The 102,223-nt window shown below is 43.4% G+C and overlaps 1 protein-coding gene across 3 annotated transcripts; it reads right to left on the reverse strand.

Annotated features, from left to right (window-relative positions):
- Positions 1-19,530: 19,530 nt before the first annotated feature.
- GXYLT2 (glucoside xylosyltransferase 2) lies at positions 19,531-101,180 on the reverse strand. Of its 3 annotated transcripts, none has more exons than XM_007984999.3 (7): positions 100,714-101,180; positions 80,696-80,888; positions 66,718-66,849; positions 41,026-41,277; positions 38,692-38,815; positions 28,294-28,466; positions 19,531-21,393 (listed from the first exon to the last, which is right to left on the reverse strand). In XM_007984999.3, exons 1-7 carry the CDS (start codon positions 100,986-100,988, stop codon positions 21,211-21,213), a joined length of 1,332 nt encoding a protein of 443 aa, XP_007983190.1. In that variant the 5' UTR covers positions 100,989-101,180; the 3' UTR covers positions 19,531-21,210. The 3 variants fall into 3 exon arrangements, with proteins under 3 accessions (XP_007983190.1, XP_037859581.1, XP_037859582.1); XM_038003653.2 differs by having other exon boundaries at positions 80,696-80,885; positions 100,714-101,147; XM_038003654.2 differs by lacking the exon at positions 66,718-66,849 and having other exon boundaries at positions 100,714-101,149.
- Positions 101,181-102,223: the final 1,043 nt, after the last annotated feature.

Below are 102,223 nucleotides of genomic sequence, written 5' to 3' on the forward strand. Positions count from 1 at the left end.
GGGCGGAGCACCTGAAGTCAGGCGTTGAAGACCAGCCAGGCCAACATTGGCGAAACCCCGTCTCTACTAAAAATGCAAAATTTAGCGAGCGTGGTCGTGCGTGCCTGTAATCCCAGTTACTCGGGAGGCTGAGGCACGAAAATCGCTTGAACCCAGGAGGCGGAGGTAGAAGTGAGCCAAGACTGCGCCACTGCACTCCAGCCTCGGCGACAAAGCGAGACTGTGTTTCAAAAAATAATAATAAAATTAAAAATACATACATACACTCAGCATTACTAATAATCCTAACAAGATACCTCCCTGCTTAACCCAACGTTCATTCCTCACTGGCCCACCTGTGGCAAGAAGTAATGTGTACAGCAAAGTGATTAAGAGCTCAAGGTTTGGAATCAATATTCAAATCCCAACTCAACTACTTACTCCTTTTGTGGCCCTGAAGTAGTTATCTAAACTCAGGCAGCTTCAGGGTTCTTATTTATAAAATGGGGGTTGTAAAACGGCCAAGAGGATTGAGTGAAATGGCGAATGTGAAACATTTGGCACAGTGCGTGAAACACTGCGGTTTTTATTACCACTGTGATCATTATTACATTACATAATCACCCAGGAAGTAGGAGAGGGTGGAAACCTCAGAAGTCCTCTTCAGCCTTGACATTTACAAATGGGAAAGCTGTGTCATCGAGAGCAAGTCTGGGGAGACAGAACTAGCACCCAGAACCCAAAACATCTGGCTCCCAGCCAGTGCGTGGACATTTTTATACTCTTATCTGTGAGCTTTTAAAAGAAAAGGTACTGCCCGGGCTCCGTGGCTCACACCGGTAATCCCAACACTTCGGGAGTCTGAGGTGGGCAGATCACCCTGAGGTCAGGAGTTTGATACCAGCCGGGCCAACATGGCAAAACCCTGTCTCTGCTAAAAATACAAAAAAAAAAAAAAAAAAAAAAAAAAAAAAAGGCTGGGCGTGGTGGCGGGCACCTGTAATCATAATTACTCAGGAGGCTGAGGCAGGAGACTCCCTTGAACCCGGGAGGCTGAGGTTGCAGTGGGCCAAGATAGCGCCACTGTACTCCAGCTTGGGCACGACAGAGTGAGACTCCGTCTCAAAAAAAAAAAAAGAAAAGAAAAGGTACTGAGTTGTTCCACCTCCTCTTCCAAAAACCCAGCCAGCACAAAGTCATGGAAGGAAGGAGGGGAAGAGAAGGACCGAGGGAGGGAGGGAAAAAGGTTATTGTTTAGTCTAAGAAGATGCAAGTTTGGATACAGCCATTACACTGTTGACCCTCTTAAAAGACAGTGGGTCTCACCCTGATCCTAGGTGGTAGACGTAGGCAAAAGACACACCCAAAATAGGTCTCTCAAGTTGTGCCATCAGAGAACCAGTCCCCTGTGTTTTTAGACCTCATTGTTCAGAGGATCTAGCTCAATTACAAACATCCTTGCAGAGAAAGGGAATAGGGTAGCATTATCAAGCACTTGGCCAGCACTTACCAGGCACCAGGTTTAGTTTATCCAGGTCCCTTGCAGTCTGAAGGGCCTACTGCCTACATGGCAAAGCTTAGCCTCCTCTCCTGTCTGCCACTCTACTATTCAGAAGGGTCTCTTACTGTAAGAGCTGTGCTGTACTGTAGATATTAGCCATGTGTGAATATTGAAATTTAAATTAATTAAAATTAAATAAAATTTAATTTTCTTAAATAAAATCCAATTCTTTTTTTTTTTTTTTCTTTTTTGAGACAGAGTCTTGCTCTGCCGTCCAGGCTGGAGTGCAGTGGCGTGATCTCAACTCACTGCAACCTCTGCCTCCCGGGTTCAAGCAGTTCCCTGCCTCAGCCTCCCGAGTAGTTGAGATTACAGGTGTCTGTCACTACGCTCGGCTAATTTTTGTATTTTTAGTAGAGACCGGGTTTCGCCATATTGTCCAGGCTGGTGTTGAACTCTGGACCTCGTGATCCACCCGCCTCGGCCTCCCAAAGCGCTGGGATTACAGGTGTGAGCCACTGAGCCCAGCCTAAAAATCCAATTCTTCAGTCACAGCAGCCACATTTTGAGGACATTAAGTGCTCGATAGCTACATGTGGCTAGTGGCTCCTGTATTGAACAGTTCAGATAAAGAAAATTTCATTATTGCAAAAAATTCTATTGGAACTTTCTGTTGGAGAACACATTATACTAATTTCTAACACTTTGCTTTGTCCCTTTCGTTGCTGTCAGCTTAACTGAATTTCTTATGGTTTTTCAGATCTCACCTGGTCTTCAGATAATCAAGGCCTGTGCCCCTCTGGTTAGCTCCTCCTCTCCAATTCACTTTGCTATGTTCCTCTGCAAATTCAGATCTCTACTTAAACACCACTTCCTCTGGTATACTTTCCACAATACCCTTAGGCTGTCACTGCTGTGTACACTTTGTCGCCCGTCATAGACCGTATCCAGTGTCTGGAAGTCAAGATTGCAAGGGGAGAAGAGGCAAAAGATGAGGCTGAAGAAATAACTTCGTTTGGTTCATTCCTTCCTTCTTCCTTGAATTCTTCTCCAGCAGGCCTGTATCGCAGTATCTGCAATTACTAGAGCCTTCTACTGGCCGGGCATGGTGGCTCACACCTGTATTCTCGGCACCCTGGGAGGCCAAGGCTGGAGGATCACTTGAGACCAGCCTAGCAACATGTCTCCACAAAAAATAAAAAATTACCAGGCGTAGTGGCGCACACCTGTAGTCCTAGCTACTCGGGAGGCTAGGAGGACTACTTGAGCCCAGGAATTTAAGGCTGCAGTGAGCCGGCATCATGCCACTGTAATCCATCCTGGGCCACAAATAGAGTGAGACCCTGACTCAAAAAATAAAAGTAAAAAGCCTCCTACTGATGCCAATTTCCTGGGAAGAAAACAGAGTACAAATGTGGCAGCCAGCCCCCACAATTACCCCTCATGATCTCACGTGCTGAGATTCATGCCCTAGTATAATCTGGCACATTGAATCAGAGCTGTCTGTGTGAAGGCCCTAGGGCTTCTGCCTTGGCCTCTTGAATTGGTGAATGGGGCCTCAATGGGGGAAGCCAGCTGCCATGTCATGAGAACATTAGACAGTCTTGTGGAAAGGCCCCACAGAGAGAAAAACTGTCCTTGGAAGTGGATCCTCCAACCTCAGGAATTCCTTCAGGTAACTGCAGCCCCAACTGACATCTGGATCACAACCTTAGCAGACATCCTACACTAGGGCGGCCCATCTAAGTCACTTCCCAGCACCTGATCCACAGAAATTGTAAAAGGTGACAATGTCTATAACTGTTCTAAGCCTCTAAATTTTAGAAACTAATGCAACAAATAAGAAATTTAATAGTAACAGCTAATATTTATTAAATACTTTTATGTGTCTGGCATTCTCCTAAGCAGTTTACAAAACTATCAAAAAATTTCTCCTAAGCAGTTTACAAAAGTATTTAATTGAATCCTCACAAAATCCTATGAGGATCCTCTTCACTTAACAGAAAAGAAAACAGAAATATAGAGGCCCGGCGCCTTGGCTGACGCCTGTAATTCCAGCACTTTGAAAGGCCGAGGCGGGTGGATCACCTGAGGGCAGAAGCTGGAGACCAGCCTGGCCAACATGATGAAACCCCATCTCCACTAAAAATACAAAAATTAGCTGGGCATGGTGGCGGTCACCTGTAATCCCAGCTACTCGGGAGGCTGAGGCAGGAAAATTGCTTGAACCCAAAAGGGAGAGCTTGCAGTGAGCTGAGATCGTGCCACTGCACTCCAGCCTGGGTGACAAAAGCAAAACTCCATCTTGAAAGAAAGAAAAAAAAAGAACCTAGACTGGCTTCAAAGCCTCCAAACACTTTCTTGTCCTCAAGAAGTTTGCAAAATACTAGCAAAGATAAGATGTAAGTGTAGGCCCTCATGCAAGGTAGAAAGCAAGGCCGTATATCAGATATTCAGAGGCCTGCAAAATTTCTTCCAGGAAGAGATGGAAGCTGCTTTTTAGAAAAGGTCTCGCTTAAAGACCAGAAAAGATTTGTACTGAGACAGAAGAGCCCTCCAGGCAGAGGGAATGGTATTAACAAGGTAAACAGTCTGTGAGGCTCTCCAAGGTGCTGGGGAAAAGTTCCCCCACGGAGCCCATAGTCTAGTGGGGAGGTGGACCTTAAATAAATATGAACATTCAGGAAGACTGGCAAGATGAAGGCCCACGTTCTGGGTGTGCACAAGAGGGAAAAGGCCTGAACATGGAGGAAACACAGAGTAGGCTGCAGAACATGGAGACAGAAAGAGATGGGAGGGAGAAAATAGCCAGAACTATGTCAGAGAACATGTGGGTGGATCTTTTTTTAACCCCAGGGAAAAGTACTGGAGCTCGGCTGTCCTTCTGAGATGGGTCTGTGGGAAGGGACAAGAAGAAATTGAAGAAAAATCTAGAAAAACCAATATCCAGTCTAAACGAGGTGGAGAACAGAGGGCAGATTGGGTTACAATACCACTACACAAAGCTTTAGATGTTCTTTGATTCTCTTGGCTTTTTATTTATGCCCTGAAGTCCTTATCTGTATACATAATGGGTACCAAATAAAGACAAGATAGGAAGATAAACTAAACTGAATACACTTTTCTAAACAAGTATGAGGGCAGTTTCACAAACCATCAGGCTTCACCTTTTTCCCAGAGACTTTCCACTTTTTTAGTGGAAACAAGGGTAACAAAGGGTCTCTGCAAAAAACTCTGGGTTATTTTCTCTGGTGTCACCACAGGCATGATGGCTGCTGGTGGCCATGTTGGGTGTAAGAGCAGTGTCAGAGGAGGGAACTGGCAGAGTGAAGCTGCCTAGGTGGCCATCTTGATTAGGTCTGACTGTAGTAGTGGAAGTTGGCTTCAGGCTGTGTGATAGAAAATGGGAATTTATGAGGAGAGTAGGGTATTCCACAGATCAAGGATGCTCACTGAACCCAGCAGCCATTCTCTTCTTCAACTCTGCACACTTTCTCTCTCTGTCTCTCTCTCCCTTTCTCCACACCCACACCGACACATCCTATAGATTCTGTTTCTTTGGAGAACCCTGACTAATACATATACAGTCATGTGTCACTTAATAACAGAGACAGATTAGAAATGTGCTGTTGGGCAATTCCATTGTTGTGCAAGCATCGTAGAGTGTACTTACACAAACCTAGATGGTATAACCTCCTACACACCTAGGCTGTGGTACTTTCTATTGCTTCTAGGCTACAAACCAATACAGCATGTTGCTGTCCTGAATACTGCAGGCAATTGTAACACAATGGTAAATGTTTGTTTATCTAAACATACCTAAACATAGAAAAGGCATAGTAAAAATACAGTATTATAATCTTATGAGACCATTGTTATTTATGTGATCTGTCATCGACTGAAACATTATTATGTGGTGCATGACTGTATATACACACACGCGCATATTCAATAATTGAATATGATAAAATTGAATAGTGTATTAAGAGAAAAAGGTCTAAAATCAGATATCTAGTTTAATTCCTGGCTTATTACTTCCTAGCTGTTTGAACTCAGATGAATGATTAATATCAAAATGCCTCAGTTTCCTTATGTATAAATTGAAGTTAATAGTGGTGACTTAATCATTGGTTTGCTGAGAGAATTAAGCCAGTGATCTGACTCAATCAATGTTAGGTATTGTTCTTACTTACATAAGTTAAGAATTACAAAAATAGGCCGGGCGCGGTGGCTCAAGGCTGTAATCCCAGCACTTTGGGAGTCCGAGACGGGGGGATCACGAGGTCAGGAGATCGAGACCATCCTGGCTAACCCGGTGAAACCCCGTCTCTACTAAAAAATACAAAAAACTAGCCGGGCGAGGTGGCGGGCGCCTGTAGTCGCAGCTACTCGGGAGGCTGAGGCAGGAGAATGGCATGAACCCGGGAGGCAGAGCTTGCAGTGAGGTGAGATCCGGCCACTGCACTCCAGCCTGGGCGACAGAGTGAGACTCCGTCTCAAAAAAAAAAAAAAAAAGAATTACAAAAATAATCTTTATGGTTTTTCTTTCTCTTTTGAAATGATTTCAAACTCATATAAAAGTTGCAAGTACGGGCTAGGCGTGGTGACTCAAGCCTGTAATCCCAGCACTTCGGGAGGCTGAGGCAGGCAGATCACTTGAGGTCAGGAGTTCAAGACCAGCCTGGCCAACATGGTGAAACCTTGTCTCTACTAAAAATACAAAAAATTCACCAGGCATGGTGGCACACACTTGTAGTCCCAGCTACTTGGGAGGCTGAGGCAGGAGAATCGCTTGAACTCAGGTGCCAGAGGTTGCAGGGAGTCAAGATCTTGCCACTGTACTCCAGCCTGGGTGGTGGAGCAAGACTTCATCTCAAAAACCACCTAACAAACAAGTTGCAACTACAAAAAAGAAAATGAACATTTTTTTTTCCCTGAACTATTTGAGAGGAAGTTGCTGAAGAGATACTCCCAACCCCCTGAAAACTTTAGTATATAATTGCTAAACATAATTGTACAACAAGTATTATTATACAACAATTGAGGCTGGGTGCGGTCGCTCACACCTGTAATCCCAGCACTTTGGGAGGCCGAGGCGGGAGGATCACAAGGTCGGGAGATCGAGACCATCCTGGCTAATACGGTGAAACCCCATCTCTACTAAAAATACAAAAAATTAGCCGGGCGTAGTGGTGGGCACCTGTGGTCCCAGCTACTCGGGAGGATGAGGCAGGGGAATGGCATGAACCCAAGAGGTAGAGCTTGCTGTGAGCAGAGATTGCACCACTGCACTCCAGCCTGGGTGACAGAGCGAGACTCCATCTCAAAAAGAAAAAAAAAAAAAGAAAAGAAATATATATAGCTTACTCTATTTCAATTATATCTTAAAAGAGTTGTACAAAAATATTGACTCCCTAAACACAAGTCAGAAATTTTAAAAAATTTAGTTTAGCATACAATGCATTTAAAGTACATACCTTAAAAGGGGAAATAGGGATAATAAAAGCATTGGGGGATTTTTGGAGTTAAAAATAAATCATCCAACTATGTTATCATTCATAATAAAATTAAAATAATAGCCATGCTACCAACTGGAGGAGAAATGTTATAAACTTTGAATATGTAACATCATAATAGCTAGTAAAATCCGATGAGAGAAAAAGAGAGAATATATAAGAATGCTAAATTCTAAATACTTTGTGCAGAGTTAATTCAAACTTTCCAAAATAAAAACAGATATTGGCCGGGGACAGTGGTTCATGCCTGTAATCCCAGCACTTTGGAAGGCCGAGGCGGATAGTTCACTTGAGGTCAGGAGTTTGAGACCATGCCAACATAGTGAAACCCTGTCTCTTCTAAAAATACAAAAACTAGCCAGGCATAGTGGTAGACACATGTAATCCCACGTACTCGGGAGGCTGAGGCAGCAGAATCACTTGAACCCAGGAGATGGAGGTTGCAGTGAGCTGAGATCGTGCCATTGCACTCCAGCCTGGGCAACAGATCAAATAAATAAATAAATAAAAATAAAAATAGACACAGAGATGAAGGGCCAGGCACAGTAGCTCATGCCTGTAATCCCAGCACTTTGGGAGGCCAAAGTGGGCAGATCACCTGAGGTCAGGAGTTTGAGACCAGCCTGGCCAACATGGTGAAACCCCATCTCTACTAAAAATACAAAAATTAGCCTGGTGTAGTGGCTCACACCTGTAGTCCCAGCTACTTGGGAGGCTGAGGCAGGAGACTCGCTTGAACCTGGGAGGTGGAGGTTGCAGTGAGCTGAGATCATACCACTGCACTCCAGCCTGGGCAACAGAGTGACTTGGTCTCAAAAACAAAACAAAACAAAACAACAACAAAAAACAGACATGAAGAAGGCGTAGAGTGGGGAGGAGGATAATTATTCTTTTTTTTTTTTTTTTTTTTGAGGCGGAGTCTCGCTCTGTCGCCCAGGCTGGAGTGCAGTGGCCGGATCTCAGCTCACTGCAAGCTCCGCCTCCCGGGTTCACACCATTCTCCTGCCTCAGCCTCCCGAGTAGCTGGGACTACAGGCGCTCGCCACCGCGCCCGGCTAGTTTTTTGTATTTTTTAGTAGAGACGGGGTTTCACCGGGTTAGCCAGGATGGTCTCGATCTCCTGACCTTGTGATCCACCCGTCTCGGCCTCCCAAAGTGCTGGGATTACAGGCTTGAGCCACCGCGCCCGGCCAGGATAATTATTCTTACAGTTAGTAAACTTAGATACAATATAGGTATTATTATTTAAATTCTTTTTTTGTTTGTTTTTGAGACTGAGTTTCACTCTGTGGCCCAGGCTGGAGTACAGTGGTGGGATCTTGGCTCACTGCAATCTCCGCCTCCCGGGTTCAAGAGATTCTCCTGCCTCAGCCTCCCAAGTAGCAGGGATTACAGGTGGGTGCCACCACGCCCAGCTAATTTTTGTGTTTTTAGTAGAGACAGGAGTTTCACCATGTTGGCCAGGCTGGCCTCAAACTCCTGACCTCAGGTGATCCTCCCACCTTGGCCTCCCAAAGTGCTGGGATTACAGGCGTGAGCCATCTGCACCCGGCCAAAATTCCATTTTTTATTCACATGAAAAAAATTACCAATTGCAAATGACAAGACAAAGATTTGCATTCAAGTGGTCTATTTGGGGGCCAAATCCAAGGAAACACTGGTAGGAGTGGGGAAGTGAGATAGGGATGGCAAGAAGGCCAATAAATAATATATATTATTAAGGAAGTTACTACTGTGGGCAATTTGAGCTTCTTCACACTGGCAAATTCTGGGACACAATTATGGAACAGACCAGAGTTACCTTCCAGAGAAGATGAGGAGCTGAGGTATTTATCTACCGCAACTCCTGTCAGTCAGCGATTGTTACTACTCCCAGAGGTGTTAATTTCCCAACACTTTGAGCCTTTCCGTAGGTAAGCAGAGCAGGCTGCAGTGGCAAAAGGGAGCCTTCAGGCAGAGTCACAGGTTGGGAATCAGAATTTGAGCTGGCATGCATGGAAATAATGTATGTTAAGGGAATAAGATAGGGCATGCTATGCTGGTCATCTATTATATGCCAGAAATTGTGGGTTCTAAATAGGCAGATGGCAACCTTAGGAAGCTTAAATTCCAACATACAGTACACCAACTATTTTCTTAATTATTGACTTTATTTGAATTTCCTCTCATTTGAGCACATATTGGTTTTACGTTTTAAAAGCACAATACACATACAAACAATAGAATATCAGAGAAGCTGTTATAAACAATGATCAAGTTTTAAACATTTAGTATTTTTTTAAGCTAGTATCAGTCCTTTAACTTTTCTTTCAGCTGTGTGCTTGCAATCTTTTCTTTTCTTTTTCTTTTTCCTTTTTTGAGATGGAGTTTCGCTCTGTCGCCCAGGCTGTTGTGCAGTGACGCGATCTCGGCTCACTGCAACCTCTACCTCCTGGCTTCAAGCAATTCTCCTGCCTCAGCCTCCCGAGTGACTGAGATTACAGGTGTCCGCCGTCACTTCTGGCTAAATTTTTTTTTTGTAATTTTAGTAGAGACTGGCATTCTGCCATGTTGGTCAGGCTGTTCTTAAACTCCTGACCTCAGGTGATCTGCCCGATTCAGCCTCCTGGAGTGCTGGGATGGATATAGGCGTGAGCCACTGCACGTGGCTGCTTGCAATCTTTCCTAATAACAACAATTTAGAAAAATTCAATTTCCTAATATGACATTTAGATTTGCATTGTCACTTGATCCAGAATAGCAATCCTGAAAAAAGAAATGCTATTGTTTTGATATACTCTAAGTGCTCTATAATGAGATAGGCATAGGTGTTCCCAGGTGTCTCTTTATAGTTATAGCCTATATGTCATATACATGACATAGAGCCTATATGAGTATAGTGGATACATCAACATTTATGATTTTGACTATCACCTCTGGGAGTCTATGGGGACTGTGGAACTGAGGAATTGTTAAAGTACTCTTGTCCAACAGATCAGATTTATGATAAGGAACCACCCCCTCCCAAATCATTCATTCATTTTAGATTACTGAATTGTTTCTGGTATGAGGGGTTTATTTGGTTAATGATAGTTTTCAATGAGGGGAAAAAGATATTGTTGTCTTAAGACAAACACCAGGAGAACAATTTTCTTGATATTTTGACCCAGGTTGGCAATACCATTTTTCATCTGAACATGAAGACAAGGTATTTTTCCAAAGATGGAATGATTCTATTAAAATGACATGAAAATTTTATGGCTGGAATCCTAGAAGGATGTGTGGTTTTCAATAAAATATTAATGAAAAAAGCATTGGTAAAATGATACATTTCCCTTGGCATCATTTGAGCCTTTGAATATAGAGCTATCTCTGGATTTTTCACTTACACAAGACCTTTTTTTCCTCTGTACTAGTTTGAGTTGTGTTTGCTGTCACTTACGATTTAAAGAGTTTTAATGACTAAAGAAATCGGTACCAGGAGTGGGGTGGTTTCCAGGCAGCCAAAATCCCACAAATATCTATTACAGAGCTATAAAAAACAGATTATGGAAATAGAGAGCATTTACACAATAAGGAACTTTAACCTCATTTGACCTAACCATGTCATTTTATGAATAAGTAAATAAACAATCAATCAATACATTATCTCTTTTTTTTTTTTTAGGGGCAAGGTCTTGTTCTCTCACCCAGGCTGGAGTATAGTGGTACAATTATAGCTCATTACAGCCTTGACCTCCTGGGTTCAAGTGATTCTCCTGACTCAGCCTCCCAAGTAGCTAGGACTACAGGCATGCACCATCACTCCCAGCAAACTGAAGTTTTTTGTTTTTTTTTTTTTGAGATGGGGTCTTGTCATATTGCCTGGGCTGGTCTTGAACTCCTGGCCTCATGATCCTCCTGCCTAGCCTCCCAAGGTACTGGCATTACAGGCATCACGCACCACACCTGGCCTCAATATACTTTCACTGACTGAAACTTTATTTATGTAAGACAGAGTCTCGCTCTGTTGCCCAGGCTGGAGTGCACCTGGCCTCAATATACTTTAACTGAATGAGACTTTATTTATTTATTTATGTAAGACAGAGTCTCACTCTGTTGCCCAAGCTGGAGTGCAGTGGTGCAATCTTGGGTCACTGCAACCACTACTTCCTGGTTCAAGCAATTCTCCCACTTCAGCTTCCCAAGTAGCTAGGACTACAGGTGTGCACCACCATGCCCAGCTAATTTTTGTATTTATAGCAGAGATGGGATTTCACTCCCAAAGTGCTGGGATTACAGGTGTGAGCCACCATGCCTGGCCAAGACTTGATAGGATTGGTTATTATATCCCAGCACCAACATTTTCAGGAAAAGTGGTTTCTGAGAACACTCAAAATCAATACAGGGTATTGCAAAGCTTTGCCAATAGGAATTGGTCCCAATTCATGATGCAGATGAATAATTTCATTTATTTATTCCTTAGTGTTTTTTGTTTTGCTTTTTGAGATGGAGTTTCGTTCTTGTCACTCAGGCTGGAGTGCAATAGCACGATGTTGGCTCACTGCAACCTCTGCCTCCCCGGTTCAAGTGATACTCCTGCCTTGGCCTCCTGAGTAGGGAGGATTACAGGTGCCCATCACCACGCCCAGCTAATTTTTTTTTTTTTTTTTTGAGACAGAATCTCGCTCTGTCACCCAGGCTGGAGTGCAGTGGTAAGATCTCAGCTCACTGCAACCTCCACCTTCCGGGTTCAAGCAATTCTCCTGCCTCAGCCTCCCGAGTAACTGGGATTACAGGAGCGCGCCACCATGCCTGGCTAATTTTTTGTATTTTTAGTAGAGATGGGGTTTCACCATGTTAGCCAGGATGATCTCAATCTCCTGACCTCATGATTCACCTGCCACGGCCTCCCAAAGTGCGGGGATTACAGGCATGAGCCACCGCGCCCGGCCTAATTTTTGTATTTTTAGTAGAGGCAGGGTTTCACCAGGTTAGCCAGGCTAGTCTCAAACTCCTGACTTCAGGTGATCTGCCTGCCTCGGCCTCCCAAAGTGCTGGGATTACAGGCGTGCGCCACCGCACCCGGCCCTTAAATATTTTTTGAGCATGAGAAATGTGTTAGCCATTGAGTTGATGATGGGCATAGAGCAGAGAACAGGATCAGCAAGGACCATATCCTTAAGGAACTATGTGTCTACTGGGGCAGGTATTCAATAAACTAATAATTTTATACAAATAAGTATTATTATTGTTATAGTAGGTAATGCAAATTAAAAAGTACAGGGTGATATGAGTCAATATAAAAGGAAGACCTGCCCTTATATGGCATAATAAGGAGGCTTCCAGGAGGAAACGGCATTTAAATTCAGACCTGAAGGATAATGGAAATTTGCCAGGTGAAAGAAGGTGCGAGGCAAGGTGTAGGATTCCAGGTACATACAAAACCCCTGTGGGAGGAAAAAAGCTTGAATACTTAAAGAGAAAACAAACCAGCATAAATGGAAATTAGTGTAGTGGGGGAGAGTAACTCAAGATGAGAATAGGGAGATAGGAGATAATTATACAGGAACTTTCTGAGACTTTTTTTTTTTTTTTTTTTTGAGACGGAGTCTAGCTCTGTTGCCCAGGCTGGAGTGCAGTGGCGCATCTCAGCTCACTGCAAGCTCCGCCTCCCAGGTTCACGTCATTCTCCTGCCTCAGCCTCCCGAGTAGCTGGAACTACAGGCGCCTGCCACCATGCCCGGCTAATTTTTTTTGTATTTTAGTAGAGATGGGGTTTCACCATGTTAGCCAGGATGGTCATGCTCTCCTAACCTCGTGATCCACCCGCCTTGGCCTCCCAAAGTGCTGGGATTACAGGCGTGAGCCACCACGCCCGGCCTTGTTTTCTTTTTGTTTTGTTTTGTTTTGTTTTTGAGACAGAGTCTCACACTGTTGCCCAGGCTGGAGTGCAGTGGCATAATCTCGGCTCACTGAAGCCTCCGCCTCCCGGGTTCAAGTGATTCTCCTGTCTCAGCTTCCTAAGTAGCTGGGACTACAGGTGTGCACCACCACACCTGGCTGATTTTTGTATTTTTAGTAGAGATGGGGTTTCACCATGTTGGCCAGGCTGGTCTCGAACTCCTGACCTCAGATGATCCACACGCCTTGGCCTCCCAAAGTGCTGGGATTACAGGTGTGAGCCACCACACTCGGCCTCTGAGACGTTTGGAAAGGAGTTTAGGCATTATCCTAAGAGCAAAGGGGAATACTGGGTGGGTGGGTTATGGTTTAGAGGAAACCAGAGTGAATGTAGAGAGAAGACAGACATAGGGCACAATGCAGGCTGGAGATGACAGGGACTCAAAGGGTTCTGAGCAGAGATAGCAGTAAAGATAAAAAGAGAAAGCTGACACAGTTAATATTCAGGAGGTAGACATAGTCCATTATCTTCTTTTCTGTGCTAGTTTGAGCTGTGTTTGCTGTCACTGGAAATTTAAATGGTTTTAACTTACCACAGAAATTGGTACTGGGAGTGGGGTGGTTTAGTGGCAAAGTAATGATTTAGTGATGACAATGATGTAAAACCAGTGGGGAAAGAGACGAGGATAATGCCCAGGTTTCTGGGATAAGGCAAGGGGTAGGTATTAGTGACATTTATGACTGAATGGAACAATGAAGAAGGAGAAGGAAGGGAAATATTAAGAGACTGTGATGAAAGAGGGTGAAGCTGCTTTTGAGCTGTGTTCCAACTAAAGGACTTGATTAGGAAGCAAACAGAAACAGGATTGCCGTCAGAATCGCAAAGTGCAGCCAGAGAGTCACGCTTTTCTACCTAAGTTCCTCTAAAAAGATAAGGAAGGCAGAACTGCATATGAATCCTCTGGTAAGTAAACGTGGGACACTATGGTAGACTGGTAAATTGTCATTCCTTAAATCTGATATTTAAAAAATCTAATAGCCATTTATTTAGTGGATTCAGGGAGCACGAACAAGATATTTTTAATATTCTGAAATTTCACGTTTTGTTTTTTTTTTCTTTTTGAGAAAGGGTCTCACTTTCTCACCCCAGCTGGAGTGCAGTGGCACAATCTGGGCTCACTGCAGCCTCAACCTCCTGGGTGCAGACGATCAGTTCCCCCAAGTAGCTGTAGGCGCACGCCACCACGTCCCGCTAATTTTTTGTATTTTCAGTAGAGACGGGATTTCACCATGTTGCCCAGGCTGGTCTTAAACTCCTGAGCTCAAGTGATCCACCTGCCTCGGTCTCCCAAGGTGCTAGGATTACAGGCGTGAGCCAGTGTGCCCGTCCTCATGTTTTACTCAAATGCACCCAGACTTTACTTTTCTACAATAATAATGTAGATGTGATAATAAAGCATGCTTTTAAAATTAGCGAGTGTTTTGAATCAGCATTATGCTAAAAGTATTATTTTTATATCTCCTTTGTCACAATAACCCCTATAAGGTAGATATTTTAATGTCTATTGTTTAAGGCACAGAGAGGTTAAGCTATTTCTTCAAGGTTACACAACTAATAATTTATAAGCTAGAATTTGAGTCCAAGTTTGTCTGAATATAGGTTTTTTCTCTTTTTTCTTTTCTTTTCTTTTTTTGTTTTTTGAGACAGAGTCTTGCTCTGTTGCCCAGGCTGGAGTGCAGTGGTATGATCTCGGCTCACTGCAACCTCCACCTTCTGGGTTCAAGCAATTCTCCTGCCTCAGCCTCCTGAGTAGCTAGGGTTATAAGCACCTGCCACTACACCTGACTAATTTTTGTATTTTCAGTAGAGACAGGGTTTCACCATGTTGGCCAGGCTGGTCTTGAACTCCTGACTTTGTGATCTGCCCACCTCAGCCTCCCAAAGTGCTGGGATTACAGGCATGGGCCACCGTGCCGGCCCTTTTTTTTTTTTTAGACAGGGTTTCACTCTGTTGCACAGGCTGGAATGCAGTGGTGTGATCGTGGCTCACTGCAGCCTTGACTTCCCTGACTCATGATCCGCCCACCTCAGCTTTCTGAGTAGCTGGACTACAGGTGTGCACCACCGCACCCACCTAATTTAAGAATTTTTTTTTTTTTTTTTGAGAAATGGGGGCTTGCTTTGTTGCTCAGATTGGTCTTGAACTCCTGGCCTCAAGCAATTCTCCAGCCTCAGTATCCCAAAGTTTGGGATTACAGGCATGAGCCACGACATCTGGCTTTGTCAGTTATTTTTAATATGTGTACTAGCTAGCAAGTTAGGCTCAATTTTGTTAAATAAAATGTAGGAACATAGATAACTGATTTTCACATTCTTCAAACTCTATTCTATCTTAAACACAAAACACCATTAAAACCAAATAACATCATTTATAGTATGGCATTTTTAAAAACAAAGCAAATTTTAATGATTCTTAAAAATAGACTAAGCTAATTACTAAACCAAATATTTCGTTACTTGTTATAAGAATTTAAATATTATTACTTATTATAAATGTTTAAACTTGAAATTTTATAAAAAAGAAACATACCTCCAAAATAATACCCGAAGACATGTTTTTAAAGCTTTTATTTAAAAAAAGGGTAAAACAAGAGATGACATTTTAAAAAGACAAGACAGTAATTAAATCATAGTACTGTGTCCCTTTTAATTTGCTGTAATAATTCCTTTTCTTTGGAGTATTCTTTTTATGCCAATTTCTTTGCAAAGAAAAATTACAAAAAAATGTTTTCCAACATAAAAAATGAATACAGGGCCAGGTGCGGTGGCTCACCCCTGTAATCCCAGCACTTTGGGAGGCTGAGGCAGGTGGATCACCTGAGGTCTGGAGTTTGAGACCAGCCTGGTCAACCAACATGGTGAAATCCCGTCTCTACTAAAAATACAAAAATTAGCCAGGCATGGTGGCGGGCACCTGTAATCCCAGCTACTGGGGAGGCTGAAGCAGGAGACTCACTTGAACCCAGGAGGCAGGGGTTGCGGTGAGCTGAGATCATGCTATTGCTCTCCAGCCTGGGCAACAAGAGCGAGACTCCATCTCAAAAGAAAAAAAAAATTAATTTGGGGTCTCCCTGGGAGCTATAAACAGGGGATGCACTTTTTCAGTGACAACATGAACATGTGAAACTGATGAAGCAGAAATTGCACCTGATTCTTACATGTTCATGCATATGGTGATACAAGCACAAACACTTTATCTTGCAGACAAGAGAATATTTCCAGTTTTGACCTGTGAAGAACAAAAACTAGGACAAAGCTCTTTGTCAGAGAAATCTCATCAGTTTTCAACACCACCAAAGCAATTGTGAAATGATTTGACCTAAGGTTTAACTATATAATTCCTCAGTTCACAGGTACAACAAATGTTGGCTCCTCCTTTTAAAGGCAGTGTGTGTATGTGTGTGTGTGTGTGTTGTGTTGATTGATTTTTTAAAAATACATTCTAGGAAACTCTTAACATAAAGATTTGGTCCAAGGATTAGAACTTAGTTCTAGCCTGCAAGGGATCCCTAATTTCTGTCATCCTACCACTAAAGCCAAGTGTCTTGGTACTACTCAGAAGCTTACAACATAGACAGAAAGGGAAAGGCAAAAATGAAAAAGAGGAATATGAAAAAGTGGGAGAGAAAAAGAAAAACATGAAAAATTTCCCTATAATTATATTAAGTGAGAATATGTCAGCTGGGCACAGTGGCTCATGCCTGTAATCCCAGCACTTTGGGAGGCCAAGGCAGGTGGATCACTTGAGCTCAGGAGTTCGAGACCAGACTGGCCAACATGGTGAAACCCCATCTCTACTAAACATAAAAAATTAGCTGGGCGTGGTGGTGCACACCTGTAGTCCCAGCTACTCAGGAGGCTGAGGCACGAGGATCACTTGAACCTGGGAGGCAGAGGCCGCAGTGAGCTGAGATTGTGCCATTGCACTCCAGCCTAGGTGACAGACGGAGATTCCATCTCAAAAAAAAAAAAAAAAAAATAGAGAATATGTCTTGGGTTAGCTTGCTTAGGAAAGAAAGAAAAAGAAAAGAAAGAGAGAGAGAAAAAGAAAGAAAGAAGGAAGGAAAGAAAAAGGAAGGAAGGAAGGAAGGAAGGAAGGAAGGAACGAAGGAAGGAAGGAAGGAAGGAAGGGAAAAGAAAGAGAAAGAAAATATGATTTGTGCTGTCATAGAACTCAACATATTTCTGATTTCAGTGATGAGATCATGTTCATGTTGGTTTATCAAACACATGTAATTTATCTTTTATATGTATAAATATCAGATAATATTTATACAGAAATCTAAATTTGTACAAATGTCCTGTTTTCAGGCTGGGCTGGAGTGATTATTTTGTTATTGGATCATTATTTTGTTTTCAATCACTGTGAATAATAATGTTTTGTATGATTTGGTTTGTTTTTGCCAAATGCACACCATAACTGCAAATAAAAGAAATACTCTGAAAAGTCTGAGTCCATATAAATACCCATTTCAATACCAAATTTGGTAAAAGTCGCAGTAATTTGCAATGGAAGCACTGAATATGAACTAGACATATCCCATAAATAGTAAAGCTTGGAGCTTTGTATCCAAAGTGCTAAATTGCCATTTTGGAAGTTGAAGAAAAACTTATATTGCTTTTTTAGCCAGTTAATTGTTTAAATATTAGAATTTTCAATGTAAGTCATGATTTCTGAGATTTATATTGGAGAAACACTGAGCAAGAAAAATATTGTCAGCATTTCTAGTGACACTGCTGTTGAAAAAGCTCAATCTCGATGCATATAGAAATACTGTCACATTTTGCTGTCAGAAAGTGCTCTTCCCTTCTCTAATGAAACTCCATAATTATATGCATTAAACAGAAATTAAAAAGAAATGAGTAAAGAAGAAAAGAGAGGGAAAAGAGAAAAGGCAGGGCTGGAGGAGAGGAGAGAACCAGCCCACCTTCTTCCCAGTATTATTATTTATTTATTTATTTATTTATTTATTTATTTATTTATTTATTTATTTTTGAGACGGAGTCTTGCTCTGTCGCCCAGGCTGGAGTGCAGTGGCGCAATCTCGGCTCCCTGCAATCTCTGCCTCCAGGGTTCATGCCATTCTCCTGCCTCAGTCTCCCAAGTAGCTGGGACCACAGGCACCACCACACTCGGCTAATTTTTTGTATTTTTAGTAGATACTGGCCAGGATGGTCTCGATTTCCTGACCTCGTGATCCACCCACCTCGGCCTTCCAAAATGCTGGGATTACAGGTGTTAGCCACCGCGCCCAGCCCTTACCAGTATTCAATGCGGCATATGGGGCAGCACCACCTTTGGCAAGCTTTAGACCAGAGAGCACATGTTTTCGCAGGCCACTGAATTAAAATTTGTGGCTCCTGGATTTCAAAGGTGGTTAATGCAGTAATTTGCTGGGAGTTATCAAAGGCAGAGACAATATTGCTGCACGGTAATATCCTAGCTATGGAAAATAATTAGCACTTTCAGGCAGCAAGAATTAGAAAAGCAAATTTTCCCTAAATTATCAGCCAAATTCACCTAAAAGTTTCAGGATACAGCACAGGAATTCCGAGGCAGACAAACACACGAGGTTCTAAGGTTTCACATTCTCAAAATTCATCATTCTAGAATGTTCTAGGGTGATATCATTGACCTTTGCGGGCAACCCTTTTCTGCACAGTCAGACCAGTACCGGTAGTTGAGAGTTGTGGGTAAATTGGCTCTCATAAAAAAGAAAGGCATTGTATTTCAAATCTTTACAACAGATGTTTTTGTGGGACTTACCAAATGAGGGAAGGAACCTCTTTCAGTTTGTGAGCCATCAACAAATCTGAGTGCCATTTGTGTACTTCACTGGCCATTTTGAACAAGTAGAAAGGAAACTGGGATGGAAGTTAGGAAACTATGCTCCATTCTGGCTCTTTCACTAAAACCCAATTTATGGGTATATAAGATGCATTTTCCCCTATGTGAAGGACAATTGAGAAATTGCTCCATATCATACGTGTCCATACCACAAATGGAAGGCCTAGTACTAGGCTCCATTCTGGCTCTTTCACTAAAACCCAATTTATGGGTATATAAGATGCATTTTCCCCTATGTGAAGGACAATTGAGAAATTGCTCCATATCATACGTGTCCATACCACAAATGGAAGGCCTAGTACTAAACTTACAAAATAATGATGTCACCTCTAGTGGTGAAATAAGGAAACAAAATATAACAGCAAAAATAAGAGTTTCCCATCATAATGGTAGTTTCCTTGACAAAAATAACCACAGGGCAACTGATCAGAAGGAAAGTATTACCCTAAAATTTTAGATTTAAATTTGTTGCTACTATAATAATGCTGCATACCAAAACTGATTGACATCTAAACATTTCTGTGTAGTGCTGAGATTTTCATATCTATTTTTTTTCAGGGTAAGACTGACTTTTTTTTTGCTAATATTGCGCCCATGATATCTTATTGGATTCTAATATATATAAGGATATCATATTTACATCAACAAGATAATATTTTTCATTTTATACTTTCAGATCATTGTCTCTACATAACAAAAGGTATTTAATATTTTAATTTTCAAAAATGTCTCTGTAAATAAGATGCATCTTACACAGACTGTATGTCTTACAGAATAGCAATTATATTCAATATGTTTATTTCTTATGTTACAATTTCCTTGTTTACCTTATAGAGATGATTCAGGACCCTACTAAATCCACTAGGCTGTTGCAAATATCAAGATCATTTACTCAATAGTCATTTGAGAAAAATAAAGCATTATGCAAAACATTGCTATGCTGATACCAACTATATGAGCAACTAGGGATTAAGCCAGATCCCCTTGGGGAATAGAATATTCAACTTCCTCCCTGCAGTAAGGTGATAAAACCTGTATGGACCAGCTGGGTAACCCTAGGGGGAAAGAAATTCTTTAAAGAGACCTTTCTAAGGCTGGTAGGAAGTTGAATTTTCTTACCAATAGAAGCAGCTGAACTATTTGTTTTTTACACATTAAATTTGACGTTGGTCTCTGATTTCCACCCATTGCTCAAGAGTTTAAAAAAGAGAGATGACCATGTACTGATGATTAACAGATCAAATGTTTTTGTCTGTGGTAAACACAAAAATTCCTGAATTTCCTCTCAGAAGCTATTGTTGCATAGAAATGTGTTATGATTTAGTCCTCCACAAATCGAAACAATTTTTTTCTTTAGAAATACTCCCAGATTGGCTGGGTGCGGTAGCTCACACCTGTAATCCCAGCACTTTGGGAGGCTGAGGCAGGCGGATCACTTGAGGTCAGGAGATAGAGACCAGCCTGGTCAACATGGTAAAACCGTGTCTTTACTAAAAATACAAAAATTAGCCGGGTGTGGTGGCGCATGCCTGTAATCCCAGCTACTGGGGAGACTGAGGCATGAGAATCCTTGAACCCGGGAGGTGGAGGTTGCAGTGAGCTGAGGTCGTGCCACTGCACTCCAGCCTGGGCGATAGAGTGAGATTCCGTCTCAAAAAAAAAAAAAGAAAAAAGAAAAAAAGAAAAAGAAATACCCCCAGATATATCCTTCATCCTTTAACACTGCCCAAGTAGGTGAAATCTGAATCCTTCTCTCAGATGTATTTTAAATAAAATTCTGTACACATAATCATCTCGTCTAATATTTTAGTCTCCCACATAAAAATCTCAGCAAAAAGGCCAGTTTTTACTGAGATTACCTGTTTTAGATGTGTGTTAGAGTGGAAAATGCAAAAGTGGAGGAAAAAAGGCTGTAAGGAACTGCATTAAAATGGAAACGATCTTTTCCACTGGTCAGTAGGATTATGGCTAATGTAATCTCGATTTTGAGCCCTTGATCCATATGCTCTACAAGTGTGTCTGTCTGTTTCACAAGTGTGTATTACTTTTATAACACGGGTGTGGGGGAGTCAGTTGCATAGAAAGAGTCTCAGGAATGCTAGATCAATATAACACCTCAGGTGCCACTGAAATGGTCTCAGACATTTAGGAATTGGAAGGCTCACAAAAGCTATTTTCACAGCTAGTTCAACCTGCTTAAACAATGTTAAATGCATAATAGTCTTTTTTTTTTTTCTTAGAGATAAATAGCATTTTAGAAAAAAAATAAGGAAAAGCATATTCTCTTTTGGGGGCAACTGATTTGGTAAAATTTAACGAGGTTTTTAAAACTCAACAGTCATGGAGCACCATTAAATATTCACACAAAAAGACCCAGGCAGCTTAGAGATTAATATTTCCTTGGTCACAAGACACCGAATTGACTTGCAACAAGACAAAATATTCAGTGCATCTGGTTGGGGCCAACATGGATGATGACGTGTTTCTCATAAGCCCTTTTCATTGTTTTCTCAATTTGCTTCAGAAAAACTTGCGGGATCCGTCCACATAAAGTGTGCACAGTCTCCAAAAACTTCAGCTGAAGGGGGTAATACATGGATTGAAAGAGATTGTCTTGAAAGGGAAACTGAAAGAATGACAAAAAAAAAAAAAAGTTTATTTTAGTAACAGAAATGCCATTTAAAATGCAATACTAAGAAATGACACAGGAATTATGACAAGCACACAGGCACAGGTTTGGACAAGTGAAAAGACCTTTGAGGATCTAAGTTAACATCCTGTCTCAGCTGTGCAACCCCAGGCAATCATTTAAACTCTCTGAACCTCAGTTTCTTTACCTCTTTAAAAAGAAAAAGGCCAGGCATGGTGGCTTACACCTGTAACCCCAGCACTTTGAGAGGAGGTGGGAGCACCCCTTGAGCCCAGGAGTTTGAGACCAGCCTGAGCAACATGGCAAGACTCCATCTCATTAAAAAAGAATAGTAATAAAATGTTTACAAGATTTGGGTCCTTAAGGCTCTTACAATCTAAAAATGATGGATGTCTCTAAGGACAGGAAAGTCCATATATTATAGCATGTTTTGGCCTCAAGATACTTGAAATCTACTACAACAAAACAATGAATTCTTCATCTTTTTTGCCTTGAATCTTAATGAAGAAACTTTAGGGTGTGTCTATGGTAATCTCGTGAAGTTCAGGGTTTAACAATTAGTATAAAATTTATTGGCAATAAATCATATTTTAATAATTCAGGTACCAAATATTAGTGGTTGTTTACTTCCCTCCTAATACGGGGCTTTTGAGATCATTGTCGTTTTTTGAAATTCTTTTGTTTTTTTCATGGACTACGTCTATGAGCAGTATTTCCCAAAATAAATCTTTCCGACTACTTGTTAGGCACGTGTCAAAAGTTTTATTACAATCTTGTTGAAAGGGAAAAGGCTGCTAGTAGATCAAGTCAAAGATCCACTCTTGGTCAGGATATTTTATATGGAAAGACTAGCGAGAAATGAAAGAAGAATGGTTAAAGGTCAGTACACTCTTGCCTAACAGTAGAGATGGGTGTCTGGTTTCCTAGAACAAATGTTAATCCTTTTAAATTAATCAGAAATACTGCTTACACAGGTTTATCAGAGATGCCAATTTCTTCTCAGAAGGAGATTATGCATTATGTAATGCAAGAAGCTTCTGTCCCAGACCAGGTTTGGGATACTTTTTCTTTAATCACAAAATTTAAACCATGGATAAACCCCTTGAGGCCAGTCCTGAATCTGTCCTTTTCACCACTGTAGCCCCAGTAATGGGAACAGGATAGGTCAAAACCTTGAAATCACCCTCAATTCCTCTGTTTCCCCCAACAACCCTTACCCAGTTCATCAGCAAGTCCTGTAAACTCTATCTCAACAACATATCCCAAATAATGGCCACTTCTTCCCACTTTCCTGCCACCACGCAAGCCCATGCCGGCCCCATTGCTCACCCAGGTGGCTGCGATTAGTCTCACAAATAGCCTTTGTGTTTTCACTCTTGCATCCCTTCCACCACGTTACCAAGGTGATATTTTTAAAGCATAAATCAGAGCCTATCTCTTTCCTGCAGGGGCTTTCCACTGCCGTTAGAATGCGATTCCAACTCCTCCCTTGTTCTAAAGGTTCAAGGTGACCTGGAAACTCTCCCCTCTCAGTTCCTTCTCTCTCCTCTTATCTGGCCATTCCTGTCTTTCCAGCACACCAAATTCATTCCCGTCTCTGGGACTTTCCCCTGGTTATTGCTTCTGTTTCATGGGATCTTCCCCAGATTTCCCCTGGACTGCCTCCATCTGATAAGTCTAGGACTTGCAAGCAGCCTTCCTGGTGCCCCTCCCCCCAGCTGGCAGAACACTCCTCTCCAGTCCAGGACTTTGGACCCATCAGCCCACTCTTTTTACACCTTTTGAACTCTTTCACTATCTCAGAGGATATTTTTTTTTTAGCTAGGGTCTTGCTGTGTCACCCAGGCTGGAGTGCAGAGGGGCAATCATGGCTCACTGCAGCCTCGAACTCCTGGGCTCAAGTGATCCTCCATTTCAGCCTCACAATTAGCTGGGGCCACAGGCACTTGCCACCATGCCGTTATTATTATTTTTTTTCCTAAAGAGGCAAAGTCTTGCTCTGTTGTTCAGGCTGGAGTACAGTGGTGCCAGGCAAAGTCTTGCTCTGTTGTTCAGGCTGGAGTACAGTGGTACCATCCTAGCTCACTGTAGCCTTGGCCTCCTAAGCTCAAGGGATCTTCCCACCCCAACCCCAACCCTTCCCTGCCCAGTAGCTGGGACTACCGGCATGTGCCACCAGGCAAATTTTTATTTTTTATTTTTTTTTAATTTTTGTAGAGACGCATCTCACTATGTTGCCCAGGCTGGATTTTTCTTTCTTTCTTTTTCTCAATGAGTATGTCTGGCTTCCCCCAGCAGAATATATGCTTCTTAAAGACTAGGGCTTTGTCCAACTTATTACTTTCCAAATTCCTAGAAACCAGAATTGTTCCTGCATAAAATAGATGCTTCATAAATGATTGTCAAGAGAAATACTGCAAAAATGTCTATCTGATAGATGCCTTCTTGCAGGGAGGCTGCACTGCCCTTTCACACAAACACGTACCACATGGGTTAGGGTGTCTATGAACACCTGAAACAGAGAAATAGAGAGAGAGAGAGAGAATATTTTCAGAGACAGATGAAGGGAGAAAAAGAAAAAAATATATATAGAGAAAGTGTTTATAAGCAAGACGAGAGAGAGAAATGTGAAAAGGCTAGAGAAAGTGTGAAATTGTTATCATCAAAACAACTTATTTATATCTTGTTTTTTTTTTTAGATGGAGTCTCACTCTCTCACCCAGGCTAGAGTGCAGTGGCGCGATCCTGGCTTGCTGCAACCTCTGCCTCCCGGGTTCAAGCTAATCTCCTACCTCAGCCTCCCAAGTAGCTGGGATTACAGGCATGCACCACCATGCCTGGCTAATTTTCATATTTTTAGTAGAGACAGGGTTTCGTCATTTTGGCCAGGCTGGTCTCGAACTCTTGGCCTCAAGTGATCCACCTGCCTCAGCCTCCCAAACTGCTGGGATTACAGGTGTGAGCCACCGCACCTGGCCAAAACAACTTCTAATTATTGCACAAACAGTAAGTCAGGCTCTTTACTAAAAGTGTAAAGACTCTCATTTTGTTGAATTCTCATAACACTTGTTTGAGGTAGATCATCTTATTATCTACACTCGACAGATGAAAAAACTGAGGCCCAGTAAGGGAAGGGCACAGTTAATGGTGAATCACTAGAAAGTGACAAAATTGGGATTTGAACCCATCTGTCCAGGCCCAAAGCCAAGCTCTGACCCACTACACAATGGCTCACAGCATTGTAGAGGATGGGGAAATACATCTTTTATGATGGAGTCTCTTTATATTTACTCACATTTTGGGTCAGGGTTAGTGATTTTTCTGATTGAAATGCCTGAATGAAAACTGTATTTTTAGAAAGCCCAGCTGAGGAAAATCATGGAGTGTACTAAGCAGAATCATTTTTGAAACAAAGTTGTTCAGCCCTCTTTCTGATCCCCCAGAAAACAAACAAGATGAGTTGTAACTCAAGAACCACAACTGCTCAACTCCAAACCAGGGGTGACAGATCACAAAAGAAACCCAAGAGTGGCTCTGATAGACACATGGCTGCTGTGTACTTATTTAACTTCTGCTTGTACTCCTGAATGAGTTTGCCCCTGGAGTCAGTGTTTGGATATTTAAATGTGAGGATATCATTAAGCACAGAACAAATTTTCTGCGTAATTAAATCACCTGGCCTTTGAAAACCAAACAGCAGGAAATGCAGAAGAAAAAGCTTGGATGCATGTTAAGCACTTTCCTTGTACAGAAGTCAACACTAGGAATTTCTTTTTTCTTTTTTAAGATGGAGTTTCACTCTTGTTGCCCAGGCTGGAGTGCAAGGCACGATCTCGGCTCACGGCAACCTCTGCTTCCTGGGTTCAAGAGATTCTCCTGCATCAGTCACCTGAGTAACTGGGATTACAGGCATGCGCCACCACGCCCAGCTAATTTTGTATTTTTAGTAGAGACGGGGTTTCTCCATGTTGGTCAGGCTGGTCTCAAATTCCCGACCTCAGGTGATCCACCCACCTCGGCCTCCCAAAGTGCTGGGACTCCCAAAGTGCTGGGATTACAGGCGTGAGTCATGGCACTCGGCCAATTCCGGGAATTTCAGAGTTGGAATTCTCCAGGACTCTCCCTAGCAAATGCATACTTTCTTTTTTTCATTTCATTTCTTTTTTTTAAATTTGTTTTTTCAGAGACAGGGTCTTACTATGTTGCCCAGGCTGGTCTTGAACTCCTCACCTCAGCCTCCAAAGTGCTGGGATTAAAGGCAGGAGCTATTGCACCTGGCCTATTTAATTAATTGTGTTTTTTTTGAGATGGAGTGTCGCTGTGTCACCCAGGCTGAAGTGCAGTAGTGCAATCACGACTCACTGCAACCTCCACCTCCCAGGTTCAAGCAATTCTCCTGTCTCAGCCTCCCAAATAGCTGGGATTATAGGTGTGTGCCACCACACCTGACTAATTTTTGTATTTTTAGTAGAGATGGGGTTTCACCGTGTTAGCCAGGCTGGTCTTGAATTCCTGACCTCAAGTGATCTGCCCGCCTCAGTCTCCCAATGTGCTAGGATTACAGGCATAAGCCACCACACCTGGCCGATTTTATTTTTTATAGAGATGGGGTCTCACTATGTTGGCTGTTTTGACCTCAAACTCCTGACCTCAAGCAATCCTCTCACTTCTTAGCCTCTTAAAGTGCTCGGATTACAGGCATGAGCCACTGTGCCAGGCCTTAAACGTTTTATTTTTTTTTGCAAATGCATATTTTCATACACAAAAAAATGTTACTATGTTACGGGATTTACCGCTTACCTCACTTCTACCAGAGCCTGTTCATGAAACTTAGAGAATTCGATCTTTAACAACAAAGCCTAATACATTCTACATGTTCTATGTCAGGGGTTGGCAAACTTTTTCTGTAAAGGAGTAGATGGTAAATATTTTAGACTCTGTAGACCATATGTCCTTTGTCACAACTAATCATCCTGCTGTTACAGTGCCAACAGAGCCATAGATAATACATAAATGGGCAGGCACGATGGCTCAGACCTGCAGTCCTAGCACTTTGTGAGGCTGGCTGGGAAGATCACTTGAGCCAGGAGTTTGAAATCAGCCTGGGCAATGAAGCAAGATCCCATCTCCACCAAAAGAAACATGACAATACATAAATGAATAGGTGTCACTGGTTCCCAATATGACTTTATTTACCAGTGCTGACATTAGAATTTCATATAGTTTTCTTGTGTCATGCAATTTTATATATATATGTATATTTGAGACAGGGTCTCGCTTTATTGCCCAAGCTGGAGTGAAGTGGTGCAATCATAGCTCACTGCAGCCTTGAACTCCTGGGGTCAAGTGATCCTCCTGCCTCAGCCTCCCAAGTCACTGAGATTACAGCATGAGGCTTCCCTTATTTTTTAAATTTTTTGTACAGATGGGGTCTTACAGTGTTGCAGTTTTCTTGAGAAAGTTGCATAAAGGGCTCCAGCTAGCCATGTTCATACACATACCTGCATGCCTACCCTATTTTCTCCTCTCTTTTCCCATCCCTAGCCCATGAGTCCATAAAGAGGCAAGAACCTTCTTTTTTTTTTGAGACAGAGTCTTGCTCTGTTGCCCAGGCTGGAGTGCAGTGGCGCCATCTTGGCTCCCTGCAAGCTCCACCTCCTGGGTTCACGCCATTCTCCTGCCTCAGCCTCCGGAGTAGCTGGGACTACAGGCGCCCGCCACCATGCCTGACTAATTTTTTTTTTTGCATTTTTTAGTAGAGACAGGGTTTCACCATGTTAGGAAAGTCTCCATCTCCTGACTTCGTGATCCACCCGCCTCGGCCTCCCAAAGTGCTGGGATTACAGGCATGAGCCACTGTGCTGAGCATAATCTTTGTATTTTTAGTAGAGACAGGGTTTCACCAGATTGGCCAGGCTGGTCTTGAACTACTGACCTTGTGATCCACCTGCCTCGGCCTCCCGAATTGCTGAGATTAGAGGCGTGAGTCACTGTGCCCGGCCAAGAACCTTTTCTTCAGTTCCCCTTGGCAGTGAGAAGGTTCCTGCCATCTGTGCTGTATGCACTTGACTCTTATCTTATACCTTTTGGTGGGGAAAAATGGAAGACTGGGGAGTCAGGGCCTCTTTCTGCTGCTTGCATGTACTTCTGCAGTTAAGCAAATAAAGGCTTGACTGTTACTTTTAGTTTGGCTCCTTGTCCTAACTGAACACCTTGACCCCTGATTGAGTGACAGATTGGAGCTGGCAACTAGGCAACATATTTAGCTAGAACTGAATAATATCATTTTCTTTCTATTGTCTAATCTTGATCCTATGTGTTACCTTCCACTGTGGCAAAAGGCACAGAAGTTGTCTTTGTGACATGAAATTTCCTCCTAAAGTAGGTGGCTCACACCTGTAATCCCAACACTTTAGGAGGCTGAGGTGGATGGATCACTTGAGGTCAGGAGTTCAAGACCAGCCCAGCCAACATGGTGAAACCCCATCTCTATTAAACATACAAAAATTTGCCGGGCAACAGCTACTTGGGAGGCTGAGGTTGCAGTGAACCGAGATCCCACCACTGCATTCCAGCCCGGGCAACAGAGCAAGACTCCATCTCAAAAAACAAAAACAAAAACAAAAACCAGAAATTTCCTCCCCAATTTAGTTAAGTAAAAGATAATGAATGGTGTACGTGGAAATAAGTCAAGTAGATATGACACAGTACAAGGTGGCAAGTGGATATAGTGACAGAACGTGACTGAGGTTGGGAATAACTGGTATAACTCTATGCTTTGGGAATATTTGGCCTTCAAAGGGACAGGTGACTAAAGTGCCAGTATTGCTTCATGCTGTTAAGCACATCTGCTAACAGCAGCAAGGGCACACTTACATCCCGTATTGCTTCATAGAGTGCTTTGAATGTCGGTTGCTTATCGTCATGGTAGACGCCTCGGTTTCCATGCAGAACAGACACACCTTCACGCTCAGCCTCTCTGCAGTTGCTTCCATACATGCAGTGATCGGGACGGTAGTTCCACTGGCAGGGGAATACGTAGAGACACTCTGGTGGTAAAAAGAGGAAGACATATTATGTCCACAGTCAGTGCCAGTTCTCATGTACATGTCCCGTGATTAAACTGTTTCCGCTAACTGTACACACCATATAATTTCAAGGTACAGGAGTGTGATTTTTTTACTCATAGATCAAATTTTGCCCCATTTGTCGAAATTCTGAGATCAAGAATTGAAGGGGCACACAGTGATGATGTAAGTTTCATCTAAAAGAAGAAGAGAGTATAGCATCTTAAATAAGAAAGCAGACACAGGTATCAGGTAGCCTGGGTCCAAATCCCAACTCTCTCACTCAAAGCCACTGAAATCCATGTCTAGTCACTCAACTTCCTGTACTTCCTGTACATTTTCTCATCTGTAAATGAGAATAATACAACCTCTATCTATTTTGATGATTAAACTTGAAACATACATGTAAAATGCTTAGCAGGGTATCAAACATATAGTAGTGGTTCAGTAATGTTAGCAGTTGTACTGGTTGGGTATGGTGGCTCACACCTGTAATCCCAGAGTTTGGGAGGCCAAGGTGGAAGGATCACTTGAGGCCAGGAGTTTGAGACCAGCTCGGGCAACATAGTAAGGCCCCTGCCTCTATACAAATTTTAAAAATTAGCAGCTGGGCCAGGCATGGTGGCTCACTCCTATAATTCCAGCACTTTGGGAGGCCAAGGCAGGAAAATCACCTGAGGTCAGGAGTTTGAGATCAGCCCGGCCAACATGGCGAAACCCTGTCCCTAGTAAAGATACAAAAATTAGCCAGGCGTGGTGGCACGCACCTGTAATCCCACCTACTCAGGAGGCTGAGGCGGGAGAATTGCCAGGAGGTGGCAGAGGTTGCACTGATCCAAGATCGCACCACTACACTCCACCCTGAGCAACAAAATGAGACTCTGTCTCAAAACAAAACAAACAAACAAACAAACTGAAAAAAACGACAAAAATAAATTAGCTAGGCATGGTGGCACACTTGAAGTTACTTGGGAGGCTGAGATGGGAGGATTCCTTGAGCCCAGGAGTTAGAGATTACAATGAGCTATGATCATGCCACTGCACTCTAGCCTGTGATGGAGTGAGATCCTGTCTCAAACAAACAAACAAACAAACAAACAAAAGATACACACAAAAAATGTCAAAAATAGTGTTAGCAGTTGTAATCAACTCTTTGGAAAGGTTTTATAAAATGGACAGATCTAAAAAAGAGGAGTCAAGATTAAAGCAAAGATTCCGCTTCAGATTAAGAACAAACAAAAAACAACAACAACAACAAAAACAGCAAAAGCCCCCATCTTCGGCTGGGTACAGTGGCTCACACCTGTAATCCCAGCACTTTGGAAGGCTGAGGCTGGTGGATAACTTGAGGTCAGGAGTTCGAGACCAGCCTGACCAACATGATGAAACCCTGTCTCTACTAAAAATACAAACATTAGCCAGGCGTGGAGGCAGGAGCCTGTAATCCCAGTTACTCAGGAGGCTGAGGCACGAGAATCTAGAACCCGGAAGGCAGAGGTTGCAGTGAGCTGAGATCACACCACTGCACTCCAGCCTGGGTGAAGGAGTGAGACTCCATCTCAAAAACAAAAACCAACAACAACAAAAAAACCCCACCTACAACAGGAAAGAGAAAAACCCTAAAGCAAAAAAGCAAAGAAAAAAAGAAGCCCTGTGCCAAGGTAACTACATGCACTATGGCCATATGTGCACATATGTACACGGGTGTGTCTGTATCTCTAAACAAGTGGTTCTCAACCAGGGGCAATTTTGCCCCCTCCCCACTCCTCGACCCCAGGGCCATTTGGCAATATTTGGAGGGAGACACTGTTGACTGTTATACATGGGGGAGGCTGCAACTGGCATCTAGTGGGTGCTCTGAACATCCTGTAATGAATAGGACGATCCCCACAATAGCAACAGTGCTGATGTTGAGAAACTCTGCCCTAATCCTATTGGATTCAGAAAGTTTCCTCTTGGTGACCAGAATTATACAAGTAGCAATAAATTCATGATCCCCTAGCTTCCTTGCTTCTCAGCTTGATGCTTTTCAGGATCGGGGGCAGAGGAGTATGGATCAAAGCTCTCTGCAAATGTGTGTTGCTGATCATGAGAAAGGCCCTGTGACAGAGCACAAGACAGGCTTACAGCAAATCAGTAACACCACCACCATTGGAAAAGCAACTTCAAGATGTGCTTGTTCATTGGGTTGATGGCATTCCTGTCTCACGGAAAAAATCATTGCTTAGTGATTACTTACAGAAAGCTTCAAGATGGAAAGCAAATAATGAAGTGATTGTCACACATCGTGTCTGGCAGGCTGTGTATGTTTCCATGGCTCAGTCTTTTATAGGACAGTGACATTTAGGCATCTTTTTTCAAATTCCTAATTGCTCATAACATACTGTGACATTTCTCTTTTCTCAGGAGAACTCCATTCCACCATGACATTCCCTTACTTGCATTTACCTGAACATTTGCACATACGTAGTCCCTAAGTGGGACGGAGTAGTGGCCATTCTCAAGTCACCCTATCTACATTGAATCACAACTCCTCTATTAGCTGCCTGATTTTTCTACAATTTAATGCAGAGGCTGGATGTGAGGATTAAATAAAGGAAAATATCTAAAAGCGCTTTTGAACTGTGCCTGACCACAGCCCAACTGCTTCCTTTTGTCACCCAGTGGGTCACATCACTCATTAACAGTGCTCACCCAAGCATTTACATTGTCTTGCTTAAGCGCCTTCTAAAGTTTCCCATTGAATGAACTGTGCTTGAGTCTGTTTTTGTAAATATACTGATTGATCGAATCAATGAATATTTGTTGAGTGTCTGCTGTGGACAAAGCAAATAATGGAACAATCCAGTCCCTGCCTTCATGGAGTTTAGATTGGTGGTGAGAATTTTTGCCTCTTTCCAAGTAGTTTAGGGCCCTACTACAAAAAGAAACCTTTTCTCGGTAGGGTGTGTGGTGGCTCATGCCTGTAATCCCAGCACTTTGGGAGGTCGAGACGGGCAGATCATGAGGTCAGGAGTTCGAGACTGGCCTGGCCAACATGGTGAAACCTCGCCTCTACTAAAAATACAAAAATTAGCTGGGCGTGATGGCGTGTGCCTATAGTCCCAGCTACCTGGGAGGCTGAGGCAGAAGAATTGCTTGAACCTGGGAGGCGGAGGTTGTAGTGAGCTGCGATCGCGCCACTGCACTCCAGCCTGAGGGACAGAGTAAGACCCTGTCTCAAAAAAAAAAAAAAAAAAAAAGAAAGAAAGAAACTTTTTCTCTCTTTGCAACCTCCTTAGAGGACTGAGCCCAGTGAGAGGCACTCCAAGGCAGAAAACAAATAGAAAGGGCAGAGACTCTGGAATCAGAAGTATAGAGGTGCAAACCTGGCTTCTACCCCCATCTAGCTCTGTAACCGTGGTGAGTTCGAAAAACATTTCACCTCGATCTAACAGCAGTAAAGAGAAGCCAAGGCCAGGCATGGTGGCTCGTGCCTATAATCCCGGCACTTTGGGAGGTCAAGGTGGGAGGATTGCTTGAGCTCAGGAGTTTGAGACCAACCTGGGCAACAAAGCGAGACTCCGTCTCTACAAAATTAAAAAATTTGGCCAGGCACGGTGGCTCATGCCTGTAATCTCAGCACTTTGGGAGGCTGAGGCGGGTAGATCACCTGAGGTCGGGAGTTTGAGACCAGCCTGACCAACATGGAGAAACCCCGTCTCTACTAAAAATACAAAAAAATTAGCTGGGCATGGTGGCACATGACTGTAATCACAGCTACTCGGGAGGGTGAGGCAGGAGAATCGCTTGAACCTGGGAGGCAGAGGTTGTGATGAGCCGAGAATGCACCATTGCACTCCAGTCTGGGCAACAAGAGCGAAACTCTGTCTCAAAAAAAAAAAAAAAAAAAAAATTAGCTGGGCCTGGTGGTACACACCTGTAATCCCAGCTACTCAGGAGGCTGAGGCAGGAGAATTGCTTGAGTCCAGGATGTGGAGGTTGCACTGAGTCAAGATCGCACCACTGCACTCCAGCCTGGGCAAAAGGGTGAGACTGTCTCAAAAAAAAAAAAAAATCTCCCGACCTCAGGTGATCTGCCCACCTCAGCCTCCCAAAGTGCTGGTATTACAGGCATCAGCTACCGTGCCTAGCCAGAGTTTTGTATTTTTAGTAGAGACAGGGTTTCGCCATGTTGGCCAGGCTAGTCTTGAACTCCTGACCTCAAGTAATCTGCCCGCCTCAGCCTCCCAGTGCTGGGATTACAGGTGTCAGCCACTGTGCCCAATCTACTCCTCTCCTTATATTTCTGATTATTTCATACTCTTGGCATCTCTAAGATTATGAACTAGTTTATGCCTGATCATTTTAACTTCATGGTAATATAGGCCTGCTACACTTTTATATATTTTTATTTTTTAGTAGAGATGGGGGTCTTACCACATTGCCCAGGCTGGTCTTGGACACCTGGCCTCAAGCAATCCTCCCTGCTCAGCCTCCTAAAGTGTTGGGATTACAGGCATGAGCCCCCACACCTGGCCTCTCTTAATGCCCTGTATCAATAGAATGGAGGCTGTTCAACTGCACTGTTAATGTTTTTTTTTTTTTTTTCCCCAATGTCCCATCTTGGAACTGAGATTTCCCAGCATTCTCTTTTTCCTTATTTCAGAATACTCCTTGTTCCAGAAAAGGCAATTAATTTTGTTCAGAAGGCTTTTCTGATAACACAATCTAAGGAAGCTCTTCTCTCTCCAGCCTTGAGGGTCTCTCTCTCAACCCCTCATTTGTTTCCTCCATCTCATTTACCACAATTTGTGATTTTGAACAACTAGTTATTCTTTAGGAGTCTACCTTCTACCTCTTCCAACAAAAGGTAGGTTTCGTGAAACCAGTAACTTTGCTTTAACTCATCTGATGCCATATTCCTGGCACCTAGCCCTGTGGCTGGCACACAGTGCTCAAAAACTAGCGGCTGAATGAATGAATGAAATGCAAACTATACCTCCTTTCACCAAATGCATCTTTTCCCTTTCTCCGACTTTCTATCTCTCCTTTCCCTCCCGAACTTCCCTTTTCTCACGTTTTCCTTGCTGTGGCTCTTTCTCTTCCATTTATTAATACTTTGCCCCTTCTTTCCCTTTTCTTAATTCCATTCATTGAATCAAACGACACTTCTGAACACCAACTCCATTTAAAGCACTAAGCCTTGCACTGTGAAAGACACAAAGTTGACACAACCCCTTCTCACATAGACCGTAGTTTTTGTCCTTTCTCTTGTGTTTTACCTCAGGGCTCATGAACTTCCCAGACTCCCGAAACAGCGATTTGTTACCAGTTTCCTAGAACAGTCCCAGTATGAAGTAACTGGGCCTGTCAGCCCCACAACGTAGCACTCATAACTGCCTGTTGCTGGGTGCTTTGGTGTGGTGAATATACAATGTGGTTGCATGCTCAAGGGCAGGGCTCCAGAGACCCCAAACAGGATGAGAATAAGGCCCTCCTGGAGCCACTGAAGAGACTTGTCCCATGTGAGTGAGTCCTGCTCCCTGAGGTTCCCACGAACTCCTCCTGCCTCCCTAGTATCACACACTCAACTCACAATCTACATGTATTCCATGGGCATTTCAGCTCTTCTCTCTCCCCTCAGGCAGAATGCTACTGCCTTTACTCTAGCCTGATGCCCTGCCTTGTCATTTATACTTGGCTGGTTTCATTTTCTTCCCTACCCACATCTCAGTTTTCTAGAAATTGCCCTTGAAGAAAGAGCAGACCTACGTGGTGACGTTTGAGAGAGGAAAATGCCACATGACTTTGCCCTTCTAGAGCCTGATCAAGCGTGCTCTCCCACATTAAAGAGAACTCAGTCGCAGCTGGGCTGGGCCAGTCTCTTTTTCGCTAAGAATTTGAATTAGGAAATACAGGAGCTCCATCATCATTGATTGTGGACTTGTGAAGATGTATTCACTTAGGGTTGACAAACAGGTTGGGCCATGGGCAACAGAGAATGCGGTCTGAGAGACAAAATAGAATCAGACTGGCATGTAGAGAAGCAAAGATGACAGAAACCATGAGGCCTCTGAGAGATGAAGAAACTGCTTTGGTCCTTGGCAACTTCCCAAGGCCAGTTCTTATGAAGCCTGGCTTGACCTGACTTGTATGGTCATGAGACTGCCCCTGGCCTCTTACAATATCTGCCCTCATTTAGCTGGTCTGAGTGGAGCTGTGTTCCCTGAAACCTAAGTGCATTCATTTAAACACATCTTCCTATATAGAATTCTCTTTTGGTTCCTGTCAGATTTACCCCTTCCATAGAACTCTGCTCTTGACTCAGACTCACCTTTGAGGGTGTGAACTCAGTTTTCCACCCCTTGATGAAGCTGTCTTGACTCACCTGCCAGGAAATGTCCTGTGAGCTGAGCGACCTGCATGCCCCCACAGGTTTCAGCTGTCTTAAGTTAGTCTATTACCCAGCACTACAGTTATACACCCACAGGCATTTACTATCTAATTATAGCAAGAGTTTTAAAACACTTTCTAGCTAATGACTTTTAAACACATTTTAAAAAGCGGTGTTATCAGATACAAGAGACTATAATAATGACAACATTCCTGATGTGTGCTACAGGTTTTATGTGCATTGGTTCACCCATAGCAACCTGAAGAACCATAACAATAAACATGTTTATCTGCTGTGCCATAGCTAATACTGTCTCCCTCTCTCCTTTCCAGGGATAAAGCTGACAAATCCTTTTTTCAAATACAGTTTGTTCTGGTTTGTGCAAAGTACTCTGCAATCAATATACATGAAGAGAAACCTTACAATGTGATGGATATTGCTGGATCTCAGTTCAAAGATCCCATGTTTAATCAAGTACCTGGGTAAAGTATGAAATAGGAAGATCAAATGCAGGCTGCACAAAGAACAATCAGGGAGTTAACCTAACAATCACTCATCTAAAACCAGAAAACCTGGTTATTTACTTGATCCTGTGCAGAACCAGGATTTAGAACAACGTCATGATTATTTTCCAATATCCTGTTTTACTCAATGGATCTCAGATGGAGAGTGAAGAAGCAATTAAACTCCTCTGGTTTCAGCCCCAATTAAAGACAAGGGACTCCTGTTTAATTGCAAAGCTGCTTACGACTGCCTTCGAGTATTATTTATTTACTCACTAATCACATCCTCAAATAATCAGCAACAGGCTAAGAGGAACTGGGGAGGCAACTGTGTGAATCTTTTGGATTCCTCAGTTTGGGAATACGGACAGAGAGACTTACATTAGATCGTTTCGGCCACATGACAAAGAGGAAAATGCAGTATTTAAAGAAAAGGGCCGGGTGTGGTGGCTCACGCCTGTAATCCCTCAAGTGATCCACCAGGGGGATCAAAAAATTACCTGGGCATGGTGGAGGATGCGCCTGTAATACAAAAATTACAAAAATTAGCTGGGCGTGGTGGTAGGTGCCTGTAATCCCAGCTACTACGGAGGCTGAGTCAGAAGAATCGCTTGAACCCAGGAGGCCGAGGTTGCAGTGAGCACACCACACTCCAGCCTCGGTGACAGAGCAAGACTCCATCTCAAAACAACCAACCAAACAACCAGACAAACACAAAACGGGTCATGGTGGCTCATGCCTGTAATCCCAGCATTTTAGGAGGCCGAGGAAGGTGGATTACCTGAGGTCAGGAGTTCAAGACCAGCCTCGCCAACATGGCAAAACCCTGTCTCTACTAAAAGTACAAAAATTAGCCAGGGGTGCTGGTGCATGCCTGTAGTCCCAGCTACTTGGGAGGCTGATATAGGAGAATTGCTTCAACCTGGGGGGCAGAGATTGCAGTGAGACGAGATGGTGCCATTGTACTCCAGCCTGGGTGACAGAGCCAGATTCCATCTCAAGATAAAAAAGAAAAAAGGTGAAACCTACCTAAGAAGGAAAAGGAAGAGATGCAGACCTACTGTCACAGTGAAATGGCCTAAAGCATGCCCTAAGAGGCTGGGCACGGTGACTTGCCTGAAATCCTAGCGCTTCGGGAGGCCGAGGCAGGAGGATCGCCTGAGCCCAGGAGTTCCAGATGACCTTGGGCAACATAATGAGACTGCCTCCCAATCTCTATAAAAAATTTTAAAAATTTGGCTGGGCGCAGTGGCTCACGCCTGTAATCCCAACACTTTGGGAGGCCGAGGCAGGTGGATCACATGAGGTCAGGAGTTTGAGACCAGCCTGGCCAACATGACAAAACCCTGTCTCTACTAAATATACAAAAATTAGTCGGGTGTGGTGGCAGGTGCCTGTAATCCCAGCTACTCGGGAGGCTGAGGCAGGATAATTGCTTGAATGTGGGAGGCAGAAGTTGCAGTGAGCTGAGATCATGCCGCTGTATTCCAGCCTGGGCGACAGAGCAAGACTCCCTCTCAAAAAAAAAAAAAAACAAAAAAAACAAAACGCTGGGTGTGGTGGTGCACACCTATAGTCCCAGCTACTTGGGAGGCTGAGGTGCGAGGATCACTTGAGCTCAGGAGGTTAAGGCTGCAGTGAGCCATAACTGCACTACTGCGTACCAGCCTGCGAGACAGAGTGAGACTTCATCTCATTTAAAAAAAAAAAAAAAAAAAGCCTGGGGACGGTGGCTGATGCCTACAATCCCAGCCCTTTGGGAGGAGGAGGTGGGCAGATCACCTGAGGTCAGGAGTTCGAGACCAGCCTGGCCAACACGGGGAAATCCCATCTCTACTAAAAATATAAAAATCAGTCAGGAACAATGGTACACTCCTGTAATCTCAGCTACTTGGGAGGCTGAGGCAGAACAATTGCTGGAACCCAGGAGGTAGAGATTGCAGTGAGCTGAGATCGTGCCACTGCACCCCAGCCTGGGCGATAGAGCCAGACTCTGTCTCAAAAAAAAAAAAAAAAAAAAAAAAAAGCTGTAAGTGAACAGCTAAGACATTCCCCTTTCCTCTACTAAATTAGTATTGGGAATCTTTCCAAGAAACTCTGTATCAACCTGCTTTTCTTTCTTTTCGACGATTTGATCCTTGTTGATCCAAAGACAAATGAAATTGAGTTTTACTCCAGAATTTTGTTTTTTTAAAAAGGTGCACAGTATGTGTTCCAAGGGTAACATACAAACAAACACAGGCAAAGTCTTTCTGAACAGCAGTCTCTACTTCAGGATTTTTAAATGAAAAGGAAAGGCCTGAAAAGAGTAGGGTAAGGATTGCTTTTTTTGCCAAAAGATCTCTCTCAAGAAGAAAACATAGTTTTAATTTTTTTCTTTTTTTTTTTTGAGACGGAGTCTCATTCTGTTGCCCAAGCTGGAGTGCAGTGGAACAATCTTGGCTCACTGCAACCTCCACCTCCCAGGTTCAAGTGATTCTCCTGCCTCAGCCTTCCAGTAGCTGGGATTACAGGCGCCTACCACCACGTCCGGCTTTTTTGGATTTTTAGTAGAGATGGAGTTTCACCACGTTGGGTAGGCTGATCTCAAACTCCCGACCTCAAGTGATCCGCCCACCTCGGCCTCCCAAAGTGCTGGGATTACAGGTGTGAGCCACTGCGCCCGGCAGTTTTAATTTTTAATAAGAATAAAGTTTTAGTTAAAATAAAAAAAAGTTTTAACAAGGAAGAGGAAAAGAGAATTTCATTAGCTTTACGTGTTAATATAAACACACAGAGAAAGGGAGAAGAAAATTTCCCTTTCTCCCTCTACCCCACCAAATCATCCACCGAACAATATAAGAAGATTTTATTTTGCCCCAGATGAAAAGCAAAAAGGATTTGGGGATCTGAGTTCTTTTTCTAGTTGTTTTGACCCTGAATATGTTCCTTAACTCCAAGGACCCTGAGAATCAATTCCCTTCAATCTAGCAGTTGTTCAGGTTACAGGGTCTCCTGCCTAGATTATAATATTTCCATTTAGTTTCGTGCCTCACATCAATTTTGACTGCACTTCTTAGAAGAATGGTATAGCAAAATCTAAAAGATATCCTCTAAAAATGAGTCCAGTGTTGGAAGTTTCAACATTTGGCCTTTTGTGTCAGTAGTGCAAGGCCCCGCCTCCATCAGATATCCAGGGGGGTGGATGAAAGGGCAAACTTCGAAGGGGAACACAGGCTCCTCTGTGCACAATTCAAGGCTAGTCAATAGCAACCCGGGCATGGAATGTGCTCCATGGGGCGTGCTGAGTGTACTCCTACACAAAAAGCATTCTCCAAAGATAACCTACCTGGATTGAAATAAAAAATAATATTTAATAAATCCTGGTCTCCCCACGTGATGGCATTCTTGTACTTCTGGTACAGAGGGTACAACATGTCCTCCCAAGCCAGGCCTGTTGGAATCATGCTGTTCTGGAAAAGAGAAAACCATCAGAACAGCTGAAGCAAAGCAAATACATTTTGTCCACTGAGAAACAATGTAAAGGGACTGGTTTTCTTCCCTTCAGTGGACGGAAACAAATACAAGAGGGGTCCTGCTATTCTCAGGGCACAGAACAAAGCAAAATTTGGGCTGTTGATTGCATCGCTTTTGTCAGTTGTACACACAGATACTAGATGGACCAGGAACTTATAGTTGAACCTATGGTTTCTACTCAGAAAACCATGCCCGGAATGGAACCCCTTCCTTCCTTCTCTTCCCTCCTTCCTTCCTTCCTTTTTTTTTTTTTTTTTTTTTTTTTTTTTTGAGACAGAGTCTCACTCTGTCGCCCAGGCTGGAGTGCAGTGGCACGATCTCGGCTGACTGCAACCTCCACCTCCCAGGTTCAAGTGATTCTCGTGCCTCAGCCTCCCAAGTAGCTGAGACTACAGGTGCACGCCATCACGCCCAGCTAATTTTTTGTATTTTTAGTAGAGACGGGGTTTCCCCATGTTGGCCAGGCTATTCTCAAACTCCTGACCTCAAGTGATCCACCTGCCTCCCAAAGTGCTGGGATTATAGGCGTGAGGCACCATACCTAAGAAAGAGGCAAAGTCTTTCTGAACAGCAGCCTCTACTTCAGGATTCTCCACTCTACTTCACCTTTCTTAGGTGAACATCTTTCTTAGGCTTATTTCCTCACTGTGAGGTGAAGGAACAAAATACAGATAACAGAGTTCAGGTATCTTAAGGAAAAATGCCTTTCTTTGTCTTAAACAATGATTTACTTTTAAAATAAAAGTAACATATTCATAGACTGAACTATTCCAACAGCACATAAAAATATAAAATAAAAAAGTAAAAATATTCTTCTTCCCTATCCCATTCCCACTTTCCCCAGAAGTATCCACAATTAACAATTAATGGTCTGTTAGGTATTCTTCTGCATATTTCTTTTTCTTTCTTTCTTTTTTTTTTTTTTGAGATGGAGTCTGGCTGTGTCGCCCAGGCTGGAGTGCAGTGGCCGGATCTCAGCTCACTGCAAGCTCCGCCTCCCGGGTTTACGCCATTCTCCTGCCTCAGCCTCCCGAGTAGCTGGGACTACAGGTGCCCGCCACCTCGCCCAGCTAGTTTTTTGTATTTTTTAGTTGAGACGGGGTTTCACCGTGTTCGCCAGGATGGTCTCGATCTCCTGACCTCGTGATCCGCCCGTCTCGGCCTCCCAAAATGCTGGGATTACAGGCTTGAGCCACCGCGCCCGGCCCTTTCTTTCTTTTTTTAAAGACAGGGTCTCACTCTGTTGTTTAGGGTGAACTGCAGTGGCTAAACACAACCGTGACCTGCTGGATTCAAGTGATCCTTCCATCTCAGCCTCCCAAGTAGCTGGGGCTACAACCATGTGCCAGCATGCCCCATTAATTCTTCTGGAAATTTCTAAAGCATACAAATAATTACAGTCTCTGTCGCCAGGCTGAAGTACAGTGGCATGATCTTGGCTCACTGCAACCTCTGCTGTCCCAGTTCACATGATTCTCCTGCCTTAGCCTCCTAAACGGCTGGGACTACAAGTGTGTGCCATCATTCCTGGCTAATTTTTGTATTTTTAGTAGAGACAGGGTTTCTACCTGTCTTTTAGTAGAGACAGGTTTCTACCATGTTGGTCAGGCTGGTCTCTCAAACTCTTGGCCTCAAGTGATCCACCCACCTTGGTCTTCCAAAGTGCTGGGATTACAAGTGTGAGCCACCACCCCTGGCCAGGAGGATAATTTTTTTGGACTAGTTCTCTACTGATGTTCTTTTAGGTTCTTTCCAGTTCTCTGCTAGGATAAAAGATGAGATCATGTACATCCTTATATAAATATCGTCATGGACTTATATAAATATATCCCTAGGGTAATTTGAAGAAATTTTACATAGTCTTTGAAGCATTGGGTATGAAGGGTTCAAATATTACGGAATTCAGAAATGCAACATAGTATTCCTGAATGGTAACTCTGGTGAAGCTTTAAATTCCAAAGCCATCTGGGCTTTTCCTGAATAAACAAATATTCTGTAATTTTCTAAATAATTTTCTCTGGTTCCTTTTATCCTCACCTATAAGCCACCTAATTTCCAAAATCAGCATATTGACACTCTGGGAATGCCACTGTTGACAAGACCAACTCCCAGTCTCTAAACAAGGAATTTTAAAGCACTCATTTACCTTGAACTGGGTACTTCTTATCCGAGTTAAATTCATTAACATGACTCCTGAATTAACTCCTGCAGAGCCATAGAAAGGATGCCTTGCAAAGCGGCTGTACCAGCCAATCTTGGGGATTTCGTGCTCAGGGGCCATGGCTGCAAGCTGGGTGGAATTAAACAGCCTCAGAAGCTTCCAGATGTCATCGACAGGTCTCAGAAAGAGAACATCGGTGTCCACGTAGAGAAGTGAGTCCACATCCTTTAAAATCACCTTTGTGTGTAAGGAGTGGGCATAAAGGGGAGAGGAAGGAAGAAAACAAAACAAAAACAGGTCAGAAACAAAGGAAGTAGCCTGACAGGTAAATAATGCTACCGACGTTTGCTGATTCATATTAAATTCTGGAAAGGTACCACTCTTAGCTTCCATTCCTGCCTTCGCCTTTGACTTGAGGAATGAGTGTCGATCAAGAGGTAGAGATTTAAGATAAATCTTGGTCTAGATTAGCCCAACTCTGGGACCCTGGACTATATTTCATAAGGATTGAACTTACAAAAAAATAAAAACATCAGCAAATCACTGTGGCTCTCACTTCTTCCATCTTCCAATAAGGCCACTTGTTTTTCTCTCTCAGGTTTTCCTTGGAACATCCAGTGTGGCATTAGAAAACTTGAAGTGGATAATCTCTTTTTATTTATTTATTTATTTTTGAGATGGAGTCTCACTCTGTCGCCCAGGCTGGAGTACAGTGGCCTGATCTCGGCTCACTGCAACCTGAAGTGGACAATCTCTAAACCAGCTCATACCAAGCTTTGCGGGTAAATATTCTCTGTCTCTGGATCCATTTCTTCCAGTGTTAATAGGGGGCCCTGCATCTTTTAAAATATATATAAATATATATAATTAAATACATACACACACACACACACACACACACAGGCCGGGAGCAGTGTGGCTCATGCCTGTAATTCCAGCACTCTGGGAGGCTGAGGCAGGTGGATCACGAGGTCAAGTGATCGAGACCATCCTGGTCAATGTGGTGAAACCTCGTCTCTACTAAAAATACAAAAATTAGTTGCACGTGGTGGTGTGCGCCTGTAGTCCCACCTACTCAGGAGGCTGAGGCAGGAGAATCGCTTGAACCTGGGGCGGGGGGCAGAGGTTACAGTGAACCGAGATCGCTACCACTGCACTCCAGCCTGGTGACAGAGCGAGACTCCATTTCAAAAAAAAATTTTTTTTAAGTATATAGTTTGCAGATGAGGGTCTTGCTCTGTTGTCCAGGTTGCAGTGCAGTGGTATGCTCTTGGCTCACTGCGCTCTCAATCTCCTGGGCTCAAGCGATCCTCCCACCTCAGCCTCCTGAGTAGCTGGGCCCACAGCTATGCACCACCACACCTGGCTTTTTAAATTATTTGTAGACACGAGGTGTTGTTGTGTTGTCCAGGCTGGTCTTAAACTCCTGGACTCAAGTGATCCTCCCACTTTGGCCTCCCAAAGTGCTGGCATCACAGGTGTGAGTCACTGTGACCCGCCTAAAATGATATTTTTAGCTAACATTTGGTTTTGGGATTAGGGAATGCAAGTCATTGGCTAGCTTTGTTTGTATATCAGCATGCGGCAACCTTTTTCCTCTAAAGGGCCAGAGAGTAAATATTTCAGGCTCTGTTGCAACTCCTCAAATCTGCTGTTGTAGCATGAAAGCAGCCATTGATAACAGATAAACAATGAGAGTGGGCCGGGCACAGTTTCTTCAAAACAACAGAATTTGAAGATTCTAATTTCAATCCCAGCACTTTGGGAGGGCGAGGCGGGCAGATAGATTGAGCCTAGGAGTTCAAGACCAGCCTGGGCAAATGGTGAAACCCCATCTTTATCAAAAAATAGAAAAAACTTGCTAGGCATGGTGGCATGTGTCTGTAGTCTCAGCTGCTCAGGAAGCTAAGGTGGGAGGATTGCTTGAACCTGGGAGGCAGAGGTTGCAGTGAGCCAAGATCACACCACTGCACTCCAGCCTGTATAACAGGGAGGGGCTCTGTCTCAAAATAGTAATAATAGTAATGAGAGTAGCTGTGTCCTAATAAAACTTTATTTCAGGACATGGACGTTTGAATTTCATGTAATTTTCAGACATCACTAAATATCCTTCTTTTGATTTTTCAACCATTTGAAATGTAAAAGCCACTCCTGGCTCACAGGCTGCGGTTTGCTGACCTCTGCTGTGGATTATTCAAGCCACCTTAGGTAAATGAGTTCTCCTGTACGAACTGCTTAGCTTTCCAGAGCTTTGCTCAGGGATTTGAGACTTCAAAGCTGTAGTCAGTAGTAGCATTATTTGCTTTGTTTTGCCATTGTTCCCCAAACTTTGGGGTAGCTTAACCAAGGAAGGATTTGAATCTTCTTGGATCCTTGGCCTAACATCATCCTAACACCGTAACACTTATGGACTGAATGTCTGTGTCCCCAACATTTATATGTTGAAGTCCTAACCCACAATGTGATGGCTTTTGGATAGGGGCCTTTAGGAGATAATTGGGTTTAGCTGAGGTCAGAAGGGTAGGGCCCTCAGGATGGAATCAGTGCCCTTGTAAGAAGAGACACCAGAGAGTGCTCTCCCTCTCTCCCTCTGCCATGTGAGGACGGAGTGAGAAGGTGGCCATTTGCAAGCCAGGAAGAGGCTCCATCACCACAACCTGACCATGCTGACACCCTCATCTCAGACTTCCAGCCTCCAGAACCGTGAAAAAATAAATTTCTGTTGTTTCAGCCACCCAGTCTTGTATTTTGTCATGGCAGCCCAAGCAGACTAGTATAACATGCCACTGGGATTCTCAATATTTAAAATTGATGAACATGGGTGCTACATGATACAAGTATCAGAGGAATTTCAGACTTGAGTAATTCTGAAGTCCACATAATTTGCCACAGGATTTATCTTTTGTTCTTCATGTACTAGAGGAATGGATGTTACAAACCAAAAAAATGAAATTAAAATACTGATCATCTATCATTTCATAAATGAAGATTATCTTAACATCCATTTTAAGAATTTGAAGATTCTAAGCCAAGCACGGTGCCTGGGAGGCTGAGGCAGGCAGGTCACTTTAGGTCAGGAGTTGGAGACCAGCCTGGCCAATATGCTGAAACCCCGTCTCTACTAAAAATACAAAAATTAGCTGGGTGTGGTGGTGTGTGCCTGTAATTCCAGCTACTCGAGAGGCTGAGGTACAAGAATTGCTTGAGCCCGGGAGGTGAAGGTTGCAGTGAGCCGAAAAGATGGCACTGCACTCCAGCCTGGGTGACAGAGTGAGACTCTGTCTCAAAAAAAAAAAAAAAAAGAAAAGAAAAAGAAAAAGGCGGGCATGGTGGCACGTGCCTGCAATTCCAGCTACTCAGAAGGCTGAGGCAGGAGAATCCCTTGAACCCGGGAGGCAGAGGTTACAGTGAGCTGAGACAAAGTGCAGCTGGGAGACAAAGTGAGACTCTGTCTCAAAAACAAAAAACAAAAGAAAACAACAACAAAAACAAAACAAAACAAAAAAACAGAATTTGAAGATTCTAAGTTCAAAATTAGGAAGAATTTTGTATATTGACTGCTTCTTAAACTAAGCATTTAAAGTTTCAGCATGCTCATTTTGGTATATAGATCATATTTCAAAGGAACACACAAAAGTAGCCCCAATTGTACATCTCAGAGAAATGTGAGAAAATGGCACTTAAGAATCGTGAGTCTGGTATTCCTGAGTTCAAGTCTTGGCAGCCTGAGGTACTACCCCCATGACTTCAGACAAGTTCCTCAGTTTACCACCCACCCAGGTTGTTACAAGGATGCAACAATTTGGTTTGAAATGCAACCCACGAGGTACTCAGTACAGTGGCTGGCACACAGTAAGTACTCAATAAACAGTGGTTTTGTAAGAAGTCTCTGTGTCTTCGCTTTTAAAATGTCAAGTATAATTAGTTACCATTCACATCAATGCTCACAGCACTTCAAAACATGTGTCAACCACAAAACGCCTTTTATGTAGTCAGAGTCGAGCAGTGCAATGAAGTGTTTGAACCTTCCTAATATGATCCATTCAGTACCTTGACTGAAAGTAAGTACATAAGGACTTTTTACTCTTTATCTGAAAAAACAAAAGACCAAAAAAAAAAAAAAAATCACTTTTTGGTAACACTGCATCTCTGGAGGCTAATTCCGCAGCAAGTACTGCTGGTATTAATTTGAAGAGGATCATTGTTGGCCATGTTATAATGGGATGTGGAATATTTACTGAAAGGATAGAAAATTAGCCATTCTAAATTCCTTTATGGAAACTAGCCAGCACTAGCAATGAGGCCTTTGTTTTTTTAGAGTAAGGGGCGGGGTTAAAAGGCAGCACACAATAGCACTCTGTACCCGATGTGCCGGCTATAATGTAATGGATCTTCCTGCTCCTGCTCCATGCACCACCCTAACCTGGGCGCCCACCTCCAGTGAACCCTGCTCAGCCATCTGCACCAAGTGTGAGCCAAAGCCTGGCCACAGGAGCAAGATGATCAGGGGCTCACCAGTGCACCTTCAAATTCATTCTCGATTTGTTGTAATTCTAGTCTGAATTTGACAGTATGACTTGGTGGTTAAAAGTTTTAGGTTTGAAATCTGACTACCTATGTTCAAATTCCATTTCCACCATTAACTGTGTGATCTTGAGCAAGCTCTTTTGGCCCTTTTTTTTTTTTTTTTTAAGACAGGGTTTCACTCTGTCACCCAGGCTGGAGTGCAGTGGTGCAATCATAGCTCACTGAGCTTTGACCTCTTGGGCTCAAGTGATCCTCTCATATCAGTCTCCTGTGTAGCTGGGACCACAGGCATGAGTTACCATGCCCAGCTAATTTTTTCTTTTCTTTTCTTTTCTTTTTTGAGATGGAGTCTCGCACTGTCGCCCAGGCTGGAGTGCAGTGGTGTGATCTCAGCTCACTGCAACCTCTGCCTCCTGGGTTCAAGCAATTCTCCTGCCTCAGCCTCGGGAATAGCAGGGACTACAGGCGTTTGCCACCATACCTGGCTAATTTTTGTATTTTTATTAGAGACAGGGATTCACCATGTTGGCCAGGCTGGTCTCGAACTCCTGACCTCAAGTGATCCGCTCACCTCGGCCTCCCAAAGTCCTGGGATTACAGGTGTAAGCCACTGCGCCCAGCTGCTAATTTTTTTGTTTTTTGTAGAGACAGGCTCTTGGTTTGTTGCCAGGCTGGTCTTGAACTCCTGGGCTCAAGTTATCCTCCTGCCTTGGCCTCCCAAAGTGCTGGGATTACAGGCATGAGCCACCATGCCTGGCCTGCTTAAGCCTTCTAAGTCTGTTTCCTCTTCCTATAAATGGGATTGATAACCCATTTCATAATGCTGCCAGGATTATTAAATGAGGTCATGTGTGTGAAGCCCCTGGCACACACACAGCAAGGACTCAATAAATGCCATGTGATCTTATTTTCATCCCACCCTCATGAGGGCTACGTTTCCTGACTGACAGCCCAGGTAACCAGCAACTGGCTATGTTAGTAGTAGTAATGAAAGAATGAGGCGGGGCACGGTGGCTCACGCCTGTAGTCCTAGCACTTTGGGAGGTTGAGATGGGCGGATCATGAGGTCAAGACATCAAGACCATCCTAGCCAACATGGTGAGACCCCGTCTCTACTAAAAATACAAAAAAAGTTGGCTGGGCATGGTAGCACGCGCCTGTGATCCCAGCTACTCTGGAGGCTGAGGCAGGAGAATCGCTGGAACCTGGGAGGTGGAGGTTGCAGTGCGCTGAGATCTCACCACGGCACTCCAGCCTGGCGACGGAGCGAGACTCCATCAAAGGAAGGAAGGAAGGAAGGAAGGAAGGAAGGAAGGAAGGAAGGAAGGAAGGAAGGAAGGAAGGAAGGAAGGAAGGAAGGAAGGAAGGAAGGAAGGAAGGAAGGAGGGAGGGAGGGAGGGAGGGAGGGAGGGAGAGAGGGAGGGAAGGAGGGAGGGAGGGAGGGAAGGGAAGGAGGGAGGGAGGGGGGGGGGAGAGAGAGAGAGAGAGAGAGAAAGAAAAGAAAAAAAAAAAGAAGGCAGGTAGGCAGGCAGGAAGGAAAGAAATTCCCTGTTCACAGGAGCTTTAATGGGGGAGACAGAAAAGCGGCAAAGCGAAGTGATGATGAGAAGGGTAGCACAGAAGCAGAGCAGAGCCCCTCCGCCAGGCTGGAGGAAAAGTGAGGAAAGCTTCCCAGCAGAAGTGACATCTAAGCTAAGAGATAAATAAGTGGAGAGCAGGGCAAACATGGACGAGCATGTGAAAAGAGAGAGCATGGCAAAGGGAGGACTGCCAGTTGCTGTGCGGGGCTGGAGTTTACAGTGGGAGGAGGGGTGAGAGATAGGGCTGTCCAAGTGGGCAGGGGCCCGATCAGGAACTGTATTGACAAATTTGGACTTAATCCTGAGAGCAACAGGGAGATATGTTCAATGACTTGACCCCAACACCTCAAGGTCATCCTTGCTTCCTCGCCTACCCATACTGCCCGCATCCAATCTTCAGCAAGTCACATAGGCTCTACCTCCAAAATGTCTGAGTCTGTCCATTTCTCTCCTTCTCTGCTTCCTTACCCAAAGTCCAAGGCACCACGACAGTTCTCCTAGAATTCTGCAAATTCTGTTCCCTAGGCTCCCTGTGTCTGCACTTGCCCCCTCAAATCCACTCCTCACAGAGCAGTCAAAGGGATTTTTAATTCCATTGTGACTTGTCCTTTGACCCATCAGTTCTGTACAAGTGTCTGTTTAATTTCCAAATATATGGAATTTTCCAGGTATCTTTTTGTTATCCACTTCTAAGTTAACTCCCTTGTAGTCACGGAGCACACAGCAGCATTGCCATCTTTTTGAATTGACTGATACTTGTTTTATGGCCCAGGATGTGGCCTATCTTGGTGAATGTTCCCTGTACATTTGATAAAAAAATGTTTACGCTGCAGTTGCTGGGTGGAGTTGTCTATAAATTCTACAGCTGTCAATTAGGTCACTTGGTTGATAGTGTTGTCAAGGTCTTCTGTATCCTCACTGGTTTTCACGAGCTCCATGGAGCTTTACGTCCAGACACAGAGAAAAAGGGATGGAGAAATGTGGAGTTACTGCAAATTCATTTGTATCAACAGGTATAATTAGGGAATCATTATTCATTTTCACACTAATGATAGTTAGTTATTAAAAGCGGAATGTTGGACTCTCCAACTCTGTGGATTTATCTTTTTCTCTATTTGTCTAGGAATGTTTTTCTTCGTGGAACTGGAAGCTTTGTTATGAGGTATACACTCATTTGAGATGGTTACGCCTTCCTGATGGGATGATCCTTTACATTACGAAACATCCAGAGGGCTTTGAAATAAAAGCAAAAACCTACAGTAGATCACCCTACTTTCACCCTCTAACCCCTGCAAGGCCTTTCACTGCATTTCTTTCTTTTTTTTTTGAAGACAGAGTTTTGTTCCTGTCGCCCAGGCTGGAGTGTAATGGCATGACCTTGGCTCACTACAACCTCCACCTCCCAGGTTCAAGTGATTCTCCTGCCTCAGCTTCCCGTAGTTGGGAACACAGTTGCCCGCCACTATGCTTGGCTATTTTTTTGCATTTTTAGTAGAGGTGGGGTTTCACCACGTTGGCCAGGCTGGTCTAGAACTCCTGACCTCAAGTGATCCACCCATCTCCGCCTCCCAAAAGGCTGGGATTACAGGTGTGAGCCACTGCCCCTGGCCTTCACTGTATTTCAAATAGTCACACCTGTACCATAGTCTGTGAAGGGCTCCACAGGATACACGTGCTCTGTCTACCTCTCCAACTTAGTCTGCTGTCACCAGTGTTCCTCCACCACATAGCACAATCCAGTTTGTTTTTTGTTTTTTGTTTTCTTGGCTCCAGGGCCTTACACTTTTCATTATCGCTCTACTACTGTCAAAGTCAGCAGAGGGTAGGAAGCTAAATAATCCTAATAGGAAGCCAATGAGCTCCTAATTCTCTCCCCGACTACAGCTAGGGTCTCCTCTATCTGAGAGACTCTTAAGTCTTTGCTTAGATAGAAACAAACATTTAAGTCCCCTCTGTCAGAAAGAAAACACAAAACTGAAACAATAGGCCAGGTGTGGTAGCTTGCCGGGCACTTTGGGAGCTGGAGGTGGGAGGATTGCTTGAGGCCAGGAGTTTGAAAAGAGCCCGGGCAATGTAGCAAGGCCTCATCTCTGCAATAATAATAATAATAACAATAGTAACAATAATAATAACAAAGTAGCTGGGTGTGGTAGTGTGCACCAGTAGTCCTAGCTCCCTGGGAGGCTGAAGTGGGAGGATCGGTTGAGGCCCGGAGTTTGAGGCTGCAGGGAGCTATGATCACACCACTGCACAGAGGCCTGGGCAACAGATGGAGACCTGTCTCTCAAACAAACAAAGACAAAATTAAAGCTATACATTTCTAATTTAACAAAGGAATCATCTTATCATGGACTAAGTGTTTATGTTTCCCCCAAGTTCATGTGTTGAAATCCTAACCCACAAGGTGATGGTATTAAGAGGAGCCCTCACAAATAGGATCAACGTCCTTATAAAAGAGGCCTCAGAGAGCTCTCTCACCCCTTCCACCACATGAGGACACAGTGAGAAGGCACCATCTATGAATCAGGAAGCAGGCCCTCACCAGACAGATGCTGAATCAATCTTTTGGTGCCTTGATCTTAGACTTTCCAGCCTCTGCAACTGAGAAGTAAATTTCTGTTGTTTATAAGCTACCCAACTGATGGTCTTGTGTTCTTGCAACCTGAACTAAGACATGCCTTCTGGAATGACTTAGTCTGCTCTACGACTGGGATGTCTTCTCTCTCACTTCATTTCCTAAGTTCATGAAGATGATAAAGCCCTCAAATGCACTTAAAAATGACATCTTTTTTTTTTTTTTTTTTCCAGACAGGGTCTTGCTCTGTCATCCAGGCTGGAGTGCACTGTCACAATCATGGCTCATGGCCCAGATTGATCTCTAACTCCTGAGCTCAAGCAATCCTCCCACCTTGGCCTCCAAAAGTGCTGGCATTACAGGTGTGAGCCACCATGCCCAGCCAAAAGAAACGGCATCTTTATTGATTATGAAATACATGTACTGCCCCTGATGCTTTAGTCAGTTTCTAGGTTTGTGAACTCCTGTTTTTGATCCTTGCCTAAAGTACTAAAAATGTGATTAATGTGAAAATTAATGCTTCCCAAATCACATCTGCTGATGTAGGTGAATTAGCAGTCACTGCGCATTCTGCCCTCTTTCCCCGAGTCTGCAGGTAAAGCCCCATGGAGCTCCTGCTGTTCATGATAAGCAGCTTCCCAGACCTGCTGGTGAAGTGTCACCAAACGCTTCCCAAATGCCAGGCAGAGCGTTTCATTTGTTCTTCTTGAACAATCAGGTCTGACTCATTCCTTCTTAGAAAGACTTTCCCAGAGGGCTCCCCCTTCCTTCCTTCCATTTTCTCTTCATCATACCACCTGACTTCCTTCCTGCCGTCATGTCTCACAGTCAGCGGCCTTTGGTTAAACTATTTTCTCATTTGTTGCTTGCCTCCTCCAACTAGAATAGAAGCCCCTTGAGGGCTGGGACCTTCCATATCTAGGTAACATTTAAAATCTGTGTGCCTGGCCCATGCCTGACATAATATACACTAGGCATCCAATAAATATTTACACGAGCTAAGGAATTCAACTGTTGCGCTCGCTCATAACCACTGTAATTTTAAATATGCTTTGAGGCTGATTGTAGCCGAGGACAGGTTCTGAGTGATGAGAAGATCTGTGAACAAATGAAGTGCAGAAGACTCAAGTTCATGAAGGAATATCCTGCTGTTGCCTGCATGGCGTGGGACATCACCCTCTAGGCCTCTCTTGACAAGACAGCTAGGCTGCTTCACACATCATTCCACTTCGTTACCTCTCATGCATTTCAAAAATGCCTTACAAACTAAAGGGCAGAAAGGGAGCTAGGGGAGGAAAAGCACAGAAGCAAAGACAAAGGTGCCATTTAGATTCAAGCAGAAATGAATTTCAGAGAGGGAACGTTTGGAAAATGATCCTGGTGATAATCAGGAGAGAGAAGAAATATTAAAGAGGATTAAAGCAGGAGGTGGAAACAGAGAAGAGCAAAGAACAGTTTCAGAAGAAAAAGAGAAACACTCTTTTTTTTTTGCCAAGAAAAGATATACATAAAAAACCTACATACATAAAAAACAAAGAGCTGGGGCTAGGTGTGGTGGCTCATGCCTGTACTCCCAGCAGTTTTGGAGGCTGAGGCAGGCGGACCTCTAGAGGTCAGGAGTTAAAGACCAGCCTGGCCAAGATGGTGAAACCCCATCTCCACTAAAAATACAAAAATTAGCTGGGTGTGGTGGCACACGCCTGTAATGCCAGCTCTCAGGAGGCTGAGGCAGGAGAATTGCCTGAACCTGGGAGTTGGAGGCTGCAGTGAGCTGAGACTGTGTCACTGCACTCCAGCCTGGACAATAGAGCCAGACAGTCTCCAAAAAAAAAAAAAAAGAAAGAAAGAAAGAAAGAAAGAAAGAAAAAAAAAGAGCCAGGTGTAGTCACACGTGCCTGTGGTCCCAGCCACTTGGGAGGCTGAGGAGGGAGGATCACTTGAGCCCAGGAGATCAAGCCTAGAGTGAGTCATGATCATGCCACTGCACTCCAGCCTGGGCAACAGAGGGAGACCGAGTCTCAAAAAAAAAGGAAAAAGAGAAATACAAATACCATTACTGCATTTTTTCAGTTAAAATAAAGATTGCTTTATGTGTACTCTATTGTATTTATTCACCTATTTTTATCTTTGTAAATTTTCACTTCCCTAAGCCAAATACATTTTGAGAAGCTATTCCAACATAATACTTAATTTCTGTAATTATATCAGGTCCCTGTCCTCCTTTTTCCCCCTTTTCCTTTTTGAAGCATCCATCATTCCTGAAACACACAGAAACACACACATCTTTGGGTAAAATGTGTTGTCAAAGTTGCTTGACTGTGCTGATTTTCACCCACCGCATCCGGCTGTGTTTTTAAATTTTTTATTGTGAGTTATTTTATTTTTATTTTATTTTATTTTATTTTATTTTTTATTTTATTTTATTTTATTTTATTTTATTTTATTTTATTTTAGAGACAGAGTCTCGCTCTGTCGCCCAGGCTGGAGTGCAGTGGCGCGATCTCGGCTCACTGCAAGCTCCGCCTCCCGGGTTTACGCCATTCTCCCGCCTCAGCCTCCCGAGTAGCTGGAACTACAGGCGCCCGTCACCTCGCCCGGCTAGTTTTTTTTGTATTTTTTTTTTAGTAGAGACGGGGTTTCACCGTGTTAGCCAGGATGATCTCGATCTCCTGACCTCGTGATCCGCCCGTCTCGGCCTCCCAAAGTACTAGGATTACAGGCTTGAGCCACCACGCCTAGCCGAGATCATTTTAAATTTACAGAAGAAGTGTAAAAAGTTCAGAGTTCCCATGTATTCTTCACCCAGCTTTCTCCTGTGTTAACATCTTACACGTAACAGAACAGTAATCAAATCTAAGAAATTAACCCTAGTATAAATACTATTAACTAAACTAAAGAACTTACTCAGATGTCACCAGTTTTTCCACAAATCTCCTCTTTCAGTTCCAAGATCCAAACATTGAATTTATTTGTCACATCCTTAGTCTCCTCCAATTTGTAACAATTTCTCAGCCTTTCCTTGTTTTTTCATAACCTTGACAGCTTTGAAGAGCACCTGCCAGTTATTTAGGACAAAGTCCCTCAATTTGGGTGTCTGACGTTTTCTTATGTTTAGATTGAGGTTATGCTTTATTGGGAAGAACAGAGACAAAACACACCTGGGTGCACACGACGTTGACTGGGCCAAGTGATGTCAGTCTTGATTGCTTGGCAAAGGTGGAGTCGCCAATATTCTCCACAGTAAACTAAGGATTTCCCCGTTTTCTTTACTAAATATTTTGGAGGAGATACTTTAAAATCATACAAATATCCTGTTTCTGGTTAAACTTTCACTCCTTAATTTTAGCATTCACAGATCTTACCTGCAGTAATTATTACTACGGTGTTCTAACAGTGATTTTCTATTTCCCTCATTCTTTTTACATGTATTAATTGGAATTTTCTATAAGGAAGAGGTGCGATTTTTCTCAATTTATTTATTTATTCAGTTACGTATTTATTTTTTAAATTTATTTATTTAGATTAGTATGGACTTACGAAAAATTAAGTGTTATAATTAAATACTATCATTTATTTCGTGGCTCAAGTCGTTCCAGCTCAAGTCATTTGGAGCTCTCTCAGATTGGTTCCTGTCCCCTTCCAATATGAACTCCCTCCTTTTAAAAATTATTTTTATTATTAAAAAATATTTTTTAGCACATCCTTACTTTCTCCCACCATAAGGTCAACTCCAGGGGCATCTTGCATTTTCCCTGCCTTCAGTCAGGAATGAACAGTTCTCTCTGGAGCCCCGGTTCCTCTGGAGGATGGAATTCAGAAACCAGTATCTACGGGCTAGGTGTGTTCACTCAGGTGTCACTGCTTCTAGCCTCCTAACAGTGGACAGAGCTAGGAAATACATGTATGTATACAAACCCATGTATACATACATATCCATAATTACTTCTTTTTATTATTTTTATCTTATCCTTTTTTCACAGGTGTTGAGTATCCATAATTACTTCTCTACTTATCTGTACCTATATATTTATTTAAAAAAAAACATGAGTCCACATTGACACCGATCTCAGGACTGTGCCTGTGTGTGTGTGTGTCTGTCTGTGAGAAATAATTTGTTAAAGGCAAAGAGAATTCTGAGCTTAGGTTAGATTATTAGCTTAGAATGTTGGGCTAAGTTTTGAAGACCTAGGTGTGATTTTAATAAGTGAGGCTGGAGGTAGGGGAGTCAAATGGCCAGGGTATTGTCTCCGTATGGCAGAGGGTAACCTGCACAGCACCTGGGAAAGAGTGACACACACCAGAGCAGCTGGAATGGGAAATTCATGACTTGGAATAGTGCTGAAAGTTAGCACATAAACTCAGAATGCAAAGGGCCCTGAACACCAGGCCCAGAGGCCTGGACTTGACTCTGCAACAGGGACTCCAGGAAGATTCTGGGCCAGAAGCTATCTGATGAGAATAGCATTCAAAAACCAAAAATGCAGGAGTGGTACACAGGAGAAAAGAGACACACATGTAGCAGGGAGATGAATAAACAGGACAATACAATAACCCTTTTCTCTAGTATCATTGCCATGTTTATTTTTTGTCTTAATTGTAAATACATGCAGACCCAGAACACATGATCAGAAAAAGGCCTATACCTTCATGGCTCTGTACTTCTCGTGCATGTGACTGTCTTTGCAAATGTGAACAGATAGCTTGCATACATTACGTAAAGCTCTGATGCTTTTTGTTTTTTCTCTTTCTGATTGGTTTGCTATTTTTAAAAATTGGGCCAGTGCGGTGGCTCATGCCTGTAATCCTAGCACTTTGGGAGACCAAGGTGGGAGTATCGCTTGAGGCCAGGAGTTCAAGAACAGCCTGGGCAACATAAAGATCCCATCTCTACAAAAAATTTAAACATCAGCCAGGCGTGGTAGTTTGTGTGGGTAATTCCAGCTACTCGAGAGGCTGAGACAGGAGGGTCCCTTGAGCCCAGGAGGTGGAGGCTGCAATGAGCCATGATTGCACCACTGCACTCTAGCCTGGGTGACAAAGTGAGACCCTGTCTCAGAAAACAAAAACAAAAACAAAAACAAAAAAAACAGAAGTTGTCTGAATTCCACAATACACAAATTCATGCTTGTGTGTTGTAAAAACATACAAACAATTCAGCAATCAACAGAGTAAGTTCAAGTTGCTCTTTACCTGTCCCTGTCCTCATCACACCACCACTCCAAACCCCCATAACCAACCCCCTCTCTCTTCAGAATTAACCAACATTAACAGTGAACATCATCCCAGTCTGTTCCTATGCGTTGTACATGGGGTCTTTGTATGGCCAGAAAGTCAGATCTCAACTTAATCAATCCATCACTCTTAAAACTCTTTTATTTTTTCTGTAATTCTTATTACTGCCTGAAATTAACAAATTTACTTATTTTTTGTCATTCTTTTCTGACTTGGATATAAGCTCCATGAGATTAGGATATTTGGATATCTTATTCACAGCCATACTTATTCACAGCCAGTCATATAATTGAGGCTCAACAAATATTACTGCATAAATGGTTGTATGTATAAATGTTTACAAACACACACACGAACACATATATTTTTGCATTTTCATTTTATTTACTTTTTTTTTTTTGAGATAAGGTCTTGTTCTGTCACCCAGGCTGAGGTACAGTGACACAATCATGGCTCATTGCAGCCTCCACCTCCCAAGTAGCTGGGATTAAAGGCGTGAGCCACAGCACCTGGCCATTTCTTTGCATTTAAAAAATATTGGCTGAGTGCAGTGGCTCAAGTCTGTAATCCTAGCACTCTGGGAGGCCAAGGCAGGTGGAGTGGATTGCTTGAGTGCAGGAGTTCAAGAACAGCCTGGGCAACATGGTGAAACCTCATTTCTACAAAAAATACAAAAATTAGCCGGGTATGGTGGTGCATGCCTGTAGTCTCAGCTACTCAGGAGGCTGAGGTGAGAGAATCATCTGAGCCTGGGGAGGCTGAGGCTGCAGTGAGCCGTGACAGCACCACTGCACTTCAGCCTGGGCAATACACTAAGACCCATGTCAAAAAAAAAAAAAAAAGAAAAGACTACCAGTAGAATCATACTATACATGCTATACTTTCTAATTGTCTACTTTGGGATACTTCCCTTTAATTTTATGTGTGCAGACAACAAAGAACATTTTGTTTGATGCTGCATATTCCCAAGTATCCTCTTCGATATTCTTGAACTAGTTTAAGATAGTGGAGAGAATAATGAATACTTGGAAAATAATCTTGCTATATAATGCTTTCTTTTCTGTTTGTTGTTGTTTTTGTTGTTGTTGTTGTTGGGACAGAGTCTTGCTCTGTTGCCCACGCTGGAGTGCAGTGGTGTGATCTCGGCTCACTGCAACCTCTGCCTCCTGGGTTCAAGCAATTCTCCTGCCTCAGCCTCCCAGGTAGCTGGGTGCCACGACACCTGGCTAATTTTTGTATTTTTAGTAGAGATGGGGTTTCGTCATGTCGGCCAGGCTGGTCATATTCTTTTCTGTTTTAAAATATATATATAATTGGGAGTCTGTAGAAAACTAAATACGCATTCTTAATTAAGCAGTGTTCCACACTGTTTTAATCTGAGATTTTAAGATTGTTCATTTTGTTAAATTATTACCTTAAAATGGGGTGGCACAGGAGAAAATTAAAGCCTTCCAATTTTTATTTTTGTTTCTATTGTGCCCCCTTGTGGAATTACATATAACTTACATATTCGTTTTTGTGACGTTCTAACAAAGAGCAGGGTGTACCAATGTCATGGCTGCATTCAGGCATGCGCCAATCAATGAAGTAGACTCTTCTGATCAGTTTAGTCTTTGCAAACAAGATTCTGATTGCTTCTGAGTTGAGCGAATCAATGACGGCTTTGTTCAAGACGGTTCTTCTAAAGTTCTGGCTCATTAAACTGGTGTTTGGTCTTTGATTTCATCATTTCAGCTGTGTGACCAACTGTTAGAACTGCATGCAGGGCGTGTTCCACAGGCCTTGCGTAACTGAAAGTATCTGGTTTCTCCGGCATGTTCTGAGATAATGGCTCTCTAAGATCTTCCATCTGCTTCCATGCTTGCTTTTGGCTTGCTTCCTCCTCTTATCAGGTGTTGCAATCCCAGCCAGCGAGCACACAGTATCTTTCCTTGTTGGCTGTAGATACTCCGTTAGCCATGGCAACTGTCATTTAAAGCAGAGTCTAGTTTCTTAGTCAGATGGTGCCTCCCCAGAGAATGTGTTGCTGAAAATAGGATCATTGGATCACAAGGAACTGTAGCTCTTCACTGAAATTAGACTGATTTTCAAAGAAGCTTTTCCCTTTTCTTACATTTGAGACTCTAATAGAGCCAACGTTTACTGAGTAGACAGTGGGTTCAGGGCTCGGCACTTTTATAAGTATTATATCTTTAAATCCTCTCTCTCACTTTTTGAAGCAGTGGTTAAAGCCCTTTTCATAAGACCATCCATCCATTTGTCTGTCTTTCCATCCATTGTCCATCCCCCTATCCATCTATACATCCATCTTTCCTTCCACCCATTCATCCATCCAAAGAGTTTTACAAAGTGCCTTCTGTTAGTATGTACCAGATATTACTGTAGGTGCAGAGGATCAAAGACCTTTTACATTTTTTTCTTTTTTTTAATTAATTTTTTGTGGAGACAGGATCTCACTGTGTTGCCCAGGCCGGTCTCCAACTCCTGGCCTCAAGCAATCCTCCCACCTCTGCCTCCCGAAATGCTGAGACTGTAGGCATGAGCCACCATGCCTGGCCAAGATTAAAGATCCTTGCCCTGAGAGGGTTTACACGCTCCTAAGAAAAGCCGAAAAATAAAACAAATGAGTAAAGTGTGTAGTATTCCAACTTTGAAGATGGTAGGATATGGAAAACTAAAGCGGGGATGGGGAGCAATTATAAATACAAACACCTCACTAAACTGGCAAGTCTGAGCAAAGACATATGTTCTATTTCTTTTTTCTTTACCCATTTAACAGTTAAAGAATGGAAGGTTCAGGGGAATTTTCCTACGGAGGTATTTTGGGAACACTTTAGGAATGTCTTCTACAAGTAGAGGAGAAAACACTGCCACTAATACATTCTAAGAAGTAGGGCAGAATGACTATTCTATAGGAGAATCTTGGGCTTCAATCCAGACTCCAAGATTTACCCCAGGAAAATGATTTAATTTTCCTCAATTCCAGTTTCCTCATTTGTAAAGAGGATGCAAATGAGCATATTCCTCAAAGAGTTGGGAAGAGTTAATGAAATCATAAACCTAAAGATCGCAGCCTGGGTTAAGTGCAGTAGGCATTGGCTGGTCATTGATCACCTACAATACATTCCTCGTTTTTCAGTGTTATGTCCTGAAGACATTTTTTTTTTTTTTTGAGATGGAGTCTCGCTCTGTCACCCAGGCTGGAGTGCAGTGGCCGGATCTCAGCTCACTGCAAGCTCTGCCTCCCGGGTTTACGGCATTCTCCTGCCTCAGCCTCCCAAGTAGCTGGGACTACAGGCACCCGCCACCACACCTGGCTAGTTTTTTGCATTTTTTTAGTAGAGACGGGGTTTCACCGTGTTAGCCAGGATGGTCTCGATCTCCTGACCTTGTGATCCGCCCCTCTCAGCCTCCCAAAGTGCTGGGATTACAGGCTTGAGCCACTGTGCCCAGCCTCTGAAGACATATTTTAAAGCAGCATTTCTTAAACTATTTTCAACTGTACCTCATAGTAAAAAATACATTTTCATCACAATTCCAGTTTATGCATACATAAATATATAAAATGGAAATGTCAAAAAGAATACTTGTTTTTACTAAGCGTAATGCATATTCATTCTATTCTATTTCATGTATTTATTTATTTATTTATTTATTTATTTATTTATTTATTTTTTGAGACGGAGTCTCGCTCTGTTGCCCGGGCTGCAGTGCAGTGGCCGGATCTCAGCTCACTGCAAGCTCTGCCTCCCAGGTTCACGCCATTCTCCTGCCTCAGCCTCCCGAGTAGCTGGGACTACAGGTGCCTGCCACCACGCCCGGCTAGTTTTTTGTATTTTTTAGTAGAGACGGGGTTTCACCGTGTTAGCCAGAATGGTCTTGATCTCCTGACCTCGTGATCCGCCCGTCTCGGCCTCCCAAAGTGCTGGGATTACAGGCTTGAGCCACTGCGCCTGGCCCATGTTTTTTTTAAAAAGCTGATAATAATCCACTAAACTGGTTTCAAGAGTCACTAGTGGGTTATTCCCCACAATTAAGGGAAACTCAGAATAGTCAAATAGTTAACCAAAACTTAGTAAATAATATACATAGATAAGTAGGCAGACATATGGACAAAGAAGTAAAAATGGACCTTCCTCTATGTCCTCCACCATATTCTCCAACATTTTCTTCCCAGAAAAAAAACACCAATTCCAATAATTTAAATTTATTCTGTAGGTATATACCTCCATGTCTCTAAATAATATACCTTATCAATTAACTTCCTACGCTGGAAGAATAGGTTTTAGCTCTCTTTCACACAAATTCCCAACCGCACACATATACCTTCCCATCCCCAATACAATTATATCAAAATATCATTTAGACCAATATACAGTATTATGATGGCCATGCAAACATTATTTCCAGTGAAGCCACAAAATGAGTAGCGATCCTTTCCCTCTCTGTACAAGTGATTTTCCTGTTTTCCTGGAATTAATGACTCTTTGATGTTGTTAATTTGTTTTTGTTTTTTTTTTTTTTTTTTTTTTTTTGAGACAGAGTCTCACTCTATTACCCAGACTGGAGTGCAACAGCACGATCTCGAATCACTACATCCTCTGCCTCCTGGGTTCATGTGATTCTCCTGCCTCAGCCTCCTGAGTAGCTAGGACTACAGGCATAGTCCACCACGCTTGGCTAATTTTTCTATTTTTAGTAGAGACAGAGTTTCACCATGTTTGCCAGTCTGTGATGTCTGTTATGACACCAGGAGGGCACTTTTTACCTGCATTGTCCTCTGGCTCTCCCTTATAAACTAACTGGCCTATGGTTTAGCTTGCTGTTCTCACGAAGCTGCAAACCTCCTCTTAATTAAGAAGCACCCTGGCTTCTGGCCACACCTCCATGGAATTTAGGCTCTACAACACATAGCTAGCTAGTAGCAATTAGAAATGCTGATGGCCTGAGTCTCCCAAGGAGATACCATATTCCTCAACTGGGAGCTGGAGACAGAGAGGAATCCCTGTGTTCTTGAATGAACTACCTGAAGGTGAATTTTTATCACACTGAACTGGAAGGGCGAAGGAGGGAGACTGTGGTTCAAATGTCACAGATTCTCACTCTTCTTACCAAGTTTTAGTAGATTTTCTTGAATAAATGTTCCTTCATTTGCCTAGGTCCTTAGGACAATTTCCAAAGTATTTAGATAGTTATTTTAAAAATAATTTTCACAAGTTATGCTTGTTTCACTGGGGAGCAATTTCACAGGGCTCCTTTTTTTTTTTGAGACAGAGTCTCGCTCTGTTGCTCAGGCTGGAGTGCAGTGGCGCACGGTCTCTGTTCACTGCAAGCTCCACCTCCCAGGTTCACGCCATTCTCCTGCCTCAGCCTCCTGAGTAGCTGGAACTACAGGCGCCTGCCACCATGCCCAGCTAATTTTTTTGTATTTTTTTTAGTAGAGACGGGGTTTCACCGTGTTAGCCAGGATGGTCTCGATCTCCTGACCTTGTGATCCGCCCACCACGGCCTCCCAAAGTCCTGGGATTACAGGCGTGAGCCACCGCACCCGGCCACCACAGGGCTCCTAATGCCACCATTTTGGAAGTTGCTACCTTGCCATGCTCTTTTTCTGCCGTAGTTGCTAAGCTGCTAGAATTTGGATTTCAAGCTGCTTTGGGCAATCATCATGCTTATGGAGTAGCCTTGCAAGGGACTGAAAGAGAGAGACAGAGTCCTGATGACATTATGTGAGCTTCTGGATCTAGCTGTGCTTGGAATCAGTCCTACAGTGTGGACTTTGTAGTCAGATAAGCCAATAAATTAATTTCCTTCTTTGCTAGTTGGAGTTGAGTTTCTCTCACATATAACCAAGAGTTGTAGCTAATATCCTGAATATCAAACTTTTAATAGTGTATGAGTAAATGGTAAGTACTGTGGAAAGCTTGTTCAACAAAATTGGTATCTAGGGTCATTTCATGTAATCACTTAGGTAGCTAATCTCATCCAAATAATTTATGGCCTCTTGGTGCTTGATGAAATGTATAAACATCATTTATGGTGATTCTAATTGATGTTCCCCTTAATAAGGATTTTTAATATATTCCTATATGTGTGTCAATATTTGTTAATATCCAAAGGATTTGTTGCAAGGATGTCTCAATGTTAATTGCAAATACTGAGATGTAATATTATTAATAATATAAAGGTCTGACCTTAATTATAAAAAGTTCTAAAAAGTATGATAAGCCTCCCTTTTCCATTAGCCTATAGCTAACTCATGAAGACATCATTGCTAAGCATGCAGATTTCAAAACATTGGAACCAGTTATGGGTCTCTTTAACAAGCCCTAAGTGGAAAAGAGAAGATTATACGTTGTTGCTTTCACTACAGTATCTAAAAGCTAGATAATCTAAGATTTATCTTTATTTCGCATGGTAGTCCTTTGAAATATTAAGGAGTGGGACAAGTGTCTTGGAAATATGGAGTAAGAAAACTTTAAGAATACATTTACAGGTTAAAGCTATAACTAATTTGGCCAGGTGCGGTGGCTCACACCTGTAATCCCAGCACTTTTTTTTTTTTTTTTGAGAGGGAGTGTTGCCCTGTCACCCAGGCTGGAATGCAATGGCACGATCTTGGCTCACTGCAACTTCCGCCTACTAGGTTCAAATGATTCTCCTGCCTCAGCCTCCTGAGCAGCTGGGATTACAGGTGCCCACCACTACACCCAGCTAATTTTTGTATGTTTAGTAGAGACAGGGTTTCACCATGTTGGCCAGGCTGGTCTTGAACTCCTGACCTTGTGATCTGCCCACCTCGGCCTCCCAAAATGCTGGGATTACAGGTGTGAGCCACCAAGCCTGGCTGAAGCCGCAATTAATTTGACCAGGCACAGTGGCTCACACCTGTAATCGGAGTACTTTAGGAGGCCTAGGAAGGAGGATAGCTTGAGCCCAGGAGTTTGAGACCAGCCTGGGCAACATGGTGAGACTCTTGTCTCTACAAAAATTTTAAAAATTAGCTGGGCATGGTGGTGTGTATCTGTGGTCCCAGCTACTCAGGAGGCTTAGGTGGGAGGATCACTTGAGCCTGGGAGGTTGACACTGCAGTGATCCATGATTGCATCACTGCACTCAACAGAGTGAGACCCTCTCTAACTCCTTCCTTAAATATAGATATCTATGGTGAATGTTGGGAGCAAAAAAAGACATCAGACATTATTATAAGCTTGGAGCTTATTAAAACTTGGTAAAAACAAAAACAAAAACATTTCTCCCTGGGTAAGGTATGGATAGAACCTTACCCTACCTCAAATTACCATATTGGGTGCCACTGACAAATAATGTCTCTAATGGTTCTGCAATCCAGTGATGTTTGTCATGTTTTACCTATCTCTAGGATTCCCAGAGGACCACAGTTATTAAGGAGAGAAGTCTTCAAAATTAAACAGGCACAGCGTGTAGCAAAATGTACAGATCTATTATAAAATCTCACTACTTCCAATTAATTGGGGGAAAGGTGATGTGAATTCATACAACTCAATTACTCCTACAGATGTAAAGGATTTCTGGCCTTTACTAAGAAAAAAAGAGAAAAGTATTCCAGAATCAATTTTAATGAACACATTTGATTTATTTGTAATTGGCATACTGTTTTAAATATTTTAAGCTTCTGAATTACCTGAAAGAAATATGCATTTTAGAATGCTTAATCAAGCCATCTGCAGTTCAGTTTGCATTCATAATGGTCCCACGCCACAGGACCATTATTCACAGAAGGAGAGGAGTCAATGTCCACTGATTTCTAGGAGTTCATACATTTTGAATTGGTGGGATCTGAATCACACTAATTGCACTTGAGAATCTAATAGGTTTGAGTGGCAAAGACTTATGCTCTGATATTATTCAGACAGTAAAATCTTAGTTGAGAAAGGGTCTCTTCCGCAGTTTTGGGTAGATGACAACCTCTTGGAAAATGGGTGGGACCATGGTCCTCAGTCAACTGACTACCTGATAGAATGTTTGCACTTTAGGATCTCCATTTTCTCTGTGCTCCTGAGGCAGCACACCCGATATGCTTTTGTAGAGATGAATTCCAAGGAAAACACGACCTAGACTTTATTTCAAATTACGCTCAAGATCAATACATCTCACTGATGCCCAAAAATGCCACATTCATAATCTGCTGTTGTGATATACAACTAGGAAAAGGTAAATGTCCTGTCAACCACAATCTCTCTTTATTATTTTTAAAGAGGGCTCGTTTCCATTATCAGAAGCAGATAAGGAAAGCCAGCACCCATTTGTCATTCAAAACCAAGCACTTACTTAGCTGGGAAAGAATTAAAGCCATTAGGTGATGAATTTGTCTTTTTTAATAATGGTAATAAAGTCACAATTCAAGGTCAACAAAAATTCAAATGTAGTCGCACTGGGTAGCTAATATTTTGGATAGAATGGGAAGACCATTTCCCAACATTACCTTTGGTTTTCTAATACTTATTTTTTGCAAAAATGGAGACAAGAAACAGAAACCTAACATTTTCTCTCACCTCAAAGAGTAATCAGTTTTTATATCACCAACCTAGAGATTTTCGTGTCCATTGGAGGGAGTCTTTTCCTACCCCAGTTTTTATGTGAGTAATCCTATCTCACCATATGTATAAAAGTCTGTGACATGTGAAGAACAGGAGATGTGGCCAGGCGCAGCGGCTCATGCCTGTAATCCCAGCACTTTGGGAGGCCAAGATGGGCAGAACACCTGAGGTCAGGAGTTCAAGATCAGCCTGACCAACATGGTGAAACCCTGTCTCTACTAAAAATACAAAAATTAGCGGGTCATGGTGGTATGCACCGAAATCCCAGCTACTTGGGGGGTTGAGGCAGGAGAATTGCTTGAACCCAGGAGGCGGAGGTTGCAGTGAGCTAAGATTGTGCCATTGCACTCCAGCCTGGGAGACAGAGTGAGACTCCGTCTCAAAAAAAAAAAAAAAAAAAAAAAAGGAAAGAAAAGAAAAGAAAAATAGATGACGTAATGAGCAAGTGAGCTTGGGCAGCTGATTGCTGCCAACAATTCATCCAGGGTTTATTCTGCTCACAGGTCTCTGTGTAGGAAATGCTAAAAGTGCTACTCCCCAGTTAGGGTTTCCAGACCGATAGATGTGAAGATTCCTTCTGCTTGAGTATCCTCAGGCACCTCAAAATCAAAATATGTCCCAAATTAAACTCATTTGACCCATTTACCAAAAATGCTTATCCCTAAATGATCCTGCCATTTATTTCTTAGGTTGAGCCATAAGAAATTGCCTTTTTTGTAGGTCATTAATGGTTGAATATTGGCAATTTCAAAAGGATCAACCTTAACAGTTGTTCAGGTTAAAAAAAAAAAACCTGGTAAAATCCTTTTCATATCACTTCCCCTTCAACTCTTACAACAAGCCAATCAGGAAGGTTGGTCAATTCTGTTTCAGGCAGGTCCGTTATCCATCTCTAAGGCAACCATCAAAGCCCAAGCCAAGTTAGTGAACTGGCTTCACCAACCCTGTCCACGCTGCCATAAACCAGAGTGTCTTCTTTAAAACGCAAGTTAGAACATGCCACTTGCTGCAAAAAATCATCCAATGGCTTCCCACTGCCCTTAAGAAAAAGACTGGGCTGGGTGCTGTGGCTCACGTCTGTAATTCCAGCACTGTGGGAGGTCAAGGTGGGAGGACCGCTTGAGCCCAGGAGTATGTGACCAGGCTGGCAACATAGCAAGACATCATCTCTACAAAAAATAAAAAAATTAGCTAGGCACAGTGGCTCACACCTGTAGTCCCAGCTACTTGTGAGGCTCAGGTGGGAGGATCACTTGAGCCTGGGAGTTGGAGGCTGCAGTGAGCCATGAATGCACCACTGCACTCCAACAGGGGCAACAGAGAGTGACCTTATCTCTAAAAAAAAAAAAAAAAAGACAAAGATGGCTTGCTGATCTGCAAGCTCCAGTCTCTAGTGACTGCTTCACTCTCATCTCACCTTCTGTTTTTTGGTTACTATGACGTTCTTTTATTTTCTTAAACATGGCCCTTCCCACCTTAGGGCCTTTGTATATACTGTTCCATCTGCCTGGAACCCTCTTTTCTCTCATGACCCCCAAGGCCCTTGTCACCTAGTAACCCTTACTTCTCCTTTATTCATGTCTCTGCATAAATGCCACTGCTGGGCAGGCATGGTTAGGAGGCCAAGGCAAGAGGATCACTTAAGCGTAGGAGTTCAAGATCAGCCTGAGCAATATAGCAAGACCCCATCTCTACAAAAAAAGATATGCCACTGCCTCAAGAGAACCTTCTATGATCTCTCTCAGACTAGGATGGAACCCCATGTTACATACATCCATGAGACTATCTCCTCTTAGTACTGGTCATACTTCTAATTGTTTGTTCAAGGCCCTACTAGACTCAAGCTCCAAGGAAACAGGATCACGGCTGTCTTATTACCATGTCACCATCACTGAGCCAGGGCCCAGCACCCTAATCGGCACTCAACAAATATCTATGGAAGGCACGAATCCCTCACAAAATTTAGAGCAGCAACTGACAGTTCAAAGTTTCCATCCCTGCATAATATTATTCTCACTTTTGATATATCTTTTTTCTACTTAATATTTTATTTTTATTATTTGATTTTTAAAATTGTATTTATTTATTTACTTTTTTGAGACAGGGTCTCACTCTGTCACGTAGGCTGGAGTGTGATGGTGCGATCATGGCTCACTGCAGCCTCAACCTCTTGAGCTCAGATGATCCTCCCACCTCAGCCTCCCAAGTAACTGGGACTACAGGCATGCGCCACCATGCCCAGCTAATTTTTTTTTTTTTTTTCTGAGATGGAGTTTCACTCTTGTTGCCCAGCCTGGAGTGCAGTGGCATGATCTTGGCTCACTGTAACCTCTGACTCCTGGGTTCAAGCGATTCTCTTGCCTCAGCTTCCTGAGTAGCTGGGATTACAGGCACACACTACCACGCCTGGCTAATTTTTGTATTTTTAGTAGAGACAGGGTTTCACCATGTTGGCCAGGCTGGTCTTGAACTCCTGACCTCAGGTGATTCACCCGCCTCGGCATCGCAAAGTGCTGGGATTATAAATGTGAACCATCGCCCCCTGCCTAATTTTTGTATTTTTTGTAGAGATGGGATTTTGCCATGTTGCCCAGGCTGGTCTCAAGCTCCTGTGCTCAAGCCATCAGCCTGCCTTGGCCTCCCAAAGTACTGGGATTATAAGTGTGAGCCACCTTGCTGGCCTCAATATTTTAAAAAAGGAAACAAAAACATGCAAGTTAAAAATTCATTAAACTAAAAGACTAAACCAAAATTCTGGGCCCTTTTGGAATGATAGCCTAGCACGGCCATAACTAGTAGTTGTTATTGTTATAAGAGAAATAACAATAATCAAAGCTAATATTTATTGAGGGCCAGCTATGTGCCAAGCCTATGGGTAAAACTGAAGTTAGTGAAGTTGGGGGATTTAACAAGGTTCACAGGGGCCAGTAAATGATGGAGCCATAGTCACAAAGACCAATGATCCAAGACAGGATATGAATGCTCACAGTCCCTCAGTCTTTCAGTATGACAACCGCCAGAACACAGGGATCCTCTCTACATGCTGCAGACTTACAGCATCAGCTCCAGAATCCAAGAGACACACGTTTTCAGCCGTTAAGTTAAATGTGTCTACACACATCTCAGCTAATTTTACCTTATTTCCAAGAGCAAGCTACATCTTATTAAAAACAGGTGTTCCTACCGGAAGAAAGAGTCTCTGGGCAGCACAGGGTTTGAACAATTTCTTCCACTCCTGAGGGTTTCCAACAGAAAATGTGATGGGGTAGATTCTGTGCTCAAACTTCTTTGTATATGAGTCAGGCCACTGGCGCAACTGAAAAACATGGAAAGCAAGGGAAGGGTGATTAGGCCCCGGGAAATAGGGAAAACACCTGGGAAGCTTCTGGATGGTCAAATGGAAATTATTCAGGCAACTTACACAGAAAGTCTAACTTCATCACCACTATGAATGTTCACTAAATGAAAGAGTATTTGCTCCAACTAAAATTGCTAAGATTTTTAAAAATAACATTCAGAGTTGGCAACAGTGTTGAGAAACTGCAGAGGTGAGTATAGATGTGAACAAACTTCCAAAAGGGCAACTTGGAAACTGGTAACAACACCCCAAAAGACGGAGGTACAAGGACATTCACCACAACCTAGTTTGTAATAACAAAACTTATGAACTTAGCAGCTTGGAAGGAGGAAAAAAACCCAGCAAACTTGGGAACAATCAAAATGTCCAATGATAAGGAATTGGGACAATTAAGTATGATAGAACTACATAATAAAGTACAGTTAGAGGGACCAGAGGTGGTAGTTCATGCCTGTAATCCCAGCACTTTGGGAGGCTGAGGTGGGTGGATCTCTTCAGGCCAGAAGTTCAAGACCAGCCTGGCCAACACAGCAAAACCCCATCCCTGCTAAAAAAACACAAAAATTAGCTGGGTGCAGTGGCACATGCCTGTAGTCCCAGCTACTCGGGAGGCTGACACACTCGAATTGCTTGAACCAGGGAGGCAGAGGTTGCAGTGAGATCCTGCCACTGCACTCCAGCCTGGGTGACCAAGCGAGACTGTGTCTCAAAAAAATAAAATAAAATAAAATTAAAAAATAAACATAGAATAATGTCCAGTTAGAATAAAGTAGATGTCTTTTGTGTTATTTGTGGCAGGCTGGATTTGGCTCTTGTACTCCCGTAGTTTGCTGACCTCAGTTCTATATCCTTGTCACTAATGACTGCATTGTATTCTGTTATGTAGATAGGTACTGACATGGAAAATGGTTATAACATATAGTTTGGTTTTGGAAAAAGCAAAGTGCAAAAAAATTATAATATGGTTCTTTTTTTTTTTTAAATTTCTTCACTGCTTTCTGAATGAATGGTTCTGTCTTATAGGAAAAAATAAATGCATGAGGCCAGGTGTAGTGGCTCACACCTGTAATCTCAGCACTTTGGGAGGCCCAGGTGGGTGGATCACTTGAGGTCAGGAGTTTGAGACCAGACTAGCCAACATGGCAAAATCCCGTCTCTACTAAAAATACAAAAATTAGCTGGCGTGGTGGTGGGCGCCTGTAATCCCAGCTACTTCAGGAGGCTGAGGCAGGAGAATCACTTGAACCTGGGAGGCAGAGGTGGAGGTTGCAGTGTGTTGAGATCGTGCCACCGCACTCCAGTCTGAGGGTCAAAGCGAGACTCTAAAATATATATATATACACACACATACACATAGACACACACATATGCATGTACATTTTATATGTAGAGAAAAATCTAGACGGATATGCACTGAATTATTAAAAGTGGGCACCTCTATAGCTGGTGATGGTGGTTTCGTTTCCTCGGGCTACATTTCCATATTCTTTAGAACTTTTATAATAAGTATATATTACTTTCTTTGCATATATTAATTTTATAACAAAAATTTTAAAATACACTTTTAGATTTTAGAGCAGTTTAATGTCTACAGAAAGTCAGCCAGGTGTTGGTGGCTCACGCCTGTAATCCTAACATTTTGGGAGGCTAAGGCAGGAAGATTGCTTAAGCCCAGGAATTTGAGACCAGCCACGGCAATATAGCAAGACCTGCCTCTAAAAAAATTAAAAACAAGGCCAGGAGTGGTGGCTGATGCCTATAATCCTGCGACTTCGGGAAGCCAAGGCGGGTGGATCACTTGAGGTCAGGAGTTCGAGACCAGCATGGCCAACATGGTGAAACCCCATCTCTACTAAAAATACAAAAATTAGCCAGAAGTGGTGGCATGCCTGTAGTCCCAGCTACTCAGGAGGCTGAGGCAGGAGAATCACATCAACACGGAAGGCGGAGGCTGCAGTGAGCCAAGACGGGACCACTGCACACCAGCCTGGATGACAGAAAAAAAAAATTTTAAAAACAAGAACAACAATGAAAACAAACAACAAAAAAGAAAAATTGAGCAGAAATCAGTTTCCAGATAGCCTCTCTCTTCCCCCTGTCCTACACTTTCCCCTATTATTTACATCTTGCATTCATGTGGTATATTTGTTACAACTGATAAGTCAATATCAATATGCTATTACTAACTAAAGTCCACAGTTTACATTAGTGTTACTTCTTTCTGTTGTACACTCTTTCTGTGGATTTTGGCAAATGCACATCATATATCTATCATTACAGTATCATACAGAATAGTGTCACTACCCTAAAAATCCTCTCTGCTCCAACTTTTCAAGATTCCTGCCCTCTCTCACCTGAATTTCTTCTTCTTCTTCTTTTTTTTTTTTTTGGAAACAGAGTCTCACTCTGTTGCCCAGACTGGAATGCAATGGTGCAATCTCAGCTCACTGCAACCTCTGTGTCCCAAGTTCCAGCAATTCTCCTGCTTCAGCCTCCTGAGTAGCTGGAATTACAGGTGACTGCCACTACGACCCAGCTACTTTTTGTATTTTTAGTAGAGACAGGGTTTTACTATGTTGGTCAGGTTGGTCTCGAACTCCTGACCTCAGATGATCCACATGCCTTGGCCTCCCAAAGTGCTGGCATTATAGGTGTGAGCCACCGTGCCTGGCCAAATACTGATCTTTTTACAGGCTCTTCATGTTAACTTTTCCAGAATGTGATATAGTTAGAATCACATAGTACATTGCCTTTTCAGACTGGCTTCTTTCATTTAGCAATATGCATTTAGGTCTCCTACATGTCTTTTTGTGGCTTGATAGCTCATTTTTTAATTTATCATTTAATAATACTGTATGCTCAAAAAAATTAGCTGAGCGTGGTAGCGGGTGTCTGTAGTCCCAGCTGCTTGGGAGGCTGAGGCAGGAGAATGGCATGAACCCAGGAGGTGGAACTTGCAGTGAGCAGAGATCATGCCACTGCACTCCAGCCTGGGTGACAGAGCGAGACTCCGTCTCAAAAATAATAATAATAAAAAAATGATAATACTGTATGCTATGGTATGAATCTATCACAGTTTGTTTATCCATTTACCTACTGAAGGATATCTTGGTTGCTTCCAGTTTTGGGAAATTGTGAATATAGCTGCTACAAACATCTGTGTACAGGTTTTTGTGTGGACATAAGTTTTCAACTCATTTGGGTAAATACTTAACAAGGTCAATTCCTGGATTGTATGGTAAGCCTATATTCAGCTTTCTAAGAAACTGCCAAACCATCTTCCAAAGTGGCTGCATGATTTTGCATTCTTATCAGCAATGAATGAGAGTTCCTATTGCTCCACATCCTCACCAGCATTTGGTGTTGTCAGGGTTCTAGATTTTAGCCATTCAAATAGGTGTGTAGTGGTGTCTCATTGTTACCTTAAGTTACAAATGCTCAAATCACATATGACACTGAACATCTTTTCATATGCTTTTTTGCAATCTGTGTATTTTTTTTTTTTTTTTTTTTTTTGAGACAGAGCCTTGCTTTGTCGACCAAGTTGGAGTGCAGTGGCATGATCTCAGCTCACTGCACTCTCTGCCTCCCGGTTTCAAGCAATTCTCGTGCCTTGGCCTCCCGAGTAGCTGGGATTACAGGCATGCACCACTATGCCCAGCTAATTTTTTTTGTATTTTCGGTAGAGATGGGGGTTTCGCCATGTTTCCCAGACTGGTCTCAAACTCCTGAGCTCAGGCAATCTGCCCACCTCATCCTCCCAAAGTGCTAGGATTACACGCATGAGCCACCGTGGCTGGCCCTTCTTAATTTTGAGTTAATGCCTTCCCATTTTTACAACAATTCTAGGAATTATTCCTAAGGAAAAATTTCAAAAATGGACACTTATTTATTACAAGGTTGTTTGTTTTAGTGTTGTTTGTAACAATGATAAATTAGAAACAATCTAAAGAAGAGATTGGTTAAATAAGCTCCAGGGTCTGTCTATATAACAGAATACAATGTAGTCATTAGTGACAATATCACAGAACTGGGGTCAGCAAATTATGGTAGTACCAGAGCCAAATCTAGCCTGCCACAAAGAGTACACAAGCCATGCCAAGAATGGTTTGGCATTCTTAAATAGTTTTAAAAAATCAAAACAAGAATAATATTTTGTGACAATTATATGAAATTCAAATCTCAGTGCCCATAAGTAAAATGTTACCAGAACACAGCCACACCCATTTGTTTATATATTGTTTGTGGCTGCTTATGCTCTAAATAGCACATTGAGTAGTTGGGATAGAGACCATACAGCCTGCAAAGCCTAAAATAGTTACTGTCTGCTGTTTTCCAGGAAACACTGGTCATCTCACTTTAGAGGAAACTCAGTAATATAAGCTTCAGTGATATAAAAGAGATCCCATTTCTGATGGTGATATGAAAAGAAAAGGAATGGAAATAAGTATTATATATATACACCAAAACTGTTCTCCCTGAGCATTAGTGTAATGGGGTTTTTTCCATTTATTATTTATGAATTTACTGGTGTTTACCATGTACATATATTGTTTATATAGACACATAAACTTTTTTTTTTTTTTTTTTTTGAGATGGGGCCTCACTCTGTTGCCCAGGCTGGAGTACGGTGGCATGATCAAGGCTCACTGCAGCCTTGACCTCCCTGGGCTCAGGTAATCCTCCCACCTCAGCCTCCCAAGTAGCTGGGACCACAGGTGCACGCCATCATGCCTGGCTAATTTTTCTATTTTTTATTGAGACAAGGTTTTGCCATGTTGCCCAGGCTGGGATATAAACATTTTTAAAAATACATCATTGGAAACACTTTAACATTCTGAATGAGGAAAGGAGTGACAGAAAAAGTATTTGACATTTGATATATGAAGGGCACTGACCAATTAGAACCCACACCAGGCACTACCTAGTATTTACCCAGTATAATCGCACAGACCCATTAGAACTGACACTAGGCATAAACTCTCAGTATGACAGTACTGACCAGTCAGAATGAACAATGGCACAAATACTGGGTATAAATACCAGTACCAATGTACCACTGCACGACAGCCCAAAATCAGCCCTCAAAAAAGAATGGGAAATTCACATGGTCCAGTGGCTCCCTTGGCTCTCTGCATCCTCTAACAGTCTGGGAGGCTGGGGCTGCAGTGAGCTGTGATGGCGCCACTGCACTCCAACCTGGATGACAATGTGAGACCCTGTCTCAAAGAAACAAAAACAAAAACAAAAACAAAAAAATCCTCACCACTCTGATTGTTAGCATCCTCTCTTCAGAAAGGTTTGACTACCTTTGTCAATCTAACCGCCCACCTCATCCTTTACCTCAGTAGGTAACTCCTCCTTTCTTGCAGGTTCATTCATTCTTTTGAAGTTATAAAAAAATATTTTTGAGCATCTACAAATGTTACGGAACAGAAGACTTTTAGGATCTCAAATCCATTACATTGCTTTCACAGGGGTTTGGCTGGCTTACAATAACACACTAGATACGATGATGCCATTAAAACTCAATTGCGGCTGGGCAAGGTGGCTCATGTCTGTAATCCCAAAATTTGGGAGGCCGAGGTAGGCGGATCACCTGAGGTCAGGAGTTCAAGACCAGCCTGGCCAATATGGTGAAACTCCCACCTCTACTAAAAAACACAAAATTAGCTGGGTGTGGTAGTGCATGCCTGTAATCCCAGCTATTCGGGTGGCTGAGGCACAAGAAGCACTCGAACCCAGGAGGCAGAGGTTGCAGTGAGTGGAGATCATGCCACTGCACTCCAGTCTGGGCAACAGAGTGAGACTCCATCTCAAAAACAAAAACAAAAACAAATGAACAAAAAAACAAACTCAGTTGCATCAGTCAGGATAAACTAGGGCTATCAAGAATTTATGGCCAGGTGTTGTGGCTCATACCTATAAACTCAACACTTGGAGAGATCAAGATTGGAGGATCACTTGAGACCAGGAGTTTGGGACCAGCCTGGGCAGTACAGCAAGACCCCATCTCTCCCCCTACCCCAAAAAAGTTTATTTTAAGGTGTTTTTCTTTTCTTTTCTTTTCCTAAAGTTTATTTCTTGCTCCTGCTACATCTTCAGACTGGCAAGGGGCTGTGCTCAGTATTCTCGCTCAGGGGCCAAACTCATGGAGGCTCCATCTCAACTCACATCAGTGAACGCAGATGCAAGAGAAGGAAGTGTGGCAAAACACACACTAGATCTTAAGTTTCCACCAGGAAGTGACATATTTTATGTTAAAAGTGACACTCATCACTGTCACCCACGTTCATTGGCCAAAGCAAATCACACAATCACACCCAACTTCAGAGGAGTCAGGGAGGTGCCAAATGACCATGCATCTAAAAGGAGGAAACCTCTAATAATGACCACGAAGGTAAGACAACAACGACCACACAGTGACAGTGAAGTGCAGCCCTTACCTTTCCCAAGTCCTCCATGGACGTCCCTGAAAGTGCTGGGCCAGCCTCAGCTTGCTCCTCTAGTAATGAGAAACCCAATACCTCTTTTTTTTTTTTTTTTTTTTTTTGAGACAGGATCTCCCTCTGTCACCCAGACTGGAGTGCAGTGGGGCGATCTTGGCTCACTGCAACCTCTGCCTCCCAGGTTCAAGCAATTCTCCTGCATCAGCCTCCTGAATAGCTGGGATTACAGGTGCGTGCCACCACACGGGCTAATTTTTGTATTTTTGGTAGAGACGGGGTTTCACCATGTTGGCCAGACTGGTCTCGAACTCCCGACCTCAGGTGATCTGCCCACCTTGGCCTCCCAAAGTGTTGGGATTACAGGCATGAGCCACCGTGCCCAGCTCCCCCAATACCTTTAAAAAGAGCTCCTTGCATGGAATCAGAACCAGCTGCCTGAGACCTCCTCCACATCACGCCTCGTTTTGTCCTACAGAGCAACACGGAAGAAATCTAATTCCAATTGCATATGTCTTTAAACTACTGAAGAATACCTTATCATCTCTTTCTCTGGGCTATTTTTCCTAAATCCTCAAAAGAAAAAGGAAATGAATAATGAAGAGGCATGGTCCCTGTCCTCTAAAAGCATATGGTACTACTTAAAAGCAGCCCTTTGGTGCTTTTTTTTTCTTTCTTTAAAGGAAAAACAAAAACACAAAACAACAAAAAAAAACATCTCCTCACCACGTTTTAGTTACTTTGTGGTACTCTCAGGATGCTAGGTTGCGCACAATAAAATCAATTCAGGCTCTTTTTGAGATGGAGTCTCACCCTGTTGCCCAGGCTGGAGTGCAGTGGTGCCATCTCGGCTCATGCAACCTCCACTCCCAGGATCAAGCGATTCTCGTGCCTCAGCCTCCTAAGTAGCTGGGATTACAGGTGTGTGCCACCATGCCCAGCTAATTTTTGTATTTTTAGTAGAAACGGGGTTTCACCATGTTGGCCAGGCTGGTCTCAAACTTCTGACCTTAGCTCGCCTTGGCCTCCCAAAGTGTTGGGATTACAGGTGTGAGCCACCACGTCTGGTTCAATTCAGGTTCTTTAAGCCAAAAAGAAAGTAATGAAAGGATATTAGGTAGCTCAGAAGACCAGTGGGAGGGCTGGAGAACCAGACTCAGGGGCCATGCCCTGATCCAGCTTCAGCCAGACCCAGGCTCTACGGCATCTGTGTCTTTTCCATCTGTTAGTCAAGCCAGTCTGGTAAGGAAACCCCAGCTACTATCACCACAAGTGCCACAGTTTGCCCCTCTGACGCCAGGCACTGAAACCTCCTGATGACAATTCTTCCCATGGCAGCCCTCTTCTCGCCAGCCCCTCACACACACGCACATGTGCACCCATATGCACATATACACATGCACGTACATGCGCGCACACACACACATGCATATATATACACACACACACACACATATACAAATATATACTGGCTGCCCCTATGACCAGAATGGATTGGTAGCCTCCTTATTTGTGTGACCCACTACTTCCTGATTCTGAGTTGGGCAGGAGTATAGTTTAGCCGAATCTCAACCACATGCCTGATCCCGAGTTGCCAGAAAAGGCTAAGAAACCAACTAGCTGGCATCTCCCACTTCTCTGTTGGGAGATGACGAAAATACATGAAACTTTAAAATATGAAGTATCTACCATGTAGATGGCAAATACCACCAGACATCCTGTACATATGCAACTTTAAAAAGTCTAATTAGATACAGAAGAACTCGCCCATACTGCAGCCTTCGGAGGAATCATGACGGTAACTGGCATTTTGTTTTGTTTTCACCCTGAGGTAAAAAATAGGTGGCCCTGAGCTTCCCAGAAGTTATCCCCAAAAAACCCTGGGTTGCCCACAATGTCCTGGAGAAGGGTGACAGCCCACCCCCTCAGCATGTGCCAGTGGCTTGGCAGGAACCAAAACTGCTGTTCTATTTCTTTAGACCTAACAGAGTGCCCAACATATAGGAGATGTTTCAGAGAATCTTTGTGGGATAAAAAAAAATACTTTATCTGATTCGGCCTCACCACCACAAGCAGGGTATCATTTGCCCCATAACCCAGATGACAAACTGAAGCTGAGAGAAAGTCTATGGCTTACATAAGGGCAAAGGCAGTATGCACCTAAACTGGCAACATAATCCCTGCATGGACAAGAAAGTGACGGTAGTATACGCCTACCTAGTTTTTTAAAAACTTATTTTTATTATTATTATTATTTTTTTTTGAGACAGAGTCTTGCACTGTCACCCAGGCTGGAGTACAGTGGCATAATCTTGGCTCACTGCAACCTCCGCCTCCCAGGTTCAAGTGATTCTCATGCCCCAGACTCTCCTGAAGCTGGGACTACAGGCACATGCCACCATGCCTGGCTAATTTTTGTATTTTTAGTAGAGATGGGGTTTTGCCACATTGGCCAGGCTGGTCTCGAACTCTGGACCTCAGGTGATCCACTGGCCTTGGCCTCCCAAAGTGCTGGGATTACAGGCGTGAGTCATCATGCCTGTCCCCTGCCTAGTTTTTAACACCCTGTCATAATTTCCTTCATTAGATGAGCTTCACTGGTTTAATAAAAACATGGGGAAATGAACTATCAAAGGGATACAGTCATCAGAAAAATTCAACCCCTAGCACAACTTCACAAGTAATTTTTCCATACAATTTAGCTCTTAATTTATAATGTTCCAGTTCCTACAGCTCATAAAAAATGAGCCCAAAACTTAGTGGTATAAAACAATCATTTATTATGCTTATAGATTTCATGGATCAGGAATTCAGACAACGCAGAGGAGGGGACAGGTTGACTCTGCTCCACAGTGTCTGGGGCCTCAGCTGGAAGCCTTGAAGGCTGGTGGCTGGAATCTTCTGAAAGCTGATTCACTCACATGTCTAGACTTTGGGGTTGGCTGTTGGCTGGAGGCTTCAGTTCTTTTCAGGGGCAGGCATCCTTACAAAGAGCCAGGCACTTCTGCCTGGCTTTTTATCCTTTTTATGTCACATAGCATTACATTTGGCATAATGTATTTCATACATACATACATGTTTGTGTATGTATGTACATGTGTATGTGTATATATATGTAATATATTAACTGTTGCCTTACAACAAATTACCCCAAAACTTAGTAGCCAAACAGGCCAGGCGTGGTGGCATGTGCCTATAATCCCAGTACTTTGGGAGGCCAAGGCAGGAGGATCACTTGAGCCCAGATTTCAAAACCAGCCTGGGCAACACAGGGAGACCCCATTTCTACAAAAAATAAAATATTAGCTAGTGCTGGGCAGAGTGACTCATGCCTGTAATCCCAGCACTTTGAGAGTCTGAGGCAGGTAGAACACTTGAGGTCAGGAGTTCAAGACCAGCCTGGCCAATGTGACGAAACCCTGTCTCTACTAAAAATACAAAAATTAGCTGGAAGTGGTGGCGTGGCTTGTAGTCCCAGCTACTTGAGAGGCTGAGGCAGGAGAATTTCTTGAATCCAGGAGGCAGAGAATGCCGTGAGCTAAGATCATGCCACTGCACTCCAGCCTAGGCGACAGAGCGAGATGCTGTCTCAAAAAAAAAAAAAAAATTATATATATACACACACACACAACTTATATATTATATATATTTGAATATATATAATATATATTTTTATTAGCCAGGCATGGAGAGGATGCTGAGGCAGGAGGATTGCTTGAGTCTAGGTGTTCAAGGATGCAGTGAGCTATGACTGTGCCACTGCACTGGGCAACTGAGTGAGACCCTGTCTCAAAAAAATAAAAAGTAAATAAAATAAAACCACAAACATGTATGATTTTACATAGTTTCTTAGGGTTGAGAATGTACGAGCTGGGGTGTTCTGTCTCAGGGCCTCTCATGAGATTACAGGGTTATGGTCATCTGAAGGCTTGAAGGGGCTGGAGGATCTTCCTTCCAGCTCATATACAAGTGTTGGCAAGGGGCCTCTGTTCCATGCAGAGGCCACGCAGGCCTCTCCAGAGGGCTACTCTGACACGGTAGCTGGTTTCCCCCAGCCCCACTGATCCAAGATGGAAGGTGAAGTGCCTTTTGTAACCCAATCTCAGAAGTGACATACCATCCCTTCTGCCCTGTCCTATTAGTCACACAGAGGACCCTGGGACAGTGTAGGAGGGAAGTATACCAGCGTGTGAATAACAGAAGGTGGGACCACTGGGGGCCTCCTTGGAAAGTACAACCTGCTAAACAGATATGGTTACATGTACACATCTTCCTTCCCTTCCCTTTTTTGTTTGTTTGTTTGTTTGTTTGTTTTTTGAGACAGAGTCTTTCTCTGTCGCCCAGGCTAGAGTGCAATGACACAATCTCAGCTCACTGCAACTCCGCCTCCCAGGTTCGAGCAATTCTCCTGACTCAACCTCCCGAGTAGCTGGGACTGCAGGCACACTCCGCCACGCCAGCTAATTTTTGTATTTTTAGTAGAGACAGGGTTTTGCCATGTTGACCAGGCTGGTCTTGAACTCCTGACCTCAGGTGATCCGCCCGCCTCAGCTTTCCAAAGTGCTGGGATTACAGGTGTGAGCCACCACACCCGGCCCTTCCCTTCCTCTTTTAAAGTCCAAGTCTGTATTTTGTTCTGCTCCGTCCCTACATCCTTGCTTTTTAGCATGCAGCAGGTACTCACTAAGTACTTGGTAGATGGATATTGTACAAGACATGAGTAGTGTTTGTGCATAGCCAGCTTCCCTTCGTTCCGCCACATAGAGCACTTCTCAGCCCCCCACAATTGGATGGGCTTGTGACTACTAGCAAGTTAAACATGCATGGAAAGACCTGTGTCACTGCCACACTGAGGGAATGAAAGGTGGGGTTATGACTCTAGTCTCTTTCCTGCCATAGCATCCCATGAACGATGTCAAATGCTCTGGTAAGTGTAGCTAACACATGAATAGCCTCAGCCTACTTCCATCCCAAACCTGAGGCTGTGCAGAATGGAGGCTCTGCCCCCTGGGAGACAAGCTGCAGGCACAAGAAAAGTATCTGAGTTTTGGGGGAGTTGTTACTGAAGCCTGACCTGACCTATCCAGATTACAGATCTACCATCTCTTTTAGCAAACCGGCTAGCCTCAAGTTGCAGATGGGGAACTGAGGCTCAAAAAGGCCAAAAGACTAACCCAAGGTCATATAGCAAGTACATACTAGAGGTGAGTTCTGAATTTGAGTCTTCTATCTACTAGTTTAGGAGGTGGTATGGTATATCGATTAATTCCATGGAAGGTTGAGCCAATAAACTTGACCTGAACCCTGATGAGCAAATCGCTAAAATTCTCTAAGCTCAATGATCTCAGTCTGTAAAACTGGGATATAATAATTACCTTCTTCAAAGGTTACCTTTGAAGATTATGAGGATTAAATGAGATGACCTCATAAATCATAAGCCCTTAACAAATGCTATATACTGTCATTATCATTTCCCTTACACTTCAGCCTCTGAGCTAACTGTATAGAGTTGCAGCCTTTTTCCTTCACCCTTCCCCTGATTCCTGATTCCCCTGAAATGCCTTTACAAGGCATTTTCCAATCAATTCCAAAGCCCCCAGACTATTTCCTCCATGGTTTCTCTTGGTAAAGATGTCAAGGTGATTTTTTTTTCCTACTCAAACATAACACATTTTCCATCTTTCTATTATTAGCCTTTCTCTGCCCAACATGCTTTTATTGGGCATTTCTCATTAGTGCAGCTAGCCTGGTGACAGCATACAGCACTGTTGACTCAAGTCGGTAGACACAAAGCAAACCAGCTTCTCGCTCTGCCACCATTTGAGAACGAACTGCAAGAGAAAAGTCTCAAGGAAAACAAAGCCTGATCTGCAAAGGTCATGTGTGTACCTACCCTGGGGGAAGAGACCTTTCCAAAGCTCTTCTTGTGTACTGGAAAAACTCATTACCTATTCTTCAGTATGGGAATAGTCAAATAAATGAGGACATAGCCCCGTAATAAAATAGTATGTAGTCACCAAAAAGAATGAGGTAAGAATGTAGGAGTACTGACTGGGAGCAATGCTGATGATACAGTTTTCAGTGCAGAAAAGCAAGTTCCACAACAATATACACAGTATAATCCTGATTTTGTAAAAGAAATACAATTTAATCAGGATACATACATACGTATGTAATTACACATATGCATATCTATATGTACAAACCTACAGATACACAACTGTATATGGAAAAAAAAAACAACCGCCAGGCGCAGTGGCTCATGCCTGTAATCCCAGCACTTTGGGAGGGACAGGCAGGTGGATCATTTGAGGTCAGAAGTTCAAGACCAGCCTGGTCAACATGGTGAGACCCCGTCTTTACTAAAAATACAAAAATTAGGGCCAGGCGCGGTGGCTCAAGCCTGTAATCCCAGCACTTTGGGAGGCCGAGACAGGCGGATCACAAAGTCAGGAGATCAAGACCATCCTGGCTAACATGGTGAAACCCCGTCTCTACTAAAAAATACAAAAAACTAGCTGGGCGAGGTGGCGGGCACCTGTAGTCGCAGCTACTCGGGAGGCTGAGGCAGGAGAATGGCGTAAACCCGGGAGGCGGAGCTTGCAGTGAGCTGATATCCGGCCACTGCACCCCAGCCTGGGCGACAGAGCAAGACTGCATCTCAAAAAAAAAAAAAAAATACAAAAATTAGCCGGGCATGGGGGCGTATGCCTGTAATCCTAGATACTCAGAGGCTAGGCAGAAGAATCACTTGAACCCAAGAGACAGATGGTGCAATGAGCTAAGATCACACCACTGGACTCCAACCTGGGCAACAGAGTGAGCCTCTGTCTCAAAAAAAAAAAAAAAAGAGAAAGAAAAAGGAAAAAGAAAAAGAAAAAAAAAACCAGGGGCTGGGCACAGTGGTACATGCCTGTAATCCCAGCACTTTGGGGAAGCTGAGGTGGACAGATTGCTTAAGCCAACCTAGGCAACATGGCAAAATTCTGTCCCTATTAAAAAACATACAAAAATTAGCCAGGCATGGTGGTGCGTGCCTGTGGTCCCAGCTACTTGGGAGGCTGAGGTGGGAGGATCACTTGAGCCTGGAAAGTTGAGGCTGCAGAGAGCCAAGATTGTACCACTGTATTCTAGCCTGGGCAATAGAGTGAGACCCTGTCCTCATTCAATCCTCACCATATCTCTATGAGATAGGTGTAATTATTCCTGTATTACCAAAAAGTGAGGTTCAGAGTCAAGTGTTCAAGGTCACACAATTGAACATGCAGCAAAATACATTAGTCAACAGAATATGCAGTTCCTAAAACGTAGTCTGTTTGTACTCAGTAAACACTGTGCCATGATTTCTGCAAATTCACCTGCTTATCAAACTCGGGCTTCAGAGAGTCTTCAGTGAAGATGTGGAATTGGATCTTCCTGTGGCTAAAGAGCACAGCTGATTTGAGCATGACCAGTGTCTCCTCCAGCCGATTGCCACAGGCCACCACAGCCAGGTGGATCCAGAGCTCGGGTGGCAGCACAGCTTGGAAACTCCTGGGTTCTCCAGGCCTTCTAGGAAGAAGGAAGACAAGTGAAATCTATTACTAAACTCAAAAAAGTAAAAACAACAAAACACCAGCGAGTGAATGGTTAGAACATTTCAAAACATGATCAGGCACAATCTGTTATATTTTATAAAGTGATAAGCATTTTGACAATTCTTCCTGCTTAGAGAAAAATACCATTTATTCCCATATTTATCCTGGCAATAGCAGGATGAGTCACTGTTTGGACTGCTATAGGTGTCTGAGGCTTTTTCTGCCAGCACTCAGCTGTCTAGTGCCTGCTGGCTGCCTACTGGCCCATGTTTGGAAATAGTATTGCTAAACTTCGACAGCTGACACAAGGGCTGTGGAGCTCCCACTCGCACAGGCCGTGGAAATTAGATTTGAATGCAACTTGAACAAGAGGAGGGTGGGTTGTGGCTTTCCCATGTGAAACGAGCAACACGATATTCCCATCATCTGGATGTTTTTAGGTTGGGGTGGAATGCATGACCACTGGACCAAAGCAAGTCATGCAAGTCTGGGAGGTGAGAAAAGAAAACAACATATGTGCCCTGACTACATCTCAGGAGAGTCTTGAAGAAACAGGTGTTAATCCTGACTGTCTCGCCAATACTGGTGAGGTGGTGGGTATGAAATTCATCTTCCAGTATGAAATTCACATTAATGAGAAACAGGCAGGAGAGGGGGCAGGTTAAACTGAAAATGATCAAGGTATCATATACTGAGTCAACAGCTGACAGAGGGATAGGGTCCAAGGGTCCAGAATCATCATCCAGCTATTTCCTAGTAATAAAAGATTTGTTCCAGACCAGGGGATGCAGCCAAGCCTCAAACACACCACAGAGAAACATTTGCAGGCAAGTTGGAAGAAGTTGGCCTGGAAAAGGTGCCCTGAGACAAATGAAACTAATTTACTTGCACAAAAGATTTGGAGACCAGGGGAACTTGGATGTCAAATGCTACCTTCCTTCCAAAAACTTCGAGTTCAATCAGCTTGCTGCTCCATTATTCACTGCATGGTTGAATAATGGCAGTCTTGCTCCAGATTTCTTTCACCAGGAGGAAAGTTGAAGATGTGGGTGGAGCATTTTGGAAAGCTTCCCAATTTGATTACTTATGAGCATGCTTAGCAGAGGCACAGTCTCATGGCTCAGCTAAGACCAGATGCGGAGGGTTACTTGGATTCCATCTACTTTGGGGATCACAGGAAAAGACAGTAGAGATATCTCAAGTATCTCTGGAAATTGTCCACTTCTCTCCATTCTCCCTGCCATTCATTATCTGGTGAGGCCACCATCTCCCTTCCCTTGGATCACTGAGACAGCCCTCTGGGTGGTCCACCTGTCTCCAATCTTATCTTTAACCCCCAGCCTATGCTTTCTCCTGGTTGGTGCCAGGGTGATGTTCCTTTAAAATGCAAATAGGATTGTGTTATTCTCTTGATTAAAATCACGCAAGGGCTCCCCAGTGCCCCCAAGATCAAGTCGAAGCTGCTGACTATGGTTGCTACTTACGTATCTCACAACTGCCCCCAATACCCTAACCTAGAAAGGCGGCCATTCACAATCATAGTCATATTCTGTTTCACTTCCAGCGCAAGTGACCACGCTGTGTTGCCTCCAGGTCTTGGCACATACATTGTCTGTCTCTCTTTATTTCAGAAATGCTCTTCTCTGCCCTCTTTTCCTTGCTAACTCCAGATCATTTATCAATCAACAAATCTTTACTAAGTACTATCATGTGTAGACATTATAATAGAAAGACAGTAGTGAACAAAATAAAGACGCCTGCACTGGAGGAAGTTACATTCTGCAAGGAATAAGGGAAACACAAAAATAAATAAGAGTCAAAGTAGATAGTAACTAAATAATTTACATAGAAAGCTAGACAGTAATAAGTACTATGAAGGGAATACATAGTGGAGCAGGATGGGGGTACCAAGAGTGGCTGGTGGGCTGGGGCAGCATATTCCTGACAGTGCCCAGTTGGAAAAGGCCTAACTAAGGTGAGTTCTGCAAATGACCTACAAGAGGGGAGGTAGGGAGCCATATGCACATCTGGGGGGAGGAGCATGCCATGCAGAGGGGACAGCAGAACAAAGGCACTAAATCAGGGATCTGCCTGAAGAATGTGAGGACCCCTGCCTGCAAGACTCACAGGCCTGGTCTCTTCCTTGGCTTCATGGCTGGGTTTTCATGTTTGCTATTTAAGCCAACTCCCAATTCACATGTAAAGGGATGTGAAGGAGATGTTAAAGATGATGCTAAAATGACAGCCAATCTCTAAAAATCAGTCAAGACACTAGCTGAAAAACGCTACGAAAGAGATTTAATGCAAACTCATTTGCTTAAGATTATGCCCAATATTTAGGGATATGCATATGATTCAAATGGACTAAGACTATAAAGGCAATCACTTAGATATCTTAAATACGAACACCCTCACCTGCCCCCAAACAGAACGACTCCATCTAGTTTAGCTTTACATATTGGGCTTCTGCAAGGATAACAAGTTTTAATCTTAGTAATCAGGGAAGTACAAATCCAAATAATAAAGAGATTGATTTTTATTTTCAGACTGGCAAAAATTACAAAGTAAAATAGAAGCTGGACCATATTGAGCTGTCATGTGGCTATGGGGCAGGGGACAGCTCAGGCGCTAGTGGGGGCAGTGTAAGTTGGACTGAACACTTTGGAGAGCCATTTGGCAACATTTAACACAGGTGAAGATGGAGGTACACCCTCCACCCCTCCAGTCCAACTCCTGCATATATAACCTGAAGAAACTCTTGCACATTTGCACAAGACCTATGCAAGAATGTTCACAGCAGCGTTGTTTATTGATAATGAAAAATAGGTAATAAACTTCAGTGACTATGCAAAGGAGAAAAGTGAATATATTTGCTATGTTTTTAAAGTGAATACCATATAGCAGTGAAAAAAAAATAAACCAGACTGACATGTACCAACATAAGGCCAAAGAGGATGAAAAACAACAGGCCAGTGCGGTGGCTCATGCCTGTAATCCCAGCACTTTGGGAGGTCGAGGCAGGCAGATCACTTGAGGTCAGGAGTTTGAGACCAGCCTGGCCATGATGGTGAAACCTTGTCTCTACTAAAAATACAAAAATTAGGCGGGTGTGGTAGCATGTGCCTGTAATCCCAGCTACTTGGGAGGCTGAGGCAGGAGAATTGCTTGAACCTGGGAGACTGAGGTTGCAATGAGCTGAGATGGTGCCACTGCACTCCAGCTGGGTGAGAGTGAGACTGTCTCAAAACAAATGCAGGAGAGTGGTTATTTTTTCCCTCCCCTCCCCTCCCCTCCCCTCCCCTCCCCTCCCCTCCTCCCCTCCCCTCCCCTCCCCTCCCCTCCTCTCCTTTCCCCTTTTTTTTCTCCTTTCCTTTCCCCTTTCCTTTCTCCTTTCCTTTCTCCTTTCCCCTTTCCTTTCTCCTTTCCCCTTTCCTTTCCCCTTTCCCCTTTTCTTTCTTCTTTCTTTTTTTTTTGGGACAGAATCTCACTCTGCTGCCCAGGCTGGAGTACAGTGGTGTGATTTCAGCTCACTGTAACCTCAGCTCCCTGCAACCTCCACCTCCCAGGATCAAGCAATTCTCATGCCTCAGCCTCCTAAGTAGCAGGGACTACAAGTGGGAGGCCACCACGCCTGGTTAATTTTTTTTTTTTTGTATCTTTAGTAGAGACGGGGTTTTGCCACGTTAGCCAGGCTGGTCTCGAACTCCTTGCCTCAAGTGATCCGCCCGCCTTGGCCTCCCAAAATGCTGGGATTACAGGCATGAGCCACCATGCCCGGCCGGATAGTGGTTATTTCTGATTAAAATCTTATTCCTTAAGTCAAGCGGTGGGCACTTCATTTTGTTATTATCTTTACTTTTTGTGGCCCCAAACTATTTGACTCTTTTTTTAATTAAAAAAAAGCATGCACTGCCCCGCAAGACAGCAGGTCACCTCTTCTCTTCTTTGCAGGCTTCAGTGATTTGGGTCTGCACAGTACAAAAAGCAGGGGCTAGGGACAATCTTTCACAGTGTCTGGTGACAGGTACTAAAAAAGAAAAATAAAACCTCTCCTGGTGCCAGTTCAAGTATCAGTGGTTGGGATTTAACGAGACCTCTGCTGGCCTCACCCTATTACTTCTCACATTACATGAAAAATCTCAGGCTTTAGGTAATCAGTGTTAGTGCTGTGCAGTCACAATGCATAATAAAGTTTAAGGACACCGGTGTGGTGTGCCTTTCACCAGCTCCTACTGATGGCACTCTCAAATGTCACTCAAGACTGTGAGGATCCAGGGGAGTGCAGTCTAGGTACCTAGGACTCCTTAACCCCTTGAATGACTAGGATTGGGCAGGGAATGGGTGATAGGGAATTCTAGCACTGCTGTGACTGATGGTTAATATTTAAGTTCTTATTTTTACTTTATAAAAGGGGACTGGAGTGAACATTTGCTGTCCAGAAATTTTAAGGACCTGTTGCTAAGGGAGGGGCTGATGGCAACGATCCTGGTAACCATGCTGGTACAGCCTGAACAGGAGTCAACCTATCGCAGTGGAAAAGCAGAGTCAGATGATGGCAGGGCAGATCTCCCGTGACTACGTGGATCTAGGTGCACCTGACCCTAACCTGGGGCAGTTTAGTTATTAAGCCAGTAAACTCCCTTTTGCTTAAACCAATTTGAAACAAACTTACAACTTAGCAATCAAAATAATAAGAGTCACAACATAGGTCCTAAAAAGATGTTTCTAATCAACTTTGACTCTTCCTGCCTCGCTCATATTCACTTCATTTATCTTTTGAAATGCCCACTGAACCCATTCCCTCCTTGTTGCTCACTGCTATGACCCCTACCCAAATCGTGACCATTCTTCCAGTTTTGTGGCTGGAAGAGATACCAGACACCATGTGGGGCAGCATCATAATCATCTGCAGTGTCTGTTATTCTGCAGACTCCCAACCCACAGAGATTCTGATTCCATGGGTCTTGGGTGAGGCCCTGGAGTCTGCATACTAACACACTTGTACTACACACCACTCATAGTTCAGCTATGGTCAGGAACCAGGGATCTGAGCTCACATCTCACCTCTCCTCCTTTCCTTAAGACTTACATTCCCAGAAATGGAATTACTGGGTTAACATCTATGACCCTTTCAAGAAAGTAGCAATTTTGATGGTTTCTCAAATTTACCCAAGTTCTAAAGGAAAGCATCAGACTACGAGAAGAAAGCAAAAAGTGTAACAAACACTACCCCGGCCATCTCTGGATTACCTGTACTATGTAAGTGGAAATGGTCTTGCGTAAGACCTACTGCCTCCTAATTTCCATGTATTCCAATGGGGTGATGCATAGGTGTTAGTAAACATTTAGACTCCAATACAGCAAGTAACACTGAGTTACACAGTGAGAAAGCCATTGCATTTGCGGTGCTTTTTCAATAACACCAACAACAATAAAGTCTCAGCTTGATGCTTTTTAAGAATTTTAATATTTTCTTATTCTTTTTGTTTTGTTTTGTTTTTTGAGACGCAGTCTTGTCGTGTGGCAAAGGCTCGAGTGCAATGGTGCGATCCCAGTTCACTGCAACTCTGCCTCCTGGGTTCAAACGATTCTAGTTAGATACCTACAGGAACTGAAAACATGTGTCCACATAAAAGGTTGTACACAAATGTTCAAATAGCAGCATTATTCCAAATAGCCAAAAAGTCCAACTTAAATGTCCATCAACTGGTAAACTGATACATCAAATATCCATACAATGGAATACTATTTGGCAGTAAAAAGGAATCAAGTATGATATGATGTGTGCTACAACATAAATGAACCTTGAAAACAGTAAACCTGTGAACGTAATGACAATATAAAAAGCCACATATTTTATGATTCCACATATATGAAAAGTCCAAAATAGGCAAAGCCACAGAGATAGGAAGTATATTAATGAGGCGAGGTGCAGTGGCTCACCCCTGTAATCCCAGCACTTTGGGAGGCTGAGGCGGGTGGATCACTTGAGGTCAGTAGTTTGAGACCAGCCTGGCCAACATGGAGAAACCCCATCTCTACTAAAAACATAAAAATTAGCAAGGGGTGGTGGTGCTTGCCTGTAATCCCAGCACTCTGGGAGGATGAGAAAGGCAGATCACTTGAGGCCAGAAGTTTGAAAACAGCCTGGCCAACATGGAGAAACCCCGTCTCTACCAAAAATGTAAAAATTAGCTGGGCGTGGTGGTGCATGCCTGTAATCCCAGCTACTTGTGTGGCTGAGGCAGGAGAATCGCTTGAACGCAGGAAGTGGAAGTTGCAGTGAGCCAAGATCGCACACTGCGCTCCAGCCTGGGCGACATAGCAAGACATTGTCTCAAAAAAATAAAAAATAAAAAGGTAAAAAAGTAGATTAATCATTGTCAGGAACTAAGGGGAGGGGCAAATGGGAAGTGACTAATGGCTTAATAGGTACAGGGTTTCTTTTTAGGGTAATGAAAATGTGAAAATGGCTGGGAGCAGTGGCTCATGCCTGTAATCCCAGCACTTTGGGAGGCCGAGGTGGGTGGATCACGAGGTCAGGAGATTGAGACCATCTTGGTTAACACGGTGAAACCCCATCTCTACTAAAAATACAAAAAATTAGCTGGGCGTGGTGGCGGGCGCTTGTAGTCCCAGCTACTCGGAAGCCTGTCAGAACAGAGTGAACCCAAGAGGCAGAGCTTGCAGTGAACCGAGATCGTGCCACTGCACTCCAGCCTGGGCAACAGAGCAAGCAAGACTCTGTCTCACAAAAAAAAAAAGAAAATGTGAAAATGTTCTGAAATTCGATGGGGGTGATGGAGGCACAATTCTTTGAATAAACTAAAAACGACCAAATAGTACACTTTTTTTTTTTTTTTTTTTTTTGATGCAGAGTCTTGCTCTGTAGTCCAGGCTGGAGTGCAGTGGTGTGATCTTGGCTTACTGCAACCTCTGCCTCCCAGGTCCCAGTTCAAGCAATCCTCCTGCCTCAGCCTCCTGACTAGCTGAGATTACAAGTGTGTGCCACCATGCCCAGCTTTTTTTTGTTTTTTGTTTTTTGAGACAGAGTCTAGATCTGTCGCCCAGGCTGGAGTGCAGTGGCATGATCTCGCCTCACTGCAACCTCCGCCTCCCAGGTTTAAGCAATTCTCCTATCTCAGCCTCCTGAATAGGTGGGACTACAGGCGCCTGCCACCACGCCCGGCTAATTTTTGTATTTTTAGTAGAGACAGGTTTCACCATATTGGTCAGGCTGGTCTCAAACTCCTGACCTCAAGTGATTTGCCCACCTTAGCCTCCCAAAGTGCTTGGATTACAGTGGTGAGCCACCACACCCGGCCAATTTTTTGTATTTTTAGTAGAGACAGGGTTTCACCATGTTGGCCAGGCTGGTCTTGAACTCCTGACCTCATGATCCGCCCACCTTGGCCTCCCAAAGTGCTGGGATTACAGGTGTGAGCCACTGTGCTCGGCCCAAATTGTATACTTTTAAAAGGTACTTGAGTTAAACTGCAATAAAGTTGTTATTAAATAAATTAATACATCAATGCACTTAACGTTTATAACATGGATAGATGTTGTAAAAATTTTTAAAGCAGGTAATGGTAGTATAGCAATATCATAAGAATTGTGGGCCAGGTGTGGTGGCTCACGCCTGTATTACCAGCACTTTAGGAGGCCAAGGCGGGTAGATCACCTGAGGTCAAGAGTTTGAGACCAGACTGGCCAACATGGTGAAACCCTGTCTCCACAAAAAATACAAAAAAAAAGTAGATGGGTGTGGTTGCAGGTGCTTGTAATCCCAGCTATTTGGGAGACTAAGGCAGGAGAATCGCTTGAACTGGGGAGGTGGAGGTTGCAGTGAGCTGAGACTGCACCATTTGCACTCCAGCCTGGGCAACAAGAGGGAAACTCCATCTCAAAAAAAAGAATTGTGATGCCATGTGGGAATAAGTGAGGTTTGTAAAACGTTGCCCTAGTTGTCCTGGCTCAAGTGTTCCCCAAGCTCAAATGAAAAATGATATTCAGAATAACACAGAAGGCTCGGAGGGAGTAGCAACTTCCATGCTTCCTCTCCATGGTGCCTGAGACAAGCGTCTCCTTAATCGTTTAGAAGTCTCAAGCGTGCGACTTAATTAAACTTCAATTTCTGGAGTGTATAAATAATGAAATACGGCATTTATGTGTAGTGCTATTTACTTTGTAGCCTATTACTGCAAAACACACTGAATTATTAAAGCGAGTAATTGGTTCTACTCAGACCCTCTTTTCTGCCATCTCCTGCTATTTCTCTTATCAGTGCTTCTCCTGAACTGTCAAGCTAAATTAACTCAGGTGAACCTGAGGCTGCCATACAGACTGGCAGGGAAAGTTGGATGGAAAATTGCACTTCTTTCAAATACAGCCCTAAACTGCGCTGTTGGCAACTAGTTTTACTTACAGAAGGAAACAGAAATACGTGGGGGAAAAATGGTAGAAGATGAATTTTAAGAAGCTGAATATGCTCACCTTATGGGAAGAATAGATTAGTGATGTCCCCCTCCCTAGTGGAGTATTTTGCAAGATGAAATCATTTTTGCTATTTTAACATGGAGAAAGTCTGCAAATGAGGAGAGAGTGGCAGTTCAGGAAGCGGAAACAACACTTTGATATGGCCCCTGGAAGAAGAGTCTGGAGAGGGATAATTATAGCCATGTCAAGTGTTGGCAGTGAGAGTCACTCCTAAAGTTCCCTGCAAACCACAGGCTTTGGAAAGCATGAATCCCCAGACAAAAATTTTCTCCCCTGACGCCATGATTAGATTCTTGACTCAGAACCCACACATGACACTAAGGACTTTGCTAACAGTTAAATAACTTTTAATGACCCATAGTTTCGAGTTAAATCAAATATCATAAATCTTTCAAGATAGACAGAAGAGCTGGCATTTGCCTCGAAGTCATGGTGTTATATGAATAATGCCAAGAGAGTGCCAAAAAACTCCATGGGGGGCTTCATGACATTGTTTGATAAATGTATTTAATTATTAATAGTACATATTTAGCTTGGCTCATGATATCTGAAATGAGGCTATATTCTTAAACAAAGTCTAGGTCTAATGCATGGTAGGTGTTCAGAGCCTAAAGTTGGTAATTACAACTATGTGTATACGTGCGTGTGTTTGCTTTTAGACATCATTGTGCACATACATAAGCTTTAAAACTAGTGTCACAGCAAGGATTCAAACCCAGAGAGGTAGACTTAAGAGGCCATGCTTTTAGTCATTATGTTGTATTTGGAACCACACACAAGTAAGTTAGAAAAAGAGCCCTCTCTGGCTGGGCGTGGTGGCTCACGCCTGTAATCCCAGCACTTTGGGAGGCCAAGGCAGGTGGATCACCTGAGGTCAGGAGTTCAAGACCAGCCTGACCAACATAGTGAAACCTTGTCTCTACTAAAAATACAAAATTAGCCGGGCGTGGTGGCACATGCCTGTAGTCCCAGCTACTCAGGAGGCCTAGGCAGGAGAATCACTTGAACCTGGAAGATGGAGGCTGCAGTGAGCCGAGATCGCACCATTGCACTCCAGCCTGGGCAACAAGAGTGAAACTGCACCTGAAAAAAAAAGAAAAGAAAAGAAAGGAAAAGAAAAAGAGCCCTCTCTGAGCAGATGCAGCCCCTATGCAGGGCTCCTGGCATGGACTGCATTTCAGTCTCCCACGCCTCCCCCGGTGCTCGTGTGCAGGGAACGATCTCCACAACAGACCTTTGCCAACGCTACCTTCCTAATCCACCCATTTGCCATTCGCAGAGGTTATTCACATTTGTGTTGATTTATTCCCCCTCTAGAATTCTACGAAGGCACCTGGACTATTCTCATTTCGTTTTTTCCCTTATGATTGTTCCTGACATACAGCAGACTCTATTTCTCCATCTCCTTCTTCTTTCCAAATTAACATGTTATTGAGATTTTAAAATATGAATCGGCAGTGCTAGTTTGAAATAAATGGCTGTTGACATACAAGAGAGAAGAACTAGATGAGGATTACATATTCCGCAAAGGAGCATTTCTGTCTCATTTCCTGAAGAAGAACATGAAGGACTTTAAAGCTTAGAGGGAGGAAACGAAGAAAAATGGTCTCCCCAACTAATTTCCAGCTTCCTAAGCCTCAGGCCATCAAGGGATTTTTAATTTTTATGGTAATTTCTATACTTTAAGTTATTTAATGCATATACCAGTAGTGCATATATCATAGAAAAAATTTTAAATACCACTAGCAAAAGTGGGGGGCACTCAATTCCAATTTCATAACTACTGTTAAAATTTTGGTACGCTGTCTTCCAGAGTTATACCCAATATACGTGGGTGTGTGTATATACATATGTAAATATATAAAAACTTTTAAACTTGAAGTAGAATCATTTTCATAATTTGTTTTTTTCCTTACAAATCTGAACAATTAAAAAAAACTAGAGAGGTTCTAGAAAGCTATCAAATGGTTCAAATTGTGACATTTGTTCTCAGCTACAGCATGGTGGTCAGCAATTTTGCTCTAAAAGCACATAGACCTGGCTTCAAATTCTAGGCCTGCCACGTGACTGTCCTATCTTGGGCAAGTGCTTTAACCACCTTTAGCCCTCAGTTTCCTCATCTGTAAAATGGGCATACTGATGGTAATGGACATCTGCTTTGGGTTTTGGGATTTCTTACTGGCATCCATGTTTAGGACTTTCTGGTAAAAGCGCCTTAATTTTATTTTGGGGACACCACTCTTTTTCTGTTCTCAGCTCATGAGGCTTGGAGGGGATGAATCAGCTGCCCCTCACCCCACCAGCTGTAGGCACATCTCATGTGTAGCCATCGGTGATTGGAAACACATGTTAGTCAAGTGAGGTCAACGGAGGCAGCCCTGGGACTTTTGCTGGATGGAATTTTTCCCTTAGCGGCTACTAGAAGAGGAGGTTGCACACCCAGACCTATTGGGAATCATTACATGGAGAAAACTGACCTGAGAGTGTCGCCCACACAGAAGGAAGCAGAGCTAAAAGGAGGCAAGATGGTTAGAAATCCTGGCCTCACCTGTGACTGAAGCTTTATCTCTTTGCACTTTCCAGTTTTACGAGCCAGTTAAAACCCCTTTTATGACTAAGCGATACAAACGGATGAGCTGGCATTCTATCACGTGCAACTGAAAGAGTTCTGCGTTATCCAATATGAGTTCCTACCTCCTAGGTTATTATGAAGATTAAATGAAATAATGCAGTGAAGTGCTTAATAAGGTACCTGGCATATTTTAAATCATCATTCAATATTAGTTATCATCATAATTAAGTATTAATGTGAAATTCATCAGAAGCCTTCATTTTCCTCTAAATACGTTATATCCATGCCAAAACCAGGCTAGGCAGGGCAGCAAAAAGTACATTATTTTATGTATCAATACTCTATCTTACTACAAACCGGATTTGAACTGCTAGTAAACCTTTTGCTCTGTTTTGTTTTAATTTGAGACAAGGTCTCACTCCGTCACTCAGGCTGGAGTACAGAGGCACAATCTCAGCTCACTGCAACCTCCGCCTCCCGGGTTCAAGCGATTCTCTTGCCTCGGCCTTCAGAGTAGCTGGGATTACAGGCGCCTGCCACCATGCCCAGCTAATTTTTGTATTTTTGGTAGAGGCCAGATTTCACCATGTTGGTCAGACTGGTCTTGAACTCCTGACCTCAAGCGATCTGCTTGCCTCAGCCTCCCAAAGTGATGGGATTACAGGCATGAGCCACCGCGCCTGGCCACACTCCTTCAGCTTTTAATGAGTACCAGGAGACTGAGATTGGTGTATCCTTTATTATATACAGAAGCTAAGTCTCAGCTTCCTCAAGTCATACCTATCCCAACAAGAAAAGGCTGCTTGAATCTGCATTAAAAATATATATATATATAAAACTGAAATAGAGATGGGTGTCTCACTATGTCGCCTAGGTTGGTCTCTAACTCCTGGGCTCAAGTGATCCTCCTGCCTCAGCCTCCCAAAGTGCTGGGATTACAGGCATGAGCCACCAGGCCCAGCCTTGAATCTGTATCTTAGCTCTTGCTAACACTTGCCGGGAGTTTCTGGTGTCAGCATTTTACCTGCGTTGTCTCATTTTGTCACTGAGCTTATTTCTGAGAAAGCCACAATTTGCTGAGGACTGACTTGTTCAAAGTCACACGGGTACTTAGCTGGGTCTAGTTATGGCTCAATTCCTAACAATGCAATGATGGATAATAATAGTACTCAGAACAGCAAATCATTTGGTGACTCCCATGAGCTAACCTACTGTGCTAGGTGCTTTATGTACATTATTATTTCACCTCTCGGATCTCAGTTTTCTCACTCATAAAAGACAGTCATATTTTGGATTATGTATTCTCTATTGTCTTATGTAAAGCTTGGTTTATAAATTGTACCATATGAGATTACAGTCTCTCATGTTGCTAAAAGAGATAGGGGATCATCTAAAAGTCACTTGAAATATATGAAGGTCACTCTTTACTGGCACAAAATCAGCAACTCCCAATGAAGGTATCATGTCAAAAAACTTCTTTTTCCAGGAGGAGTTTTCAGAACTTCATAATCTGAAACAAATGCTGGGGAATATTTAAGGGAAATGTAAAATGAATATTATCTTCAACAGAAGTATCTTATTTTCTTTATATTATTTGTAAAATTGTGCTAAAACACGTACAACATAAAATTTTGTCTTTTTTTTACAGTGAATTATAAATGAAGTATTCTTAAGGAAAACAAATCTGTTCTCAAATTCTCTTCCAAAGACTCTCACCTGTGAGTTTTAAAATGCCCAGTGTCAATATGGCCAGTATTTACTGAATTTAGTAAAAGTGTTAAAAGCAGGTGCTACATATTCAAATTAGTCAGGACTCTCTGGTGGCAAATAACAAATGCAAGTCAAACTAGATTAAGAAAAAGAGGGGAATTCATTACATCACAGAATCTAGAAATGGTTGAGACAGTGAAAGGCAAGAAGCTGGCCTTGGGAACAGTGCTGGGAGCTGCCCACCACCCCCACCCAGCCCTGGCCCCGCTCCGCTGGCCTGCACAACACTGCCAGCCCACCTGACCCCACCCCACCCCACCCCATCTGGGTTGCTCTGCATCACTTCTCATCTCTCCATACCATCTTGGTTTCCATTAGCTCCTATTGCAGGACAGCCTTCCCCACTGGCAGAAATACAGTTGCAGTCCCTGAGTTGCTTAACAGCTTCAGCCACTAGAAACAATCTGCCCTTATGCTGTTCCCTTAGGTCTTCGTTGTACCAAACCCCTATTAACCTCAATGGGGAAGGCACCAGGTTCAAGAGGCTGAAGAAGAGACCCAGAGCCAGCAAATGAGACCTGGGGTTTTACTGGGGGCTTCCATATAAGGGAGAGAGTCCAGTGGCAGTGGGCTGGGCAGGAGGACCGCCTTACATGCAGTCCAGTGGCGGTGGGTTGGACAAGATGACTGCACAGCCCAGTGGGGAAGGGCTGGGCAGAACAACCGCAACTGTTTGCAAAAGGTGTGCAGTTTACATATTATAGCATTTTCACTTACCACCCTCCCCTCAACAACCTCCACCTGGCAATCTTCACGCAACCCAAAACTCAAGGCCTTAATCCCCTGCATAGCCCGTGTTCCACGGGGCAGGACGAGGGCTCAGATGTTCCTCATAGAACATAAGCATGAATCTCTGGGTTGGCCACTCCAGGATTCCCTAGGTTGGAACACACATTCAGGTGCATCTGGCATGCAGGGTCATTCTAAGGTATGCTCAAGCTATTGCTGATTTACCATATAGTCTCTGATCCCAATTTTTAAAAATCCTTAAGAAAAGCTCTGATTTTGCTCAGGAACCTACCCCTGGTAAGTCACCCGCAGGCTTTGATAAGGTCAAGTGCACATAATGGCTGCTCTGGGGTATGGTGGATGCTCACTTCCTGGGTGCCCCCGCCCAACTATTCCCCTTTCTCTCCATCAATAGTCCCAAGATTTTGATTTAAAAGAATCATCTGGTTCAGCTAAGATGATTTTGGATGCGATAACAGAACTCTCAACTCCAACACAGGGCCCAAGAAACGTTAGACCTCAGGATGCCTTGATTCTGGGACTCAGTGGTGTCCTCAAGGACCTGTATTTTCTTTCTCTACTGCCCAAACAGATGGCTTCATCCTAAAGATGATTCCCTTACAATCATGGTGGCAGCTGGGGCTATTTATTTCCTTGGTTGTGTCTAGAAGATGGAGTCTTTTGTTTAACAATGTAAAATAAGTTCTTTCCTTCTGGCTGATTGGGCCAGTTTGGGTCATATGACACACCTGTAGACCAACAGCTGTTGGCAGAGAAATGAGTGTATGCACAGGCTTAGTCCTGGATACAAGAAGCTCACATTATGAAAGGCATGGATCATCATGGTGGGCTTAGACTCTCTCTTGGGGCGACACAGTGAGACACTATCCCAAAAAAAAAAAAAAAAAAAACCCAAATAATAAAAGTAATAAAAAATAATAAAACCTATTTAAAAGGAAAAACGTCCCTCTCTTTTAATGGTGTTACTATTAATGACCCTCACTATTCTTCAAAAGGGTATGGGACCATTTTGAATATTACTATATAATAAGGAACTTAATATTATAAGTAAATCTTGGAACAGGGCTGGCACAGGCAGTTCCTACACCCATTCCTTAGTTCATTCAACAAATATGTATTGAGTATCTACTATGAGATCATCTCTGTTTTAGGAGTCAGTGAAATAGTGAGTTAAGGAGAACACTGTTAAGTGTACGTGAGGAGGCAGGAGCAAATAACATACAATATTCACACAATGAGTGCTGTGAAAAACAAAAGACTAAACAGGGTAAGGAAGAAGAGAGTGATGGAGAGGACCCCCTTAGGAGAAAACATTTGAGAACAGTCCTGAAAGAAACGGAGGAGCTAGCCATGCTAGGATGTGTGCAAACATTCCAGAACTAGAGAGATGCATACTACTGAAGCAGGAATGGGCTTGGTGTATTTGAAGCCCAGTGTGGCTGAAGCAGAGCAAGTGAATGGGGAGTGGTAGAAGAGGAGGCCAGAAAACTAACTGGGGTTGAGATCAGGCAAAGGCTCAAAGGCCACACCGGGAAACTTAAAGTTATTGTTAGTGTGATAGGAAGTCAATCACTGGAGGGCTTCAACCAGCAAATAGGTGGACCCCATCTGGTCTACCTATTACAGATTATTTCAGCGGCCATAAGGAAAATGGACTGTAGAGGGCGCTAGAGTGGAACCACACAAACCAGAGAGTAGGCACCTGTAGGTGTCCAGCTAGGGAATGATGGTGGTTAGGACCTCACTAAGTAACTATGGAGCGGAAATGGTGGAACTGGGGATATATTTTTGAGACAGAACCAACAGGGCTTACTGACTGAGTAGGTGTGGAGGGTGATCGAGGGGATTCATGGACCAATCAACAAAAATAAATTGTGGATAGAATCAAGACTCACACTACATAGTATCATAGACAGTACTCAAGATTCAGACACCTTTAATGTGCTCTGGGGTTATAAGCTAATTATAGGATGGACATAGATGAAGCATTTTTTTATAGAACACCATCCCTTTTAGTGAGATCTTTATTCAGGTTTGAACACTCAGAGAAGACTTATCTCAGACACTAAAGGGAACTGCAGGAAATGGTGCCTCTTGATGAGACACACGCTTCCTTTCATTGGAGCAGCTGGGGAGGCTGCCAAGTGTAATGTGTTTCTGTATTGTCTCCTTTCCCTCATCCCCAAATTCTGGGAGGGCAGCAACTCCATTCACCATTGTACCAGGAGTGCCTGACAGAGTAAATGTGCAATCACATTTGCTGAATGACTATGGAATAAAATGGCAGAGGAAAACTACAGGGCTTAAAGGTAGCTTAAGTCTCCCTTAGAAGCCATATTTTAAGAGAAACAGTAATATCCAGGCCAACACAGAAGAAAAAGAATAAAGTTCAGGACAGGGTTGCGGTTGAGTAATCAGTAAGAGCCCTAGGATGGAGCCCATAAATGGGAAACAGTGATTTTGCAAGAGTTAGCACAAAGAGCCATGCAATAGCCATTGTTGGGCTTTTGCTGCTAAACTTGATGATCTCATCACAGGATCATCAAATGTCTGAGCTGGAAGATATCTTAGACAACTTTTGGATTAATTTGCTCATTTCATAGATGAAGAAAATAAGGTGAAACGGCTTTGGACTAGAACCCAATTTGCTGAACTCCACGTGACAACTTCTTTCCTATATTGCGCTGATTAGCAGTTAACCTTCCTTTTCCACATGTAGGCTCAAGGAGGAGTTTTCAGAAGCAACCTAGAGCGAGTCTTCTGATGTCTAAAATCTATTCCCAAGTACAATTCTCATTTTATGATTCAGTTTCAGGAAAAAAAAAATATCTCTCTTGATAAACCTTTCCTCTTATTCAGTGAAAATGAGGCAGCCCCTCAAGGTTCCCTTTTTGAAATGGCTGCCAGGCTTAAATTTAACACTTAATCCTACTAACAGAAGTACTGTTTATTTTTGATGAACAGTATTTATTTACCCCTCTTCTTTATGACTTTTCATTTTTCATACCATTTCAATGGACTTATTGTATATGTGTCTTTTACTATACATCGTCTCAGATTCTTTTTGGAAGTCAGCCAGCTATAAATCACCAATAAGCCAAAATAGAAGGAAGATTTCATTTCTTTTGTGCACTAGGACTGCTGCTTCCAGAATGGTGTCCGTTTTCAAATCCCCCCCTTGACAGAAAAGCTCAGACCTTACTTACCTCCTGGCTTTATATTTATAGAGAAGGAGGCCACCACAGGACAGATTGTATACAAATGACTAGTTATAAAATTGAAGGGTCTGCCTACTAACGAGGCAAGTCCTTGGAAACTTCTGTAAAATGAAAACAAGATGTGGAAGGAGAGTGCTATGTTTCCTGCGTTGACGTGGCAGAACTTCACTTACAGCAGCCCCCTGTGGGAGGCGAGGCAGCACAGGCTGTGGATGGTAAGCAGGTGGTGGACTGTGTCACATCCAACTCCAGGCTCTCAGCTAACTACAACCACAAGCCTGACCCTCCCCAGACCAGAGAAATGAGATCACGTAGCCTTCATCTCTTCTGGATTCTAGCCATGTAAAGAGATTAAAGCACTCGTTTTTTGAAAACACGAGGCTTTCTCTTCCCTCCCTAAATGAAATTCCTCCTAAACCACAAAAATTTAACCCAAGCAGAATTAGGAAAGCAATAAAGGAGACCTAGCAGAGATCCTCCTACTCCCTCACAACTTCAGAGTCTTCTGCTGCCATTTCTGTCGAGGTAGCAAGAGAAACAATAAATAAGTCCCAGAAAATGTCAACTGTTTATGCATTTGAGCCTGAGACTTCCTGTGGCTTTTGTTTTTTACTCCTTTTCCAGTTTTAAAATTTTGTTCTTTATTCCTATGGTGTTGGCCATGATTTCCATGATAATCTAAGAGATATGTTCAAAAGAAAAATGGCTTCAAGGGTACTGTTGCTTCTGGAAATAGTCCTTCCCTAAAACATCCATTTGGATTCTGTTCATGATCTCCTCCTAGTCAGAGCCACTTTGTTCAGACAGAGACAAAAAGATGCTGCGCCACTGTTCTCAACACCTTGAAGAATGAGACAGATCCAAAAATCTAGTGTTTCTTTAAAAAACATCTCAGTAAAATTACGAATTGCAGGCAAGTCTATGGCATGACATCAGCATAGCACGTAAGTGCTCAACCTGAGTCCACACTGCCTGGATCTTTATCTTTCTCTACCAGGTTACCTGTGAACTTTGGAAAAACTGCTAACCCTTGTGCAACATTTTCCTCATCTGAAAAGTGGGGATACCATTGGTGCTTTGCAAAGCACTTTACCAAACTTTGTTGTGCATGAGAAACAATGGGAGGGACTTGTTAAAACACGGTTGCTGACCACCCCCCCCCCCCCCCCCCCCCCCCCCCCCCCGCTCCAAAGCTTCTGATTCTGTAGGGCTAGGGTGGGGCCCAGGAATCTGCATTTCTAACAAGTTCCCAGATGATGCCTGTGCAACTGGTCTAAAGTCCACACTTTGAAAACCACCATCAAAGGGTTATGGTGTGGGCAGGGCACGGTGGCTCACGCCTGTAATCCTAACACTTTGGGAGGCTGAGGCAGGTGGATCACTGGGCTCAGAAGTTCCTGGCCAATATGGTGAAACCCCGTTCCTCTACTAAAAATACAAAAATTAGCTGGGCATGGTGGCACACGCCTGTGTGCCAGCTACTTGGCGGCTGAGGTACGAGAATCACATGAACCTGGGAGGCTTGAACCCAGGAAGTGGCGGTTGCAGTGAGCAGAGATCATGGCACTGCATGTGCCATGATTTTTTTTTGTCTCAAAAAAAAAAAAAAAAAAAGGCAGTGGGGGTTGGGGGAGATTATGGTGTGGATTATGTAGTTGTGTATGTAAGTGTTAACTGTGACTATTTGTATGTACTGCGGTTAGCAATATCCCTGGCAATAGGTTAACAATGTTAAGGGTGACATTATTATTATCTTACCAGTTGTCCCATCAAACTTAGCAATCATATTAAACTTGCAGTTAAACCCTAATTAATCCATCATAAGAAACACCAGTATAGAAGAGGAGAAATCCTATTAATTTCCTAACAGACATATCCTTAAAGACTGTACACATCCAGAAGGGGCTGTAAAGTGTTATAAGTACTTTAAAGTGACAGATTGTTGGGGTCTTTTTCCCTCTAAAACTTGTCAGTACCCATCTGTAGTGAGGCAGAAGGGAAACAAAAGCTGACACAGCTACTTCTTGAGGTTTCATGTCTTTTCTCTTAGTTACAGTAAAAGCACCAAAGAGATTTAGTCATTATGGTTAAAAGGAATTTTTCAACTCCCTTCAGGTTGAAATTAAGGAGCCCAGCAAACAAGGACGTTGCATTGGCAGTTAGAAACAACAGTTTTGAAAGGGCAGATGAAACAGACTCACTAGAAGACAAGGGGATTGTTGAAAAGCCCTCCACAACAAAGGAAATGAACGCAAATCCCTAACCTGCAGGGCGTTCCAGCAACCCTAAGGCCAAATATAAAGCGCTCTGATGAAAAGCCTCCGCGTGTTAAGCTTTGTGTAGGGAAAGAGAGTATCAAACGTAAGGTCGAAGGTTAAGATGTTTTTCTAGTAGGAGAACCCTTTGACCACACTTGAGCCTGAAACAGAATGAGGATCTGGAAACCCCCACTCTGTCTTTTCTGTGCCACGCATCAGTCCTTTCAAGGAGAGAACTTTTTAATAAACTTAGGTCAAGTGTCTCTTCTGTTCTAAGCATGGGGGTACTCCAGGTTGAACGAGAGGCTGCCAGTCCTTGGTAAACATCTAACTTTTCCAACTCAATCAGATCTAAGGTTTCCGCAAAATTCTCCAGTGAAACATGAGAATTAGATAAAGCATTCTTGCATTGTGATGGCATTTGACAAATTAAACAAAGGGTGCATGTTTGCAAAAGTGCAAAAATACGCCTTGCCTTGACAGTTAAAAAATTTAATGTACGAAACCACTTTCCTTGACACTTCAAAAATGTACGTGATTATCAGCACTGAGCTGTTAGAGGGACTCCACCGAGGTGGGTCTTCTTTTCTATCGGGCTAAGAAACAGAAGTGGGCAGCCCGTGGGTGAAACTTGGAAGTCTGTCTCTCCAGCCCAAAGCCTCCCTTGGACTTGGCACGGGTGTAGGGAGCGAGACACGGGTCCGCAGATGGGATTCTGGGGTTGCCACGACTCACCTCGCCAACTTCTCCAGTCTCGCAGCGCCCCGGCGGCCCGCTCGGGGGCGCGGACGCTGGGGCCGGCGCCTCCGAACTCCCGGGCTGGCCACGGGGAGGGCGCCCGGTGCCGGCCAGCGCGCGGGGACCGGCGCGGGGTGGCGCTGCGGGGCGGACGCGGGGCGTGCGGGAGGCGCCGGGGGCTCAGCGCGGCCAGCGCGCAGGGACAGCAGCGCCAGCAGCAGCGCGGCCAGCGCGAGCAGGAGCAGCGCCGCCGCCTTGCTGCGGAGCTTCATGGTGCGGCGCGGCGGCGGCGGCGGCCCCCAGGAGGTTCGGTCCCTCTGCGCATCGCGGCGGCGGCAGGACGAGTGCAGCAGCGCGCGGCGGTCGCCTCCTCCGCCCGCCCGCCGGGGACTGGGGTCGTGGCGGCCGGCGGGCGGCCGGCGGCGGCGGCGGCGACGGCGGAGGAGGAGGAGAGGGAGGAGAGGGAGGAGAGGAGGGGGAGGCGGTGAGAGCGGGGCTCCAGGAGGAGCAGCCTGAGCCTACCGTACTGTGTGGAGTAGCCGCCCCTCCGCCCACCCGCCCGCCGCTAGGCGCTCGGAGTTCTGGTAGCTCAGACTCAAAACCACTCCATTCATTCATTCGTTCGTTCGTTTACCTCCCCGTTCACTCACCCACCCATGCCATCCACTCTTCCCGCGGATTGTCATCATGCCATGATTCAGTTATTTGTTGATGTATTCCATGTGTTTCCTCCTTATTTATTTTATCCATCTATCCACATATTTGTGCACTTATCCACACATCCTTTCAGGCAGGAACATCTCTGTCCTGTTTGCCCAGTGCAGGGATCTGCGGGTGGTGGTGTCCAGTAAATATCTGTTGAATAAACCCCTATTTCTGCCTCTGTCTTGTCACCTCCCTTTTTCCTGGAGGAGGACATATTCAACAAGGACACATGCAATAAGGCAAAGAGAGTAAAAGTAACACGTGATTAGTAGTTGGGGCTTCAGACTCAAAACACCAAAGTAGAACTTGGGACAGCTAGACTGGCCAGAACAGATCCATGTAGTCTGAAGAAATTAGAGAATGAATTTCAAAGTTTGGATTTGAAATCTGACACTGTCACTTAACTGGCTTGGTGATCCTGAGGAAGCTGCACAACTTTCTTAAGCCTTAACTTCCTTACGTGCAAAATGGGAATGACAATACTGGTTACTACAGAGGCGTTTTGTGGGCATTAAATTAAATAATGCCTTCAAAGAAACTAGCACAGTGCCTGGCTCACGGTCAGTGCCCAATAAAAGTTCTGTAATGATTAGTTCAATAAAACATAGCTTATCATATATACATAAACACACATTGTATTTTCTTTCTGGCACAGATTTGAGAGAGAGTAATAATTTCACAACACAATGTAAGAATGGCTTCTTTGGAGACTTTAACAGCTACAATCGCCAGATGAAGGTCATAATTTCCAGACGATTCTTCCAGGGGATCCCCAGTTACAAATATGAAACATTAGGACACA

Source organism: Chlorocebus sabaeus, chromosome 22 (genome assembly GCF_047675955.1).
Source record: "Chlorocebus sabaeus isolate Y175 chromosome 22, mChlSab1.0.hap1, whole genome shotgun sequence".
Classification (NCBI taxonomy): Eukaryota; Metazoa; Chordata; class Mammalia; order Primates; family Cercopithecidae; genus Chlorocebus; species Chlorocebus sabaeus.

Excerpts from the sequence above, each read along its gene's own strand:
- GXYLT2 (XM_007984999.3), bottom strand. The coding sequence starts at position 100,988 with ATGAAGCTCCGCAGCAAGGCGGCGGCGCTGCTCCTGCTCGCGCTGGCC. Across the intron at positions 38,816-41,025 it reads TAAGAAGTACCCAGTTCAAG|AACAGCATGATTCCAACAGG; the intron begins GTAAATGAGTGC and ends TCTCTTTTCCAG. Across the intron at positions 28,467-38,691 it reads TATTTTTTATTTCAATCCAG|AGTGTCTCTACGTATTCCCC; the intron begins GTAGGTTATCTT and ends TTTTACCACCAG.